Source organism: Bos javanicus, chromosome 16 (genome assembly GCF_032452875.1).
Source record: "Bos javanicus breed banteng chromosome 16, ARS-OSU_banteng_1.0, whole genome shotgun sequence".
NCBI lineage: Eukaryota > Metazoa > Chordata > Mammalia > Artiodactyla > Bovidae > Bos > Bos javanicus.
The window spans coordinates 74,593,686-74,737,864 of record NC_083883.1 but is presented as its reverse complement, the minus strand read 5'-3'; the positions used below and the strand labels follow the sequence as shown (position 1 = coordinate 74,737,864).

General features: G+C 45.0%; 4 long non-coding RNA genes across 7 annotated transcripts in view; 3 read left to right on the top strand and 1 right to left on the bottom strand.

The window, feature by feature from the left end:
• LOC133227432 (uncharacterized) overlaps nucleotides 1-3,590 on the top strand; it is a 17,130-nt gene extending 13,540 nt beyond the window's left edge. The window contains exons 2-4 of the long non-coding RNA XR_009729817.1: nucleotides 189-352; nucleotides 2,122-2,294; nucleotides 3,385-3,590. This is a non-coding gene — a long non-coding RNA (uncharacterized LOC133227432). The remainder of the gene's footprint in view (nucleotides 1-188; nucleotides 353-2,121; nucleotides 2,295-3,384) is intronic.
• A 53,731-nt stretch (nucleotides 3,591-57,321) lies between these two features.
• Nucleotides 57,322-95,679, bottom strand: LOC133228175 (uncharacterized). 3 transcript variants are annotated; one of them, XR_009730113.1, is made up of 6 exons: nucleotides 95,619-95,679; nucleotides 93,824-94,666; nucleotides 69,809-69,864; nucleotides 67,811-67,883; nucleotides 60,680-65,007; nucleotides 57,322-59,696 (listed from the first exon to the last, which is right to left on the bottom strand). It is a non-coding gene; the product is annotated as an uncharacterized LOC133228175 (long non-coding RNA). The 3 variants fall into 3 exon arrangements; XR_009730112.1 differs by having other exon boundaries at nucleotides 60,680-67,883; XR_009730114.1 differs by lacking the exon at nucleotides 67,811-67,883.
• A 4,590-nt stretch (nucleotides 95,680-100,269) lies between these two features.
• Nucleotides 100,270-101,810, top strand: LOC133228174 (uncharacterized). Of its 2 annotated transcripts, none has more exons than XR_009730111.1 (3): nucleotides 100,270-100,543; nucleotides 100,815-100,863; nucleotides 101,677-101,810. It is a non-coding gene; the product is annotated as an uncharacterized LOC133228174 (long non-coding RNA). The 2 variants fall into 2 exon arrangements; XR_009730110.1 differs by having other exon boundaries at nucleotides 100,787-100,863.
• A 1,486-nt stretch (nucleotides 101,811-103,296) lies between these two features.
• LOC133228173 (uncharacterized) lies at nucleotides 103,297-103,595 on the top strand. The gene is made up of 2 exons (XR_009730109.1): nucleotides 103,297-103,463; nucleotides 103,503-103,595. It is a non-coding gene; the product is annotated as an uncharacterized LOC133228173 (long non-coding RNA).
• The last annotated feature ends 40,584 nt before the right edge of the window (nucleotides 103,596-144,179 follow it).

Below are 144,179 nucleotides of genomic sequence, written 5' to 3'. Positions count from 1 at the left end.
TGTAGGAACTTGGTTGAGGCACTTATGAAAGACAGGGCTATGGACAGGTTTCCCTAAATGGCTGCTACCTATAGTAACACAAGTATAAGAAATTCTGAGACCGTGAATTAGCAGGAATCAGACAACTGTTTATTAGGATAACTATGATAGTATCAGATTTACCTCACCTGTTGACCTTACCCCTGCAGGTTAACTGGACATCTGAGAAAGAATAAACTCTCTCCAGATGTATGTAAGTCCTGTGCCAATGATGTAAATTTCCTTTAGATGGGACCAAGGAGGCCGGAGAATGAGAACTAAGATTGCTTCAATCACAGAAGACAAAATTACAGGTTCTTCTCCCTCTATGTCAGTGAGTTCATAAAATATCATTTTGTTCATAAAAATTGCTTTTGCTACAATGAGTATACGTGATGTTATGATGATCCATGTCAGATGGAGGCTTGGAATAAGTGAAGCAAGATGTAAGATCCACTGCAGGGGAATAATGGGTAAGAGCCCTCGCACACATCATTCAAGCACTAAAGAAAGATTGCATATTTACAGGAAAGTGTGAGAACATCTCCTCCTGGGTATTAAAGAGAGCACAAGTACAGCCAAAGCAGTAAACAACCAAGCGCAAAGAGTAACACAGAACCAAAGGGCAACCAAGCGAATAGGGCTGTAACTTGAAATGACTTCATAGACACCGGGAGACCCTGCTCTCCTGTGGCAATGCTTGCTTCATAATCACTGCTCACTTATTTGGTATTCAGACTGTATCTTAAACACACACAAAAACTGAGAGCCACCAGAAATTCAACTATACTTAGTTTAATATTTGCATTTTTCTGCTAATTTTTAATTTGGGTAGATTATGCATGCATGCATGCTAAGTCGCTTCAGTCGTGTCCGACTCTGTGTGACCCCATAGACAGCAGCCCACCAGGCTCCTCTGTCCACAGGATTCTTAGGCAAGAATACTGGAGTGCGTTGCCATTTCCTTCTCTGTGGGTAGATTATATGCATCTGGAAAATTTTGGACCCTTCATTTAATCACCAACACTGAATAATCATTAAAATTTCACAGTTGAAAATAATGTCTATTATTAAGGTGACTTTGCACCCTGGTTTGCTTGGGACACTCCCGAATTTTATCTAATGTCCCAGATCCTGCACAGTTTAACATGTATCCTAGATTTCTCTCTCTCTCTCTTTTTTTTAACAAAGCAGTAAGATAAACTAAGACAAGTTTGGCAATTTCCACTTGGTACCTCTAGCTTCTGCCAGGGTCTTGTCAAATATGGAGTTGGTTCATAGTAGTTAGTATAGTACGTATGCAGTTGTGTAGGCAGTGAGTGTATAGCATGTAGGGCTTTGATTGCAATGGCAACCCACTCCAGTACTCTTGCCTGGCAAATCCCATGGATGGAGGAGCTGCAGTCCATGGGGTCGCTAAGGACTGAGTGACTTCACTTTTGCTTTTTACTTTCATGCATTGGAGAAGGAAATGGCAACCCACTCTAGTATTCTTGCCTGGAGAATCCCAGGGATGGTGGAGCCTGGTGGGCTGCCGACTATGGGGTCGCACAGAGTCGGACACGACTGAAGCGACTTAGTGGCAGCAGCAGGGCTTTGATTGACATATGGTTAAATCTGAAAGATGACAGGTGATAACCAAACCGACTTTTCCTTTCAAAACATATGCACTAACACTTTTCTTTCGAGAGCAGCATGTACTCCCTGGTAAAACAAAGTAGGTTCAGATTAAGTGGCTAGGGACAGCTTACCTCTCGTCTGGCTATGATGGGAAAGTGTTCAGTGTTGCTGCCCCTGCTGGCCGAAGTGTAAACCTGCAGCCAGTTGTGCTGCGATCAGGACCATGGCCAGGGCCACAGCCTACAAAACGCAGGAAGCTACCAGGCTACCTACCGGTCAGTAGGAATCATCAGGGATGATCGGTTTAGAGCACATGAAATATGTACATGGAATACAGACTTGACTGCCCTACCAGAGATCACAGAAAGAATAGCCTGAATATATTTGTCAGTGGTACTTATTATTTATTGTATGGTATAAACCTACAATTATGTATTTACTTTATTGTTTAGTAAGGTTTGGTTTTATTTTGTCTCTTCCAAGGCAATGATCTCAAACAAGCAAATGTCTAATGAAATATTTAATGCTGAATTTCCATTTCTTAAGAAACTTGGTGATGAAAATGTCAGTTGCACAAAATTTTGGTTTACATTTATCTACCTGACATTGCCAGAAGACACAAATACTTTGAAGCTACATCCACGTCTATTTCAAAAGTTAGTAATTATTTTAAAAAGACTATTTCCAAAAGAGTCAATATAACAAGTACAGCTGCAGAAGGTTCATTTACAACACTGGAAAGTATGACTTATCATTGGGATCAAATGAGTATTTTTCTAAATTAATTTCACTCTTTATTCCAAGTTTCTCCTGTATATGTGTAAAAGTGAAATTATAGCTATTAAAAGTATTGGCTCCATTAGCTAGAGAACTTCACTAAGAGTTAGATGATATCAGTTTTACATTAGTGTCATGAGATTCTTCAAATAGAAATTCAGTTAAATCCAGTAATGTCTTTTAAATTCAACACATGAAATCAAGCTAAAACATTTAGAAGTTCATCCTGTCTTGATAAAATATTTTAACATTCTCATAAATGCTATTAAGTTCTGGATAAAAAGTTCAACCTTGACGATAAAGTTACTTGTATTTGCAGTGATAGTATGATACAAATTTTGGTAGAGCCCAATATTGTGGTAAAAACCATGTTCCAACTAAATCAAGAAACTTGTGTTGCAGGTTTGGAATTGGAATTCTGGTTGGAATAGGTTGTAGTGCACGTATTATTCATGAATGTGTCCAAACAAGCTTTGATAATCTACTTGTCAAAAGAGAGGCTGCATTTAAAGTCAGCCAAATTATAAACTTTTGTGACAAAATTCACGCTGCATTTATTTTAAAATGCTTCAGTTGTGGCACTGCGTGCTTTTTCTCTTTACTGTCTGTCACCACCAGATTTTAGAAATGTTTTAATTTTAAAGAACTACTTTGTAGATCCATCTAACTATTTGACAATGATACTGAACCTTATTGTAAAGCAGTCATCTAAATTTAGGTTGCATTTTGTTTGAAAGAAGTTGTAAATCTTTAATCAGATATTCAACTGATGGAACACCAAACAACTTCAGCTTTTGAAATGTGCAGCAAATTATAACTATTGAAAGAAAATCTTGAAACCAGAAAGATGAATTGTAACTTCATAAAAGCAAAGGAAGAAATGGATAAGCTAAATGATAAGAGACGAAAAGCATAAAATATTAAACCTTGAAGTTCTGTAATTGTACTTTGGAATATCTTCACCTCTAGGGAAAACCTTCTAATGGAGATGCCTTGGATTCTTTTTTAATGAAATATTCTATACTGAATGGGACTATATTGAGATAGCCTTCAAACGCTGCAGATAATTTCTTGATAAGTTATACTTTGTAAACCTATCTTTTGAAGCAATGGAGGAAAAGGACAGAGCATGCAAAAATATTTGGCATAAAATATTTATACATTTACATGTTTTAAAAGAAAATTAAAAATATCATTCATCCAGCAGAATTCACTCCAAGCTTACCAGATAGATACATGAATATCTAAGGTATTCTTGAGACTAAAAATAGCATGGTCTACAAAAGGAAGTCAATGGAAGTTATGAACAATTTTAAATTTGTCAGTCATAAAATGTAGCTTTGAAGGATACTGCAATCAGTTTTATCTAAAAAATGAGTAATAAGCCATATCCAAAATTATATTCTTCATAAAAATACCTGTGTCATAATATTAGAAACTGATACAACCAAGAAGTTAAATATGTAGAGATATACCAAGAATAATTATTTATTTATGCTGTTTCTAATATTTATATAGTCAATATAAAGGAGTTGTATTTTACTTTAATGCACATGATACACATAAATCTTATTTTTTAGAAATATTTCTATTTTTGAAAGTAATGATTGAGTAGAATTCATATCCATCCATATAATAAACCCACTTATATTGCAATAAATAGACAAAATGTTATATAATCTTAACTATTTTGGTACTTCCTTTTATCCTTTTGATTATATACTTACCTGAGGGAAAAGTCAAAGCTATGGTTCTTCCAGTAGTCATGTATGGATGTGAGAGTTGGACTATAAAGAAATCTGAGCACAGAAGAATTTATGCTTTTGAACTGTGGTGTTGGAGAAGACTCTTGAGAGTCCCTTGGACTGCAAGGAGATCCAACCAGGCTATCCTAAAGGAAATCAGTCCTGAGTATTCATTGGAAGGACTGATGCTGAAGCTGAAACTCCAATACTTTGGCCACCTGATGTGAAGAGCTGACTCACTGGAAAAGACCCTAATACTGGGAAAGATTGAAGGCAGGCGGAGAAGGGGATGACAGAGGATGAGATGGTTGGATGACCTCACTGACGCAATGGACATGAGCTTGAGCAAGCTCCGGGAGTTGGTGATAGACAGGGAAGCCTGGCATGCTGCAGTCCATGGGGTCACAAAGAGTCGGACACGACTGAGTGACTGAACTGAACTGAGGGAAAAGTCTTATTTTCCAGGGACCAAGTAGTAGAAAGCTCAGAAAATAAAACAGACCCTAGCTGAGCCTCTTCCTAGATTTTAGACCACAAAGTCACAGAAACATATACATTTCAAGTTAGAAAGGAACTAAAAAGATACTGCGACTCAGACTCAATAAGCATCTCTCTTTATTAGATCTACATAGTATTCTTGGATCTACATTTTATCTATAATAACCCTCAACTCTCTCCAAACAGGAGATCTTAGAAACTAGAGGAAGGGCGCTTTCTTAGTCAAGGAGCCATGGTAACACATGCAAACCTACAGAGACTCTAGGTCTTTGCTCCAGGAGTAAGTACCTACTTCATGAAATGGACATTTGGTCGTCACACAGATTTTCCATAAAAACGAATTTTTTAAAATACAGTCATTTATAGACTACACAAATATTTTAAACTATTTCTAAATATGGTTTTTGAATGAAATATGTTGATCATAAAATTTGGAGTCTATGAGCATGCTAAACTTTCATGAAAACCTTCCTCGGTAAATGGACAAGGAAAGAGGTAAGATGGCAGGCAAGGGATTGGCTTAAGCGAGAAGAAAGTCTTGATTGGAAACTTAAAAATGATACCAATAAGACACATTTAAATTTTTATTAAATTCAGAAATAATAGCTTTTTAAACATGTTTATAAAATTTAGCAGTGAATATAAAAATAATGGAGTTAATATTTTCAGTTCCCTTTATGTGGTATCTTAAAAAGTGAGATTGTTTTATTAAACAGAACTTTTTTCTCCCTTTTTAAAAATACTCTTTTCCACTAAGGTTTATCATACGATATTGGATATAATTCCCTATGCTAGCAGGACCTTGCTGTCTACCCATTCTATACATAAAAGTTTATGTCTGCTAAACCCAAGCACTCACCTTATCCTTCCCCCAACCAACCTCCTCCCCCTTCACAACCACCAGTCTGTTCTCTGTCTGTGATTCTGTAAACAGAACTTTTTTTTTGAACATACTGCTTTTAGGTTTTTGTTTTCATTAGAGCATAGTTTTACCTGTTCATTTTTCAGAGGACTACTTTATCTGCAAACATGTAGGTCTGGTCGCATGCTAATAAACCACCAGAAAAGATACACATTTTCAAGAGCTATCAGAAGGTCTGAAAGGAGATTTTTCTCATTTTGAACAAAGTTGAACTAGTTGACTATCTTCTCCGACATATTATGGAATCAGGGGAAGCAGCTTGTCGATAGCAAAGCTCTGAGCCCTTTGGAAAACAACTGTCTTCTCCAAGCTATGAATTTCATCTACAAGGAAATCTCTTGGTAAGGGGAAAAAAAAAAAAAACCACTGAGTCATTTGCAGCAACCTGGATGGACCTAGAGATGGTCATACTGAGTGAAGTAAGTCAGACAGAGGAGAAATGTCATGTGACATCCCTTATATGTGGAATCTGAAAAGAATTGATACAAATTAGCTTACAAAACAGAAAAATATTCACAGACTTAGAGAATGAACTTGTGGTTGCTGGTGGGGCAGGGGTGGAGGGGGGGGATTGGGGGAAGGCACAGTTATGGAGTTTGAGATGGACACATACACACTGCTGTATTTAAAATGCATGACCAACAGGATATACTGCATAGAACATGGAACTCTGCTCAGTGTTATGTGGCAGCCTGGACGGGGGAGGAGTCTGGGGGGGAATGGATACATGCATAGGTATGGCTGAGCCCGTTCACTGCTCACTTGACACTCTCATGACATTGTTAATAGGCTATACTCCAACACAAAGTAAAAAGTTTAAAAAAAAGAATCTACTATGCACCAAATAATTTGCATGCCTGATTTTACTAATTTCTATTGAAAATAATTTAAAGATGAGGACATTTTAGCTTATAGAGGCTGAGTATCCAGCTCAAACTCTCATATCTAGTAAGTAGTGGCATTAGGAGGCACGTGACCCCGGGATACATGCTCTTTTATTGCATTTCACCACTTTCCATCTCGTGCCTTTCATGTTTCCCCATCATTCAAATCTCAAGTGGAATGAGAGCAGGGTGCAGTGGAAGAGGAGGAAGGAGCCCACACATTTCACAGCCTTTGTGAGATTCAACTGCCCACACTCACTAGGTGGTAAGTTCAGGGTGAGACCGTGTCTGTATTACTCACCTCTCGATACCAAGCACCTCATTCTATACACACGGCGTACAGAGGCCAAGGATATTTAGAAGGAATCAATAATGGGTCAAATTTTAGTGAGCGGAATGGAAAGACTGAAACTGGATATTTGGACCCTATTAGCCAGAAAGTAATCTAATGTTTCTGCTGCTTTTCACACCTCTTCATATTGAATTCATCCACTCATTCAATATATAGTTTGCTGAGTTCTGGGCATTATGGATGTACCATTGAGCAAAGTTCCTGTCCTCATGAAGACATTCTGGTAATCAAAGAATTTCACCACCAGTTTTGAACCCTCAGAGCTGCCTTGTGAAACGGATGAGGTGGGTGTTTGTTTGTAACCTGCTGGCTCGTGAAAATATTGCAAAAATATCTAATCCATGAAATTTCATTCAACGAAGTACATCAATGACAAAAATAATATAACCATCTGAACATGTTTTTTAATTCCAGATTCCCTTCTGTTCTCAACATAATGTGATAATTTAGTATTATTTTATTCATCACTTTTCCTACCAAACACACACACACACACCCCCTACCATCCTAACCCAACCCCTTCCATACCCCCACAGCAATGCTCAATGAAGAATTATCACTACCTCGTCTGTTACGAGCTTATCATGTGCTGGACACCTGGGCCTTATTTTATGTTATTTCTGATCTTTCCTATAACCTCAAAAAGTAATTATTTCTATCCTAGATTTACAGATGAGAAAACTGTGATTCAGGAGATGATTCCACCCAAAATTGCAGGGCCAGTTAGTAGCTTTGTTCAAGTCCAGATATACACCTGTCTTGGTTCTGCCAGTGTTTCTGACTCAGAGTAGAGTTTCCCTAACTCCCTCCTCTTCTTTCTTTAACCCATTCTCTACAACTCACCAAAGTTATAGTTTGAAACACAGGTTTGATCATATAACTACTCTTACAAAGAATGAATGGACTGCCTCGACTTTTAAGATAAAAATGTGAAAACCTCAGCACAGAATACAGGGTCCTTCTTGGCTGTGCCCAGGCTTTGCTTGACTCTCCTAGGCTGTCATTTCCCATGAAGCGTTTATTCCCAGCACACAGCAGGCTTTCTTTGTGGCTGTTCATGCACACATTTCATCTCCACCCTATTCTTTTTCCCTCTCTAGTAAAACCCTACTCCTCCTTTCATACCTACTTCAAAGAGTTCCTTGTTTGGGAACCTTCCCTAGCTTCTCCAGAATTGTCTCCTCCTCCAGGGATCCCCAGCATGCATGCATGCTAAGTCGCTTCAGTTGTGTCTGACTTGTTGTGACCCCATGGACTGCAGCCTACCAGACTCCTCTGTCCATTGGATTCTCCAGGCAAGAATACTGGAGTGGGTTGCCATGCCCTTCTCCAGGGGACCTTCCCAACCTGGGGATCAAAGCTGCATCTCTTAAGTCTCCTGCGTTGGCAGGTGGGTTCTTTATCACTAGCGCCACGTGGGAGACCTGGATCCCAGAGCCATCATGCTAACCGGTGTTAATCATAGAGTCACTTGTGGTGGCTCAGACAGTAAAGAATCCGTCTGCAATGTGAGAGACCCAGGTTCAATCCCTGGGTGGGGAAGATCTCCCAGAGAAGGGAATGGCTACCCACTCAAGTATTCTTGCCTGGAGAATACCATGGACAGAGGAGCCTGGTGGGCTCGAGTTCATGGGGTCGCAAAGAGTCTGCCAAGAACACACTCGTCACATGGGTTCCTTTACTTGGTATGGCCTTTGTTTAATTGTCTTCCTTCCTTTCCCTGCCCCCTCCCCCCATGCTATGGGCTCCTTGAAAGCTGAGTCAAGTTCTTCTTCACCCGTCTCCCTGGAGCATAGCACTGGGCTTGTCACGTAGTAGGGCTGGAAAAATTCTAGATGAATAATAAACGACTGCCCTCTCCTGCCTCGTCCTTCTTTCATGACCTCAAATCCAACAGAGCCAGAAGAGAAACACTCTAAAGCATGACTAGGAGGGCTCCCTGCAAGGAAGCATTCCAGGGCAGCAGAGTGGCTCCGGCGACGTCCCCAGCAAGATGTAATTTACAGGTTGTCTTGATGTGACTCGATAATGCAATAATTGACGAACTGATCGCATAATGTAAAACCGTCTGGCTCTGAATAGACCGCTCTCAGAGATGAAACAAAAATGAGAGCGTGTCTGCATAATCGGTGTGTAAACGCAAGCAGGGTATTAAGCATTCCTTTTTATTCTTAAAGAGCTGAAATGAGACAAGCTCTCCCCGCCCCAAAGCAATCTCTCTCTTTCTCTCTCTCTCTTTTCTCTGCTAATAAGCTCTGAGCAATTTGGAGGCAAGGTGTGATATTGCTCTCACAGATAAATAATAACAAACAAAAAAAAATTGTAATGTTGATGTGATTATACCTCACTGACTAAAGGGAATTAAAGGTAGATTCTTTTTTTTATTAGTTTGCTGATCCTGGGCATCCAACTCCTCATAACTGCTCAATATATCACACTAGTTAATCATTCTTGTCATTATCTTTAATGTCTTATTAGAGGGCTTCATTCATCTGGTTTTTATCTGTTTCATTGGAAGCAGTTTTAATCTCATTTCCGCCGCGCTGATAAGCCTGTTAGTTTGCACAAATTGGTTTTGGTGACAATGTGTAGATGGCAATAACGTGATTTCCAAACGGAGAGGAGAAATCTATTCAGGTCCAAAAAGCCAGGTGGCTTGAGCAAAGGAGTTGTGGAGAGGTGGAAACAGTGGCCTTGGCTTCCTACAGGAAAAAACGAAGAAGGTAGAAAACAGGATGAGAAGAAGGGAGAACAGGAAGCTCAGATAAATTGTTACAAGACCCCCGCACCCGCACCCACACCCACAACCCGCACCGGTCCAGCCCCGCAAGTCAGAGAGCCAGCGGTGATGGCCGCGTCTGACCACTAGATGGCCGCGTTGAGTCAACAGTGTCCCATCGCAGCGGTGGAAGAGGACGCACGTTTAGTGGTAGCGCTTTGCCCCTCAGACTGGAGCACCCAACTCTCAGATTCCACCCTGAGGGTGCTCCCAGCGCTGCCAGAGGTCTTTCCTGAGAGACCTTGTCAGCGTTTCCTTCCTGCTCTGGGGTGCTTCATATCAGGCTGTCTCATGCCATCTATGCAGCTAGTGAAGCAGCGTTCCTCACTTCCACCTCACTTTAGAATGGCCTGGCTCTAGGTTTCTTAGAATAAAGGAAGCAATAAGCCTATCAGGTTCAGTAGCTCAAAAATGCATTCATCGTAGATGCTAAATACAGTTTCCGCAGGTTTCCAGGTTGGGAGTCATCTTTTGCAGGCGAGGGGCGGGGGTCGGGGGTCGGGGGGTCAGGGGTCCGGGGCGGGGCGGGGGGCGGGGGTGGGGGAGAGGGGAGGGAATCAATAGCTTTTCAGTCTGATTGGCAAATTTCGGAATGTCTATCAGGTTTAAGAAGGCAGCGTCTTGAATTTCCTGACTCCTGCTGCTCGGGTCCCGGTACTGAAGCCAGAAAATGAGGCTTGTCTATTACAGTCCTGGCCTCTTTCTTGGGAGTGTTGATCTGGATGCGGGTGTCTGGAGAGATTTAAATCCAAAATCACTCTCCAAATGCACTAAACTCTATCAGATTTATACTTCACATACACATGAAACACCAAAATAATAACAATAGGGAAAGGAAGCATTTCAGACAAAAAAAAAGGGGGGGAGGGGGTCTCATGATAGGCTCCAAACCACTTGTTTGGGAGGCAAACATATACCAGCCAGATGCAGACAGTCAATTATCTGGTGGTGTCTGGGGTGGGAGGGCGCTAATAATATTCCAAAATCCTCAACTGCCAAAACACTTTGCAGATCCATTTTCAGAGCCTCTCGGTTTGTCTGATTCATTCTCACAACTCAAATGTTGATATAAAGTCTGCTTGTGAAATTCTGAGACCTCTTGTTTTTAGAAACTCAGGAGGCCACACTTCCCTCAGACCTAGGCAGAGTGTGAACGCCTCTCTATTTTAGAATCTGAAACTCGCTCGACGTTTCAGACCGTCTCAGCTAAGTTCTCGCAATCCCTCTTTATCCCATGTTCTGATTTGCCTGGTTTAAAAGCATATCCATCTTGTAACTAGTCTGTGGAGCAAAGAATTGAGGATGATGTTTAATGCGTCGCTTCTGATCTGAGCCTCCAAGGTGGAAATAGAATCCCAAGACTACAGGGTAAAGAGACCGGTTTCCTGCAGCTGCCGTTAGCTGAGCTGTCCCTCTAGAATCAGGTGCCGTGGGGCAATCATGGCAAGTAATAGTGTCTAGAACCCACGAAACCAGCTAGGTTTACATTTCTTTCCAATGTGGTGCTGTTCCTTCATATGGAAATCATAGCACAGGGCAACTGGGTACCTGCCTGGGGCCATGTGAGTGCAGCCGCCTTCATTATCCCAGTGGGGGCATATTGGCTGTGCACGTGGTCTGATGAGAACGTGGCCTTTTGAAACCCGGTTTGTCCGGGTAGCCGTGGCGCCTACTATCGGGGCTGTCTGTTCCAGAGGTTCCCATCAAGATTTGACTTATACATGTGTGTCTTTATTCTTCCTCTGAAACATGCCATTAACTCTTTGGAACAAAATGCACATGAGGTCTACCTACCAGCCAGTATGCACCAACTGTAGTTGGATTTGCTGCCCAGCAGCTTTGGAGATGAACTCAAGGCCTTTCGGGGACCATCCTCTCTCCCCTCCACCAGTTCCCACCAGCTCCTAAAGGTCAGGGTATGGATCTCTGATGGATGTTCTGGCTCCTTAAACTACCACAGAATGCACTGCTCCGTGGCCGCATAGCGTTAAGAGCCTCAGACGAATTGTGCCAGCTGCTCCGACGCAGAGCAAGGTCTACTTGAGAGGGGCAGAAGGACCCCACATGGGGCTAGAGACGAAGCAACTCATCCCTCTACTTCTTCACGTCCTTACGCTGAGAACCAGAAAACCACGTGTGTAAGGACACATGTCATCTACGTATAAAGTGCCGAGTGCATAGGAGTCAGATCTGTTAACAGCCTGATCCAAGTGAGCAAGGGCTGTCGGAAAACAGAAGCCAGGAAAAGTAGACACGTGGCAAATGGTCCATCTGCCCGGGCCCAGAATCCAAATATTACAGACCCGACGTCGGGAACGCAGATGTAACTGCCAACGGGGGTTCCTGCCAAACTTCTTCAAAACTTTCCGTGGTGCAGCTGACACCTATTTGAAAGTTTCTCCCTCCTTCTACCCGCTGGGATAATGTCAGGTTTCTCTGACCTGAGTGCAGAGGGAGAATAAAAATCAAAGTAAGCTGTGTTTCTCGGACTCCATAGTCTGTCTTGGAACAGCATCTCTGCGTCTCTGTCCCCACGTGATCGCCCACATCCCTTGGATTCCAGGTGGTATCCGCTGACTCTCGGCGCCTCTGCTGATACCTACTGCCGAGACCACAGACACCTAGACCAGTGTGCAGATCCTAGGGTGTCTCTTGGATCTGGGGGCATCCAGGGAAGCCGATGCTTCTGTTATGCTCCTCTATTTCTTTTTTAAAACAATGTTTATTTATTTGGCTGCGTCAGGTGTCAGCTGCAGCACACAGGGTCTTTCTTCATTGCTTCATGGGGGATCTTTCGCTGAGGCCTACGGGCTCTTCAATTGTGGTGGGTGGGCTCCAGAGCTCGAGGGCTCCGTAGTTTGGTTGCCTGGGCTTAGTTACTCCACAGCATGCGGGATCTTAGTTCCCCAACCAGGGATTGAATCTGCATGTCCTGCATTGCAAGGCAGATTCTCCACCGCTGGACCATCAGGGAAGTTCTATTGTGCTCCTGTTTTATAGCTGTCCCCTCATCCAAGAATTTGTGTTTACCACGGGGTCTGGGTTCTCAAAGATAGATGTCAGAATTTCCTTTCTCTCCGTTTATTGCATGGTCATGGACCACACTCACACGCTTTGGCCTTCTTTGTCGAGGACATACTCTTTCTCAGCATGTCTTTGGCGCCTCCAACAAGTAGGTGCCAGGGGACCAGTGAGGAGGGCTCCCCAGAGGGAGCCCATCTTTGGTATCAAAAGCTTTGGCTCAATCTGGGACCTCCCACAGCCCTGCATCCACACACACACAGAGTCCACGCCTGCACATCCCAGGGCTTGGGACACTTAGAAGCATTTCTCCTGTTTCCATTTGAGAGTGTCTGTTGAGTCCGATTTAATATTTTGGAAGATGTATGTAACCCAGATAAAATGGGTCCCAAGTTACAGCCCCATCTACAAATTAAGTCATATTCAAAGAAACCCCATCTTTCTAGCTTTTTAGAGAATTTTAATATTGAACAGAATCTCTTGAAAAAAAAAAAAAAAGAGATGTCAAAAGAGCCCAATTCATAGCTCCTAGTAAAAACTTCTTGAAAATTACCTTTCCTCCTTCCTCTGATTCTCAGGATAACTCGCAGCCCCAGGGGACCTGAATCCTTTCCCCAAGGAGTCCTGTGGGTACCCGTGTGAGTTCTTAGCTTTCCCCTGCCTCCCCGTTTCTTCCATTTCTGTTCTTTCATTTTCCCCATGAGTAAAGCTTAGTCCTTTTATATGCAGCCCCTCCTCCCAAACATCTTACCTCTCTTTTCTGCCTCTCACCACAAGTCATCGGAATTCTGCATCATCAAAGTCCAAGAATTGAACCTCAGAGAGATTCAGCCATCTGTCTCTCGAGATAGGATTCTTTATAGAGAGTGGGAGATGGAGACGTCGAGGACGCCAGACTGTGTCCCCTAAGTGTTCAGGGTGGTGGCGGGTGATGGTGGAGTGGACAGTGACTCTCACATTAATGCTTTATGTCTCCAAAACACAAAGATGGAGGTTGGGTTGTAATCACACACCTCTCCCTGTGGTCTAAACCAATTGAGAAACAGGCACTACAGCCACAGGGGGACCCAGATAGAAATTTATCTGTTGGCGAACCTGGACTGCAGAACCTTAGACCTGCGATCAAAGTCAGGCTCCTGCCTGCTTTCCATCACATTTAGTTCCGAGGCCTCCGACAAGGGAGATGGAGACAAAGCCGACCTCATCCTGCCCATCAGCCACCTGGAGGAGCCTTTTCTGTCACCCGCCTTCCTATACTCAGAGGGCCCAAGAGCCAAGAGGCAGATGAACGTCTAGACTTTCCTGCAGAGGTGCGGGGTCAGAAGGAAGGGTGCTCACCAGAAGGGAGAAGACCTTGGAGGGTTTGAGCCATGCCCGCACCTGCCCTTCATCCAATCAAATGAGTCACCGTACTCTCATCACCCAATGCAAACTCCTCTCCTGTGGTGGTTTAGTTGCTAAGTAGTGTCCTACTCTTACAACCCCGTGGACTGTAGCCCGCCAGGCTCCTCTATCCAAGGGATTCTCCAGGCAAGAATACTGGAGTGGGTTGCCATGCCCTTCTCCAGGGGATCTTCCCCACCCAGGAATCCAACCTGGGTCTCCTGCATTACAGGCAGATTCTTTACCAACTGAGCTATAAGGGAAGGTTTCAGATCCTCTCCTAGGACTTTTAAAAGTTCAACAAAAGCCCACTCCATGCTAATCTAAGGCATAAAGATAGAAATGGGGAGAAAATAATCTGCTACAATTAATAAGCCTGAGTTTCTGCATACAAAAAATTTGTGTCTTTTCTTATTGAAAAGATTTTGGGTGTCTTTTCATATGAAGTAGCAGGAATAAAAAAAGAAGAAGAGGGGGTAAACAGGCTTCTACCTCAGATTCTTACTCAGGCTCTTAAGTTGGAATTTGTCCCCAGCACTCTGTCTCTTGGTTCCTGGCAGACCACTGGCTAGGCAGCTCTTTATCCATGCACCCAAGGGGCCTCCTTGGTTCAGCAGTCCAAGCTCTAACCTGTATGGAAGAGAGGACACCTCCTTCACAGCAGTTTTATTTTTTTAAGAGCTATAATCTGAGATCCTAGAGGCTGGATAGTGCAGAGAAGCTAGGAATAGTCCCCAGAACACTAACTGCCACTATTTAGCTGAGTGACCTCTGGCAAGTTATTTAACCTTTCAATTTCCTCACCTATAAAATAAGAGACATTAACAGTGTGAGCCTATTGGGGAATTAAGTGTCTTAGGGTATGTAAGGGTATGTAAACACTTGGAGTAGTCGCTGGCACAGAGGAAGGGACGTGAAGTGATTGCCAGCTTTGTTGTTGTTCAGTCACTAAGTCATGTCTGACTCTTTGCAACCCCGTGGGCTGCAGCATGCCAGGCTTCCCTGTCCTTCGCCGTCTCCCAGAGTTTGCTCAAACTCGTGATCATTGAGTCAGTGATGCTATCCAACCATCTCATCCTCTGCCACCCCCTTCTCCTCCTGCCTTCAATCTTTCCCAGCATCAGGGTCTTTTCCAGTGAACTGGCTCTTCACATCAGGTGCCCAAAGTATTGGAACTTCAGCCTCAGCATCAGTCTTTCCAGTGAATATTCGGGACGGATTTTCTTTAGTATGGACTGGTTTGCTCTCCTTGCTGTCCAAGCAACTCTCGAGAGTCTTCTCCAGCACTGTAGTTCGAAAGCATCAGTTCTTTGGTGCTCAAATTTTTTATGGTTCAATTCTCACATCCATACGTGACTACTGGAAAAACCACGGCTTCGACTAGATGGACCTTTGTCAGCAGCATTATGGTTTAGTAAATTTCAGTACAGAAACCAACAGAATACTATCATCTCATCACAATCACTTTATGAACCTTTCTAATAACATGGAAATGCTCAGGCTTAATTGCTAAATTTGAAAGCCAGAATTAAAATGTTTATATACTGTTTTGAACCATGTTTAAAAATAACAGCAACTAGAATGAATTCTAACAAAATGTTAATTGGCTATCTTTGGTCATCAGATTACAAAAAAATATTTTATTTTTTCTTTCTGCTTTCCCACGTGAACGTTCTACAACAGAATGTATTCATTTAAAAAATGTTAATTTTGATTATTTAAATAATTCTGGCATCAGGGGCAGATATAGCAGGCAAGCCATGTCTAACAAAATGTTGCTCTTCTGTCTGGATAAACCACACATTAGAGTGACAATAAATTCTATTTTCGATGGAAGCAAGACATTCCTTTGTCAGTAGTAAATCACTCTGTTGCTACCCCACCCCACCAGTGTTATAAATGCCCCTCTCCTTGGGAGGTGTTTCTCCTGGGGCTGCATTCCACAACCCCACGGCAGGTATCAAGTTCTGCCATTCCTTTGAGGATCCATCCATCCTGAAGACAGTTGTTGCTTGAAGCAAGAAGCCTTGTCAGCCCCACCTGCTCCATCACCCCACCCCTCACATCATATTTACCAACGTATTAAGTATTTGATGACGGGATGTGCTCAAGGCCAAAGATGACAGCTAGGCCCACTCTTCTACTGCTGTTCCATTACCCTTCCACCTAGAAGGTAGAAAATTTTTGTTGAATAATACAACTCAAATAATTCCAGCCCCAAGTTGAAGCCTCAGCCTCCAGGTCTCTGACTTCCTAGAATATTCCTTGGATGGAAACTTCCACCTGGGCTCTTATCCTTGAGGTACATTGCCAGTTTCAGGGGGTTGCAATTTTTTTCCCCAGTATTTATGAGTTTAGATTGCTGCAAACCAGGAGAGGTTATCTGCTAAGAGCATCACAGGACTCAATCTGTCAGCTTCAGCATTTAACCTGGGGGGAAAGGAGCTCTCTGGCCAAGCCCTCAGTGATGGCACCATCGTGAACTCACACACACCGTGACGCAAAGCTCAGTGTCAGCAAAGATGGACTCAGCTCCAGGCCACCCACATGCAAGCTCCGCCTTGTCTTGCCTTTCTTTCCCCCTATTTCTTGCTTTTTAATATTCCCCTGGACTCATCAAAGTTATAAAATATTGTAGCTAGAAAGGGACTGAGCTCTGCCCAACGTCACAGAGCTAGTTAGAAATAATAATAATAATAGCAGTGGTAGTGACAGTAACAAATTCAGACAAGCCTTCGCTACAGGCCAGGTACTCTGCTAAGAGTTTCGATAAAGTAACTTATTTAATCTGCACCGCAACCTCGTAAGGTAAATACTATCTGGTTGGCCAAAAACAAACTTTTTGGCCAACCCAATATTAGTATTCATGTGTCATGGAGGAGGATACTAAGGCCCAGGATATTAAGTGACTTTTCCAAGCCAGGACCCTTGGTCTCTTGATTTATCACTTGTTCTTTCCAAGATACCAGGCTGTTGCATGGAACTCTGAAGCCAGTACCCTTAGAATCTTCCTCCTGACTGCTGGACCAGACAGAAACAAAACAAAATAATCACAGAGGTACAAAAAAGAGTCCATTCAACTTTATCTCAGAAAACATTCTCTGACCACCTGCCCTGGTGCTGGGTGCTGTGAGAAGTCAGAAATGAAACAAAGCGAGGATGATGCTTTTATGCAACTTAAGATGTAATAGGGACAGAGGTCAACACAATATTGCAAAGCAATTATCCTCCAATTAAAAAAAATGTAATAGAAGAAGGCGGAAGAATGAAATAAGTGTTGAACATTGATAACATTTATGGAAAATCCTTTTTTCAAGGACTGAACACAATGCAAACAAACCATAGTGAGACAGATTCTTGACTCTCCCACCTAGCTCTCCTTCACCAACTCCAACCCTCAAGGTCAAGACCCTCCGTTGAGGCTGTAATTAGCCAAAGGAAGGGGAAGGGGATGCATCTTGGTTGATAATCTCACTGCTTGCAAGGAGGCTAGGGGAAGCTCATCCCATTTTAGAGATTAAATAGCCAAGGCTAAGGGCGATTCAGTCATTTGCCTCTGACATCATAAAACTACTCTGCTGCACACACAGGACTTGAAACCCTCTGTGGCCCCAAGGCAAATGAGCTCCCGTTGCAGAGCGCTCCCTCCCCACTCCCTCCATTCCCTGGACTCATCTCCCAGCAAAGCCTTTACCTGTGAGTCCCATTTGGTGAGTGATGGATGAACATTACTGAGCAGTGCCAGCCCCTCCTCCAAGCCTGGCCTGGCAGCTGCGCCATTCCAGAACAAACACACGTTTGATCTATGAGGCTACTTTCTTGCCATGAAAGCCATGAAAGGATGTGTCTCCCAAGTGACCTCTTCCTTGGTAGTTGGAGAGAAAATGTGATAAAAAGCAAGAGCCGTGTCCTTTGAAGATAATTCATACATTGGCCAATAGATGCGATAAAGTAGCTAGAAATCCAGCACCGGCTACAAACAACTCCACATTAAAGGCATCTGTGTTTAATAAAACTAATAAATCAAATGCTCTTAGGTGGTGCCTCCGGGCTATGTTTTAGGGCTATAATTGGTGCACATGGATAATACAAGAATAAAAGGTATTGAGTCAGCACAGAGACCGCTAACCCCTGACGTGCCCCTCAAGTATTTCTGGGATTCTTTTGGTGTTTTGTTTGGGGAAGTTTATCAAAAGCAAAGTCCCTTTCCTAGAAAAGTGCCAGGCTACCAACCTCTGCTCTTAAACGGGGAGTACGCACTCTCTCCGGGGATCTACAAGCACAATGGAAAAGCCAGAGAAGATGGTGAGCCCTGATACAGACTTATTTACAAAACAGACTCAGAGAAGGAACCTGTGGTTGTTGTGGGAAAGGATAGGGGAAAGGGATAGTCAGGGAGTTTGGGATGGACAAGGGGCACTCTGCTATATTTAAAATGGATAACCTAACCAACAAGGACCTGCTGAATAGCACAGGAAACTCTGCTCAGTGTTATGTGGCAGCCTGGATGGGAGAGAGTTTGGGGGAGAATGGATACTTGTATATGTATGGCTGAGTCCCTTCGCTGTCCACCTGAATCTATCACAACATTGTTAATCAGCTATTCAGTTCAGTCACTCAGTGGTGTCCAACTCTTTGCGACCCCATGGACTGTAGCACACCAGGCCTTCCTATCCATCACCAACTTCCTGGAGTTTACTCAAACTCATATCCATCGCATCAGTGATGCCATCCAACCGTCTCATCCTCTGTCGTCCCCTTCTCCTCCTGCCTTCAATCTTTCCCAGCATCAGGGTCTTTGCTATACTCCAATACAAAATAACAAACGTAATTTTTTTAAGTAAAAAATTAAAAACGGAACAAAAAAGAAGGAACATTAAACATATTTGTTGTGTCTCTCAGATATGCACTTCAGATGTATTTTCTGATTTAATCCTCACAGGCACCCCTCAGATATGTGACACTACGGCCTTATTACAGGAGAGAACACACATCAGTGAGGTGAATGTCCAAAGGCAGAACTGTTAGACTTCCAAGCCAGCGAAAGAAGAAGATTGGAGTGCTCAACCTTGAGAAGATGGACTACAAGAGCAGCTGCTATAAACTCTAGGTCCATCTAAGACTACTCCTTGAAGAACAGAAGCCCCTTTGCATTAAACCAGAAGAGAACTAAGGATGTAGGTTTAGAGACAGGAGGAGTTCATTGGTAGCAGTCCTCTCCAAGGACTGTTGGACCTAAAAGGAAGTGGTGGAAATTCCTGTTCTGGAGAAAACCTAAATTCACAGCGATATTGTAGACAGGACATTTGACCGGGTCTGTGTTCAGGCTGGAGAAGGAAATGGCACCCCACTCCAGTACTCTTGCCTGGAAAATCCCATGGACAGAGGAGCCTCGTAGGCTGCAGTCCATGGGGTCGCTGGGAGTCGGACACGACTGAGCGACTTCACTTTCATTTTTCACTCTCATGCATTGGAGAAGGAAATGGCAACCCACTCCAGTGTTCTTGCCTGGAGAATCCCAGGGACAGGGGAGCCTGGTGGGCTGCCATCTCTGGGGTCGCACAGAGTCGGACACAACTAAAGCGACTTAGCAGCAGCAGCAGCAGTGTTCAGGCATTGGCACATACAAACGAATAATCACCTCTTTGGCCTTCCCTCTGCTTTGTAAAATGGAGACAGTAATAACTAATTTGGAGGGTTTGGGGGAAAGCGGTAAACAAAATGATGTATATAAAATCCTTGGTAAACCCTAAGGTACTATCAAGCACGAGGATTGTTATGACTCCATCTTTCTGGAACTTTTAACATATAACCCAGCCTGGAGACAGAGGGATGGACTCAATGACTTCCTATGACTCGTTTTTATCACCAGAAGTAGACAATTCAAAGCTTGGGAGGGAAGGCAAGTGGCTTCTAGGGATCGTTAGCTTTACAAGCTTTCAGAAAACCTCAGCCTAAAATAGAGACGGCTCATCCCTCTTCCATGAAACGTTTCAATGACATAGTCAACTCCATGTCGGCTGCAGAGTGTGAGAGCTGTAAAACTGGTCAAGGTCAGCCTGGCTTCTGCCAGGAAGGAGGGCAGTTTCAATGACGAGTTACTGAGTCATGAAATTCTCTGAAGCAAATTCATGATTTGGGGCTGGAAGAAATTGGCCTTTGCCTCAGAGACTATTTAATGCCGTAAGACTCCAAGCCCTGTTTCAGAGGTCAACTTTAAAAAAAAAAAAGATAATGACCTTAATTATTATAGCATATTGATTAGTTAGGGACAGATGGCTTGAAGTTTATTCCCTACCTTTACAATAACTTACCAGATACACACTAATTCATCTCTTACTCAATATTGTGAATAGTTATCTCCCTTCATTAGATGGGAAGGGAGGGAAGTCGCTCAGTTGTGTCCGAGTCTTTGCAACCCCATGGACTGTAGCCCACCAGGCTCCTCCATCCATGGGATTCTCCAGGCAAGAGTACTGGAGTGGGTTGCCATTTCCTTCTCCAGGGGAATGTTCATTATATGAGAGAGCATCAATCTTTTATGAGCCATAATATACATTGTTGGGTCTCCCAGGTGGGGCAGTGGTAAAGAATCTGCCTGCCAATGCTGGAGACCAGGAGATGCAGTTTCAATTCCTAGGTCAGGAAGATCCTCTGGAGGAAGAAACGGCAACCCACTCCAGTGTTGTTGCCAGGATAATCCCATGGACAGAGAAGCCTGGTGAGCTACAGTCCATGGGGTCTCAAAGAGTCGGACATGTCTGAGCACACGTGCATGCACACAAGAGGCATTCTTCATGTGATATCATTCTAGCACTGTGCAAGCTGGTGGAGAGGCTTAAGCTAAAAACCTTTAAGAGCCATACAGATGTAGAAGAATATAGAAATAGAAATTGATATAGATGTACTTAGTGTGATGAATTATCATGACAAAGCAGCCTGAGATCTTATCTGTCATTTGTTTTAACAGTGAGAAGCTCCAAGTACTTCATAACTACATCCTTATTCTCTCAAAACTCACATCAAAGAGCCTTCTGATTTTTCAATAATATAATAGCATTTTGGCTTTTTTGAAAGCGTTTGGGTATACTTTTGATAAACTTTCCCACACAAGTCACCAAAGATCCTTCATAAAACTAATTAAATCACTAGAAGTGACAGCATTTATCAAGGCCTTTGCAGATTAAAGGTTAAGTCGGTCAGCCTAGTACAGGAATGATGTTTCTGGATGGGAGACTTCAGCTCCCATTGCACAGAAGCACTACCGTAAGATTTTCTTCTTGTATTTACAACTCTAGAGTGTTTTGCCAGAGAAGGCAATGGCACCCCACTCCAGTACTCTTGCCTGGAAAATCCCATGGACAGAGGAGCCTGGTAGGCTGCAGTCCATGGGGTCGCTAAGAGTCGGACACGACTGAGCGACTTCACTTTCACTTTTCACTTTGATGCATTGGAGAAGGAAATGGCAACCCACTCCAGTGTTCTTGCCTGGAGAATCCCAGGGACAGAGGAGCCTGGTAGGCTGCTGTCTATGGGGTCACACAGAGTCGGACGCGACTGAAGTGACTTAGCAGCAGCAGCAGCAGCAGCAGAGTGTTTTGCAGAGCCTGAAAAGTCGGAAGTGGCAGACTAACTCAGCCAGCCTCTTGGTACTGATAATTATTATCAAAGGCACACTAGTGCAAAGCACTGTGCTTGGTGAAAGTGAAATGAAAGTGAAAATCACTCAGTCATGTTGTACTCTTTGCGAGCCCATGAACTATACAGTCCATGGAATTCTCTAGGCCAGAATACTGGAGTGAGTAGTCGTTCCCTTCTCCAGGGGAATCTTCCCAACCCAGGGATCGAACCCAGGTCTCCCGCATTGCAGGAGGATTCCCTTGAGCCACAAGGGAAGCCCAAGAATACTGGAGTGGGTAGCCTATACCTTCTCCAGGGGATCTTCCCTACCCAGGAGTCGAACTGGGATCTCCTGCATTGCAGGCAGATTCTTTACCAACTGAGCTATCAGGGAAGCCCAAGTATGAGGTTGCAAATATCTACTCTCCTCTATTCTTTCCCTCATTTACTTACCACCAAGGTGAGAAGGCAGAGCTATGTTTCAAGTCATGAAGGGCAGCCCAAGCTTGCCTCATTCAATGCCACATGAGTATGATAAGTTTTTGATGGTTATACAAATTCAGAAGAGGGAAAAATCTCTCTGACATGGGGGTGATTAAGGAAGTTCTAAAAATTCTTTGAGAATTCTTTGAGCCTCTGGTACCTGCTCAGTATTTTGTGAGCCTAGGGCAAGTGGGCTGCTTGCAGAATATTATTATAAAGCCAATTATGCTCTCAGTGTTCTAAGCAATTTCCCAGCTGCCTCTTGGACATATTGACCCCAGTTTCAGCAACAGGAAATTTCAGTGCCTACAAAAATCTATTGTTTGGTACAGCGCTGGATCTTAAACTTGAACTCAACTGTCCAAATGTAATATTGCCATCCCTTGCATTGGGAAGTTATTTCTACTTTTTAAAGTGTGTTTCCATTCGGGGAGGCATTTTGTCTTAATAGGATTTCTGAGATCAAATAGAAATTATTAACCTCAATTTACATCTCAAGTAACCGAGGCCCAGAAAAGTTGTTCAATACCAGACAAAAGTCTGGAGCAGAAGCAGGCCTAGGACCCAGGACCTTCCAGATCTACATCCAGGTGGGGAGACAAGTAGACCAGCCGACAGTTAATTGACATCAAGGCAGCGGGATGTGATTAATGGTTGTTTGCCAAATGTCTGCAGATCCTTGGAGAAAAAGGCATTGCAAAAGTGCAACATATTACGCTAATTATTACCGGGCAAACTCCTTGGAGACATATTTCCATCAGAAGCTGTCTTTAGAGGCTCCCCAAACAGTAGGTAGTTCTGTAAAGCCAGCTTTTCCTGTGATGCAGAAATCATAACCACTATTTGGTCATGCATCTCTTCTTCAGAACAGAGCTCTGAACATGATGAGAAATGACTTTCAAGTCACAAGGAATCAGGTTATGGACAGAACTCTTGCCTTAGACCTGTTCCATCAAAAACAAAACCAAGCCTTAACTCCAGCTGGAGTGCGCTGTTCTGGGGAGAGAAGATGACAAGAAAGAATCAGTGTAGACTTCCAGGAGCGAAGGGGCCAAAGGGACAAGCAATGTTTACTGAGTGTCTGTACTGTGCCAGGCCATTTCACACAGACCCTAACACTTAATACTCACCACATCCTGTGAATGATGTAAGCACAGTTAGACCTTTCTAACAGCTGAGGAACCCTTCCAGAGGTTAGCAAATATGTTCCCGGTCACCTGGGCGTGAAGAGGTGGGCTCCACACCAGCACTCCAGTATATCTGATCAAAAGTCATGCTGTGTGCATTCCCAATTCTAAGCTAAGCCATCTGCTGAAGGAGGCTAAGAGTGAATGGAGTTCAGGTTTAGGAAAAAATCTACCTCTGACGATACTTCTCCATTGGAGGACTGGCCATTTTATGCAGGGGGCTGACTGCAAAGTGAAAATGCAGGAGTCCTTGTTTAGAAATTATTCATAATTTTAAGACAGCAGCAGCAGAGGATTAAACCGAATGCAGGAAGCTTCTGAGCACTGGGCCCGGTTTAACTACATGGGTTGTATGAATAAGTCCTTGAAGTGGCCCTGCTCAACAGAGTCCAGGACATAACAAAAGTGAGAAGGCAAGAGTCCTGGGGTTGGGGGTGAATCTGGAAATTCAGTCCCAGGGGAGGAAAAAATGGACCATGTGGTCCCCAGGAGCCTCCCCTCCCATCATGGGCTGCTCATCTCACACACACACACTGCCTGGGGGAACTCACTGATCAAGACTGATAAAAATTACATGGCAAGGCCCTGGGGGCAATTGTAATCCTTTTTCTAATCTCAGGAAGATTCGAAATAGCATTCCAGTGACACAAGGAATGAGCGAACATCACCCCTATTGCAGCTGTCACTTGTATCTGCAATCAGGTGAATTATAGAGATTAGCCACGTCCCAGAATCACTGCACTTTTTGCATGCTTCTCTGCATGGCCCGTCTTAAGGTGGAATTGCTCAGGTTTGCATTTAGACTCTGGAGAAAGCTTAGGAAGTTCCGTGCTGCCACCCAGTGTTCAGAGAGCAAGTCCAGAAGAAGCCACTGAAGGCTGCGCACATGTCGCAGGCTCTGTAGGCACTGGAGCCGTCCTGAAGCTACAGAAAAGGATGCTGTAAAGCTTCTGCAGGCCCCAGGTAAGCTTATTTAGAGGTCACATCCTACATCACATCAAAGATATTAAAATGTACCTACAGCGCGTACTAGAAATTGATGTGTAACCATCTAAGACTTCAGTAATTTTTGAGTTTGGTGCACATGTTTTGTTTTGCGGAGATTTAAACATTTATTCTGATTTTGCAATTTTCTTTTTTGAGATATGGATTCAGTGGGGTGGCCCTGGGGAGAAGGAAGAGCTCTTAGACATTACCCTAAGACAGAGTGTTTGAAAAGCTCCCTGGTCTTTATGCCTTTAGTACCTGCTACAGCGTGGGCATGAAAACAGGAAAACCATGGAAGAAGAGAAAACGTGAGGAATATTGGATCCGGCCACCTCTGAACGTACGCTTCAAGTACAAGCCCTTTCATTGTACTTGTGTAAAGCAGCGGCCTCAGTCTGCTGAGTGCATAGAAGAACCACAGACAAACCACGTCCAGGATCTACTAGATCTTATTTGTTTTATTTATTTATTTTTAACTGAAAGGTAATTGTTTTACGACATTGTGTTGGTTTCTGCCATACACCAACATGAACCAGCCACAGGTATACATGTGTGCCCTCCCTCCGGAACCTCTCTCCCACCCCCGACCCTACTCGGCCCTCTAGGTTATCACAGAGCCCTGGTTTGAGTTCCTTGAGGCATACAGCAAATTCCCGCTGGCTGTCTATTTCACATATGATCGTTATACATTTCCATGCCACTCTCTCCGTTCATCCCACCCTCTCCTTCCCCCTGCCCCCCACATCCACAAGTCTGTTTCCTCTGTCTGAGTCTCCATCGGCTGCCCTGCGAATAGGTTCATCAGCACCATCTTACTAGACTTTAGTGCTAAGATTTCATGATTAAAATAACAACAACAACAAAACCCCTCGGTCAGGTCTAATGTCTAGTGCAGTTTTCCAGAAGGCCCCCTGCCCTCTCACAGCGACGGGTTTAGCTGCCAACAGGCAAGCTGCCCGCACGGAGTTTTCACACTCCCCGAAGACTTGGATCCCTCCTGAGTTGTGACTTTTAACTACATGAAAGAAAGTCCCTCGAGATTTTCCAGCAGCAGAGAAACAACATCCAAATCGAATTCCCTGCTTCTCCCGCCTGGCCTTGCTCATGACTGACAAGTGGAAATGCAGGGGTGAGACCGGGGGAGGCACAAATGACCAGCTTTGTGTAAACAATGGCAAATTGGACCAGGAAGAGAAGTGATACGTTCAAAATGGGAAAGGCTGGAGGCAGCATTTAATCTGACCCTCTGCTCTCTAGCAGAACTGAAGCCAATCTATTTTGACTACCGTATGTACTGAATCTCACATGTTTGTGGATTTAAGATTTCTGTGGATTTGGGACACAGGGGTTTTTATTTTGTGAAATCATGTCTTTTTTACCCACTTCCATGACTGATTCTATCTTGTTTTGTTTTTCTGTTTTGGCTGCTCAGCATTCAGGATCTTAGTTCCTCGACCAAGGATTGAACCTGGGCCCCCTACATTGGGAGAGCTAAGTCTTAACTACTGGACTGCCAGTGGTTGGAAATCCCCATTACTTTATTCTATAAGCTCTTGAATTTTATCTTTGATCACACTAGTTAAGACCCTGTTCCCCCATCGATTATCCATGGCTGCATTTTACTACAAGCCCCTCAGACTCAGCCTCTAGAGAATGATCATGGGGTCACGTGATTGAGAGTTGGCCAAGTCTTTGTCGATAGAACTGAGCTCCATCTGGAGTGGAAGTCATCTTTACAGCACTCCCGGTCAGTGCCTTTTCAGACTCTCCCTCAATAATTACCTATCTAGAAAGGAAGCTGCCACTGTGTGAAGCAGTCTGCTTCCTGTTAGTGAAGGACACCTGCTAGACAGTTCTTCCTTCTGCTCTCCCTTCAAGACTTAAAGGGAGAGCCAGTGAGAGCCAAGGTGAGCCAGTGATGTTGAGTCTGGAGGTAGGCATTTGGCACTTCTCCACTGCAGGTCACCAGTGGAAGCCCTACGTGGCCTTTGGGGACTCCATATGGAAAAGGCTAAATACTCCGAAGAGAAAACACCAGCAACCAGCTCCACTCCTTCCCCCGAAACTGCCTGTACGGAGTCCAGGCTTTTGTGAAAGAAGTCAGTCTACGGCCTCAAGGGGCAGTCGAGCATACGTGGCTGTGAGCAGACCCCTTGCTTGCACTTGCGCCAGGGCTCGGGCCTTGTTCTGAGGACCTGGAACTCTTCCTTGGAGAGCTCATCCAAGTAGCATCCGCAAAACGTCTGAAACTGAAACCCTCCAGAGTCCTACGTGTCTCCCTCCACACACACCAAGTGTCAAAGTACTGCTTCAGGACCGTGGCTGCTGTTTGTGGTTTTGAGTGTGGGTGGGTGTGTGTCCAAATGCTATAAGCTCAGTTCTGGGCTTCTGAAACCCAGAAGGAAAGACCACCCGAATGTGAGCGACAAGCCCCACTTGGCTTTAAATTCTACACCATCCACATAAAAAAAGAAGAAGTTTGCGGGCGGGGGGGGGGGGGGTCAGGGAGAAGAACAAGGGAAGGGGGAGGATGAGAAGGACAAGAAACTCAGGCTTGAGTTCCTGCATCAGCTGGAAGATGGGCTTCAAAGGCTAGACAGTAGGTTTTGAAATCTTGTCCATGTATTTTTCCATTCAAGAGCATGTGATCGTGGACTGACTTGCAGCTGAGCATGGGACTAATGCTAGGGATACAGAGATGAACAAAATAAACACAGGTCCCCCACATTTCAGTTTAAAGGGAAAGTAAATGATTAAACACCTAAAAATATTTAGGGGTATGATTCTTACGAGAAATCTCTCCATCTACCCATAGTTATTCACTTCCCCAAATTTAACACAGAAGGATTGTCCCTCAACCAAAAGGTCTTCCACACCTGTTCCTACTGACCCTCCACCCAGCAGGGCCTGAGAGTGGGAGTGGTTTTACAGATTATATGTTTCCTATTGCTGCTGTAATGAATTACCACCCAATTAGTGGCTTCAAGGAGAAAGCAATGGCACCCCACTTCAGTAGTCTTGCCTGGATAATCCCATGGATGGAGGAGCCTGGTAGGCTACAGTCCATGGGGTCGCTGAGAGTCGGACACGACTGAGCGACTTCACTTTCCCTTTTCACTTTCATGCATTGGAGAAGGACATGGCAACCCACTCCAGTGTTCTTGCCTGGAGAATCCCAGGGATGGGGGAGCCTGTTGGGCTGCCGTCTATGGGGTCACACAGAGTCAGACACAACTGACGCGACTTAGCAGCAGCAGCAGCAGCAGTGGCTTCAAACAATACAAAATTTTTCTCTGACAGTTCTGGTGGTCGAAAGTCTCACTGGGCTAAAACTAAAGTATCAGCAGGGTTTTTGTAGAAGCTTTAAGGGAGAATTTTTTTCCTTGCTTTTTCCAGCTTCTAGAAGTCTCCTATGTCCCTTGGCTATTGGCCTCTTCCTCCAGCTTCAAAATCAGCCACAAAGCATTTTCAAATCTTTATGACTCTGGCCGTCCTGCCTGCCTCTTATAAGCACCTTAGTGACTACACTGGCCCACCAGATACGCCAGGCTAATCTGTCTCAAGATCATTAACTTAATTACATATGCAGTCTCCTTGGCCATATAACTCCACATATTCACAGGTTTTAGAAATTAGGTCATGAACATTTTAAGGAGAGGGGCCTTTATTCTGCCTATCACGTGTCATTTCTTGTGTTTTTAACACAAATAATAGAAAAGTTAGGAAACATAGAAAAATTTTAAATTAGAAAGCAAAATATAAACACATTAAAAAAATACTTCCATTTTTGTCCTTTAAAAAAAAGCAAACAAAACTTGACTAAATATTCTCCAACATACTTCCTCATCTTACCATATATTGCAATCATCTTCCTTTATCGACAGATATAACTCGATATACCAGCATTTTATTGACTTCATGGTGTTCTCCTATGTTACTGATATTGTACTATAGTTTTTGAGCACGTAGGGTGCTTCTAGATTTCTGTACATACCAGTAATGATGTTATAGCATTCTTCCCCATACATATTTGTGTATTTGCCTGATATTTTCTGAGGATGAGTTCTCAGCAAACCGCAATCACTAGGCCCGTGGCTGTGGCTGCTTTTAAGGCTTGAAATACATGTGGTCAAAGGACCCTATAGGAAACTAGAGCCAATTCAGAGACTTCCCTGCAGGGCAGACTGTTACCCCACGTGCTCAGAACCCTGGCTGGGTTCTGACTTTTAATCTTTTACCAAACTGATGGACAGATTGAAATCCCGTATAGTTGTTTTAATTCCTTTGAAAACTAGTAATGTTGAGCATTTTTAATGTATTAATATTTATTTTCTACTTACCTTCCTTTTGTTAGTTGCCATGTTACGTTATTTCTGTATTAACATGCTTGTAATTTTCTTAATGTATGTTCATAAATCTATATGTTAACCCTGTATCATATTTACCACAAATAATCTTCTGAGTTTGGTGCCTTTTTTATTGAGTTCTTATTGCAAAATGGCTTCAGAAGTTTCTGTGGTTAAATCTATCAGTTTTTTTGTCTGTTTGTTTTCTTTTAATAGTATCTGCCTTTGGGCTTCCCAGCCAGCTCAATGGTAAAGAATCTATCTGCCAATGCAGGAGACGTGAGACATATGGGTTTGATCCCTGAGTGGAAACGGCAACCCACTCCAGTATTCTTGCCTGGAAAATCCCATGGACAGAGGAGCCTCGCGGGCTACAGTCCATGGGGTCTCAGAGTCGGACCGGACTGAGCGACTGCCTGAATGATGACACCTTTGGTATCATGCTTTGTATCTTGGTGTGGTAGTATGGTCCTCACCCACCCAATATTACACGAACATTCTGTGTTTGGGCTCTTAGTCCATCTTGACTGTTTTGCCTACAATATACGTTAGTGCCATTTGCTAAAAAGGATTCTGTTCAGGCAGCTGCTTGAAATGCTAAGATGCAGCTCCCTGTGGGGCTGACATCAGGCTCTAAATTATGGGTATGTTGTGAGGCTGCGTCCAAAGGCTTGACAGCCGTGTCTCTAATTGGGGTTACACTTGAGGTCCTAATTCATTGTGATTTTTAAAATAAGTGAAGAGCCTTTAGAGAGAGAGGACCTACCACCTCGTTCTATTCAGTTGAGATGAATGACTCAGCTCTTGCTTTTTATGGTGAAGCAATTTAATTTCATTTTCCTTGGATCACTGAGGTGTGGGAAAAGTTTTGATGAAATGGGGTCCAAGCCTGTGGAGTTCTTGGCTCTGGTTTTAGGCTACAACCAAAGAGAATCAGGAAATGAAGGGCTTCGGAAAGAAGAACCTGAAGAAGTTACTGCCATAGACCCATGGACCACTGCCCACCGCTTGGGGGTGGGAGGGGGGACATCTCTTTGTTCTTACCTCACCTGGAGGGGTAGCTGTGGATTGATTCAGCAAGTGTTCCGTGCTGAGTTTGGGTTGGTGCCAGATAGACGCAGAAAACCCAAGCTGACACGGAGAGAACTCCACTTATCAGATGGATTTAACTGTACTTTAGGCAAGCCTAAAGATTTAGGTGGAAGTACTTCTGTTTTTCTGAAAATCTGAGTCCTAGAACTTTCCAGTGAATAGAGAAACTATATGCTGCATTTCCTCCCCTTTCTCTAGGTCTGCAAAAGTACATGGGAGCAGAGACTCTGCTGAGGACATCACAAAGGAGTCAGACACGACTTAGAGACTAAAACAACAGCAATTTATATAATATTGCACATTAACTATCCTTCAGTAAAAATTCTTTTTCTTAAGAGACTCTGCCATCTAAGCAGGCACTTCCCCACACCAGTCCGCTCCTCCTCTTTCCATCCAAATTTGAGTTTGGTCACGTTTGGGGCCTGGTCCCATGAAAGGAGCTCAATTTCCTCAAGCACCCCCTTTAGCAAGACCTTCCTCTGGACTCGACAATCATCTGCTGCTGCCAAATCTCACTCCACTTCCAGGAGGAGAAAACATATGGCCTGTTAATTTTTGCCAAAACTGATCAGAAAACAGAACTCAGTCCTCATAAAAATCGCACAGTACCTGCCTCCCTTTCCTTGCTGACAATAAAAATGAAGCTTGAGTTTGGGGAGCTATCTTTCTTGAAGGAACGATTTTTCATCCAGATCCAACTCCTAGTTCCATCATTTCTCACCTGCTCAAACACCCTGATCACCAGGGCAGAGAACTACAAATAACTGAAATTAAAACTTTGTTAAGAATTGTGTTTTATGCACAATAATATCCAGATCTTTCCATAGAACTCCATTGATAATTTTTGAACTTTCCTTAAAAAGGTGGAAAAGAAACCACAGTATTTTTTTTTGTATTTTAATTACTCACTGAATAAAACCTGAAAGTATTTAATTATTAGATTTATGCCTCAAGATAAGTTCAATGGTAATTACAGGATGTCTTTTTTTTAATTCTAATTCCAAATAACAAAATCCCAAACACATTGGATCATTATGATTATAATTAGAATAAAGGTGTCTTACTGTTGAAACCAAAGTTTGGCTTTTTTGTTTAACCTTTTTGCACCTCATCAAAGGGGAATGCTTTGGGAAGAAATCTGTTTCAATCTCTCTAATGCTGGTTTAAAACAAAATAAAAAACATAATTGTCTTCAGGAATGCTTTTTCATTGCAATATTGGCAGAGAGAAGGCAAGCCCGGAGCTTTCAGCTTACTTGAGGTTTCAGGGCATGCTGACTTTTCTCTGGCCATTTGTCTCCCTTGGACACGGGGAGAACTCAGACAACCAGGCAAAAAGATGAAATAGATGCGGCCACAATATCAAGGCAATCGAAAGAGAGGACCTGTGAAATAATCCATCTTTCCCACCCCCAATTTGTCAACCAGTTTGGGGGTAACTTTTTCTGAGCTCTGCTTCAATTAAAGATGAATGAATGAAGATGGCTGGGATTGGGTAGACCTTAGAAGGAGCTGCACAGAGACTGGAATATCTAAAGCAAAAATCCATAAATAGACCTCTAACTAAGGCTTGGAAGGTATTTAGTGCTTGGGGGCTGACAGCAATCATTTATTGAGAGAAAATGGGCTTATTCTTTCCCTGTGTTGACGAGGCTGTAGAGAAACCCTTGCTGATGGCTGCAGCAGCATCTGAATCCAGCTCACCTCCCTGAGGACTTGTCCGCGCTCTGTTCCGGGATTTGTGAAGTGGTAAGGGCGGCGGCTTGTGGTTTCAAGGGAAAGTTGCAGGATAGGGAGTTCAGGAAGGAGAGGAGACACACATCTTAAGGAAGTAAATAAACCAGCCCCAGATGGCTTCCCCTGGCTGGAGGCAGAAAGGCAAGTGCTTGCTTACTGGAAAGCGCTTGAAGACTAGAGGGCTGAGAGGACAGGAGGAGGGAAGCAAAAGAAGAAAGGAAAGCTGTGCAGAGAAGCCCAGAGAGCAATCATAATACTCAGAAAAATGTCACATTAAACCTCCAGCTGCCGGCGGTTGAGCGGAGAGAGTTCCAGACAATAGCTAAGAAAACAAGTTGAATCTTGCGTTCATTCCTGTGGTTAAAACAAGTCTGTACGACCACGAGGAAAATTCCATTCTCCGCAGACCTTAACTCCCTGCTTACCTGAGTTACAGACACTTTCTTTTGAAAGGCTCCTTAATGGAATCCATTAATTAAAAAAAAAAAATGATACAAATGAACTTCTTTACAAAACAGAAACTTAAAGTCACAGATGTAGAAAACAAATTTATGGTTACCGGGAAGGCAGAGGGGGTGGGGGGGTGGGGAGGAGGGATAAATCGAGAGATTAGGATTGACATATACACACACTCCTATACACAAAATAGATAACTAGTAAGAACCTATTTTATAACACAAGGAACTCTACTCCGTTCTGTAATGACCTACATGGGAATAGAATCCAAGGAGGAGTGGATCTATGTGTATGCCTAACTGATTCACCTTGCTGTACCCCTGAAACTAACACAATATTGTAAATCAACTATACTCCAATAAAAATTAATTTTTAAAAAAGTTCATTCTTAAAGACAAAACAGAGAAAATTCTCTTAAAGTTAGAGCTGGTGATGCACAAGCACCCAGCCTCCCTCTTGCCTCAATCTTTCTCTTCTGTTTGGGTCCTCACATCTTGGAAAGTACCCCTTTCCTCCTAGGGGCCCAGTCAGTATGTTGACTAAAGTGCAAAGAATAAAGCAGGGTTCAGGAAAAGGACGAATCCTCTTTGCCACTCTCCTGTACTCCACCCTCAACCACAGCCACATTCACGTTCTGACCCTTGAGACCCCATGGATGTCAAATAAAATTAATTGCTAGCTTAATAAATGTTTATTGAATGTCTACTATGTCTCAGGCTCCAGAGAAGTCATCTAGGAAGAATAACAGAGGTCAAGCTGTTGTGAAGGACTTCCAAGTCAGGAGGCACATTGCTGCTAATTGTATGACAGACAGAGCAAACACCGTATACTGTGGACACTGAACTTGGCTTTTTCCTTTCCTTCTGTGGGATTTTCAGTCCAGGTGACATGCGCTGCCTCTGGCCTCAGTGCAGCCACATCCCTCTTCTTCACCAAGAACCCCAGCATCTGCTTCTTTTCCTCCCTCCCAGACAAGCCTTTGATCAGCTTGCTCAGGTAGCTCTCCTGTTGAAGACAGAGTTTATCAATAATTGTGTTGGATCCAGGGGAAGCTGGAAAACAGGTATCTTTTCTTAAGCCTTGGGATTCCTAATCCGGGGCTGGAGGCTGGTTAGCACACCCAGGAGATGGAGACCGTCCTCAGAGGGGCATGGGTGCTGGAATCAAGCGTGTCTCCCCACTGAGAAAATACAACACCAATAATGCAATTTTGTGGGAGAGAGGGAACGTTGGTAGACTGTGGCGCTCAAAGGAGATGATAACTTATTCATAGTCAAACTGGGAAAGATTTGCGACCTGACATGTCTTCTATGCTCATCTTTTAAAAGCTTTCAGTAAATGCTAATATGTGTTTAGTTAGCTATAAAGAGAGCTATAGGAATTGATTAGTGCCCTCAGGGAGTTTATGGAAGTAGTGTGCTTACAAATTTTAACAACCGGTTCTCCGGCAGGGGGAAAAATGCCCTGTTTTCTAGCTTTTGCTAGTTTCCATGGTGTAAATACTCCCTCAGTGGTTGATTTTAAGCTTGAACATGAGGAATGGGGAAGAAATAGACGCCATCAGCTCTTGTCAGCTAATATGAACTGGCTCGGAACACCAATGGCGTATGGTTTAACACACTAACCCGAGATAAACAGAAGCTCCTGGTCAATCGACTGATTGACATCAAACGGAAAATCTTTAACCAAGACCGAGAGGGGAGCATGTTTTAGGGGAGCTGGAAAAATGCACAGTATCTATATCCCCCTTCAGCTTCCTTGGAAGCACAGAGATCTATAGAAAGTCAGAGCCTGCAAAGACTGTAGATAATCAAGACCCACTCCCTATTCCTCCTCTTACAGAATGGGACCTGGGGCATGCAAGCGGGAATGATGTGTTATATACAGACTCTGCACCAAACGTACCACTTTTGTGGATGGGTGTAATTTCCTTACCATCAGGTTGGGGGTATTGAGCAGGAACCTTGAGAAATGAACTACATTATTTTCAGAAAGAAAATCAAGCAGAACTTACTGGGGTCCTCCAAGCACCCATGGGAGAACAAGTCTGTGCGGTCGATGGAGGGTGGGTGAAGGTGCCGTCAGTGGGAAGGCACCGACTGTGTCTGAATTTGTTATTCAATGACTTGCCCTGAGCACAAGCTTTCTTGCAGAACAGACACAAACCCACAAGTCTGCCAGGCTCTGGCTGCCCTAGCCTTCGAATCATTGGTGAGAAATAAGCTCCGTCTAGGAAGGAAAAAAAATACATTCCCGTGTGAAGAACCCTAGCAGTAATTTTCTGGGCGGGAGAACTACTGCTGTGTCTCTTGGGCAAATGTAATGGGATTGCAAAGTCTTTGGTGCTGAGAAAGCTCCAGCTTCTTCCTGCCTGTGATTCATGATCCCTGAGACAACGATGAGCAATGAAAAGTCAAAGGAACATCAAGTAAAGCTAGATTTAGGAAAATAACACATTACATTTAAATATCCATATATATTTAATCTGTGTTTAATAATGCAAGGAATACATTAGTCAAGGCTTAGGCAGATTCCACACTGATGTTAGTTACAGAACAGCCTGGCTCTCTAAAGTTTCCCAGCCTTGGCGCCACAGGAATGAAAACTTCTGGAGGAGTGAAGCGTGTCGTTGCAAACCTGGGGCACTGCAGACATACAAATGGGAGGTTTGTGGAGGTCACCGCAAAGTCAAACTTGCTGCAGAGAAGAGAACTTGGGGTGAGCAGGAGAAACCTAAAGCTCCAGTCTCTGAACTGACTTAGTCTTTTGGCCACTCTCTGCAGGGCAGGGCAGGGGATGGGAGGTAACATGATAGAGGGACAAAGGGACTAGGGTCTCTGTTCCAGCTATTATTTTATCTCTGATCTCCTCTCTCTCGTCCTTGGGCTTTAATTCTAGACCACCAGATAGGGAATGGCTATGTGGGCCCCAGGAGAAAGTCAGAATAAGTCCCCAGAGTGCAATGCCAGGCCTCCAAGACTCTTGCTGCCATCTGGAGGGGGAGGCCAGTGAGTGTACTGGAGGATGAAGGAGGAATCACGAGCATGCCCAGCCTTTAGTGCCGTTATGCTCCTCCAGAGCTGGAAAGGGAACCAGTGGGAACACAGCATAGCATATGCCAAGTGGCATCTGGGACCTGGAGAGAAATAAGGGGCTGGACTGCCAAAAAGTACAAGAAATCCTTCTGCTTTGATTTGACCATCACCCAGGATAACAATGATAAAGCCTCAATTACTTTGAGCTTGTCATGACTTCCTTATTCATTTGGGGGGGGGACTCTAAGTCCTTGACAACCTCAACTAAGGCAGTCTGAAAAGCAAAGTTAGAACAGAAAGGATCTCAAATAATAACCCAATCTCCCAACTTTACATATAAGAAGACTGAGGCCGACAGAGCCATGCAGCCCCTCCAAGTTTGCCCTGTCAGTAAGTGGACAACCAGGATGAAAGCCCAAGTCTCTCACTGCAGGGATCTGTCCATGCACTCCCCTGACCTTCCTATGAAACCCTGCTATGCTACAAAGTCGCTAAGTCATACCCGACTCTTTGCGACCTCATGGTCTATAGCCCACCAGGCTCCTGTGTCCTTTGGCTTTTTCAGGCAAGAATCCTGGAGTGGGTTGCCATTTCCTCCTCTATGGGACCTTCCTGACTTGGGGATCAACCCCACATCTCCTGCATCTCCTGTAGTGGCAGATGGATTCTTTACCACTGAGCCATGGGTTTGGGTGGTCTGTAGAAAAGGAAGGCCAACGTGCCTTACATGCCAGGCACTGTGCTAAGGGCTTGAGTGTATATTGTCTCCAAAAGATTAAATACTAACCTACCTCAGCAGAAGTTTACAGCCGAAAAGAAAGCTTGGCTCTGATTCTGGCTCTGCCCCCTTCCACTGTGAGGCGATGGGCTGGTCACTGTGCTTTTCTGGGTGCCATTCTCCCCCCGTCACCTGTAGAACCCCATAGGCCATTCACAGACTCACAGAGGAGGGCTAGTCTAGTCCAAAGCAGAGAGGAAGGGACGAGGAGGAGGAAACCTAGCCTGGGGACGTGAACAGAGGTGACTCTCACAAACGCATGGAGGAAGCAGAACTGTGACGAAGGTCCAGCTAGGAGCCCATATGTATCCTTGAGGAAGCCATGAAACACCTCCAAGTCTGTACTTGGGAGCATCCTTACTCCATTCCCTGTGAGAGTCTTCCTACGAATCGAAACAGTCCAAGCTGTTCCCAGAAAAGAATTGCAGGAGATGCAGGGAGCTAGGTTCTTTCAACCTTCCTTCTAAGAACTGAGTCCCTAAAGATTCAAGCCATCTGAAACTTCCTCATCCCCCAGAGGGCTACTCCCTTGGAGGGAAAGCAAATTACCTCTTTATGTCATTTAGGTTAAGTACCACTTTGAGAAGCATGCTCATTCTAGCAGTTGGCACTTGGAGGAAAAAAAAAAAAAAACATGAGCTGTGACTCACTAGTAATTTTAAGCCAAGTATTTTAAATTGGCTCAGGGCAGGAAAATGGCCAGGGGGGTGGATAGGGAGGGGTGGGGAGGACCCACGTAGATGATGACCGAGATCTACCCAACTCAGGTCCAAAGAGGCAAGTCTAGGGGAGACTCTCAGAACATATGCTCCTGTTCTTGTGTCGCTGCCAGGAGCCTCCTAAATCATTGTGAAATGGCTGCTTTCTGCTTGCCTCCATCATGTATTATGGGGCGTTAATAAATAATGGGAGGTTGTAGGACCAAAAGGCGGGAAAACCCAAAGGGAAGGTGATGGAGAGGCATAATTTAACAAGTAAATGAAAGAAGCTATTAAATCATAGTTAAATTATGTTGGCACTGGCAAAAAAAAAAAAAAAAAAGTGTTTCCTGCTGCAAAACGCTTTCAATAAAAGATTGAAATTTCTCTCCTAGCTGACAAGAGGCATCTCCCGATCATAAGGATAGGAGTCTGAGGCCTGCGGTTTCTTTAGACAGAGAACTTGGGCAAGGGCTCTGAGGATGGAGAGTGTCAAGGAGTTTCTCAGTACATACTTGCTCTAGCGTGAGTCCACGTTCAACATGTGATGCCCCATCCATGACCCAACTCTTGCTAGTGGCCTCACGAACCGTTTGCTAGTCACCCCCTATTTTCCCATTGACTCCCTTGGGCGTATTTTAGATTTCCCACCCTAGAGGAGGGGAAATGGAGGTTACCAAAGTTGTGACTTAAAAATAACTCTTTGTATGTACAGCGTTCTACCTTCTCAATTACCATGATATCCATTAACACTTTGAGATTTACCATAATGCTGCTAGGTAGGGGGTAAACTCAGCAGGGAAGCTATACCCAGTTTATATCTGTGTGCCCAGAGATCAGAAAACTGCACATTTTATAAAACTGAGTCAGAGGAATGGAGAGATGTATCATACCTGGAGAGGTGGGGAAGTGAATGAATTCTCATCTTAGAGCTGAGAGGCTCGGAGAGTCTAAATGGCTTGCCCAAGACTGAACTATACAGCGTGGGAGTTGTAACCAAGCAGCCACACTTTCAAAAACTCAACCCTGGGCTCTTTCAACACAACACGTTGTCTCTCTTCAAGGTCACGCAGTAAACTAGATCAGAGCCTGGACTCACAGAAGCAGAAAAAGGACACGTTTTTCTCTGTTGGGGCTGTCTTTCTGATGGTGGAGTAGACTGCTGTTGGGTATTTGAAGGACCTTGAGGGTCTCTCTATCTGAAGGAAGCTTCCAGAATCCTTTGGCAGAAGAGCCACACAGAAGCCAGGCCACTACACAGTAAGGCTCTCCCTTTCCTTGTTTCCAGGGATGTTTGCTCGAGTGTTGGCAGAAACACTTGCTGCCATTCAATTTCTCAGACATGCTCAGGCCCCAAGCCCCAGTGGGAGAAGTGTGTGCATCAACACGCCAGGGGAATAAAGTCATGGCAGAGTAGATTTGTTTGGACAGGCAGGCTTAGCAGTCTAACAGGGTGTGCAAGACAGCCATGCTACCCTGCATTTTAAAAATGAGCTACTTGGCAAACATGTCAGGCAGCCAGGGGATAAGTCTATCCAGGGTTCCTGAACGGTTGAGGGTACAGGGGTGGTGGTAGCGTCTTTCATGAAGGGGCCTCTGAACCTCTCTCCTGACGACAGCAGCTGCACCAAACTATGCTTGCTCGGAAGAATCTTTCCACCAGGAAAAAAGATAAGAAGATCACCTAGAGGCCCACACTCACTAACGAGAAGCTCTGCAGTGGGCTTCAGCATGGGAGAGAACCAGGCTTCAGCTCTTATAACTTGTTACTTAAGTAATTTTGAACGAGTTATCTAACCTGTTTGAGCCTCGATTTCTTCTTCTTTTAAATGAGAATATTTGAACCTACTGAATCCATTAGTGTCAGATTCAGCTACAGGTGACAGAAACTCGAAAACCCCAAGGGACTTAAGATGTTAAAGAGAATAAAAATAACCTGGATGCAAGCAGTTCAGATGAGTAGGCTGGCTCCACAAGTCAGCAGGGCTCAAGGCTGCTTTTATCTGACTGTCCCACCATCCTGCCACACTGTCCCACTTATAGCACATGGTTCAAGATGGCTTTGCCAGCTCCAGGCACTCTGTCCAAAGTCCAGTCATCAGGCAAGAGGGGAAAGCACCATCCTCACTTTAAGGGTGTTTCTCAGAAGTTCCCCATAGCCCTTCCTCTTAGAGTCCACTGGCCAGAACTTAGTCACACAAGCCATATCTCCATGCAAGACAGGCTGGGAGATTTAGTTTTTATTTCTAATGTCCATGTACCCAGCCAAAGCTCAGAGGTTTCATTTCTTATTAAAAGCAGGAGTTCAGCATCAGGGCAACAATCAATAAAGTCTCTTGTGTCTAATTTACAGGACAAAATGAGACGATGGCTGTAAATCATCTGCTCAGAGCCTTGCATGCAGGTAGGGCTTGGTAAATGCTGATGTCTGCTGTGGTTAAGGTTGATGTACATTCACTCAGGAATAGATTTCTGTGGGAGATTCTTAGCAATGCCCCATACTTGACTTCATCCCAAGGACACTGTGTCATTCCATCAAATATATCATTCTGATCAAAGTGAAGGTCCAAGTTAAGTCAAAGAGTGAACTTGGAGAGGGCTCAGAGGAGAGAAATGCAGGTGAGTAAAAGCACTGATAAACAGCACTTACGAGAGACAGATGAAGGGAGCCATGGAGATTTCAACCAGAAGGCAGGGGTCTTCAGAGTTGCAATATCTATTTTATTAGTGACGACAGCCAAATTCTACTTTCCTCCACTGATGGGAAAAGCAAAGAAAAAATATGAAACAAGGTGAGAACTGGATACCTGGGGTTCTCATGTATATAAATTTTTGTGTGGGGAAAAAGATGGAGGAGGGGGAAGAATTGCTTTATTGGCATCTTGTGGTTGGTTACCCAATAGGTTATTTCTTGAATATAAGAAGACCCATAATCTTGATGGAGGAATATGAGTATGAAGGCTGTATCAGTCAAGGTTCTTCTCCAGAAAGAGAGAGAGACCCAGAGAGATGGATTGATTTTAAATAATTGGCTCATAAAATTATGTAGGCTAGCAAGTCTCAATCTGCAGTTGGCCTGCAGGCTGGAGACCCAGGAAAGAGTTGATGTTGTAGCTTGAGTCCAAAGGTAGTCTGCCACGGCCTGGGGAATTCTCTCTACCTTGGAAGAGGACAGCATTTTTCTTAAAGTGTTCAACTGATTGGATGAGGGCCACTCACATGACGAAGGAGAATCTACTTTACTCAAAGTCTCTGGTGCTTAAATGTTAAACTCATCTAAAAAACACCTCCATAGAGCATTCAGGTGAGCTTGGTCAAATATCCAGGTACCATGGCCTAGCCACTTTGACACACAAAATCAACCATCACAAAGACCACTGGAGTCTGATCCAGCAACAGTCATATTCAGGGGGTAACTCTTTTTGCGCTCAGATTCTTTTTGCTTGAAAAGTCTTTAGGAGACAAATAGACGACAAATACTTAGAAATATTTTAAAATACAAAAGACGTACATCAACGAAGGAGTCAGTCTCAAGAAACCAGTCATGGGTTTTCATGTCAGAATTGAAAAACAATTAAAAACAAAAAGACAGGGGGTGGGAGGTTAGGTCTTCAGCATGGACAGCATGGAACAGAACAAAATGACAGGAAATGATCACAGCCAGGAAGTGGCTGGCTGATGAGAAGTCTGTGACTAACTATAGCAGTAGATGGATATTTCATAGAAATTTTCATTGTCTTTTTGTCCTCATTGCTTCCAGTGGATCCAAGGTAGGTAGGGGAGGAGATACAGTGAGTGAGTGAACACGCTGAGTATGTGAGTGTGTGTGTGTTTACGTTTGAAATGCATTTAGACCAAAGAAAGAGGAATAGACAGGAGAAGCATAAGAATATCGATATTTTTTAATTTATTTTTATCAAAGTAGAGTTGATTTACAATGTTGTAATAATTTCTCTTGTATAGTGAAGTGACTCAACTATGCTCAAATATACACTCTTCCTATTGTGGTTTATCCAAGGATATTGTATATAATTCCCTGTACTATACATTAGGGCCTTGTTAATTCATTCTGTATGTAATAGTCTGTACCGACTAACCCTAAACCCCTAGTCCAACCCCCCTCCTCCCCCCGGCAACCACGACTCTGCTCTCTGTGTCTGTGAGTCTGTTTCCGCTTTGTAGGTAAGTTTGTGCCATATGTTATATTCCACATATAAGTGAAATCACAGGGTATTTGTCTTTCTTTTTCTGACCTATTTCACTTAGTGTGATAATCTCTAGTTGCATCCATGTTGCTGCAAATGGCATTATTTTGTTCTTTTTTTATGACTGAGTAACATTCCATTGTGTATATACACCATGTCTTCCTTATCCGTTTATCTGTTCATGGGATATTTAGGTTGCATCCATGTTTTGACTATTGCAAATAGTAGTCTTATGAACATAGGGGGTGCTTGTATCTTTGAATTATAGTGTTGTCCAGCTTTATGCCCAGAAATGGAATTACTGTATCATATGGTAATTCTATTTTTAATATTCTGAGGAAGACAATATCAATATTTGAGAGATTTGCTTTCTTGATGTGAAAAATAACATGTGAAACTAAGGAAATCTCAGTGTCCCCTTGACTTTCCATGACCAGAGAAAGAAAAGAGAAACTACGAGAGGCTTGTGAGGTGCTGTGAAGACAACTATCATCTTCCCTGTCTTCTGGTGCTTCTCCTTGGAAGACGTGCCGTGGGTCATCCCTGGGGTTGGAGCACTGACGGGGCAGGCACGTTGAACAGAGACCAGCCTGGCATGAAGAGCTGCAGGCTATCAAGGCCAAGAAGGATTCCTTCAGCACAAATCCAACTCCTGAGCAGAGGCCAGGAGGATTCGTCCCAAAGCCTAGCCACGATCATGCCTTGCAGAGCTCAGAAGACTCGAGAGGCTCCCGTGGCCAGATGGCTTCAGTGCTGCTCTCTTTGCCTTTCCCAGCATGGCCCTAGCTTCCTGTTTGGGCCTTCCCTGCTGCTCTGCGCCTGCTAGGGATCAGCATGCCAGCCCAGCCTTCCCAGTTCTGGCTCCCTGAAACTTCTCCATGTTTTCCCACCTCGTGGATTTTCCTGGTGTCATATCTTTAGGCTGGAATCTGTCTTCCTGTCCCTCAGCCCACCCACAGAGCTTTCCAAACCCAGTGCTGTGCTGCCTTCATCACCTAGTCCTTTCTTTTTCATTTTAATTGCAAGAAGAATGAATCTATCATAAAATACTCATTCATCAGGAAAGTATAAAGTAAAAAATTTCTCCACGCTGCCTTTCCCACCGCCACTACCAAGAACAACATTCTGGCATGTCCCTGGTGCCAGGGATGAGGGCTTGGTGGGCATCTAAAGCCCTGTGATCCCCTCATTTAGGTAAGGAGGTAAGATCTCTCCAGCCTCTGAAGTGCATTGGCACTTAGTATCCTTGTTATGATATGTTATCTTGTTCTGCATTGTGTTACAGTCGTGCTGGGCTTAGGCACTCTGTCATGTCCATCTCTTTGTGACCCCATGGACTGTAGCCCACCAGGCTCCTCTGTCCATGGGATTCTCCAGGCAAGAATACTAGAGTGGGTTGCCATGCCTTCCTGTTAGTACAGTACAGTATTGAAGTTATATATATACTTACCTTGATTGACCTCTGCACTCACTCAAATGTAACTTATTTGAGGATCCTCTGTGTTTCGCCTTTGCAGAGCATAGGACAACCGGCTCCATATTTGGTTTAGTGCACCAAACTTCTGTGAGCTCCTGCCCTAGGTCCTATTCAGCTAAGAACCAAAGAGGAAAAAGAAAATACAACCCAATCTGCGAGGAATCTGCAGCTTAGGTGATCTTTCCCTTCTACCAGACAACCAACAAAAATGTTTGTGGAATGTTTAGATACCAACTATAGTAGATGGGGAAACAGTGGAAACAGTGTCAGACTTTATTTTGGGGGGCTCCAAAATCACTGCAGATGGTGACTGCAGCCATCAAATTAAAACACCCTTACTCCTTGGAAGGAAAGTTATGACCAACCTAGATAGCATATTCAAAAGCAGAGACATTACTTTGCCAACAAAGGTCCGTCTAGTCAAGGCTATGGTTTTTCCTGTGGCCATGTATGGATGTGAGAGTTGGACTGTGAAGAAGGCTGAGCACCGAAGAACTGATGCTTTTGAACTGTGGTGTTGGAGAAGACTCTTGAGAGTCCCTTGGACTGCAAGGAGATCCAACCAGTCCATTCTGAAGGAGATCAGCCCTGGGATTTCTTTGGAAGGAATGATGCTAAAGCTGAAACTCCAGTCCTTTGGCCACCTCATGCGAAGAGTTGACTCATTGGAAAAGACTCTGATGCTGGGAGGGATTTGGGGCAGGAGGAGAAGGGGACGCCAGAGGATGAGATGGCTGGATGGCATCACTGACTCAATGGACGTGAGTCTCAGTGAACTCCGGGAGTTGGTGATGGACAGGGAGGCCTGGCATGCTGTGATTCATGGGGTTGCAAAGAATCGGACACGACTGAGCGACTGATTTGATCTGATCTGATCTGATAGTAGAATAGGCTTCCCTGGTGGGTCAGTAGTAAAGAATCTACCTGCCAATGCAGGAGACCCTGCCTTCAATCCCTGGTCCAGGAAGATCCCCTGGAGATGGAAATGGCAACCCACTCCAGTATTCTTGCCTGGGAAATCCCATGGACAGAGGACCCTGGTGGGCTCCCGTTTGTGGGGTGGCTAAAGAGTTGGACACAATTTAACGACTAAACAACAATACAAAAGCAATAGACCTCGAGGAGACAGTACTCCTTTGAGGAAAAAAAAAATGCTAATGAAAAATAGTAGGAGCACTTGAAAAGCAATCAGCAAGTATGAACACTTGACGCTGAGTTAAAAACGGGGGTGGGTGGAGAGCAGGGAATAAGCAGGAATGTGAGTGGGGGAGGGGATCAGATGGAAATCGTCTAGAGGAGAGTGGCTGAGGGGGTGGTTGGAGCACCTGGAATGTTATTTATGATGCACTGAACGCTGTCAACAGCATTCTTCCAGAGAATTCTGCCTGCAAGGGGAAATCATTTAAAAAGGATGCCTACCACACTAGACTAGGTGAAGCCTTCTAGCTTCTAGTTGAATCCTTCTAACCCTGGAGGTAAATTTATTTTTCTGTTGATATTTCCTGGTCTTTGGTCATCAGCTATTATCTATATTTTCAGTAAGTGTAGCATATATTTAGTAAAAAGGCTTTGATGTCAGAAAGGCCAGGGTTCAGATGTCGACTCTGAGTTCACTGGGCACCAGAGCAAATGAGAGCCTGAACTTTCCCATCTGAAAAATGGGAATAAAAGCACCTAACACATAGGGCTGTTGTGAGATGAAATTTGACTGCATTTGGGAACTGATTTAGCCCAGTATGTGGCACAAAGCACGTGGTCAATGAACAGGAGCTATTTTTATCGTTAGGCCCTTTACTTCTAACTAGAACATAATCATTTCCGAGAGAGAGAGGGCTCTGAGCTTCTAGACACAAGCCAGATTCCCACAGGCTAAGAGCACTCATGAACTACCACTGAGGTTCCTGCTCGAAGAAGACTCCTCCCAAAGGAGATGGAAATAGACAAGTTCCTAGAGCAGCTCATCATGGATGGAGCCAAGAACTGAGATGGGTGGACGACACTCTCCCACAAAGTTTTACAAGATGGTTGAAGAGCCATTAAAGGGATGGAAAGAGAGTAGGAGTGTGAATGACCAAAGAGAAGGAACGGTGACTGAAGACACTTGAACTGCATTGTCTCAAACTCATTTTCTCTAGTTTTCTCAAGACAGGGTTAAATATCTTCCATGGAAAGAAGATATTTCTGTAAAATATGACATTTGTGTAAGAAGCCAGACCATGGCTTGTGTGAAACTACAGCTGTAAGACAATGATCTGAAATCTTGAGAGAAGTGAACTCAAATCTTTGTCCTGATCCAAAGGAAAAATACTATTCACACAAAGAAGAGATGAAAATAGATGATTTGTTCCAGTTTCCTTGGGCCTTACAAATGCATATTTTCATACCAAATCTCATTCTATGTAGTATATACAAGATCAAGCTTGGGGGAGACGAGATCAATATTGAAACCTCTGCCTGAGATCTCATTTCTTTAATACCTTTCTCATATCCTTTAGTGGTAGAAATAGAGCTAATCTCTGTCTTTCAAAAAGTTGTTTTGCATTTTTTGATCGGGGAGAATTAAATTGAATTAGATGGCTCTGGAGTGGTTATTAGAACCATTAGATCTGGCATAATGGATATACCTTAGAGAAAACATTTACATAAGGAAATCAAAGCTGGACTCATATTTTATCCAGTACTCTGACCTCTATTGAATTCTGACAAGCAGAATTTAGCTGAATATTCCTTAAGATGGTGCATGTAACAAAATGCATTCCCTAAGATATTTATATAATTCAATATTTCCTTTTGCTCAATAGAAAAACTGCCAAGAGAGAGAGAAAGAGAGTGGGGTGGGGGGTGGACAGAGAGAGAGAGAGAGATCTTTTCAAATATTTATAGACATATTTTTCATCTGGATCCTTATTTGAATTTTACTCTCATTTAGAATACAGTTCTGACAACTCCATCATTAATACTAGTTCTGGCAATATTCCATGAAAAGACACCAGTGTAACACAAAAATCTAGATGTGAAGACGATTATGATGTCATATTTTAAAAAGAAAAAGAGAATTAAAAGATTGAGACCTATCTGAAACCATCAGAAATAAAATTCTCTTTGGGATAAAATGGTCTCTTCCAGAAACGCAGCCATTTAAAATAAGATTAAAGTGGTATTTTATAAGAACTAAAGCAGAATATAAATGATCTCTCCCTGAATGAACTCAAATTTGCATACAATGGAAGGTAAAAGAAAAAGAGGGCATTTTTAGGCTATCAGACTGAAAAAACTTCTCCACCTTGTCCAACAATTTTCAACATACATTCCTACATCAATAACATCAGGGGATCCGTGTTAATGAAGAAAATCCTAGGGCTCCAGGACCTCAGAGTCAGAATGTGTTTGGGGGAGAGGCAGAGATTCTGCCTCCACTGATGGTGAAAACCTCTGGTTTGAAGGGTCTCCGGGGGATACAGGTAGACCCGGACAGAACTAAGAGCAGGCTGCTTGCCCCAAGAACCACCATCTGTACTCAGTAGTCCTGAGTTCAAGCTCTTCCTATTTCTACCAAAGTGACCTTAAACTTAATCACCTAATTAAGTCCCGAGTCAATCGCCCAGTTTTCTCATTTATAAGATGGGATCATTTGTTTCACAGCTCTGAGAACTTCTATAAAGGTTCTTCTTTGTTACCACTAGTGTTGTCATGTGGCCAAATGTGTGATAATCAATGGTACTGTTGTTTAACTATCAACATGGCGCTGTCAAGAGAAGCAATGTAGAGATCACAAACTAAATGCTGTAGCCAGAAAATAACTAGCTAGTAAAATTCTATATGGTCATCAAATGCGTGTCAAGAGTAAATATGAATCAGTCTGTTGGCACACACTGAGATGAAAAGAATATTGACGGGAAAGACAAGGCAGAATTAATTTGGGACAAGGCCATGATGATGCATGAATAATCAGACCAGGGTGGTTGCCAGGAAGTATGTGGTTTAGTTTCTCCGGAGGCATCTGGATGATGAGGATTGGTGAGAGGGGGACGTGGACAGGTGAGATCTGAGAACTGAAATCAAAGAGGAACAGAGACATCTCCAAAGACTTGTGTCTGAGATGAAGGCCATCAGATGGAGGAAGGTGACACAGACATGGCAATTGGAAACCACGGCAAAGGAACAATGAAGAACACTAAGCTGAAGTTTGCTTCTAACTCTGAAGCGAATCATCAGCATGCCTTGAGAGACGAAACTTTAAAATATTTCCCTGACCACAGGTGATGCAAGCTTGTTGAAAACCACAGCCTTGCTCTCCTTTCAGGTTTCCTACAACTGTGGGAGGGGGCGGGGGAGGAAAAGAGGGGAGGAGGCCGTTCTGCCTCTTCTGGAATGGGAACCAGAAACATCAGGACCAAACGTCATTTCATTCCAAAAGGGTAGAGCTCTGGTTTCCTTCGTGTCAAGCTCTTGGAATTTAAATTTAAACTGAAGATTCCTGCCCTTGAATCCCAGATACTTCTGTGTTCTTCCTGGGAAGTTCTGTTCCGAGCCTAGCTTTTAGTCACTGTGCTCTCTCTCGTCTGAGAAGGCCCTTCCTTACCCCTGTCCCTGACCTTTGAAGTCCGAATTATCGCTAAGGACCAATTCTAGGTGTCATTGCATCGACTGCCCTCCTCTTCACTACATCCATCACTCCCTGCTCTCTGACCTGTGTTCATGGTAGGCATCTGTGTGAGTCTATGTAAAGAAGGTTCCTGGAAGTCAGGGACTACATCTGATCCACTGTGTGTCTCTTTAGATGCTTTCTTCCATGTAGAAGGAATGCTCAAAACACATTTATAATGATACCCCCCTCATCCTATATCTTTACTGGACCTCGGGGTGTTCTTTGACCTGAATGATAGAACATCATTCAACAGACCCAACAAAGAAATAAACAGCCATGGGGTTCTCTGAACCTTACAGCACGATCTAAAGAAGGCTGCTTCTGTGCCAGCAAGCCAGAGGATCACAGTAAAGGGCTGACTTAACCAGAGACCTTTGTTCAGTTCAGTTCAGTTCAGTCACTCAGTCATGTCCGACTCTTTGCCACCCCATGAATTGCAGCACGCCAGGCCTCACTGTCCATCACCAACTCCCAGAGTTCACCCAAACTCTTGTCCATTGAGTCAGTGATGCCATCCAGCCACCTCATCCTCTGTCGTCCCCTTCCCCTTCTGCCTCCAATCCCTCTCAGCATCAGAGTCTTTTGCAATGAGTCAACTCTTTGCAGGTGGCCAAAGTATTGGAGTTTCAGCTTTAGCATCAGTCCCTCCAAAGAACACCCAGGACTGGTCTCCTTTAGAATGGACTGGTTGGATATCCTTGTAGTCCAAGGGATTCTCAAGAGTGTTCTCCAACACCACAATTCAAAAGCATCAATTCTTCAGCACTCAGCCTTCTTCACAGTCCAACTCTCACATCCATACATGACCACAGGAAAAACCATAGCCTTGACTAGACAGATCTTTGTTGGCAAAGTAATGTCTCTGCTTTGTAATATGCTATCTAGGTTGGTCATAACTTTCCTTCCAAGGAGTAAGCGTCTTTTAATTTCATGGCTGCAGTCACCATCTGCAGTGATTTTGGAGCCCAGAAAAATAGTCTGACACTGCTTCCACTGTTTCCCCATCTATTTCCCATGAAGTGATGGGACCAGATGCCATGATTTTCGTTTTCTGAATGTTGAGCTTTAAGCCAACTTTTTCACTCTCCTGTTTCACTTTCATCAAGAGGCTTTTTAGTTCCTCTTCACTTTCTGCCAGAAGGGTGGTGTCATCTGCATATCTGAGGTTATTGATATTTCTCCCGGCAATCTTGACTCCAACTTGTGCTTCTTCCAGCCCAGCGTTTCTCATGATGTACTCTGCATAGAAGTTAAATAAGCAGGGTGACAGTATACAGCCTTGACGAGCTCCTTTTCCTATTTGGAACCAGTCTGTTGTTCCATGTCCAGTTCTAACTGTTGCCTCCTGACCTGCATATAGGTTTCTCAAGAGGCAGATCAGGTGGTCTGGTATTCCCATCTCTTTCAGAATTTTCCACAGTTTATTGTGATCCACACAGTCAAAGGCTTTGGCATAGTCAATAAAGCAGAAATAGATGTTTTTCTGGAACTCTCTTGCTTTTTCTATGATCCAGCAGATGTTGGCAATTTGATCTCTGGTTCCTCTGCCTTTTCTAAAACCAGCTTGAACATCTGGAAGTTCACAGTTCATGTATTGCTGAAGCCTGGCTTGGAGAATTTTGAGCATTACTTTACTAGCGTGTGAGATGAGTGCAATTGTGCGGTAGTTTGAGCATTCTTTGGCATTGCCTTTCTTTGGGATTGGAATGAAAACTGACCTTTTTCAGTCCTGTGGCCACTGCTGAGTTTTCCAAATTTGCTGGCATATTGAGTGCAGCACTTTCACAGCATCATCTTTCAGGATTTGAAATAGCTCAACTGGAATTCCATCACCTCCCCTAGCTTTGTTCGTAGTGATGCTTTCTAAGGCCCACTTGACTTCACATTCCAGGATGTCTGGCTCTAGATCAGTGATCACACCACTGTGATTATCTGGGTCGTGAAGCTCTTTTTTGTACAGTTCTTCTGTGTATTCTTGCCACCTCTTCTTAATATCTCTGCTTCTGTTAGGTCCATACCATTTCTGTCCTTTATCAAGCCCATCTTTGCATGAAATGTTCCCTTGGTATCTCTAGTTTTCTTGAAGAGATCTCTAGTCTTTCCCATTCTGTTGTTTTCCTCTATTTCTCAGCATTGATCACTGAGGAAGTGATTCTTTGGAACTCTGCATTCAGATGCTTATATCTTTACTTTTCTCTTTTGCTTTTCAGTTCTCTTTTTTTCACAGCTATTTGTAAGGCCTCCTCAGACAGCCATTTTGCTTTTTTGCATTTCTTTTCCATGGGAATGGTCTTGATCTCTGTCTCCTGTACAATGTCACAAACCTCCATCCATAGTTCATCAGGCACTCTATCTCTCCGATCTAGGACCTTAAATCTATTTCTCACTTCCACTGTATGATCATAAGGAATTTTATTTAGGTCATACCTGAATAGTCTAGTGGTTTTCCTTACTTTCTTCAATTTAAGTCTGAATTTGGCAATAAGGAGTTCATGATCTGAGCCACAGTCAGCTCCCTGTCTTGTTTTTGCTGACTGTATAGAGCTTCTCCATCTTTGGCTGCAAAGAATATAATCAATCTGATTTCAGTGTTGACCATCTGGTGATATCCATGTGTAGGGTCTTCTCTTGTGTTGTTGGAAGAGGGTGTTTGCTATGACCACTGCGTTCTCTTGGCAAAATTCTATTAGCCTTTGCCCTGCTTCATACCTTTGTTAGGCAGGATCATCTATTATTGAAGGGGAAGACCCTAGGACTCCTGTCTGGCCTTTCTCTGCTGTCAGACTTGCCCTTTCTAATGCAGTTGCGTGTGGTCAGGGTAGATGCCTCTGCTCAGTGTACACTGGCAGGTCTGGCCTGTACTTGGAATTCTCTCTACTGGTTGCCTATTGTAGGAGCTCCCTACAGACTAAAGTCATAACACACATCAAATCAAGGAGAGGAAAATATGTCAAGTGTCTGTATAGGAATCCTCTAGACTCTAGAAGGAACTGGTCAGGTGCAACTCCAGTTCATATGCTTGTTTCCACCCAGGGCTTGGCTATGAACATTCTAGTGAGTGTGTCCATATTAACTGGGATTCTCAAGCAGGAAAGTTTGATCTCAGTTTCTGTTCTTAGGGGGCTCAAAGACTGCCTGCGCTGAAGGGGAATTTCAGATCACTCAGTCCCACACCTTATTTCAGTAAGAGACAGAAATCAGAGAGGGAAAGGGACTTCCTCAAAGGATAGAATCTACCAGTGGCCAAGCGGGACCACAGAGCTCAAGTCTTTCAGCTTCTCCGTCCAGTCTTCCACTTCTAAGGAAAGCAACACTTCGTTTTCCCATGTAAAGGACCCCGGCAGACACTTTCACATCCATTCCTAGCAGAGTCCAACTTCCCACTGGGTTTACCAACCAGTCAAGAAACCACCCCCCCCCCCATTAGAATATAATGCATCCAAGGAGAACTCACTTGAACAAGCAAACGTGTCCTGCTGGATCTCCACCGCTTCTCCAGCAGCCAACCCTCTTCCCTGTATGCCAGCCCGCCCGCCCCACTAGGCTGTCTTCACCCATTACCTTCTCAGAGGGTGCTTCTCCAATACCCTTAACCAGCCTGTGCCCCACATACACACACCTGCTGATTATATCCTATCTCCATGATTTTTCTGTCTCCGCGGTGAGTTTTGTGAATTGAGATTATGGGATTTATTTCGCTTTCTGTCTTCTCATATCAGAGTGCAAGCCCCACAAGGCCGCCAAGGACCTTCTCTGTAGCGTCTCCCACACCTGGAAGACTATCGGGTGCAGAGCTGGTACTTGGTTATTGCCTGTTGTATAAAGGAGTGAAGGAATGAACTGAAAAGGAATAGAAATCTGGGCTGTCACTTATAGATAGACACAATCTGCACACAGAGGGAGGGGAGAAATCATCTTTTCTTATGGACCCTGGACTTGCCAGCAAAGTCTAGAATGTTAACACAATGGCCACATTCTCTCTGTTCGCTACAAATCTAGGGGGAAAGGCAATAATGTTGGGCCAAACCTTGCAACCACCTTGTCCAATTTATTCAAAGCTCTGGTATAGAATTCTAGTCCAATAAGGATATACCACTGTTGGCACTACACACAGGCACACAGGGAGGTGCACACACATATACACTCACTCAGACCCTCCTATTTCCTCCCACCTACTGATACTCTAACAGCTCTCAAGCTAAAACTGACATGATGTTGCTAAGGATCTCAGAGGAACCACATATCCACGGAACTCGAGAGAGCAGAGAGGCTGGGCTATTGGGAAAAAATTGTATTTGTCATTTTTCACAGGAAAAATATTTGTTTAGTCCAAGAACTAGCAAAGAAATGTTGAAAATTTCTTTTGCAGGGACTTTTTGACATCATTCTTTTTTTTTTTTCCCTACAATTCTATCCCCTCTGCCTTAGAGATACATTCAGCACGAAGATGTAAACATTCCACATTTTTTAAAAGAGATTATTTTTTTAATAAAGTAAAGTCCACAATGTCACAGCACTGTACATGTCCAAATATGGTGGAAAATTCAGAGGGAAACAAATTCAAACTCCAGTTTAATTTCTGTTTTCCTGTTTAGTTCCAAGCTCAGTGTGTGCTCTTATAAGTTGACAAGGAGTAACATTGCACCTATTAGCACTCGTCAACAGAAAGTAGATTGTTCGGGTTTCAATAAATGTTTTTTGAATTGGATTCAGGTTGGTGAGAAAATAAATTAAGTCGGAAATTCTTTGAGGCAAATTACATATTGAAATGAACAGTTTGATGCATAACCCCTCCATCACCCCCAGAGGGGGGGGGGGCGGTGGAAAGAAAGAAAGGGAAAAAAGCAGAAGTCTTGCTTTTCTGAGCTGTGAGAATTTCTTCTGCTCTTGCATCTGTGAACACTTTACAAGGCGATGTCTACAGTTGGATTTTTACAGCCTATGTTTGAATGGGAGCTTGCGTGACATCTGGGGCTATATTTCTGGAGAAATTTCAAAGCTAGTGATTTCCAGTTTTTAATCACCAGAGTATTTATTTTCTCCCAAAGCATAATTATCCATGGCTCCACACTTATTTTCTATGGGAGCAGAGCAAAATGAGAATCAGGCTGAATTAGTAACTTGATCTTGCATCTGTCAAGGCTCAATGGTTCTTACCTGCTCCAGAGGTTAAAAGCCAGTGTGCTGACCTCACCTCACCGTGTTGGAAAAATTGAACACATGGCCGTTGTCAAGGACAAGACACTCTCAGTCATAAGAACAAAGAGAACGGCAAAAGCTAATGAGGGAAGAGACCGCACCACCCAGACAAGTACAGAGCATCCTGCCCCCTCCGCTCAGACCCTGGTCATGTTTGTGGCTACAGGTGCCACGGAGAGAGGTAGGCTGTGCAGACGTCATTTTCAACGTTCTCTCCTGAGAAAGGAAAACCTCACAATGCAGCAGGCTGCTCCCCTGTCAGGGAATGAATAAGAGCTTGCTTTTCACTGAGGTTTAATCCAACAGCCTGGTGTGCATGAAACTAAGAACAAGAACAGAGGCTGTTCACCCACCAACTCACCAGGGCTTGCCCTGCCCAGCAGTAGGGGTCTTGGGGTTCGGTGGTTTGGTTGTGATCGTTGATTTCTTTTCCTATGCTTTGGAGGAAGCTATTGAAACTCTCAAGAGATAGCAGCCACTAGGCTTGTATCTAAGAAGGTAAGTTATCTGCCCCAGTCACACCGATAGTTCGTGAAAGAGCTTTACATGACTCCTTATGTAATAAACCAAGGCAGGTAAGGCAGGGGAAACCAAAAAAAGAGAGGAAAGTGAGGACCTTAAATTTGTAAGAGCCGCGTTACACGGAGGGGCTTTGAGACAAATTGATGGATGGTGTTTTCCATGCCCCCCACCACCACCCCTCTCTCTGGCTTTACTTTTCACCAAGCCCTCCTTTATTCTGAGTTCCGTCTGGGCAAGTCCTGAGCTCCTGGAATGCGTCGCTGCCTTCCTTATCTGGGAGCTAATCACTAAATAGCAGGTGGCGAAGATTCTATTTTTCATCTCTCTTGCTCTTTCCCCTCCTCTCTTTTACTCATTTCCTCAGGGCTATGAATCTCTGAATCTTAAGCAGGAAACCTCCCTGATGTGTTCACACCTGGAATACCTCCCTTTCTTTGTTTGGTGAGAAAGGAACCGGGAGAATCCAGAGAAGAAGCCCCGTTGTCTTGAGAAAGAAGAAAGACATCAGCATTTAAATATTAATACACACCCTGTATGCAGAGGGACACATCCCCATCTTTTAAATCAATCTTTCTTTCTTTTAACTCCATAGTCACCTCCACTCCCAGCCAAGGTCTTACAGGACAAAGAGCATTTACTGTGCGTCATTTCAGTGATCAGCACTCCACACAAATAGGTTGACAGAGGAAACAGGCAAGATACCTTTGCAAGCCTGTTTGGGTCTAAAATAACAACTACACAGCCTAGAGGTTCCCAGAGATTAGCTTACTTTTTGTTCCTACAAATGTTAGAAACTGGCTCTTGAAGGCAGCTGTCATCAGCCTCCTGGTTTCCGTGGGTGTTGGGAAGTCCCAGCCTTGATTAAGCTCTGTGTTCTGTCTTCTTCATGGACTTTTCGTGTGGCCTTTGGAATGTCAACTGCTCCCACTTTTAGTTATCGTGTGTCTCTAAACCCACAGACCAATCACTGTGGCCTACTGAACACTAAGCTCCCTCAGGGGAAAATGGAGAACATACTGGACCCAAGGATGGAAATTTAAATCCATGATTTCCAATCTGTGAGCCTAGGACCCCATGGGGACACTATTTTTGTGTGAATCAGCACCTATAGTTGTACATGAATCATGCTATTTAGTCAAACGATCCTGATATTATTATTCATTTATTCATTCTACAAATATACATAACGCGCATACTTTGTGTCAGGAACCGTGCTAGGTGCTGAGTATACAGTAGATAGTGAACAAGGGGCAATTCAAGTATGGCCTTTGGCATGTTCAGGCCAGTGGTGAAGACAGAGTTACAGAAACACAGAAAGAAAGCAATAACTCAGATTTGGGATCATATATAGATGGCGCTCGCGGTAAAGAACCTGCCTACCAATGCAGGAGACTTAAGAAAAGTGGATTCAATCCCTGGGTCAAGAAGATCCCCTGGAGGAGTGCATGGCAACCCACTCCAGTCTTCTTGCCTGAAAAATCCCATGGACAGAGGAGCCTGGCAGGTTACAATTCATAGGGTCACAAAGAGTTGGACATGAGTGAAGTGACTTAGCATGCATGCACATAGATAAGGCAGTAATTAATAGCATTCAAACTCCCTTAAAGGTAATAGGTTCTGTTATTAAGTATTTGTTCTACCAACGCGTTCTTAAAGTGTATCTTTATCTGCAGTTCTTTAGAGATTAAAATATGCTCTCCATACTAAAAAAGGTTGGACCCACTGACCTAAATCAGCCCCAAGAGATGTCTTTCCTATCCCAGATGAATGAATGAAATAGCAAGAAGTGATATTTCACCAATATTCCAGCAACTCTCGGGTGGATAATTCTACCCTAAATCTAACTTTGCAATGCTTCATTGAAAGCTAATCTCAGAGCTCTCTGTACCCCATCATCCAGGAATGCTACCTCTCTGGGGAAACCTGGAGAAATCAAGACAGAACATTACCCACTTGGTCATAGATCCCTCCTCCCCAGGGGGCAGAGAGCAGCCCCACCTCCACCCTTGACTTGGGTGAGGTCGGAGGGAAAGTCTTGCGGTTGAGATTGGTATGCTAGGGAATTGCAGGCCTGGAGCCGCGGGACGTGACTTGTTGCTCTCTTAGACATGCTAGATAATCTCCTGAAACAAAGAAATAAAGCAAAGATTTGATGGGAGGATTTTCTTGTCAAGAATTATGAATGCAAAAATAACCCAGAAAATATAGCTTGATTTGAACAGGGCCCAGGCAAGATAATGGACAGGAAGACATGTTACACATGAGGTCCCATTTAAATCAAAAGGTACCATCAAATCTCAGTTCCCAGTGGGGCCTCTGTATGTGCATTCAAGTGTAGAAATGTTCTAGGGACATTATTACTGCATAAGACCATGTGGTGGGCACTGAACCTACAAATAAAATATGGCCCTTAAAGTGGCTTTTATTTTTTAGCAAAGAAAAGGTAAACAGCAGTGCTCATTTGAAAGATAATTAAACAGTATTTCAGGCTTTGTGACAATGGGCAGAAGACCAGCATGGGGGCAGCACCAAGTTTAGAGTCAAGACTCTAGACTTTTCCTGGTTCTATGTTAGCTTTGAGTCTTACCTTGGGCAAGTCACTTCCTAATCTTCAATTCAGTTTCCTGACCTGCGGAAGGACAAAGGGTATTTCCAGCTCCTCCAGCTCTGATTTCAGCCCCCATATGAGAAAGCACTTCTAGTAAAAGTCCCTGAAATTATCTGTCACAGTTACCTTCCTATAGCATTCGTCACAGCAGGACAGAAAATCCACCTATTTGCAATAGACCTGGGCTGTGGATAAGGTATTTCTGAACAGAGGCAGGAGTACCTACAGATCTTCTCAAGTGGCCCCATGAGAAACCTATGAAAGGAAAGAGAGCAGAAAGCCAAATGGTGATGGCGATTTGGGGGGCTCCCTGTGTTTAGTAAGGGGAAACATAGACATGTTTATCATACAGCTCCCCAGCCCCTGCCCCAACCCCACTCCCACCAGGCCACCAACAAAAGAAGGAGCCCAGCAAAACTGCTGGTACAGTTAGACCACACCCATCTTCAGCCCCGGCCGCTCACTGAGGTAATATCTTCACTGCTGCCAACTAGACATGTTGGTGTGTGTACTTGCTGCTTCACTCTGACTCACCACAGCCTGCTTTGTGGCAGTGAACCCCGCAGCCATTGTTCCCCAGTGATCTCTGGCCTACTTCTTCCAAAATGCCGCGGGGCAGTCATGGAGCACGGTGGGGGTGGATCGATGTTCCCTCAGTTAGTCAACTGGCCTTTTTGGCACGGCTCCCTCTCCCTCTTGATCCCCTGTAAGCCTTCCTGAGAAGTTACAAGGTAGAAATTCTAGTAAACCCTCCTATCTTCTGTTAATTCCAGAAGGGCCTTTTCAAGAGTGAAAACTGAGCGTCCCAGGCCCCAGAAAGTGGCACACGTGCCACACCCTCCAAAATCAGCTCTTTGAGGAAATCAAGCACAGTGAGAAGAGTATTTGCATTTTGAAGTCAGATAAACCCTAGTCAGACCAACTCCAGGGCAGCACCAAACTGCTCGTAGTTCCACATACCTTGCTGTTTCTTAATTCCATGCCTTGATTGTGCTGCCTCCTCTTTCTGAAATGCCTCACCCTTCAGCCTTTTTTCTAACTTCTGCTTTCCATAACTCTCAGCTCAAATGTCACCTCCTCCAGGAAGTCTTCCCTGATCCTCCCAAGCTGCATTAGATGCCCCCTTGGGGCTTAGCCCAATGCCCTGTTATAGCTTTAGCATTGTACCTACCGTACTGCTGTGTAATTGCTGTTTTCCTCTTCTAGACTGTAAATTTCTTATCAACTAGAACCCACTCCACTTATTCTTTTTTTTTCTCTCCATAGCTTAATGCATAATCTGGTTTGTCTGCTGAATTAATAAATTATCTGATTTATCCACTTAGTAGTAGTATGTTCCGGACAATTTAATTTACTTCTCTAGGCCTCAAATTTTTCATTTGTATATTGCAGATAACAATCCATTGCTCATTGAGATGTTGTTCAGGTTTGGAAGTAACTATGAAAAGGCCTACCACAATGCTGCCCATAGGCATGGAGCATTAAAGCACGTAGGCCATGGGTCTCCTTAGGGAAGGACGAAAAGGAAAGAAAAAGCAGGAATGAAGCGTTCCATGGTCAGTCCGCAGCCCCTATCTCCACGGACATATGGTCCCACCCATTTGCTCCCTCCCTACAAGGAAGCTTTTTTTTTTTTTTTTTTTTTGCTTTTTCTTAAATGAGAAATAGTTTCATTTCTAAAAGTCTCCTGGGATTCCAGCATCTCCAGTTGGATTGATTGACTGGCCTAGATACTCTTACATCTCTTCCACTGACTCAGAGCCCTGTAAGCCTAGGAAACCTCCCCATCCCCTGACAAATCCTCAACTATATCATAAATAAATAGGTCCTTCCAGTGGTGAGGTCAGGCTTACCCAGAGAGTTTCTGGTGATTTATCCACATACTTTAGGGATGAAAAGAGGAAACAGCAGTGGTCTGAGCCTCCTGGAAACTTGGCAAGTAGCCTGACACTTGGAGGGCTTGTTCAAAGTGTCCGGCAAAGTTTCCGTATAAAGGAGAGAAGCAAGTAGGGACAGTTAGTGGAAGCCGGGCGATCACCACGGCGGCCTGGCCCGCAACACTGTGCAATGAGGACCACCCCGTGCCCTTAGTTCCCCCAAAGTGCACACGGACAGGAACACACACACACACACACACTACCCCCCTTTCGGAACTTGAAGCCCTCTCTATGGGTCAAATCCCCCCAAATCCTCTGGTGAGTCAGGCAGAATCAGACCCTGTGAGTCATCTAGAGCCCATGCAAGCCAGGGTTAATCTGTTCAATAGTCATTTATTGAGCAAGTGCCAGTGCCAGGCTCTGTGCTAGGCACTGGAGACCAATACCTTCTAGAACATTCTTGAGGGCCTTTCCCCCAAAACCACCCACAGGAAAGAAACCACTTCAGTCAGAAAGTTGATGAGGCCAGGACTTAGTGTGGAGGTACTGACAATGAAGAGACTTGAACTGACCAGGATGTGAATCATTTCACCCAGCTCAACCTGCAAGGACACGCAAGAAGGTGCCAAACCCCTTCCAGGGACCCACAGAATGGACCCCCAAGCTGAACCTGTGGGCAAGGGAAAGCTAGCAGAGCAGAGGAGGGCCAAGACTGGGAAAGAGCAAAAGGAAGGAGGGTTTCCCACAGAACTGCTGCCATTTTGAAATTCAGCCATGTTGAGAACCAAGAAGCACTTGAGCCGCTTCCCTGTGGTAACCTCCAAAGTGTCCTAGGATCCTAGAGGTGAAAAGGAGGGAGCGTCTTCTAGGGAAAATGACAGAGGGGTCCAGTTCAATTCAGTTCAATTGCTCAGTTGTGTCCGACTCTTTGCGATCCCATGAACCGCAGCACACCAGGCCTCCCTGTCCATCACCAACTCCCAGATTCTACACAAACCCATGTCCATCGAGTTGATGATGCCATCCAACCATCCCATCCTCTGTCATCCCCTTCTCCTCCTGCCCTCAATCTTTCCCAGCATCAGGGTCTTTTCAAATGCTTCAGCTCTTCACATGAGGTGGCCAAAGTATTGGAGCTTCAGCTTCAACATCAGTCCCTCCAATGAATAACCAGGACTGATCTCTTTTAGGATGGACTGGTTGGATCTCCTTGCAGTCCAAGGGACTCTCAAGAGTCTTCTCCAACACCACAGTTCAAAAGCATCAATTATTTGGTACTCAGCTTTCTTTAGAGTCCAACTCTCACAATCCATACATGACCACTGTAAAAACCATAGCCTTGACTAGACGGACCTTTGTTGGCAAAGTAATGTCTCTGCTTTTTAACATGCTGTCTAGGCTGGTCATAACTTTCCTTCCAAAGAGCAAGCGTCTTTTAATTTCACGGCTGCAATCACCATCTGCAGCAATCTTGGAGCCCAGGAAAATAAAGTCAGCCACTGTTTCCACTGTTTTCCCAAATATTTGCCATGAAGTGATGGGGCCGGATGCCATGATGGCAGGGTCTATTGAATTTCACAACATAGGCTACTGTGGAGGTTTTAAAACCTGTCTGAAAATACAGTCTTACCTGGGAGAAATAGGTTGATAGCCTCCCCACCTGAATCTGGGTGGGCTTCTGACTTGCTGGAAGTCAATTGAATGTGGCAGAAATGATGCTCCAGGACTTCCGTAGCTAGGTGGAAAAGGCCTTATAACTTCTGCCTTATTTGCTGGAATACTTACACTCTGAGCTCTGAACCCTGAGCCACTGTGTAAGGCTGCCCTGGGGCTGCCATGTTCTGAGGAAGCTCAAGAATGTGGAACGGCCGTGTGTATGTGTGTGTGTGTGTGTGTGTGTGTGCGCGTGTGTGTGTCCAGTCTGACAGCCACTCTGAGGTCCCAGCCCACCACCAGTACCCCATGCCAGCCTCATGAATGGATGAACCTCCTAACCATCACATCCCAAAGCCCTTGAATTGCCCCCAGCCTTTGAGTCTCCCCGCTGAGGCTCCAGACATTCTGGAGCAGAGATAAGTCATCCCTGCCCTGCCCTGGGTGAACCCCTGGCCCACAGAATCCATGAGCAGAATGAAATGGTGTTTTTATGCCAGTAAGTCTGGGCAATCTGTAGTGAATAGCAAGGCTTCAGTGGCTCAATGATCCCCAGTTCAGTTCAGTTCAGTCACTCAGTCATTTCCGACTCTTTGCGACCCCATGAATCGCAGCACGCCAGGCCTCCCTGTCCATCACCATCTCCCGGAGTTCACTCAAACTCATGTCCATCGAGTCGGTGATGCCATCCAGCCATCTCATCCTCTGTCCTCCCCTTCTCCTCCTGCCCTCAATCCCTCCCAGCATCAGAGTGTTTTCCAATGAGTCAACTCTTCACATGAGGTGGCCAAAGTACTGGAGTTTCAGCTTTAGCATCATTCCTTCCAAAGAACACCCAGGGCTGATCTCCTTCAGAATGGACTGGTTGGATCTCCTTGCAGTCCAAGGGACTCTCAAGAGTCTTCTCCAACACCACAGTTCAAAAGCATCAATTCTTCAGCACTCAGCTCTCTTCACAGTCCAACTCTCACATCCATACATGACCACAGGAAAAACTATAGCCTTGACTAGACAGACCTTTGTTGGCAAAGTAATGTCTCTGCTTTTGAATATGCTATCAAAGTTGGTCATGACTTTTCTTCCAATGATCCTAGAGGTGAGAATGAAGAGCATTAGAAAAAAAGACAGAGGAGGGAGCAAACACAAAAATGACACTCTGCAAAAAGGACAGGGACCTGAATGATGCTGTTTGCATTGTTTTATTTTTTAAGGTAAAAGGAAGTGAACGTAATCACACTTCACAAGTGATCCCTGGGCTCAGCTTTGGGTGGTCCAGCCTTGCAGTGGCCCTCAGGCCCTCACACCTGGTGGTCCCCAGCCTCCCATCACATGGACCCTCTCTTATTGCCTCTTAGGCTTCTAGCATTTGAGAGGCCGCCCACGGTGGGAAGACAAATGACTTCACAGTGGGACGCCAGTGCTGCAGTGAACCCAATGCGGAAGCTTCAAGTCAGAATCAGTTCTTCACTGCCAGAGAGAGATCACTTCCTGGTGATGCAGGACTGGGAGGGGGCTTCTGCAGCTTCTTTCCCTTCCCACCTCCCAGGGGTGCTTTAGGAGGAGGTGACAAGGACTGGGTCTGCCCAAAGGCATCCCAGAAGTTGCCCAGTTATCCCTGAGACAGTTGATAGTCATCATCCTAAAAGAGACCCTAACCAGCACTGAAAGTGTCCATTTCATCCCAGCTTCTGGGAGTTACCTGTGGCAAAGAGCTCTTCACATTTTGAGTTTCCTCTAGTTCCACTGCTTGGCCAAAGGAACACCTCACCAGTACCCCTCTCACCAGACTGCTAGGAATATTTATCCCTGTTTAAATAGGCCCTTAGTAGAGTTCATGTGCATTTTAAGAAACCCCTGTGACACCCATGCTCTAGGAGGAAAGAGAAGTAGCCACTGAATGGACCCAGACCAGAGTCTGGGAGCTCACCGAGCGGTCAGACCTCAGGCTGGGGAGCACCCAGTGGTCAGGCCCCAGGTTGGGGAGCACCCTAGACCTCTGGGCCCTTGAGGACAGGCTGGTCAGAACGCGCTAGAGTCAGTGCAGATGAGAGTTCCCAGATCTGAAGGACTCACCTCTGCTTTGGTTTTCTGAACAGCTCCACTTTCCAGAGGTCCATGCATGTTGTCAGAAGGCCTTTCCATCTGTCTTGGTTTGCTCTGATTTCAATCTCCTCCTTCAACTTAGTGGCTCAATTAGACCTGAAGTCATAGACTCTTTGAACTAGAAGGGACCTTAGAAACCACTTAGATCAATCCCCAGGAAGGAAAAGGAACTTTCTAGGATCACACAGCAAGGGTTGTTCAGTGTCAGAGTTAGAGCTAGAACCAGGGCCCCTGGCTCCCAAGCCAGGGCTGTCTGTTTGGTGCTCTTCTTGCGGTCAGACTACCTAGACGGCCTGCTCCCTGCAGAGCATGGATTCAGAGAATCTGCTTGAGCCCCACCAACCGCAAGAATCCTGGATTCCAAAGAGCCTGTCTGCAAGAACCAGTCCTCCCCCCTCTTCTCCCTGCCCCAATCCCAGCCTTCCAAACTTCTAGAATATTTTGGAGGCAAGCAAAAGCAATCAGCCAAGGCAGAGTTCTACTCTTTAGGCATCCTTAGAATGAAAGCTCCTAGTTACTTTCAAAATTAAGACCTTCCTAGCCACCCCTCTCTCCCTTTCCATTCTCCTCCCACCTTTCCTTCTGATTTGATGTCTGCTTTTCTGTTTCCTTCGCTACATGAGGCATTTCATGCAGCCAAGCTTCCATATGGGCCATTTCCTGTAAATGCAGACACTCTCTGGACATACCAATAAAACTTAATTTTGATCAATGTGCTGATTGGGGATTTTTCAACACATCATATCCCTTGAACACATTTTTGAACAAAGTGAAATACCAAGAAAAGAACAACATGGTTATTTGCAGACAATGGAGGAACCACTTAGACATAAATGTCTTACTATAACTGTTTGGGTAAGCATCTGTTTTCCCCACTGGAACTGACTCCCAAAGAGTTTATATCATTGTCTCTTTTCAATTCTACATCTCTCATAACCTCAAACTGCTTTTCACATACAAGGACCTCTATAGATGTTTTTAATTTAGTGAGAATTTACTATGCAATAGGCAGAGGGCTAGATGTTTTCACAGCTTTTGAAAAATTGATTTTCGTGACCATCCATCAGTGATTTCTTGCCACAGTCATGATGTTTTACAAACCAATCTAACAATTCTGACTCCTGTTTCAGTGTGCAGAGGGATTTCCCAAACCAACCAAGCAATTCTGCAACACCAGCTGGCGGTCCTACAATTCAGCTCCCTCCTGTCACTCTCTACCTGGAGACAGTATCAGATCCACAGATTGAGGGCTCATCCCCACATGACTGTCCCCATGTCAATCTCAAGCCAGGTTGTTACCTGGGCTTCTGACTCCCTGGCTATAAATTAGAGGTTCCCACAATCCCCTACTTGGGTTCAATGAATTTGCTAGAGCTGCTCAAAGAACTCAGAGAAACATTTTACCTACTAGATCACAGGTTTATTATAAAAGGATATAACTCAAGCACAGTCGGATGGAAGAGATGTCAAGGGCAAGGTGTGAGGGAAGGGCATGGAGCTTCCGTACCTTCTCTGGGTACACCACTCTCCCCACATATCTAAGCGTTCACCAGCTGGAAGTTTGCTGAACCCAGTCCTTTTGGGGTTTTATGGAGGCTTCATTACATAGGTATGATTGATTAAACAATGGCCATTGGTCATGACTGATTCAACCTCCAGCCCTTCATTCCTCCCCAGAGATCAGGGGGGTGGGACTGAAAGTTCCAACCCTCTAAACACGTGCCTGGTTTTACTGTCAACCAGCTCCCATCCTTAGGTGTTTCCCAAAGGTCACTTCATTAACATAGCAAAAGACTCCCTTGGAGCTGTCCACAGTTGAGAAATTTCAAGGGTTTCAGGAGCTCTGTCCCTGGTGGCTCAATGATAAAGAATCTACCTCCTAGGCAGGAGACTCAGGTTCAATCCCTGGGTCAGGAAGATTCCCTGGTGAAAGGCATGGCAACCCACCCCAGTATTCTTGCCTGGAGAATGCTATGGACAGAGGAAACTGGTGGGCTACAATCCTATGGACAGAGGAGCCTGGTGGGCTACAGTCCACAGGGTCGCAAAGAGTCGGACAGACTGAAGCACCTTAGCCCACATGCACATCACACACCCTAAAGCTCAGGAGCTTCACACAGTCCCCTTCTGCTGTATCTTGTCGGTCTCCAGGGTGGCTCATCACCCTGGATCAGTTTTGCTGATCCAGGCTGTGTTGGGTCAGACTTGGTGAAGCATGTTGATGGAAGCATGCCAGCTGGAGGGCAGCTGGGGAGGCTGATCTAAGACGGCTTCAGTTGGGGTGGCAAGGATGATTGGGACCTCTCCCCACATGACTCTTCGTTTTCTAGCAAGCCAGCCCAATCTTATCCTCAGAGTGGAGACAGCAGAGTTCCAGAAGAGCAGGCAAAAGCATGCAAGGTCCTTTGAGGTTTCAGCTTAGAACAATTTCACCTTCACAGTGACCACACTTTATTCATCAAAGTAAGTCACAAGACCAGCCCCAGATTCAAGGGCTGGGGAAATCAATCCCACCTCTCAATGGAAGGAGCAACAAAGTCATGTTGCAATGGATGGAAGGATTAGGACTGTGGTCATTTTTGTAATCAATCCACCACATGAGCTCAATTTTATTAATAAGATGAAGGGGAAAATGGAGGGAGGTTAAAAGATTTATAAAACATGTCATTAAGCTGCATTGTGGCAGTGGTTGCACAAGTCTATGCATTTAATAAAACTCACTGAACCACACACTTACAATGGCTGACTTTCATGGTAGGTAAATTATTCCTCAATAAAACTGTTTTAAAAAACTGAAAAAAACTAAAAATGTATTGATGATCATTCATCAATAAATAATTGTCCAAATCTGCATTTAAACTCAAGTATTATCCCACAAAACTCAGCAATCTTTTCAATACACTATATTTATCATATCTAAAGTATTAGATTCTCAGAATCAGAGCATCTCAGAGCTAGAAAGATCTCCTCCTGATTATTTGTCTATCCCTCTTTCTTCAAGCAGCTGACCATGTAAGCCTTCTCATGCAGGTGCAAGAATCCTCTTCTTAGGATGAAAAACAGAAACAGTGCTTCAGAAAACCTGAACCAGATGAAAAACACACCTCATTTTCTCATATGCTTTTGGGATCCAGTGTGATTAGTGCTAGAAAGAACCTGACCCACTGTTCTTTCTAGAACCAGAAGCTGCAGACAATTCTTTTGATTATGGCTCCTCTCATTTTAGGCTGACTATATCCTAATTAGCCAGGATACCTAATGTCCTTAGACTCTGGAAGTAACAGATGACATTTTTCTTCTATTTTAGTACTCAGTGTCCAAACCTAAGTTCTTTTCTGGGCTGAGAGTCGTATTCAAATTAAAGGTTGCCCAAGGAATCTTCTTTGTGGGTAAAAATCTCAGATATGAGGACTATGGGAATAACAACAGTTAAAGAAAAAATTACAAGGTGGATTATGCAATGTGCTCCATCTCTTGTGAGCATTAAGGCTTCTGTGAGGATGATGATCACGTGGGAAGTAGCATGGGTTCCTCCGATCCTTTGGCCTTGTTTCTGGAAAGCGAAAGAGTGGCATCCCGAGGAGATGCATCCGGGCTTTCCATAAACAGAGCTTTGAAGAGCAAATTGAGCAGCTTTCATCAATCTCACACAGACCACATCAAAAGCTGCCTGAGGAGAATCACTCACCCGATGTCAGGCAGGGTCAGGCAAGCGTTATCAAACGCTCTTTCAAGATGTTATGAATCAGAATCAGAGAGAGAGAGAAAGGTAAAGAGGAGCATCAAAAATGAGAGCATGAAAGGAAAGGAGGCAAACAAGGCAGAGGATGCAGTGAAGTGGCAAAGAGGACGAGGAGGGAAGACAAAGGGAGAGGGAGCAAAGCAGGAGACTAGAAGCATGGACGGCAGGAGACAGAGCCAAGGACGGAGCGAGACAGACGGGGCCGCAGAAACGCAACGGCTAAAGAGCGGCAGAGAAAGCGAAGTTCAGGAGCCTAGTGGGGAGAAGGAGCCTAGTGGGGAGAAGGAGCCTAGTGGAGGGAAACAGCCTTTACACCCCGTGGAGGCCAGGCTGGCGGCCATCTCTCCTGAGGGCGCGTAGTCTACGCAGACATCTGTAGAAAATTTGCCTCTTTTCCCCCACCTAGAGGAGCAGAATCCAGTCCCACTGAAAGCGGGTGGAATGGAAAACAAAGGGAAAAAGAAACCCTCCAACCTTCTTCCTCTCCGGCTCCTCAAATTATCTTTTATCTACTATGAAGGGCTCTTTGATCATCCAGGCTGGCTTCACTCGGGCACTGAAAATCAGAGGGAACCATCATTAGAAACCCAGCCTGATGTCCACCCAAGCCCCCACTGGAGCGATTTCATCTTTCATTACAACAAAGCAAGGGCAGTCATGTATCAGCTCACGTTGTAAACCTGTCTTCTTCAGAGATCAAGTTCGATTTTCCAAGTAATTGGAGAGAAACAAATCCATTCCTGGGTCAAACCAAGCAAATTTCCCCTGCTCTGTAAAAGATCTGATTCTGTCTTAATCAAGAGGACCCTGGAGCCTGGATGTTCCCGTTAGGAGCTTTGGGGAGCCCAGGGTCAGTGAGAGGGGACTAGGTGTGCAAAAAGGCAGCCTTTGCAACAAGGGGGCAGAGATGATAAATGGGAGATGGAAGGGCTCTTTCCAAAGCAAACTCTGCTCATTGTTCATTTTCACCCCATAGAGTGAAACTGCAATAAGAAGCAGTGTCCTAGTAGGGTGGGGAGCAGGGATAGTTAGGGAGTCTGGGATTAACATGTACACACTGCTATATTTAAAATAGATAACCAACAGGGATCTACTATATAGCACAGGGAACTCTGCTCAGTACTCCGTAACAACATAATTGGGAAAAGAATTTGAAAAAAGAATAGATACATGCATATGTATAACCGAGTCACTTTGTTGTACACTTGAAATTAACACAACATTGTTAATCAAAAGTACTCCAATAAAAAATTAAAAGTTAAAAAAGAAACAGGGCCCTAGAGACAGCTTTGGTCCTGGTACTCTGTGCACATTTGTTGAAATAAGGCAGGATACCAAAAGGCGGTTTGCTAGTGGCTCCCAGTCCTTAACTGCAGCCTTTAGATAGGAGCTGAGAGAATAACAGAGCCCAAGTTTATGGAGCCAATCATTTTATAGGCATCATTTCATTTAATCCTCACAACAAATCTATAAGGTAGACACTCTTATTATGATCCCCACTTTACTGATGAGGAAAGAGAGGCTCAGAGAGGTTAAATGACTGATCCAAATGGTTCCAGAGTAAGAATGAAGAGGGGCAGAAATCTGAGCCGCAGCTAAAGCCAGAGCTGGTCTTACATGGCCAAGATCGCTCAAGAGCAGATGGAGACGATGAAGACTGCTATGTCCTTGCCCCCTTGGAGCAGCACACAGCATGGGGAAGCAGGGGACCCCCAACAGCCTCTGCCTGGTTGGGCAGGATCAGGCTTTTGAATAAGATGGTATCTAATAGCCCATGTTGCAAGATAGAAGCCAATCTATGACATGCACATATTTTGAGCTTGAGGGTAAATGGTGCCGCCACACGCCAAGCAGAAGGTAGCGTTACTGTGGGCTCTAACAAGTTTGGGAGCTCTCAAGATTCTTCTAGTTCCCTTTATAAAAGCAAAAGGCCAGAAAATTATCCATAATTGCAGAGTCATTGGCACTGAGCTGCAACGTGTCTTACATGGGCCAACATGACTAATGACTCCAGAGCATCAGGGGTCCTAAGCTCTTTCTCCGAGGCCAGCTCCACACTGGCATAAGCAGCCCACCCCACACGGCAGCAGAGTGCAGACCGCCAGCTGTGTGGTCAGACAGACATGCATTCAGGTCTTGTCTCTACCACTTACTACCTGACTGACTTTAAACACTTTGTTCAATGTCTCTGAGCCACAGTTTCCTCATCTGTAAAATGGGGCCTATAAATGCCTTAGACCCAAGTAATGTTAGGATAAAATTAAAAAAAAAAAAAAATCCATAACATCTAGAACAATACCTACCATATAATATGCACTTTTTTTTAAGAAAAGCTATGATTATTATATTTTCCACCCCTTCATCTTCCTTACTTGAAGCTAAGAGAAGAAGAGGCAGACCAAGTGAAACTGCTTACATAAAAGTCAGATCGAGTCTGGCTATTCTACCAGAGGCAATAATTATAAAGCTGCTTCAGAGCACAGAGAGTTCCAAGAACGAAATACACATTTGGAACAAGTTCATTAAAAAAAAAAACGCTTACTCATAAAAGCCGCTACGGTTATAGCCTGACAAATGGAAAACACAGCACCGATAAATAAGATGCCAGCGGTAAACAAGCCAGCCACACCAAGAAGTCGCTTGATTTCTCTCTTCCCACCCTCCAACAGTTTCTTAACCTTTTATGGGATTATAATGACAAGATCAGGTAGGTTTTATAGGGCTGTTTACCAAGGTCCCCCCACACTCCAAACAGAGGGAAGAGGCCTTGGACTTCTCTGCCAAATTTCCAGCACTGGAAGGAGGCTGCCATGGAGCTCAGGCAGCCTGCTCTCACTTCTTTGCCCAGGAGAGTCAGCTCCAAGATTTTCCACCTCTTCAGCCTGTCTAGAGACACCCAAACCCTCAGCGTCTCAGCTCCAGTGCTGCCCCATCACACCCCATCGGTCCATTTCAAGAAGAGCTATCTCCTGGCCAGTCTGCACCCTGCTGCCCTGCCCCAGCCCAAGTAGGTCACCTTGCTGGTAGTGGGATGCACACTAGACGGGAAGTCAGGAGATTGGGATGATAAGGCAGTGCAAGCCACTCAGTAGCTGATCCCTGTCACCAAACTTCTCTGAGCCTCAGTGTTGCTGTCTATAAAATAGGGCTAATATCACCTCCCTCACAGTGTTTCTGTGAACCTTCAACACGTTTGTGGTCATGAACTTCCCCTGTAGAGGGTCTGGTACCTGTGGGAACTGTTACAGCCAGTCAGTGACAATGACTAAGCTCTCTGATATCAGAAATCTGTGCTATGAACTTGGGGTGGGGTGGCAGGTGAGATGACAGTGGAAAATGCGGGGAGAGCGCCCACCTACCTGCCCTTGGAACACAAGAGAAATCACTGAGACTTCAAATTGCTTTCAAAGAGCTTCTAGGTGCAGATAAGACCTGAGGAAACAGATCAAAGAGAGCTAGGTGCTGTCAACCCCCCCCACCCCCCACCCCGCCTCCACCCACCCTATTCTTGCCCTACTCCAGCCCCTACAGACTCAGCTAGACCTTATTCCCTTGCCAAAGAAAAGTCAGTAACATCAAACAGGAAGCAGGTCGGTGCTTTTACAGGGCCTAGGGCAAAACAAACTTTTGCCAGCATTTACCAGAAACCATGACAAACCTTCTAAATCCTTAGGTAATGAAAGCCAGCAATCTCCATCTACTCCTTTCTCACCCAAATCTCACTTAGTTGACTACTGTTTTTCTGGAGATTTAAACAAAACCTGTGCATCACTAAGTTACACAAATAGCAGTTGATTTAGGCTTTGAAAACTTCATTCTTTTTGTTAAAAAAGGGACTGAACACTAAATAATAGTCTTGAGAACCAAATCCTTCAGAAGCAAAATTTCTGGGAGAATTGGCTTTCTGTGTGAAGGTGCTTGGAGACAGCATATGGCTGGCTTAAATTTGAATATGCAAACAGTAGGCTTTTAGGCTTCCACTCAATTATTCTAAAAATCTAGAAATCATTCTAGAAGCTGAATGCTCCCTATGCAAGCATTGTTCTCAGTGCTGAGACCAAAACAGCTGACTCACAATTACTTCCTTTTCATCAGGAACACCTGGGTGTGCGTGCTATGTCCTTTCAGTGGTGTCTGACTTTTTGTGACCCTATGGACTGTAGCCCACCAGGCTCCTCTGTCCATGGGATTCTCCAGGCAAGAATACTGAAGTGGGTTGCCATTTCCTCCTACAGGGCATCTTCCCTACCCAAGGATCGAACCTGCATCTCTTAAGTCTCTTGCATTGGCAGGAAGGTTCTTTATCACTAGCACCACCTGGGGAGTTTTTAAATAATGTTGATATCTGGTTCTCACCACTAGATAGTGTAATTCAATTGAAATAGACTGCCTTTTTATTTCCTACCCACAAGTGAATTTCATGTGCAGTCAAGGTGAATAAACAGAAGCTAATAGGAAACATGCATGGAGAAGAGAGACAGGAATCCATGCTGAAAAGGACCAAGGACCGATCGTGGCAAGCGGAACTCACTCACTCTACAAAGAGCTACATGCTAAGGACTGTGTTTAGTGCTGAGGATATGAGGGAGCCAAAGAGCTGGCTGCTACCATCAGGGACTGGATAGAAGAGTGTGACAGGTACAGTTCTGTGTGTGGTTTCTGTGATGAACTTGAGCACAGAGGTAGCTCCTGAACCACTCTGGTGAGTTACAAATGCCTTCTCAGAGGAGATGACACCTGAACCATGCCCTGACAGGTGCGAAAGAGCTAAGCAAACACAGGGACAGATGTAGAGAACATGGCTAGCTGAGGAAACCACCCCTGCAGAAGCCCCGAGGCGAGAGAGAGCTCATTGAAATATGGGGATTGCAAGAGTGGTGCAGAACAGGGCTGGAGGCAGAGAAGGGGCTGGGTGGGCAGTGAGGAGGACGAAATGCTCACGTTTCAGACCCTCTGGTCACTGCTCCTAGCCCAGGACGTGACACCTGATAAGCTATAACAACTACTGGTTGGATAAGTGAGAACAAGCAGAAGGCTGAGGACAAAGCCGTGGAGAAACACAGACACTTAAAGGCCAACAAAGAGGACATAGTTGAAGAGAGAGAGAGAGGAGAAAACAAGATGAGTGGTCCAGAAACCAAGGGGGAACAACTGTCCATCCAGCCGGTCTCTGACGAGGCTGGATCGGGAAGGGGCAGGCAGGGAATGGTATCCAGGGCTAAGAGAAGGTTCACTTTTTTTCTATTTTCACATGAGTTAGACTTGAAGACTTTTTTTTTAACCTGTTCAACTGAAAGATCCTCTAGAAAACGTTAGCCATGTGGGACAGTGTGCTGGGATGCAAACAGCAGACTCACCACGTGCTTTGTGACTCTGGCAACATGAGGTAAGCTCTCCGAGCCTCTGTTCTCATCTGTAAAATAAGGACAACCATGCTTTACTTGAACAGTTATTGTAATAAGTGAATAAAAAGTGTCTAGCGATTGGCTTCTGTAAGCTTTTGAATTCTTTTTTTTTTTATCTTTAATTGAAAGAGGAGGTTCACTTAAAAGTTGTTGGGATAGAATGATCTGTGTCCTCCTTCTATCTCTCAGGAGTTTCATGGCCTCTAGTTAGTCCCTTAAACACCACAACATTACTTAGGTTTCCTCAATCAGATGGAGACTTGGGTCCCTGCCTTGTGAAGCTGGTACTTTTTGATTACTGAGAACAGAACAGCAGAAGACACTTGCAAAAGCTCAAAGTGCCATTGACATAATCTGATCACTATCCAGGCAGTAAAAAAGGGGAACCTTGAGACAGGTGACAGATATTTCTTAGGGTCAGACTGACTCATGGATTTACTTTTAAAAGCCATAAGACTTTAGGGAAGCTGAACACAGAGATTCTATATCTTGATCTTCAAAAGAATTAAAATGTTTTTCTAAGCATATGAAGTTCTCTGAGTGTAGTAAATGTCAATAAATGTTACTTTCTTGTCTCTTGATCTGGAATTTCTAAAAACATCATCGTCTTCCATCTCCATGGGGTAGTCTGGGTGGAATTTAACTTGGTTACAAAGGAAAGACAAGAAAATTCAAATTCAAGTTTATGCAATGATCACTAGAAGGCTCAAAAAAGAGAGGCAAGCTTCCTCTAAATTACACTGCTACTAGAGACCCTCCATGGTGATCTTTTTAACCTTAACAACTAAAACCTTCATTCTACCAACCCTATCCCCAAACCAGCACCTTGATCAGAACATAACAGTCTCTCTGATCTGACTGCAGTTTCCTTCACTCTTTAATCAGTTTTAGTCATCCTTTTTCTCTCCAGCTTCAGGCTCAGGATGTGCTCCACATTTCAGAGTCACTCTGGAGCCGTGTTGTGTAGACCTGGGCTCCAGTCCCCATGGTATCTCAAGCAGTTGCTGTCGACAGAGTGATTCAGTCTCAACAGTAAGCTGTGTTTTCTTCATCTATAAAATGGAGACACTCGTGACTTGCAAAGGTAGGAGGGAGGGACAGAGTGAGGGTCTCTAAGGAGCTGACCCTGTGACTAGTCACATCATAGGAGATCAACCCATCACGGGAGCTCATATTATTATAAGAATAGAAGCCCCCATATGTACGACCACATGTCAAATAGATAGCCAGTGGGAAGCTGCTGTTTATGGCCCAGGGAGCTTAGCTCAGGGCTCTGTGATGACTTACAGGGGTGGGATGGGGGAAGTGGGAGGGAGAGTCAAGAGGGAGGGGGTGTATGTATACATACAGCCGGTTCACTTTGTCCTATAGCAGAAACTAACGCAACATTGTAAAGCAATTATATTCCAAGAAAAAAAGAATAGAAGCCCCCAGGCAAGGGAGCCGGGTAGATCAGAGTGCACACCAGGGTGATCGACTATGAATGGTCAGATTTTACAGCCAAAAAGGGGAAAAAAGGCTCAAGTGAATTTTCTCCCCATTTTTTCAGTACAATAATGTGCTCCAAGCCTGAGACCTTTTTCCTCCTGTCTACTGCCCAAAACTCATTTCTCCAACAGAGATCTGAGCCGCCATAAATCCCATCAGGGGTCAAGATGGCTGACACAATTTTAACTATAAGAGAGCACAGCATAAATGCAGCATTATTATCCCCAAGGGCTGCTCTCTGCCTTTTCCAGGGGACAAAAGAAAAAGTCATATTTTTTAACCTGGAAATACATAGTATTCCAAATTTTTGAGGGACAGATCCAAGAACTCAGAAGCACAAAAGCTGTTAAAGCAAAGTATGACCAGACTTAAAGGGAACAATCTTTCTGTCTTTTAAAAAAATCTCTTTATTGCTATCCTACCAAAAAATCTAGAGACACTGTTTCTAAATAAAGCCAGTTCTGTCTCCAATTGCCTCTGACTATATAGTCCTTTCTCTGCCTCTATGTTCTATAACTACATCTCTTTTAGACATAGGGCACTCAGCCCCTCACTGAGTCTGTTGCAGGCAAGGGGACCTCTTTCAGAGCCTGAAACTGGGCTTTTGTCTAACACTTAGAATGAATTGTCTGAGGAGACACATGTGCTGCCAAAGCAAGAGATTTTATTGGAAAGGGCGCCCAGGAGGAGAGCAGGAGGGTCAGGGAACCCAGGAGAACTGCTCCGCCACGTGGCTCGCAGTCTCGGGTTTTACGTGATGGGATTAGTTTCCGGGTTGTCTTTAGCCCATCATTCTGACTCAGAGTGCTTCCTGGTGGTGCCCGCCTTTTTCAGCCAAGATGGATGCCAGCAAGGAGGATTCTGGGAGGAGGTCAGACATGTGGTGTCTCCTTTTGACCTTTCCCGAACTCTTCCGGTGGGGGGTGACTTATCAGTTCCGTGTTCCTCACCAGAACCTCCTGTCATAAAACAACTCATGCCAATGGTGACTGTGGTGCCTGGCCAGGGTGGGCGGTTTCAGTCAGTGTGCTTCCCCAGCAAGTCTACACGCTTTCTCCCAGGGCGGTGCGATATCGCAGTGCAATTCTGATACTCAGTACCCGGAGTTAGCTCAGACTTCATGAGCTAAGGGCACAGTCTCCAACAAGGCTGCCCTCAATTCAGACAACAGCCGTAAGTTCAGTGGTCCCCAGGCTGCCTGCATTTCTGACCAACTGGGTTCCCATTGCCAAGAGTTCCCACAGCTCCCTCAGGTTCAATTATTCAGAATAACCCAAAGAATGCAGGAAAGTGCTTTACTAATGATTTAAGTTTTATCACAAAGAATACAACTCCCCAGGCCAGACAAATATAAAGATGCCTAGGCCTCGGAAGGTTCTCAGAGTGAAGTTTTTGCATCCTCCTTGATGGAAGTAGGATGTACCACCCTGGTGGACAGGGTGAAGCCCCTAACCTGGGCCCTCAAGTCACCCTGGCAGAGATCTCACCAGGACCAATCAGGAACACACAAGAGTAAAGACTAACCCTGGTACCCAATCACCAAGAGATGAATCAAAGTGAATTTCTAATCCCCGTGTTCCTCCAGTTTATCCAGGGATCACAGAATCTAAGTAGGCAGAGCCTCAGTTGGCTTACACACCCACTATTCAAAGCAAGAATCCTCTTCATATGGTCCCTGCTGCTGCTGCTGCTAAGTCACTTCAGCCGTGTCTGACCCTGTGCGACCCCATAGACGGCAGCCCACCAGGCTCCCCCATCCCTGGGATTCTCCAGGCAAGAACACTGGAGTGGGTTGCCATTTCCTTCTCCAATGCATGAAAGTGAAAAGTGAAAGTGAAGTCGCTCAGTCATGTCCGACCCTCAGTGACCCCACGGACTGCAGCCTTCCAGGCTCCTCCGTCCATGGGATTCTCCAGGCAAGAGCACTGGAGTGGGGTGCCATTGCCTTCTCCCTATGGTCCCTGACAACACTGCATATTGCTACCATGCAGGCAACACAAGGCCCTGACAAACAGGGGATGGAGAAACACACAGGGAAGATGCCCAAACGTGCCAGCTCTAACTCAAAATTTCTCCAGAGCATGGGTCAAAAACCAGGACAAAGTAACGAACACTCTACATCTTCTTCCCTCCACACATGGACTCCTGTCCCCTTCCCAATGAAACTCTTAGCAACACATTTCTTCAGCCAAGCAGAAGAAACTTGACCACTCCATGATTAAAGGACCATTTTCAAGTAGATTGTGTTCTGGGTTCTAAAGACCTCCAACTTGTAAATTTCAGGCACGCAGCTTATTGGTATGAAGACTGACTATTAAATCAGGTTTGAGAAAATGTATAAGTTTCAGCTTGTTTTGTTCAAGGATCCTATCAATCGAGGTAGTATGGCTTACACCTTCTGCCAATAAAGACGAATCGCAAAACCTCCCTTCTCTTTATAAGCTGTAAAACCTCTTTCCCTGATGGTTGCTCATCTTACAAAGAGCTGCATGCCCATCCCTTTCTGGATTCCACCCAGCGCCCTCCTAAAATAGCTTGGGAGATGTCAGGAGCCCATGACCACAACATCCCATGAGCTTCACTTCAGACTTTGGCCCCTAACTTCAGGGTTATTAGAGTATTCCCTGGTGGCTCAGACAGTAAAGAATCTGTCTGCAATGCAGGAAACCCAGGCTCAGTCCCTGGGTAGGGAAAGATCCCCTGGAGAAGAGAATGGCTACCCACTCTGGTATTCTTGCCTGGAGAATTCCATGGACAGAGGAGCCTGGCAGGCTACAGTCCATAAGGTTGCAAAGAGTCAGACATAACTGGGTGATGAACACTTCACTTCTCAAGAATCAGCATGGAGAGAATGGCCATACCACCCTGAACACGTGCCATCTCATCTGATCTCAGAAGCTATGCAGGGTCAGGCCTGGTTAATACTTGGATGGGAGAATGCCTTGCCCTGCAACATTGTATGCATCCTTAAACTCTCTCTATGCCTTACCTTCCTCTCCCCAGGCCTTGCTATAGAATCTTAAACAAACTCAGATTGATCTGTGATCTCGGTACAGCTTTCCATTCAGATTTCCGGTGGTAGATTTTCATCCTCTTTGCCTTTTTGCTCTTCTCTCCTTATCCAAAAAGAGCAATAAAAAGAATCAGAGAAGAACTCAGAGTTTCTCACCTTGTCTTGCCTCAGTCTAAACAAGAAACTGTCTTATTAAAAAAAGGGGGAGGAGTGGGCTGGGGGGGGAGAGAGAGGTGATATTTAATTTTATTGGGGAGAATGGATCATTGCTGGAGAATGCCTGCGGCTAAATGAGACCATCAAACCAAGAGCAGAGCGGCGAGCCGTGCGCACAAATATGAAGTAATATCTTTCTACTCCGGGGGAAACTGACACTCAATTTCAGAAGCTTCAGGCAGGCAGCTCAGAGTTGGGTGAAATCACAGACGCCTTCTTGGAACCATTTACAAGGTTTCTACTCTCTGCAGTGAAAGCTTAAAAATGCAAATGAAATGGGGCCATTTAAAGAAAAATATCCCTGCTAACTGTGCTCTGGGAAAGGGAAAAAAAAAAGCCTATAGCTCAGAGGGCAATCTTAAAGTCAGTGAAACTCAGCACTGCTGGGCGATGCTTCATTCTGATGGATAATGTGTGCTGTGCTTCTCCCTCATGAGTTTAGAAGTATTTAAAGAAAAGGGGGGAAATCACCCTGTTTAGGAGATTAATTTCTTTTCTGAAAGAAATGTCTGTTTTTGCTGTCACTTTGGGTTTGATGAAGAGTAAAACCAGAGCTTATTTTGAATGTTTGCTGCTGAAAATTACCAAGGTTGGAGGCTGGGAGTGGGGGGGACCCTGAAGAGGTTAAGTCCTGCCCCATCTCCCCAGGCAAATTCATGTTTAAATTATCCAAGAAACCATTATAAAAGTATTTCATCAGGAATACAGATTCTAATATGTGCAACACTGCTGAGCACTGAGAGCCAGGGATTGAGCTTAGCACTTTGACATGAACCATCTCATCTTCTCAACCCCCTCCCCACATACACACATGCAGGAGGTCGTTTTACTCTAGCCATTGTACAGGCAAGGCAACTGAGGTTAGGGAGATCAGACAACTTGCTTGGAGTTTCATAGCTGCAAAGTGCTTGGGCAGGATGGAATTGAAGCTCAGACCGGAGCCCAAGCCTACACAATGCTTTGCAGCCCACAATACTCTCTCAAGGCCAGTTCATTTCAAAACAATTTAGTAAGTCTCATCAAACAGTGACATTGCTACAATTTAGTAAATTATGTCTTGCTTTGAAATTTCTTTCTTTGAGGACTGCATTTTGAATATAAGGTCATCAGTACTGGATGAGCAGGCACTGTGAAGCCAGGGCTGAGGGACCAAGCGGCAATGGCCGGCTGATTCTGGCCTTTCCCGCCCTTTGTGTGCTGTGGATGTAGTTGGAAGCCCATCTCTCTTCAACCGTTGAACTCAAAAGAAGAACTCCCACTGATTCGGAACCGAAATTCTCCTTGGTGCAACTCAAGTACATTTTCCCATGTGATGAGGAGATATTAGAGCCAAGCTGTCAATCTTAACACCTCTGTTATCCTTAGGTAAAGGCTGTGGTCTATGAAAAGATGCTCAGCATCACTAATTATTAGAGAAATGCCAATCAGAACCACTTCACACCAATCAGAATGGCCATCATCGAAAAGTCTACAAACAACAAACGCTGGAGAGGATGTGGAAAAAAGGATACCCTCCTACACTGTTGGCGGGAATGTGAATTGGTGCAGCCGCTATGGAAAACAGCGTGGAGGTTCCTTTAAAAACAAAAAACAGAGTTGCCCTGTGATCCAGCAGGCCCAATCCTGGGCGTATATCCAGACAAAACTATAATTAAAAAAGATACATGCATCCCCATGTTTCTCGCAGCACTATTCACAGTAGTCAAGACACGGAAACACCCTAAATGTTCATCTACAGATGAATGGATAAAGAAGAGGAGGTACCATGGAATCTTTCTCAGCCATAAACAGGATGAAACAATGCCATTTGCAGCAACGTGATGGACAGAGATGATCCCATTAAGTGAGTGAAGTCAGAGAAAGACAAACAGCATATGATATCAGTCATGCTGCTGCTGCTGCTAAGTCGCTTCAGTCGTGTCCGACTCTGTGCGACCCCACAGACGGCAGCCCACCAGGCTCCCCCGTCCCTGGGATTCTCCAGGCAAGAACACTGGAGTGGGTTGCCATTTCCTTCTCCATCACTCATACATGGAACCAAAGAAAATGATACAAATGAGCTTATTTACAAAGCAGAAATAGACTCACTGACACAGAAAACAAACTTAAGGTTACCAAAAGGCAAAGGGAGAGGGATATATTTGGAATTCTGGATTAATAGATACAAACTACCATATATAAAATAAACAAAAGCAAGGACCCACTGTATAGTCCAGGGGATGATATTCATTAATTCATTGTCTTGTAATAATCTATAATGGGAAAGAATCTAGAAAAGAATCTATATCACTATATCACTTTGCTATATACTTGAAACACTGTAAATCAACTATACTTCAATGAAATAAAAATGAAAAAAAAGACTGAAGTCTGAATCAGACATGAACATGAAAACATGAGAGCCGGTACACTGCTGGTTGTCACGTAGATTAATACAATCATCAGGAAGGTGTTATCTTGAACATTTGGGGATGTATGTAGCCTACAACCCAGAATTTTTATTCCCAAGTACTTTCCCTAGACAGCTTCTAGTACACAAGTATGAGAAGTCACACATGAACGTTCCTAGCAGCAATGTCTATAAAAACTAAAAGCTAGAAACAGCCCAAATGTCCATTAACAGCAGAAACGATAAATAAATGGTGGCATATACACACAAGGGAACAGTCTGACCTATTGAAAATGAATTAATTATAGCTGCATGCACGTATCAACATGTGAATCTTATTAGCATAATAAGCTAAAGAAGAAAGTAATAAATAAAAACATGACATGCATACCATTCAAAATTAAACTATGTTACTTAGGAAAACATAACAGGTAATAATAGGGCTTCCCTGGTGGCTCAGACAGTAATGAATCGGACTGCAGAGCAGGAGACCCAGGTTCAATCCCTGGGTCAGGAAGATCCCCTGGAGAAGGAAATGGCAACCCACTCCAGTATTCTTGCCTGGAGAATCCCATGGACAGAGGAGCCTGGCGGGCTATAGTCCATGGGGTCAGAGAGTTGGACATGACTAAGCAACTAACACTTTCACTTTTCACTTTTACTTCACTTTTCAATAGGTAATAAAGCTATTTTTTAAAACGGTAAGGAACAAGTCATCACAAAAATCTGGAGAGAAGTCATCTTAGGGAGGACAGAAGGGATGTGATTGGGAAAGGGTTCCTGGCACATAAGATACTGGCAATGTTCCAGTGTTGAAACTGGATGGGGGCTAAACAGATACTCATTTTTAAAATGTTCACTCAACAGTAAATATTGAAAATGATACTTGTTATAAAACATGGGCTTATGTTTGTATGATATATTACATGTGAGTACTCATGCATGTCATTCAGTATTAAGTAGGTATGCAATCTGACTCAATCTGTGTCAAGGAGAGCTACAGAAGTTCTGAACTCATTGGCATTGATCCCTTAGAATCATGAAATTCCCTCTAGGACATGTGACATGAAATTGTCTAGCTCCCTGCTTGGCTACCTAGGGTTATGGGAAGCTCTGTATCTCTCGTAGCAGCCCTTTCATTCTTTGTTCTTTTAGGGTTGCTTCTGTAGGCGATGGAGCTCTTAATTTGTTTTTTTTCTTTTTTTTTTTTTTTTAAACCATGGCTCAAACTACCGCACAATTGCACTCATCTCACATGCTAGTAAAGTAATGCTCAAAATTCTCCAAGCCAGGCTTCAGCAATATGTGAACCATGAACTTCCAGATGTTCAAGCTGGTGTTAGAAAAAGCAGAGGAACCAGAGATCAAATTGCCAACATCCGCTGGACCATCAGAAAAGCAAGAGAGTTCCAGAAAAACATCTATTTCTGCTTTATTGACTATGCTAAAGCCTTTGACTGTGTGGATCACAATAAACTGTGGAAAATTCTGAAAGAGATGGGAATACCAGACCACCTGATCTGCCTCTTGAGAAATTTGTATGCAGGTCAGGAAGCAACAGTTAGAACTGGACATGGAACAACAGACTGGTTCCAAATAGGAAAAGGAGTACGTCAAGCCTGTATATTGTCACCCTGCTTATTTAACGTCTATGCAGAGTACATCATGAGAAACTCTGGGCTGGAAGAAGCACAAGCTGGAATCAAGATTGCCGGGAGAAATATCAGTAACCTCAGATATGCAGATGACACCACCCTTATGGCAGAAAGTGAAGAGGAACTAAAAAGCCTCTTGATGAAAGTGAAACAGGAGAGTGAAAAAGTTGACTTAAAGCTCAACATTCAGAAAACGAAGATCATGGCTTGAGGTCCCATCACTTCACGGGAAATAGATGGGGAAACAGTGGAAACAGTGTCAGACTTTATTTTGGGGGCTCCAAAATCACTGCAGATGGTGACTGCAGCCATGAAATTAAAAGACGCTTACTCCTTGGAAGAAAAGTTATGACCAATCTAGATAGCATATTCCAAAGCAGAGACATTACTTTGCCAACAAAGGTCCGTCTAGTCAAGGCTATGGTTTTCCCAGTGGTCATGTATGGATGTGAGAGTTGAACTGTGACAAGAGCTGAGCGCCAAAGAATTGATGCTTTTGAACTGTGGTGTTGGAGAAGACTCTTGAGAGTCCCTTGGAATTCAAGGAGATCCAACCAGTCCATTCTGAAGGAGATCAGCCCTGGGATTTCTTTGGAAGGAATGATGCTAAAGCTGAAACTCCAGTACTTTGGCCACCTCATGAGAAGAGTTGACTCATTGGAAAAGACTCTGATGCTGGGAGGGATTGGGGACAGGAGGAGAAGGGGACGACAGAGGATGAGATGGCTGGATGGCATCACTGACTCGATGGACATGAGTCTGAGTGAACTCCAGGAGTTGGTGATGGACAGGGAGGCCTGGCGTGCTGCGATTCATGGGGTTGCAAAGAGTCGGACAGGACTGAGTGACTGAACTGAACTGAACTGAAGATATACAAAACATAAACATTCACACTTAATTATTTTTAAGTGTACAGTCCTCTGGCACTAAATACATTCACATTGTTCTGCACCCGTCACCACTACCCATCTCTAGAAGTTTTTCACCTTCCCAAACTGAAGTTCTATTAATATTATACCCACTAAACAACTCCCAGTCCTCCCTTCTCTCAACTCCTGGCAACCATCATTCTACTTTCTGTTTCTATGAATTACTACTCTATATACCTCATAAAAGCAAAATCATACGCTATTTGCCTGTTTGTGTCTGGCTTATTTCACTTTACATGATGTCTTCAAGGTTTATCCATGTTTTAGTGTGCATCAGGACTTCCCTCTTTTTAAAGACTGAATAATATTTCATCGTGTGTATATACTCCATTTGTTTATCTATTCAACCATTGATGGACAATTCAGTTGCTTCTACTCTGAATTTGTAACTAATGCTGCTATGAACATGGGTTGGAAGCTCATTTCTTCTCAACTACCAGTAAGGGTTTCCTTATACTCAAGTTAAACAGTTTTCTTGTAACTATTGTCCATCAGTTTATATTCTAGTTAAGTTCTTATAAGGTGAACCCTCTCCACTTTTCCCACAAGGAAACCTTAAATATTGGAAGACAACCTTGACATTTTGGTCACCTCTTCTTTAACCCAATTATTACCCCCCCAAGAAAAAGTGTTAGTCGTTATTCAGTCACGTCTGACTCTTTGTGATCTCATGGACTGTACCCTCCAGTTTCCTCTGTCCATGAAATTCTCTAGGGAAGAAAACTGGAGCTGGTAGCCATTCTTCTCCAGGGGGATCTTCCTGACGCAGGGATTGAACTCAGGTCTCCTGCATTGCAGACAGAATCTTTGCCATCTGAGTCACCAGGGAAGTCCAATTATTATAAGGGCTTTTGTTATTTCAATCATCCTTTCACAAGATACCTTCTCCAAGGCTCTCATCAAATTAATGTGCTTGTCTGGAGCATCTCAGATAACAATAATTTTTATGGAAACCACATCCCACTGATGTTTTATCTTCTGTTTCTTGTCCAATAAAAAGCCCTTCACCTAGAAAGCCCTCTTCCTTTTGATGTTAAAATCTACAAAAACAATCTCTTAATTCTGTGGCTATGCAATTGATTTTTTGTTTCAGTACAACAGATCAACATTTGTATTTGGTAAATCTCATCTTCTCAAATTTGGTTCGGACTCCCAGGCTACTGGGGTCACTTTAATGTTATCCCATATGACTCTATCTCATACAGAGAAATTGGAAATCATACTTGTTATTGTTCCTTCAAAGTATTGATATGTGTGTGGAACATGACGTGGTTAAGGTAAAGGTAAATCACTGACTTTCCTTCCATATTATTATTTGTTAACGTTCTTTAAATATGAATATACAGCTTGAACCAACTAGAAATTCACTTAACTGCAATACTTCTTAATAAACCTACGGTAGTCTTATCCACCAGGATATCATGGAAGACTCTGTCGAATGTTGTAGAAATCAAGTCCTGTGTTTATGGAGCTCCAGGGGTCTGTCAAAGCAGTTGGCCCAAACTGGGTCAGTTTACGGTGCCGTGCTCAGTGGCTCAGTCACGTCTGGCTCTTTGTGGACAGGCTCCTCTGTCCATGGGTTTCTTCAGGCAAAAATACTGGAGTGGGTTGCCATGCCCTCCTCCAGGGGATCTTCCCAACCCAGGAATGGAACACAGGTCTCCTGCATTGCAGGCTGATTCTTTACCATCTGAGCCACAGGGAAGCCCTGTGGCTTTTTTTTTTTTTTTTTTATGGTAGTAGTATCCATATCGGCTGCCAGAAATCACCTCATTTTCTTCTAAGTATGCATAAAGTATGAGTTTAATGTACTGTTGAAGAGTTTTATTTGATGTAATGTCAAGTTTCCTTGGAGTTAGGTTCTAAAACTACTTTTCCTCTCTTTTTGAAGATTAGAAGAATATTTTTCTATTTCTAGTATTCCGGGGACTCTCCCATTCTTTATGATTGCTAAAAATCAGTTTTGAGATTTCATCTGCAAATGCCTTTAATACATGAGGGTGAAACCACCTGGACTCGGAACCTGTGATATGACTCGAAATGACTGCATGTTAATATTTCCCCACCCACTCTTAACTCATATTTTAATATCTCTCCTTTGACTTTCATATTCTTGATGAAGACTGTACTTAAACTCCCACTGGGCTTCCATCGCATCTCATTCATCTACTAACATTACAGTTTTCTCAAGCTCATCCATTTCTCAATAGCTCATCCATCCTTGGAAACTGTAATTTTCATTGTTTTTGCACTTTTAAGCCCATTCGTTGGTTAGGAAAATAAGGTTTGTGGGCCCCAGTGGATAGGAGAGAAAAAATTAGATATCCAAATACTAAAACTTATATCAGGCTTTGATTGATTGTCTTATTATATAATGGAGAAGATCTCTTCACATTAGTGGTACAACTACTGTTAAAGTTGACAGCAGGGAATAAAAGGAACTGGATCAAATCCAAGCTAGATCTGTAAATCAGCCCCATTCATTGTCATTTTATTGACTTGGAGGATATCAGACCTTAGTAACATTATGACTTAAGTGATGAGCTGAGCTCTGTTTTAAGCAGAAGCATTCCTGCCATTTTCAACAAGGAAATTCTCAACTCCGTGGAACAACGTCACACCATATAGCAGGTAAGCACATGGAATGCTTAGCATCCTTAATTTCAGAACACTAAATTTAATTATGTGCCACGGCCATTGTGGTTGCGACATTCCAAAGCAACCAAATACATTTCCAAGTGCCCTGGTTGAGACTCACTGAAAGATATCTTTAAAGCCTCTTTCAGCTGTGAATTTCTGAGTCTATAATTCTTTGCAGACAGAGACACTGGACTTTCAAATCATTAGTAACTTTATGTTAAGTTTTAGTCAATAACACATTACACCATTGGAAGTTGTTTTCAAGATGAAATAGAAACAGTCTGTTCAATTTCAGCAGACACGTAATATTTATCCAATTTTTTTTAATTACCAAGAGTAACTAATTACAAATCTGGACATTCAGAAAAACTAGTACACAATAAATCATTTTAAGTCAATTGGAGGAACAGCCTAGATGAACAGAAATGATGACAAATTCTTACCAGAGTATCACAATAGAGCTAAGAAAGCTGCTAAATCTATATGTCATTTTCCTTTGTTTTAAGGGAGTGAAAGCCTAAAAAGCTTCTTACTCTCTACTGTATCTGAAAATTCTCCTGCAGATCAAAAGAATTTCTCCCAATCCCACAGAATTACCTTCCTGCTCAGAACTTGTCTCAGAGCAAATAATTTCGCCTATCAACACCGTGCCTTCCAAGAAGGCTTACTTTTTATCCTTCCCCTTTACAATACCTTCCTGTACCCACCCTCACCCCCAACACACACCAGCCCCATCCTGCACCCCCGTCATCACCACCATTGGCATAGCCACCCTCACCACCCAAGGAGGCCCAGAGCCTTGGCCAGCTGGCTTCCCTTCAGCAGAATTGACACAACTTCCCCAGTGCAATGAGGGGTCTCTGCGGCCAACATGTGCAGAGTTTTCCTCTCCAAACAGAAGGCCACATTCCTACAAAAATATCTGGCACCTTCCAAGGCTTCTAAGCTAGTCCAGACAGAGAGAGATGATTATGAAACTGAAGACACTTCTTTTTCTTTTTCCCTTGGTAGTGGGTAAAAAAACCAGGAAGGTCAAACAATGCATTCTGTCAAGGCTTCCTTTCCCTTCCCCACAGTTCTAGGATCTAGCATCAGCAAAACATGTCAGATCATGTTCTGGTGTGGAAACAAAGAGAGAAGAGTATTCACTTCACAAGGGTGGGGCTTTGAGACTCTCGGCATCTCTTACTGTATTTCTATCTCCTTTCTTCCCAGATTTGGGGAAAAGGAAAAGACTGCAAAGGATTGGGGAACCTGCCCAGAAAAGAATGGAGGGGCAGAGTATGTGAACAGCTGACATACACGGCTACTGTAAAGACATCGGAAGCTGAGCCCAAACCTCAAATTCAGTTTTGTTTTTCTGCTAATTATCTGGCATAGAAAGCCAGCCCTGGAGCAGCTCTCCTCGCAGCAAATGGATTCAGGTCTCCAGCCTGGATTGGAACCAGGCTTTGGACAAAGGCTGTATAATCCCCATAGCTGCTTCGGCCTCATACAGAAGAAATGGGATGAGTTATTCTTCCTTAAGGACAGAGCCAGCGAAAACAGGTTCATACTGTGGCAGTTGGGATCCAGCTTAGATAATGAAGTTACTGGCGATGAGTCTTGCAGCAGAGGGATGTTATGAAATGTCTCATCCGAGGTCTTAATATTTGAAGAGTCCCTCATCTCCCTCTTGCGTCTAGCCTGGCTTTTTCAGGAGACAGTAGTTGGTAACAGTTCATGTGTCTTTCCTTCCTTTCTCTGATTCATGATTTAGCCAACATTTCCTCCACATCTATCATGTCAGTCTCTGTGCTTGGAACTGGGTGGGGGCAGGGGGTGGGGGAAACGTCTCCTTTTGATTCCAGTCCAGGTGATTCACACCTGTGGTCTGCACCAGTGTGGTAACAATGAGAATGGGCAAGGATGGTTGGATTTAAGGCCTATTAAGGTGATGAAATTGACAGGTTTTGATGACCTAAAGAGTAAGGGGGAGAGAAGAATCCGTGGTGACTCCTCGATTTCTTACATGAGCAACTGGGTGAAGGTGATGCTGTTTAGAGAGAAAAGGAACACAGGAGTGTTTGAGGGAACAAGTTTGGTGGGGGGGGATATGATGAATTCAATTTTGACATATTGACTTTAAATTGCAGAGGCTCAAGAGAAAGTTGGCGAGAAGGCAATGGCACCCCACTCCCGTACTCTTGCCTGGAAAATCCCATGGACGGAGGAGCCTGGTAGGCTGCAGTCCATGGGGTCGCACAGAGTCGGACACAACTGAAGCGACTTAGCAGCAGCAGCAGCAGCAAGAGAAAGTTGGGCAAACAGGTCTTATGTTTAGCACAAAGATTTGGGCTAAAGACACAAAATAAGGGAGGCATGCCTTAAAGCAATTTGTGAAGTGGGGAAAAAGGAAGGGATGGAGAAGATATGTGTATCTTCCCAGCCCCTAAAAAGACGATTCAAATAGAAATCTCATGAAGCTTTGGGAATTGATCAGTAGCCTAGATTTCAAAGAAAGATGCTGAACTAGTGAAAAATCCCATAAGTCACTGAAGGCAGCCTTGGTTGGCCAAGAGACTCAAGCATCTTTCCACAACAGGCAAACTGATCCTTGATCCTTGGGCAGATACAGCTGGACAAAACCTCCCTTTCCACTCTGCCAGGCCCAGCCAATGATGGCATGACCTTTCAAATGACATAAGATCCTGGTAAAGAAGACTGGACAAGCAAAGCCCCCTGGGCTCAGCTGAATAGCACCACGAAACCCAGCTTCCAAGAATGGATTCACAAGGTGGGAATTTACCAGCCCATTCAATGGTTTTTAAAAATATTTTTCAGGAGAAGTTAACTTGGTTTTATCTCAAGAGCTTTGAGATCTTCCCAATCTGTCCTGGATTCGTCTCCATCCTTGTGACGGCACCACAACAAGCAGAGTTTCTCCCCAGTTCTAGCTCCGAGGTCCCCAAGGGAGCATTTTAAAGGCATAGAACCTCTGTAGGTGCCCTTGGAAAGAAGGCCGTTAGTAGGTGGGGTGGGGTGGGGTGGGGTGGGGTGACGTGGCAGGGGCCAAGCTGAGCACAGAGAAGGGAGAGGGCGGCGTACCTCAGTGCCCGAGCGGAGCCAGGGTGGGGCACAGGCTGCCTGCCAAGTCAGGAGCCTCCCTCCATTCCATGCTTAAATGTCAAACCAAGCCCACCCCTTCGGGGCTAAAATCTGTTTATTCTTGGCTGAGGAAGATTTTAGGTTTTTCAAAAAAGAGTGAGGAAATGAGAAATCATAAGAAAATCCTAAAGGTCTTATTAAATGACATTCAAATTCTTCTGTCAACATGGAAAGCACCAGAAACACACAGATTTTTTGAAATATCCCCCCAACAGCACAAACACGTTTTTAAATTACCAGAAAGAGTTTGTGTTTGTTTGTTTGTTTACAGAAGTGGCCTTTAAAACATTAACTGATAAAAGAAAAAAAAATAGCAAGTTCATTTTCAAGGTTGACTCAAGACACATCTCATCCCAACTTTCTCACCAAATCAAGAAAACACACCAGGAAGGGGCTCCAGGCCTTTTCTAAGGACAAGAGAGTTTTTAAGAGAGTAAGACCTATTTTTCTTCTCTTTATTTTTTCTTTTATTTTTGGATTTTTAATAAACTTTTTAATTTTTCATTTTAGAATAGTTTCAGATTTATTTTCCTCCTTCTAATATCCCGCATTACTATTTCAAAGAAAATCAAGTATTGATTTATCAACTCTGATGAAGGGTACCTAAGAACCACCAACAGGGCTAACTATGAGGAAACCTGGATTTCAAGGAAAAGCTTAGTCTGACACAAGATACCAGCTGCAAGATTCATATGGATGTTTGTGGCTTCTGAGTCAGTTGAAGCTAAACTCTGGGTGTTTTTATAGCTCAGAGTTGATACAAAAATATTCCTGAGCTTTCAGCACTTTATGATTGACCAGAAGAACTTCTCCAGTTTCAGTTCACAGCTCTGCTGGGTTACTGTGCTGTTACAGATAGGCCCAGAGAGGCAGAGAAGCTAAAGCAACACTGGAAAAGGGCAGAGCTCGGACTAAAATACGGGTTTTCTAGGTCCAAGCCCAGCTGTCACACCCCCAGGTGCTGAAGGGGTCAGGAGACAAGAAAAGAAACCAAATGGAAAGAAAAGCACATGGTCTAGTAGAGACATTCTCCTAAGCCATCAGCAGTGAGCACTTCCGCACTAGAAACACAAATCCCTCTTTGAGATGCTGTGTCTCCAGCATTTCCGAACATGGATCCTGCAGAACCAACTGGTTTCCCTTCTAGGTCCTCCTCAGCTAAGCCAAGGACAAGCCTCACTGTTTCCCAGAGCTGGTTCCCCACCCAGGGGACCACGAATGCACTGAAACATACGAGTCTCAAGACAGAGATGTGAGCCACGCTTTCAACCCACTGACCAGGCCCATGTAAGACGATGAAAGACACGATACCCCCTTGGTGCTCGTGACCCCCAGCTGTGTGTACAGACCAGCGCTTCTCAAATCTGGGGGTCTTGAGAATCTGAGGACGTGAGTTCTGATTCAGTAGGTCTTGAAGAAGACTTGAAACACTGCCTTCCTAACAAGCTCCCAGGTGCTATTGCCAGCCCAAGAACTGCACAGTGAGGGGCAAGATGGTCAGACCTAGAAGGACCATTGAGAGCATCCTTCTCAGTGCTCTTCAAACTGGGCTCCTGGGAACTTCTAATGATGTATTTTGAGGGGATGATTTGAAAGACCAGAAGGAAACCAAGAACCCCTCTGTATCCCAGGATTAATCAGAATGACTCTGCTTCTCTGTTATAGAAAGTGAAATTCTTCACAAGATTTCATGTGATATAAGTGCTTCTGCTTTATAAATTCGAGATCTACTGCTTTACTCTGACTGCCTCACTTAACAGAAGAGGAGTTTGAGAATAAGAGAGGATAAGTGACTCATACAAGATGACACAGCAAATCGCTGGCCCAAGCCAAATCGGAGCCCTGGTCTCTTCTTCCCCACCCTACTCTGGCTCTCTTTGAAGGAAGACTTTTTTTTTTTTTTAAAGCCATGACTCAGTGGTTTCTCCTCTTTCTCCTGGGTTTACCAAAGTAAACCCAGCAGAATCCCACAGTGTTCTGGCTCTCAAAGCAAAGAGTCCCATCTCTCCCCACCAAAGCCTGGCTCTTTGGAGTTGCCCTGCCATCTATACCTGACAAGTCAGGGCAGCCAGTGGAGGAGGGAAGCAGCTTACTGGAGCAAGGTAAAAGTAAGGAGCGTTCCCAGAGGCAAGATGGGGGCTGGCTGTGGAATCATTCCACAGATGGGCAGGCAAGTGCCTGCAAGACCTCAGAATTCCTGGTCTCCAAGGAGGGGCCCGGTTGACTCACCAGGGCACTTACAGACAGCTTACTTCAAGCTGGTTTGCAGCAGGCATGCTAGGGCAGCAGCAGGCCACAGCTGAAAAGGAAAGTCTGTCTTGGGCAGGAGCAAAGCGGGAGCTGGAGGAAGTGCGTGGAGGCAGGAGGGATAGTCCCCTACAAAAATCTGTGACACTCAGGCCAGCAAGCTTGGGTCAGGGGTGATTCAAGAAGACATGGTCCCTGGCTCCAAGAATGTGCAATCTGGCGAGGTTGTGAAGAAGTGAAAGAACAGCGTGAAACACCTGGACAACAATACAAGGCAACATGGAATTAAAAGCCAGACGGAAGGGTTCAGAATGTTATGGCCACAGCAGGTTGGTGCCAAAGAGATCACCATGGGTGGGAGCAGCTGAAGAAAAAAAAAATCCATTATGAAGGCCATTCAGCAGCATAGATGAAGGGTAGAATAAGACAGGAGGAGAGAAATAAGTCAGGGATGCTGGTTCATGGGGTCAGAAGAACCGTGGCTGCTGTACGCAGCATCTATAGGGGCACAGCATGAATACCTCTGTAAGAAAGCAAGGGAGGGCATGGTTGGCTTGGAATCAGAGTCCCAGCAAAACCAAGACCGCTACAGTCTAGTCTAGACCAATTCAAGTCTGCCTCTCCATTTCCACAGGGTTTTCCTAATTTCTCGAGTTGTTGGGTAAGTCCAAGAGCTCTGTAGGATACAGGCAACAGAAGAAATGCCAAGCTCCAGTTCTAGTGGTCCTGAGCCAAGTTCAAAGTCACGTGTCAAAAGAAAGGTCAATATCCATGCACTGTCTCTGGCTCTGGCTAAAGCCGCCCTCCTCAAAGACTTGGATATGCTCAAGGAACAGAATCGGATTAGCCCTAAGAAGGACATCAACCCCAGAGATTCAGAGTGACTAAATGGTATGCTGGAAACCACTCGGTTATGAAAGAGAAATCCATCACCTTCTTCCTCCTTACTCCTATCTTTGGTCTGACCCCAACTAAAGAGCGAGTCTTGTTAAAATCTCATCCCTGACTCACACAGTCTTCCCACATCTAACATTTCTGAGGTAGGTAAGTGTGAGTGAAACCCAAAGACGCATTGCTCAGTCTCTAAACCTAAGGATGGAATTGCAAAGCCTTCTATTTGCTACCTCAGCACCTCATCACCCACCTCCAGGGCACCATCTTCAGACCCTGACGCTGTGTTCCACCAAAACGACTCAGCAGCCCAGCATTCTTCAAGCTCATTGGGAGTCCCAAGGATTGTAAATAAAAATCATGGAATCTGATCCCTTGACCTTTGTCTCTCTCTGGTGCGTTCTAGGGTCATAACCTTCCTCCTGTCCCTCAGAAACCTGATTTGGATTCTTTCTGAAGTCTATCTTCAACCTTTTGAGGAGTTAAGTTATACATTAATAGTCATCTAAGACTGTTGCAGCTGAAGGAAACCTTAAGAGTTTGTCTTTCTACCTCCATCACTTGACATATGAGAAAACTAAGATCCACAGATGTGGAGAGATTTGTCCAGGGTCACACAGATCCTTGAGAGCAAGTGTGGGGCTGGAATCCTGGTCTTGTAACTCCCAGACCTCAGGGAGTTTGAATCACTTTATAGGAAGGTGGCGTTATTGCCCAAGACCCTACCTGGCCTCCACTTAACCATATCTTTGGGGCCATTTGCAAGTGAAGACACATGTCTGATGGCCACATGTCCCAGGGATCTTGGTGGTGAGAGGGAGAAGAGCCTGGGTCAGCTATTTGATATCATTTTTACTTCACTTTAAGACACAGCCAGAGATGCTGAGTTAAGGTGCTGACCTAGATGACACACCTTTATTGCATAGTCACCTCAAAAAGGAAGGTAAGGCAATCTGCATCATTAAAGAGTGAACTGGCAGAGCTTTAATCGTGTGATTAATTCAGATCCACTCCCTGATGCTTCTTTTCAGACACTCAAACCACTCATTGTCTGCAACCGTTTTCTCAAGCCCCGAGCAACAGAAATCCCACGCTCACTCCATCCTCGATTCTGCTGGAAAGAATCTGTGTGGGTCTGGCAGGCTGTCTCCAGTGAAATGAGCCCTCGGCTAAGAGCCCGGGACACCTGAGTTTACTTGTTATTCGCTGAGTAACCTTGAGCAAGTGGGTTTGCCTCTCTCTGCCTTTCACCTGCGTGGGAGAGTTAAGGCAGAGGCAGAGAAGTAAACAAGACAAACTTCCCAGATGCCTTTCAGCGCAAGGAAGTCTGTGACATTGGCTGATAGCAATAGCCTTCTCTGTTTCCATTTAGGGCAGAATGAGAGCATGGGAAACTAATATTTACTGACCATTCACCATGTGCCAAGGATTACGCTGGAGCTCACACCTGTGACATGGCATCAGGGAAGTCCCAGATGTGGAAACAGTGATCAGAAATGTAAAGTTGTTCACCCAAAGTAGCATAGTTAATGAACAAGGAAGGGGGAGGGGGGTTTAACAAGTTTCTCCAACCCGAAAGACCTTATTTTTGGCATTACATCACACTGCCTTCAATAAAAGATGATTTCATGTTACTGAGAGATGGAGGGGTGGGGTGGATGCAAATTGAGAGAGGGACCTCAGAGACCCAAGGATACAAATCATTCAAAAGCCATCAGTCAAGAAGGTTAAATGAGTGATGAGGACTGGAGGGTGAGTGGTAATCTCATTGCCTTCCTGAAAGGACCTGAGATTCAGTTCAGTTCAGTCGCTCAGTCGTGTCCGACTCTTTGCGACCCCGTGAACCGCAGCACACCAGGCCTCCCTGTCCATCACCAACTCCTGGAATCCACCCAAACCCATGTCCACTGAGTCGGTGATGCCATCCAACCCTCTCATCCTCTGTCGTCCCCTTCTCCTCCTGCCCTCAAAGTATAGTAAACAAGGGCTTCCAGCCCAAAATGGACAGATTTTTTCTTTTTTCAGGAGAAGCTGAAATGTGGAATTTTATGTGAAACCACCTTATTTATATCTGTAGCCCTAACCCATTCCCAGGTTCAACCCACAGACTCCAGTTTATAAATTCTGGACGTTGAGAATAAACTTCACCACAGGAGTGAGAAAGACTGAATCATTTCACTTTGGGACCTTATAAAGCCTCATGTCTGATTTCCTTTTCAGAGAAAGTGAATCTTCTGGAATGTTCAGAGCTAGGATACAAGGGCGCTGTGATTCAACCAACCCCACTAAATCCCTTGGGCTCATACCAGCGATTGCTTTCTCCCTTGGGGAGTCGAGGGGAGCCATATATGCCACTAAAACCAATACGAGTACCCTTTTTTCCTAATAAGCAACAAATTATTTGAGGAGGACTTGGTTGAAAACTAGTTCTACCCCTATAGTTAAATCCAATTATACCATAATTACAGGGAGTCTGCACACATCAGAGCTTAGCTGGAAAAGAATAGGAACACCGCAGGTCTTCAAAACACTGGCCGGAGGTAAGCCTATAATTTCACCTACCGTCGACCTGGCAGAACCTTCATGGGAAAGAAGACACACTTAGCTCTTGACTCTCCGTCACAGGAAACCCAGCGGGTGCCCCTTGGCCCCTGTGGGGCATTGGCTCTCACAGCTCAGAAAAGACAGGAGCAGGGAAGCGTCTCTATTTCCTTTTAAACTGGCTGAGGAATAAGAATAAGACACGTATCTTCAGGCCCAAACAGAAAGAAGCGCTAGGCCTATGCAGAAATAGGAAAAATCTCATTGTTAAATCATTACCATTCCCTACTTTTATTATGTTTTTTTCTTGTGGTGGAGATGAAGGGGACCCTTAAAGACACAAAGAAATAAATGATGAATAAATACATCGACAAGGAAAACCTTTGGAAGGGCCTCTTCTTCACTGCAAAAAGTCCATTTACGTGTTCACTTTCATTCTCACATGGACCCCCCCGCCCGCCGTCCTCACATTTAAGGGAAATGTTAAACTGCTGTCCTGGCTACAACATGATGAAGAGGAAGAAGAGCTTTACGGTAGCTTAGAAGGTCTGACACGGGCACTATAACAGCAGCACATTTTGTTCATAATATTCTTCTGCTGCACGTGCGCGGACGTGTGTCGCTGTTGAAACCTTTTCTGCAGCATTCACACACACCCCAGGCTTCACTCTCAAGGGAACTTCTAGCTGAGTACCCACGGGGTGGGGACTGGGGTGGATATGCTCAGGACTTTGCTGAGGACAAGGTTGACTCTGTAGAAGTAATACCATGCTATAATTCCTCCCTAATCCCCACCTCATTTTTATCACAAAAGACGTGACTGAGAGGAAGGGACGTTTTAGTCAATTCATCACGCAGACGGTAAACCCTGACACCGTGCAGGGCACTGAGCTGGGTTCTGTGGGGAAGAGAAAAATGACATCGAAAATGTTCCCTACGAAAATGTGCTGGGAAGAGTAACGGCAAAAGCCCTGGCCCCAGGTCAGGAAAAATCCCTTCTCAAATCTCAATCCTCACACTTCCCAGTTAGGTTATCTCATATGGCCTGCTGAACCTCAGTTTCCATATCTGCACGATGTCTGTGCCGTGTGGACTATACAGGCCTGGCATAGTTATCATAAGAGAGCTATTCGTGGAGGGAAGAGTGTGATCAAAAGCACAGAGCTAAACAAACAGACGTACGGACGGCCTCCTCTGAAAACAGGAAGCAGCCCAGGGGAACCAGAGCTTGGCCCTGAAGGGGGCCCTCCCATCCCTGCCCCAACGTGCTGAGCGTTACTGAGGAGAAACCAGGCTGGGAAGCCGGCCTTGGGGAAGTAACACGGAGAACCAGTGAAGGGGGAAATGTGGGGTCAGGGATGGGCTGGGAAACCTTGACACCAGCGCCCAGGAGGACCCTGATTTGCAGCGAGGTGTCGGTCCTCCCACTCCAGCTGATTTCAAGCAACCAACACAGGTAACAGCCAGATGGGAAACTACTTCCTGAAATGCTAACAACTGGCTCTTACAGCTGCGGTGTATCTCTAGGTTGAGTTGAAAACTGGGGAAGTCCCCCAGGTCCTCCTCATCCAACACGAAACCAGAAACAGGGCCCACCTAGCAATTTCCTGAGTCCATACCACTCTGCCTTTTAATGCTTGGGGACCTCAGGTGTGATAAACACTCTTAATGATTCTAAAGTCCTTCATGGTTTCAGGGAAATATTCCCAGGCCTTTCCAGGCGTCACTCTTACGTCCTCGTTACAGGGCAGGAAACAAGAGTGACCTGTGACTTGGGTAAATTGCACAATTAGCAATGAATGGAGTCTGACCCCTCTTCCCACCTCAGAGCACCTGAGACCTGGTTCAGCCCACTTCAGTAAGAATGGATCCTTCTACAGCTCCTCCCCGTCCTGCGCTTCAAATGAAGCTGAATAGACTTAGGTCATCCATTCTCCTAGCCTTTGAAAAGTGAATCCCCTGGTTCCCAGTGGAGTTTGGGCCCTCTTCTTCTTCATCGCCCCCTCATCCGCCACCCCCCCAAACCAGTGTCATAAACCCTGAACTGCTCACATGCTTCTCTCCACCGGGAAGGCACTGCAATCTCATCACCTCCACCCAATTTGCTTCAGTCCTGCCGCGTGTTCCTGCTTATTAAATTGTAGGATTATCCCCCTCCACTGCAGCGACAGGGCTCCCAGACTGGTTTATTGCTCTATTGCTCAGAACTGCTGAACTCAGCACCGGCGTGGGCTTCTCCAGCACTCGGCACGATAGATGAGCTGGCACTCGCCAGCGTCGGATGAGAGCTGAGACCTGTGCTCTGAGCCCCCAAACGACTCCCCAGCCTGAAGGGTTGGTCTCTTAATTGTCTCATCTAAGAGTTGAGACCCAGACTTGGCTCACCACGCCCTCGAACAACCCAGCGAGGGTTGGAACCTTTCACAGAAAAGTTTTGCCACTGTCCAATCCTCCCCTCTTTTTCTACCTCCTTCATTTTGCCCACCTAATTGCCTTTCTGTGACTAGTACGTAAACCAGGCTAAAATGCCATGATGTTATTAATTAGCTGCAGGTACCTGTGTGCACACACACACTTATGCACGCACACACTTATGCACGCACCAACCCTTCCCGGTGCTGACCTAAGCATTCTAGAGGCCTCAGGTCTGCCTATCTCCATTTACCAGCTCACCAGTCAGTTTCTCCCCATTAAAATTTGCCCCTCTTCTGCCAATCTTCCCTCTTTATTTAGCAGATTCTAACTGGCATCTCATGAAACGTACAAAAACACGCACTGAGGCAGCCAGCGGAGATTGCCAAATTTGATTACCTGCGTCGATCCATCTCGCTGAGGTGCTGATGAAGTTTAGCTTAGATCTTTTTTCCTCCTCTACAGGGTGGGCTCTTTCAATCCCCTCCCACCCTTCACTCCAGACCCCCCGGGTAGTAAACCTGCTGTCTGGGCAGTGACCCAGGGTACAGCTTGCATTTTTTCATCTTTTACTTTAGGAGGAAGGCAACCTGCCCACGCCTGCTCAGCTCTGCCACCCCGAGGAGTCCCCACACCAAATCCTCTCTTTTCTCCGGTTGGCACATGTCCTCTTGCATTTCTGAGCTCATCGGGGTGGCATCTCTCTGTGACGTCCTCCTGATCTGCTAGGCAGGGACAGAGGCTCCTCTCTCTTGGCCGCTACTGGCTAATGCAGGGGCTCCGTCCGTGCCCCTCCCTCCTGTAGCGCAGATCACCATGCTGGCTCCCTCACTGCACTGGAAAGCCTCTGTGTCCCAGGGCTGAATCTGAGTCATCCATCTATCTCCAGCATCTGATGGAGTATCTGGCACATAGTAGGTGCACAATAAAGGTTGAGTGAAGATCTCAGTTAACAAATGGCACCTGTCTCTCCTCTGGTCTTCAAACCCTCTAATTCTCCAAATGGTGAGGGTCAGGAGTCAAGGACAGAGGAAGATGCAAGCTCTCTCTAGCTCAGTGTTTTTGAATTCCCCTCTTGGTGTCCAGGGGCTTCTCAGGTCGTGCAGTGGTAAAGAATCCACTTGCCAACACAGGAGATGCAAGAGACTCAGGTTCGATCCCTGGGTGGAGAAGATCCCCTGGAGAAGGAAATGACAACCCACTCCAGTACTCTTGCCTGCAGAATTCCATGGATGGAAGAGCCTAGAGGGCGACAGTTCACAGGGTCGCACAGATCAGACGTGACTGAGCATGCACCGCGCTGGGTATTGAATAACCTGAACCGCTTTAGCTTATCCAAGCCTATTCTATTAAGAACGCTCCCCCACCCCTCTGCTGTCCTCAAGTAGTATTCAGATGTTGACAGAGTAAAATAAAATCTCCAAAAAGCATTCTCCAGGGAAATGGAATTTCCCCCAACCCACAAAACCTCCAGGCAAGTTGCAGAGATGTTTAGGGGAGCAGATAACTGCAGAAAGTGCCCAGAGTGGTTGCTGTGCTATGCTGTGCTTAGTCACTCAGTCGTGTCCGACTCTTTGTGACCCCAAGGACTGTAGCCCGCCAGGCTTCTCTGTCCATGGGATTCTCCAGGCAAGAATCCTGGAGTGGGTTGCCATGCCCTCCTCCAAGGGATCTTCCTAACCCAGGGATCAAACCCAGGTCTCCTGCGTTGCAGGCAGATTCTTTACTGCCTGAGCCACCAGGGAGACAAGGACTTGGCTCTCACCTGCTCTAATGTCCCCTGGGCCCCCTCTTCTGCCCAGTATGGGCACAGGGGCAGGCATCAAAGTCAAGCCTCTCACCTGAAGGACTAGATTAGGCCCTGGGAGGGAGGGGTCTGGGAGAGGAGACCCACAAAAGACAGGCTTCACCCCCTGTCCAATCTCTGGAGAACACACCCACCTCCAGAATGAGGGCCCTCCAGCCCAGAAATGGAAGAGTAGACAGCAAGCTGTCAGAGCCCCCAGAGCAGGAAAAGAGCTGGTCCGGAAACTCTGGGACCATACTGGAGTGAAATCCAATACGGTTCTGATCCATACTGGAGTGAAATGGGGGCAGGTGGGTGGGGGAGGGGTGTTAGCTCCGGACCCCAAGTCTCCCATTCAGAGCTCTCCCCTACCTTCACCCAGTCAACAAATGTTCACTGAGGACTTACCCCAAGCCAGGAACTTCTACGCGCTGGCTTCCCTTTCTTTTAAGAGGTTCATGATCTCAAGAGAGAGAAAGGCAAGAAATCAATACCCATAAAGTGACGTGTTACAGAGGCGTGCACCAGGTCACAAGATTGTGTGTGCAGAGTGGGGATGTGGCCTTAGGAAACAGCCAGCATACTAAGGGCTGGCTAGTGAACAGCAACCCCAGACTACACTCCTAGGGACACACCACTGGCACGAGGCAAGTCAACTACGGGGATACAACGAAGTGGGAGGGAAAGGCATTCACCATGGCAGAAAGAGGCCTCGACATGATTTACAGACTTGGGTTTAGCCCTTTGGCTCCGCCTGTTCAGACAGGTGTTCTGTACCTCCCAGTGGTGTATGCAGAAAGCGTGCCTCATCCTCCACTTTGGGGTGAGACTTCACCCTCTTCCGGGGGCTACACTGACTCCAGATCCATCTGGTTTCCTTTGCTGCCTGCCTGTGCCCTCTGCGGTCTGTTTCTGAGAAGGTACTTCTATGAGGAACTGCTGATAGGAAAAAAACGCAACCCCTCATCCTATCCCGTGAGACCGCTAAGAACAAACATAAACCCCTTTTACATGGCGTTATCTTCAGGTGTTTGAAAACAGCAATCATATCCCTCCCTCCACTCCCCAGCCATCACTTCCCCGGACTAAATAGCCCCTTCTCTTAATCCTTTCTCAGAGTGAAGTGACCTATTTTCAAGTCCACTCACCATTCTGATCACTTTTTTCTCACTTTCAGACTTGTGTGGACCCTTCTTAATATGTGAAACCACAATCAAACCTAATAAACCAAGTATAATCTGAGCACTACTGAGCAGAGTAGAAATATCACCTCCCTCATTTTCCAGCTCGTATTTCTAATAATACAACCAAAGATAGAGCTTGCTCTTTGGGCAGCCACAACATTAGGACAACGTTGAGTCCCACAAAGTGAAAGTGTTAGTTGCTCAGTTGTGTCTGACTCTTTGCAATCCCATGGACTGCAGTCCACTAGGCTCCTCTGTCCATGGGATTTTTCAGACAAGAATACTGGAGTGGGTTGCCATTCCCTTCTCCAGGGGATCTTCCGGACCTAGGGATCAAACCCAGTCTCCTGTGTTGCAGGCAGATTCTTTACCGTCTGAGCCACTAGGGAAGCCCCAGCTTATCATAAACTCAAATCCTAAGTTTTGTTTTCTATGTTGCTGCTAAGTCATACTTCTCTACCCTACATTTGTGCAGTTACTTTCTGGGCCAAAGTATAGAACCAGGCAGAAGCAGGTGAGTTAGCCTGTTTTCCTCTGGACTTTGGGCCCTGAGAAACCTCTCAGGGAGCCTTCCTCCTGGTTCCTCATGACGTGGGGCAGAGCTGGAGCCCCAGAATAAGTGGAAAGCTGGTAACAAAGACTCCAGTCTGCAGGATGTCCAAGGGGCACTTAGACACGGGGCTGGAGGTCAGAGCAGAGGCAAAGGTGCTGAGTTTCCAGGACCCAGAGAGGCATGTGGGGACCAAGGTCCTCCGCAGCAGACCAGGCGTGGCTCAGCGTGGGGACGGGAGAAGGAGTCGGGATCGGTCCAACCAAACTGTGCGGCTCAGCTGGAGAAAGTGAGCAAACACCGTTAGAACAGCCAGCCCCTGAGTTCAGAGGAGAGCCCCGTGCTCTGAGCTCAGCAACTCTGCCATCCCATTCCCTTCTCAATCTGCCCACCAAGACTCTTGGGCAGGCAGGCAGGGCAGCCCTTGAAAGGGTCTGCGGAAAGCCTCTTACAGACGCGGAACTAGACACGTGGGGGAGGGAGATAGCGCGGGGCTTTTGCCTCTCAAGGTGACTCTGGAGGAAAAAGCCAGACCCAGGAGCGGGGGACAGGAGGCTTCCCACAAAGCCACCCTGAGGTGCTTCTCACCACCTTGTTGCCCATCACACAAACCAGTGTCCAGCCAGTCCACAGAGCATCCTCTACACCCTCATGAATCAAGCTGAGGCGAAGGCAGGTACTACTACTGCTGCTGCGGGTCCGACTCTTTGCGACCCCATGGACTGTATGCTGCTGCTGCTAAGTCGCTTCAGCAGTGTCCAACCCTGTGCGACGCCATAGACAGCAGCCCACCAGGCTCCCCCATCCCTGGGATTCTCCAGGCAAGAACACTGGAGTGGGTTGCCATTTCCTTCTCCAGTGCATGAAAGTGAAAAGTCAAAGTGAAGTCGCTCGGTCGTGTCCAACTCTTACTGACCCCATGGACTGCAGCCTACCAGGCTCCTCCATCCATAGGATTTTCCAGGCCAGAATACTGGAGTGGGTAGCCTTTCCCTTCTCCAGGGGATTTTCCCAACCCAGGGATCGAAACCAGGTCACCTGCATTGCAGGCAGATTCTTTACCAGCTAAGCCACATGGGAAGCCCAAGAATACTGAGTCGGTAGCCTATCCCTTCTCCAGCAGGTCTTCCCGACCCAGGAATCGAACCAGGGTCTCCTGCATTGCAGGCGGATTCTTTACCAACTGAGCTGTGAGGGAAGCCCCACTAATAAAGGGCAGGTGAGACTTTTCTGGCCATGTCAGCTAGGTTATCATTTGTTTCCATTTTTCTGAACAAATTTAGAGATCAAAAATGTCACTGTGGGGGAAAGAATCTGATGGGCAGAATTTGTGCATATTTTATGCCCTCCATACCCATCCTTCCTTTCCCAATACCCCACATTTGGGGGCCAGCAGCCAGCCACCTGCCTCTAGTTGTTCCCGCAACCAGGGCAAGCTTCTTAACCAGAGGGGGAGGGCTCCTTCTTCATTGCTCTCATTCAAGCCAGCTCATCTTTTCAGAGTCAGCTCAGATGGCACCTTCTCTCTGGGACTTTTCCTGAATCTCACAGACAAAAGTTGGCAGTTTCCTTCTGGGGGTACTCACAGTGTTTTTCTCAGCCTGTTTTTTCTGTCCATGTGTGTGTTTTGCTAAGTTGGGAGTTCCTCAAGTGTAAGCACAGTCCCTCACTCAGCTGGTACAGAATCATGCTGTTGTGGACGGAGGCAGGGAGAGAGAGAGTGAATGAATGAAACACAGGGCAGGAGGGGTGGACAGGGCACAGGGGTGTGTCATCTTGGTCATCTCTGCCTCTCTCTCTACATCACTAGTTGGGGAAAGGGAGAGCTGAGACTGTGGTAAGGCGAACAGGGTTCAGCTGGCAGGGAGTTCAGGGGCCCTGATCGTCAAGGGGCGGAGCCCATAGACTTAAGATAATCCTCACCTGGAAAATCTGTTCCCCCCATCCCAGCGGAGCCTTCTCTTCTTCCAGAAAGAGTGTGGAATGCTCCAGAAATATGCAAGACCCTCCAGAGATGAGGAAGACAATCACGGAGTGTCTGTTCTAAAGAGTCCTTTAATGGAGGCTGGGGGATCCAAGTAGATTTGAATCTTAACCCTAGGCGTGAGACAGAAATTCTCCCCTCAGAGCCTGTTTCCCCATCTGTTTGGTAAGAGGCTTGAAGTGACTGATTGTCTAAAGAGGTTCTGAGCTGAGAGTATTCAGGTTCTAAGAAGGGCTGTGAGACAGTGCGGCCCTGCAGTATCCTATCGATCCGGCTCTTTAATTCCCCTCCTTTCTCTCTGCACCGGGAGACCTGCCTTGTAAACAAACGGAAGTCAGGCCAGGAGGCTCCGCAAAATACACCACCTCTGCTGCTGCTGCTGCTAAGTCTCTTCAGTCGTGTTCGACTCTGTGCGACCCCATAGACGGCAGCCCACCAGGCTCCTCCATCCATGGGATTCTCCAGGCAAGAATACTAGAGTGGGTTTCCATTGCCTTCTCCGACACCACCTCTGAGGAGACTTCAACTCTCCTAACCTTCTCAGTGTGGCAAGGGGGAGAAGAGGGGAGAGGGGAGCAGGGACCAGGGAGGGGAGGAGGGGATCTAAAAACAATCAGGAGTTGATAGGCCAGCCGCCTTCATGTTTCCTGACGAGCTGGCTGGCTCTCCCTGCAGTTCCTCTTCCCAACTTCGCCTGACAAGGCTGTCTCTTCCCCACCCTCTGAAGTGAAAGAGAATCAGGTTGCAAAGCCTCTTGGATTATAAAGCCACTTACTCCTCTCAAGGAGCAGAGCAAACTCACTCTGTACTAAATGCCAGGAGAACACACTGGGTGGGATTCTCCTCAGACTCAAGGGTCCCTGGATGGGCTGACGGACCTCTGCTGGATTCCTGAAGTGCCCTGCATGGAGGTAGGACTCAGGGCACAGCAAAAGCTCTAAAAGTTCCAGAGATCAACCGGTCCCACAACTGTGTTTGTCCTGGAGTGCGCATGAGTGCACGCGCGCACACACACACACACACACACACACAGTCTCTCCTAGCCAAAATAAGATCTGTGCTTCCCTTTCTTCCTTCCTTGCCCAGGTCTCTGGGAGCCCAGGACCTTCACAAACAGCGCTCCGATCACCATTCTCTGCAACCCAGAGACCTGCCCTCCCTTTTCTGGTGTTTACAGAACAATAAGAAAGCGAGGGTAGGTGCAGAAAGGCCGTGTCAGTCCAGGCCTCTGAGGGTGTGGGTGCCGAGAGGAGGAGCCGGCAGCCCAGACCTCTCCCCATTGGGCAGACTCCACAGGTAACACGAAGCTCGGCCAAGCGGTGCATAAATAAAGTGGGGGACTAGCACCACCTCCTTGAAAGGGGCTGAGTCCTACCTCTTCACCCTCGCCTTAGGAAACCGGCTCCTGTCTTTTGTATTGTCTGTGCTGAAAATTCAACTGAACCCCACCGTAACTCCAAAATTTTTCTTTCTGGTTAATTTTGCTCCCTGGTATGCCATCTCCCCTTTCCTCCGCTATCCTATGCTTAGAGTGACTCCTTGGGACTGAGCCCCACCTGCCCTCAGGACCCATTTCTGTTCTGCACGGGGCCTGCTCAGCTGGACACTTTATACAGTAAGTGCTTCTCATTTCTTATTCCCTGTCCTCAAATCTTAGGAGTCAACGAGCATTGCAAGACTCGGATTCCTCTTCTTCCTTTCATGCGTGTGAGTCTTTGGGCCTGTTCGTTAGTCGCTCAGTCATGTCCGACTCTTTGCAACCCCATAAACTAACCATCCAGGCTACTCCGTCCACGTATTCTCCAGGCAAGAATCCTGGAGTCTCTAGCCATTTTTTTGTTTGGAATTATCTTACCAGAAAAATCTATGCATTATTTTGAATCAAGCTCAAAAGGAGGCCTTGCTACCTGAAGGTACAGACACTCAGACGTTCAGGTGAGTCTGAATTCTCCGCATCTAGGGGGGGACTTTGGAAAACTAAAACCCAGAGGCTCCATCAGGAGAATCATTGGGCAAAAGAGAATAAAGTGAGCTGTGGAAAATGCCACAGTCACTAGAAGTTGAGCATCAACTTTCTCCAGGGCTAAAGGGACTGAGCCTGCTGCGTTTCTACCAAATCCCCAGTCAGTTCAGGGTTTTCTTGATCCCTGATTTCCAGGGATCTCAGTAAGTCTCCCTGATAATGGGAATAGGTGTGCTGAGCTGGGTGCTAATCAGTTAAGTTCCATGATTGCAGTTCTGTCTGGTTTCATGGAAATTTACCCAATTAAAGGAACAGGGGGCTGGCTGGCTTTGCAGCCTGGGCTGGAGGGTACAGCGCTAACAGGAGATTCTTCAGTTCTTGGGTCCAAGTTGGCTTCATTAGGAAGTTATTTAAGGCACAGTCCTGAAGGCAGTTCGACAGCGCAGGAGGGGAGTCAGTGGATGAATGTACTCTATAACCAAATACATGTGTGGTTTGCTCCTCTGAGCAATCCCCACACTGCAAATGACCAAGGCAGAGGTCACTGGGGCATCAAGTTGGTGATGCCGTACTGGGCAGAAGAATCTTGGCTGAGGGATGGGATCCAGAATGGGTCAAGGCTCTGGATACAGATTCTAGTTCATCTTTTCCCATCTCTGTCTCATAGCTACAGGTCTGTAGAGCAAGAAGAGGGTGATAAGGGAAGGGCCTGCCTTTTCTGGGCTCTCTGATATCAGTGCTACCTCCTATTTGCACAGCCTTTCACAGTTAAAGTGCTTTTACAGACTGTCGTCGATGGAGTAGCCACCATGGAGGTTAAGGAGCCCGTATGAGGGTGATGCTCTCTGCACACTCCGATTGAGGATTTGAAGACCTGATGGACCCTGCATGTTAGGAGGGGTAAGAGTGGGGTAAGGAGGATCTGAGGGAGTGGACTCATCCCTTGTGCTCTCTGAGTTGGGCTGAAATCCAGACAGAAAGCAAAGAATCCTTCCATCCCAGAACTATTTCCTCCCGTCATCTGCCATCATTTAGCAGGGCCAAACAGGTCGGTCCCCTTTCTCCTTTGACTAGGAAATGTTTCAAAGGCAGTGCAGAGGGACTATCAACTAGATCACTCACAAGTAGGGCACTCTTCTCTCTCATCATTGAGAACCCTGAGTGTTAAAAAAGAAGGTGGCTGGGGGAGGATGGGTCAGCCTCCCTCCTCCCAGTACTCAGATCTGCGCTCCCGGCCCACCCCAGGGTCCCCCTGACCAAGGAAAGCGTGGCCCTGCCTCAGCGGTAGCTGGAACCCCGGGCCCTGGTTGAAGAGCCTCTTTGAGATGCCCGGTGCCCAGGGGCTTGAAAGGAGGGGGAGGGGAGCCACATTCTAAGCCGCTACCTCCCTGCTTCGGGTCAGAACAAGCCCCAGGAAGAAAGTATTCCAAACAACAGGGTGGATCTGCCCTAACTCACCCAGTCTGCAAGTCGGTGCTGAGAACAGCCTTTTACGGGCTTACACGGAGCCTGGGGCATGTCTGGACGCAGCAAGGGAAGGGGTGGAGCAGGAACTACAGGGCAATGGGCGGATGGCATTTCTTTAGGAGGGTGAAGAGCTCCCTGGGTTGCCATTCCCTTGGTGCAGTTCAGTCCCTGAGAGCAGGTGATGGCCTTCGTTCCCACATTCCCGCATCCTCGAGCCCCGAGAAGAAGATGTGAGAGGTGCCATTTCCAGGCAGGTTTGAGAAAGGATGTGAGGTCACCCAAAAGTGGCCAACCTAGCTGAGTTTATAGCAGCGAGACCAAGGACACTCGCCCTCCTGTGACCATCCCAGCCCCTGTGAATGTGCCTAGCCGCAGCTGGCTGCTCTTCTCCCTTTTTCACACCCACAAATGGGCCTGCAATGGGCTGTTCGTGCTCTTTGGACAGTGCATTCTGGAGAGGAACACCTCCACCCCTGCCTCTACCACCTGGGTAAGCAAGAGCACAGTAGGTTCAGAACAACCACCTTCTGCAGCCAGGACCAAGCTCGGCTATGGCACATGCAGGGGGACACAGACAGGGGGAGGCCGGCCAGCATCCCAGCCAGGTAGACGCAGAGACATGTCCACGGGACTTGAGTGGAATAGCTGCTTCGAGGGAGACCAACAGCAAGGGCCCCAGCTCCTGCAGCACCATCCCCATCCCTCAGCACCCTCGGTGCCGCAGGCCTGGTGGGGGGCGGTTCTGGGTGAGCTGGTTCTCTCAGCTCCTGGAGGAAGTGATCCTGCGGAGGGTGTGAGTACTCGGGTCTCCCCCACCTCCCAAGTCTGTGATTCAAAGATCCTGCAGGCTTCCGGCCAAGCAACAGCCCTATGGGCAGAGGCTGGGGTTGCCGCGTGGCCCACCCTCTGAGATCAAGACCTCAGATAGTCCATGTGCTTCTCTTGTCCTTCATTCCACCGGAGTCTGTCTCGTACCCAACCAGATTTCAGTGGAGTGAAGTTCAGGAGGCGTGGAACTGACACCGGAGCCGCCCGCAAGAGTAGGCCTGACTTGGAAAAGGAAAGGCTCAGTGAGAGGCGTGCGAGCTGCAGACACCTTGTGCGTGTGCCCATCTGCACAGGGGCCTGGGCCAGCGGTGGACAGGGAAAGCACCGCAGACGGGATCTGCCTGTTACTTCTAAATGGACATGGGTGTTTTCTGTAACTCACAAAAAGTAAACGTTGCCTGTCTCTGTGGCTCATGCTATTGCATGCGGATCCCCTGGCCTTCTAAGTCACTTCCCTTTTGGGCTAAAACAGAGTTGTGGGCTTGAACAACTAACACAACTCCCCCCTCCAACCTCCTTGGGTTCTCCAGACAGGTGGCTGGAACTCTATTTGCAGTCAGCAAGGAACCCTACTGCCTTCAGCCTCCCCGCAGTGCCAGCAGGGCCTGCAGAATGGGGTAAAAAACTCTTAAGATTTTTAAAACCCATTTATATTGTAATAAAATAAATGTAAATAAGATTTAAGTGAAGGCAGATTGAAGATATCTGAGACACTATACAAGATATATCTCATAGAGTACAGATGTAAATTCTGTAAAGGTTAATGCACTTAAACACATTTGACACATAAAAATGTCAGGACCAACATTAATCATTTACCAATTGTAATTGCCTTTATATGGGTCTCTTCTCCCCAAGACACATGATTAAAACACCAGGCTTGGTGGAAATCTGGGAGGGAGGAAAAACAAATAATACTTCTCAGCTGCCAGGGTCTATGATTTGCTTTGATAGATTTAGCATTGATTTCATCTGGTTTACCATCCTGTGTAAATTTATTTTCTCTATCCACATCTCTCCTTTAAGGAGAAAAAAGGTTTGTGGGGAGGAGGGTGGGCCCCTTAGTCCAAAGGAAGCCCCACCCAGTTACTGAGGAGATGCCCACGGCTTTCTGTGACTCACCCCTTCCTCAGGTAAATGGGGGCTTCCCAGGCGGCATTAGTGGTAAACAACTCACCTGCCCACGCAGGAGGCGTAAGAGACGCAGGTTCGATCCCTGGGTCAGGAAGATCCCCTGCAGGAGGGCATGGCAACCCACTCCAGTATTTTTGCCTGGAGAATCCCATGGACTGAGGAGCCTGGCAGGCTACAGTCCATGGGGTCACATGTATTCATACACAAGTAAATGGGGGCTTCTCCAGGCAACCAATCTGCTAAAGCAGCAAAGTCTGAACAAAGCCTGGTTCTGACAAGACTTCAGAAAACCCGGTTTTCACTCCAGAATGTGCTCCAGATGGTAAAAGTCAATAGATGTCCCCTGGCCTGGCTGAGTGGTGTTTTCTCAGGAGGCTGCTATCAAGGAGACTCCGAGTTTGCAGATGGGTGCTTGTCACTTGGGTATCCAAGCCCCCTCCCCCAGTCAGTGACCTCTGAGGGGAGGAGACTCTTCCCCTACCCCACCGATCGCTGGGACTCTGCTCCTCAGGAATAAAGAGCTCCCAGACTGGGGGCAGGAGCCAAGAGGAATAAGCATTTCTTCAAAACATTTTCCTGCTTCAAATTCAAACAGATTCAAAACCTCTTCCTTGTCACCCTCACCCCTTCATTCTGAGGTCCACAGACAACCAAAGGGCCAGGAGGCCAAGCCACAGGCAGTTTTTGAAAACGTGTTTACCCGTAAAATTACGCAGTGACCGGGGGTGGGGACGGGGTCAGAGGACTCAGGGCTAATGAACCAGCAAATATCTTCCATTCAAGGCTCTGAAAGAAAAAGAGCACAAAGCCGGAGTAACGGGGCATTTTCATTTGCAGCTTGGTTTGAGCCCTACCACCTGGAATGCTTTTTAAAGGAAGCAAGATGGGGGGTGTGTGGGTGTGTGCACACGCGCTCATAGGGTCAACTGTAGATAGTGTGTGTGTGTGCGCGCGCGCACATGCACGCCCAGAGGGTCAACTGTCAAACACCACCCAGGACTCAGTGCTGTAGCTCTGTGTGATGCACTGGTGGGTTCCCGCAACCCAAGCCCCACTCAACGCCATCTTCGCTGCAGCCATGCAGGGTCTGAACTGCCCCCCCGCCCCAATCCGTGCAGCACCGGCTAGATGGCGGATTCCCGTTCAGGAGGCTGAGCCAGCCCGGAGCAGCCTGCCAGGGAAGCCAGTGTGTGCTGTGAGCCGGCATGAACCACCCCATCCATCTTCCTCTTCCACCCCCCACTACTTTATGTCCCGTATCTTCACTGCAAAGCATGGCTCGCCACAATACAGCACAGAGAAAATGATTCAATCAAAATTCCCTTGCAACAACAACAAATAATATTGCCCTGCTTGCTTTATTCATGATCTTTTATTGAGGCGAAAGGCAAGTATCATTGAGCCAAACCTGAACAGACAAATATAGACAACATGGGTAATTTCCTATTTCGTGCTAATGGTATACACTGTAGATACAACCTGAGAGGAGTAAATTACAAACCTATCAATAATACATCGCACCCGGGCTCCGGTTTCCCAGTTCACGAGAAAATGTGTATTGGCAGAGGGCTCTCCAAATAGTAAAAGCCATGCATATAATGAGACAGAAGCTACACGCTCCCCTAGGATGGTAGTCTGGTCTTTATCAAGGTCCTTTATGGAAGAAATTCCCCACGTTGAAATATCCTAAAGCCAGGGCCAGATGAGTTGTCCAGGTGAAGCTTCAATCTCAGAATAAGCCACAATCTGGGCCTCTGTTTGCCAGACGGCTCAGAGACCTGCATCCCTTTGGATGCCTCGGGTCTATGGTAAATGTCCAGGGTCTGCGGGGTGACCTACGACAGTGGCTGGAGGTCTGCAGATGACCCCACTGCAGACGGCAGTGTCAGAGGGAGAAGTCACCTGGCTTCAGAGCTCTCACGCTGACCCTAACCCTGACCCTGTGTGTGGTCCCCCAAAAGAAAGGAAGAAGGAAGGGAGGAGGATAGCGGGCAAGGAGCCAACCACCCGCAAAAGATACGAGATTTATTCTGAAATTTTAAATGTCCCCAGTTCCTAAAAGTCAGTGAATCCAAATTCCCTTCTTCCTCCCCGTTTCCTACCACCCGTAGAGGCGAATGACAATTTTATTTGAAAGTAAGGAGGAACTTTCTGTCAAAGTAATACTGCTACCATGGACAAATTAAATTACTGTTTACAAGAGGGCTAGTCCGTGCTGCAGTCACACACTAATTCCCATCTTTGACCTCTCCTGATTAAGGAAATAGTGAGGGATCAGACCAGAGGGGCCAATCAGGTCCCTACCTCCCTTATCTCTCTCTTTTTTTAAAACCAGACCCTGAAGGAAAGAGCCCACAAAAGGATGAGAGCCTGTCAGTGACTTGCAGGCAAAACGAAAACAGGGCAGCCAGCAGCCTCAAACTCAAGCTCAGAAATGGGAAGGGCTGGCCAGACATCAGTTCATTAGTGGAACTAAAAGCTACCTAGACTGCAGGGAACTGACAAGGCTTTCTGGAGAGACACTTAGGCATCAAAGAAAGATAATGCAAAAGATTCCCTTTGTCTGGAGGCAAGAAGCAGTTTCTAGAAGACCTGTCACAGTCTCCCCCCTCCTCCCCGAAACGCCTCTGTGGTCAGTCACTCAGTCGTGTCCGACTCCTTGAGACCCCATGGACTGTAGCCCTCCAGGCTCCTCTCTCTGTCCACGGAATTTTCCAGGCAAGAATACTGGAGTGGACTGACACATCCTCCTCCAGGGGATTTTCCCGATCCAGGGATCGAACCCGTGATTCCTGAAGCTTTTGCACTGGAAGGTGGACCCTCCTCCGCTGCATCGCCTGGGAAGCCCTCCATCCCTCTTCAGTTCCTTTTTCCCATCTGGAGGGGTGAAGCAGGCCATTTCTCCTTCATGCATTTCAGATAGCAGGGCTGAGTGGGACACCCGGTGGGGAACAGGGGAATTACACTCATACTGGCTCTCAAGCATCACAAGTCTAGGGAGACTTGTGCACCCTCTGGGATCACGGGAAATAACAAGGCAAGCAGCTCCCCAGGGTATGTGGCACTGAAGTGGACTTTAAATACAGTAGCAGTTGGGTAGACACCCACCTACACTTCTGCTATGTTCAACTGTATCAGGAAAGAATTTGGCTAGGAATAAATATAAGTAACTGGAATCTATAAACGAACATACACTATGATGTGCAATACAACTCCCTCATTATTTAAACTTCATTATTTTAAAAGTCATGTTTAAAGGAGATATCATCCCAGAGGCCTCATCATGCTGAACAGCTGGGAGAAGTTCCCCAAAAGATAATCAATGGATGAGAAACTCTCACCAAAGATAATCGAACATTGATTGCTCAAGCTAATACGATTTCTTATTTGCACACAAGTGCATTGCCTGGCCGGAGAAGGCAATGGCACCCCACTCCAGTACTCTTACCTGGAAAATCCCAGGGATAGAGGAGCCTGGTAGGCTGCAGTCCATGGGGTCGCTAAGAGTCAGACACGACTGAGTGACTTCACTTTCACTTTTCACTTTCACGCATTGGAGAAGGAAACAGCAACCCACTCCAGTGTTCTTGCCTGGAGAATCCCAGGAACGGGGGAGCCTGGTGGGCTACCGTCTAGGGGTCGCATAGCGTCGGACACGACTGAAGCGATTTAGCAGCAGCAACAGCAGCATTGCCTGACAGCAGGCAGCAGTTTGCCAGTATGTGAAGTAGTTAAGAGGGGTCAGATTAGATCCAGTGCCAATTTGAGCTGGCCAGGGAACTTTGGGCCAGTTACTTAACCTCTCTAAGACCCAGTTTCCCTATCTGTCAAGTGGAAATAATAGTAATAATGTCAAGTACTTACTAAGGGCCGGGCGTTGCATGCTTGGTGTGTATTAAATCATTTAACGTTTCCAAGCATCTTATAAGTTATGATTGATATTTCAGTTTTTATCATCATAAAACTGAAGCAGAGAGAGGGTAAGGGACTTGCCCAAGGCTACCAGTTGGTGAGCAGCAGAGATGAGCTCCAAGCCAGACTCCCTGGCCCTAAAGTTCACATACAGGATTCTTTTACTCTCTCCCATATCTTAGAGCTGGAGTGAAGATGAGATAGGATAACACATGCAAAGCCTTCAGCAAGTACCCAGTAGAATCTAAAGAATCAAAAACAGTATTTATTATTGTCATAACAAGACAATAATGATATCAAGACAAGTACCTTTGAGACGCTTACCCAGTGTTCACCAACCAGGAATAAGTAACTGGCGCATCTTTAGCTGCCAGCAACCCAGTGTTGAGTTTTCTGTGCAATTTAGTCTCAACTACGATCCACCTCAGCTTCTAGAACATTTCTCTCTTCCTCCAGCACCTTCATTTTCAGGGAGTTTTCCATTTTTAGCTTCATATTCAGTGCATGTGTCATACCATAGGGACCTTGAGCATTTTTCTCTTTTGCAAAATAGGCGTGGCATAAATCAGAAGTAGCCGTTTTTCCACGTTAAGTGGCCTTTCAAATTTTCACTCTTTTCCCAAGGGCAGGTGCAAGGTACAAGCGAAGAAGAAGCTGGTGAAGAGCTAATAAAGAAAAGAGCGGTTTTAACTCCCAAGAAAGTGGAGCATTCAAGAGATGAATCAAGAAAGAAATCAGGAAATAGCAAACAGATCATCAGCGAGGGGACTGCAATGGCTCTGAACTCAGTACCCTGAAGCTGAGGTTTAAGGAGAGGCTTCGAGCAGAAGCCAGGCTGTGAAGATTGCAGTAGAGAGAATACAGCTCTAACAGAAAGTGTGCCATGTCCCACCCCCACCCCGCCAGGCAGCTGGGCTCCTTCCCCAAGGGTTTTCAGAGACAGAAGTGGGGCTGTTACACCATTCAGACCGGACCTGCCAGGCGCCTGGCTCTCAGGTCACTGTACCCTTCTAGGTCGCCATGTCTTTCTCCAGGGGATCTTCCCCACCCAGAGACTGAACCTGCATCTCCTGGGTCTCCTGCATTGTAGGCAGATTCTTTACCCACTGAACCACCTGAGAGCCCCCCAGAGGGCCCAGCTGACCTCAGAGGATGAGGGTCCTGGCTGGAGACTGCCTACCTGGTAGGTGCCAGCACTGGGAAGGGTCTCACCTGCAGCTGGACAAAGGACAGGCTAAAAGAGAAATGGAAATGTTTACAAAAGGAGTTCCTTTTGTCTCCTTACCTTACCCCAGATCATTTGCTTTCTAAGAAAGAGAGCCTGGAACAAAGAAAATGTCCCTTTTTATAACATAACCATATCAATTACATTTCATTGCTACACCATTATGGCACGTTGTGTTATAATCCAACTGTTAATGGCCTCACCTCAAAAGCCTCCTGCACTCCCCTTTGCCCTCCTGACAACCTGGCTTTCAGCTAAGTCAGTTTATCTACTGCTATTTGGTCCACAGTCCTTCCTTCTTCAGTCAAGCCCGTGACAATAATGGCAGCAACTTTCCTGGGCCCCTCCAAGAGGCTCTATTAAACAAGTCCTGCATCTTGGGGGTTAATTTCCAATGTTTCTATGGATTAATAAACCAGCAGTGCTTCTTTAACTTGAGTGTGTACACAAGTCACTGGGAATCTTGTCAAAATGATTCAGCAGATGCGGGGTAGGGCCTGAGAGTCTGCATTTTTAACAAGCTCCCGGGATGCTGCTGTGGCACCAGGACTACACTTTGAGTAGCAAAGAACCGGAGGGCTTGAGAGCCAAAGCCAGTCCCCCCACACCGTGCCTGCCCTCCGTGCAGCAGAGGGCTAGGACCTCTGGTCTTTCCTCTGCTCCTTTTCCTCTGGTCTTTCTTTCAAGTCACTGGCACCTCAGCCACTCTGGGGAGATGTGAGAGGCACAGAGGGCAAGAGGGTGGTTCGGGCTTGTCATGGCACCCCAGGCTCTGACATGTGATGAGGAAGTTGGTGTCTTTTCTGGGCCTAAGAATGGCCCATGTGATCCCAATTTGAAGAACTCACAGCAGTTCAGAATAGCAATCGTACCTCCAGTGTCTAATATATGGGCTTCTCAGGTGGCGCTAGTGGTAAAGAACCTGCCTGCCATCGAAGGAGGACATGGGTGGGTAAGATCCCTTGGAGGAGGTCATGGCAACCCACTCCAGTATCGTTGCCTGGAGAATCCCATGGACAGAGGAGCCTGGTGGGCTACAGTCCATAGGGTTGCAAAGAGTCAGACACGACTGGAACGACTTAGCATACAATGCCTAATATATAAGGTACATTGTTATAAATAAAATCTTTGAGACTCAGGAACCACAAGGAAACGATTTCAAGGATCTTGGCCTGTGACCAGTGACCTGGAACTAGGAGCCATGAGTATACTTTGGCTGCCAGAAAACTCAGAGCTAAACTTAGTGAGCAGTTTTGAAGATGGAGGAAGAGAGAATTCAGGTAATTTACCGAAGATCAAGACTCTTGGCCAGGGCTTGAACTGACCTAGTCATCCTACCTTGTAGACAAGTGTTACTTTCAACAAGCTACTCTACTGCTGCGTTAAGAACCGTTGCTGACTTACCATGTAGACTTATCAACACCGTGAACCTCAATGTCTCAATACAGTTTTTTTTGTAATATGGAGACCATAGAGCTGATAAAATTCAAAACTGAAATATTTAATATCACATGTATTTATAAATGTATACCTATAATATTGAGCTATGTTCTCACTGTTTACTGGAGAAAATAATACCACAGATAAATGACCATTCTGAGCAGTACTATGTTGGCTCATGAAGTCAATGACCGGGTGGAAAGAACTCAAGCTGAAGCAGGACAGATATGGGTTCAAATCCAGAGTCTGGGCTTCCCTGGTGGCTCAGATGGTAAAGAATCCACCTGCAATGCAGGAGACCCGGGTTCAATCCCTGGGTCAGGAAGATCCTCTGGAGAAGGGAATGGCCACCCCACTCCAGTATTCTTGCCTAGAGTATCCCATGGACAGAGGAACCTGGTGGGCTACAGTCCATGGAGTTGCACAGAGTTGGACACGACTGAGCAACAAACACTTTCACACCAGCGTCTGTGACCTTAATAAAATAGTAGACCTATTTGTGCTTCAACTGACAAAAAAAAAAAATTACAAAGTAAATCATGTTCTTTATCCCTCAAGGTCATTGTAGTACAAAAAACACTCAGTGAATGATAAATAAGAATAGGAGTATTTTTTTTTTTTTTAATCCCACTGGTTGTAAGTCACAGAGAGAGTGAATGAAAGACATCAGGACCAGGAGAGCTGAGGAGAAGCAGCGAGGTCATAGCCAGAGGAAATTAAAGACAGAAAAAGTAGGAGCCTGAAACCCAACGGGCAAGTCGGATCCAGATGGATGGTGGAGGGGTATCTCGGCAGAGGGAAGACACACCAGGACCAATCATCAGAACAAAGCTGTGGTTCAGCAGACCAAGCACACACAATGCAGGAGTTCAGGAGCCAAAGTGAGACTGTGAGTTGGAAAGCCAGACAAGTTGGTGGGAAAGAGACACCCCTAGAAACGTGCACAGGAGGCTAGGGGTTGACTTGCTGGAGGCAAGTGTCTGGTCCAGTCAGGAGCCCCTCAGTGCTTTCCATGAGGGCATAGACAGCTCCAAGCCGGCAGATAAGGGCAGCGAGGTAGCAGAAGTCACCACATCTGGCTGGGCTGCAAGGAGAATATTGGGGCGGCCACCAACAGCGGATTCTGACACAGCACCACTAACATACTCCTGACTCACTTTCATTTTGTCCAAAGATGCCCTTCCAAATTGAGTCTTTCATTGAGAAGACATGCTCCCAGATCTGATTTGAGTAGGGAACATAGCTGCATGCAAACTAAGAGGTTAGAGAGGACCTGGTTTACACCTTCACTCTACACTGAGAAGCAAAGCCTCCTACTTTGTATTCACATTCTGCATTCCGGATAAACTGTCAGGTACCTCTGCCAGATTTTTATGGATAATTAGAAGGTTGCAAGAAGCAGATGTTATGAAACTATCTATGACTAGTTCTTAATGGTGGATGACAAGAACTCAGCACCCTTTCTTAATTACATAAGACATAGTGAGTAGCATAGAAAAAAATAGAGGGAGAAGTTGTCAAAGCCTGACAAGGTATCAAATGGTTAATCACCCACATTGAACCTGAACACTTCTTTACTACGTAATTCGGAACACAGATCCCCCAGCTGAATAATTCTACAAGGTGTGCATTCTCCTATGTTTTAATAACTAAAAATACCATTTCAGGTTTTAATAACTAAAATATGAACTCCTGCATAAAATAGGTGAATTTTCTGGTTAAAACTTCCCTGACAAGAAAATTTGCATTTTATTAAATATAGATACAGTTTTGCTGCATCAGATCACATTCAGTGGGATAAAAAGACACAGTGCCTAGAAAAGTGGGCTCTTGTCCCATGAGGATGATGGCTACAGTGAAAATGCTTTTGAGACCTTGCTCTGTAGTAGGCATGGTGTAAGCTTATGGCCAGGCAGCCTCTCGGCCCTCAGTCATTCTTGTTCATTGTTCAGCTGCTCAGTCATGTCTCACTCTTTGCAACCCCATGGACTGCAGCACGCTAGGCTTCTCTGTCCATCACCATCTCCCGGAGTTTGCTCAAACTCATGTCCATTCTGTTGAAGATGCCAGCCATCCATCTCAACCCTCAGTAGGTGGGCATTATGCTATCCCCGTTTTTTAGAAAAGGAAACTAGTAACAATAATAACAATGACAACCACAGAAGCCACACCAGCTACAACTCTTGGCGGTTACCAAGTATTTATAATGTCTTCATGTTACATACATCATTTATTTAATAGGGCTAGCACCATAGTGATTTTTACTTATGGTTTTTCCAGTGGTCGTGTATGGATGCAAGAGTTGGACTATGAAGAAAGCTGAGCACCGAAGAATTGATGCTTTTGAACTGTGGTGTTGGAGAAGACTCTTGAGAGTCCCTTGGACTGCAAGGAGATCCAACCAGTCCATTCTGAAGGAGATCAGCCCTGGGATTTCTTTGGAAGGAATGATGCTAAAGCTGAAACTCCAGTACTTTGGCCACCTCATGCGAAGAGTTGACTCATTGGAAAAGACTCTGATGGTGGGAGGGATTGGGGGAAGGAGGAGAAGGGGACGACAGAGGATGAGTTGGTGGGAAGTTTTGGATTCAGTTCAGTTCAGTTCAGTTCAGTCTCTCAGGGTCTTTTCCAATGAGTCAGCTCTTCACAACAGGTGGCCAAAGTATTAGAGTTTTAGCTTAAGCATCAGTCCTTCCAATGAATATTCAGGACTGATCTCCTTTAGGATGGACTATTTGGACCTCCTTGTAGTCTAAGGGACTCTCAAGAGTCTTCTCCAACACCACAGTTCAAAAGCATCAATTCTTCAGTGCTCAGCTTTCTTTACAGTCCAACTCTCACGTCTATACATGATGACTGGAAAAACCATAGCCTTGACTAGATGGACCTTTGTTGGCAAAGTAATGTCTCTGCTTTTTAATATGCTGTCTATGTTGGTCATAACTTTTCTTCCAAGGAGTAAGCATCTTTTAATTTCATGGCTTCAGTCACCATCTGCAGTAATTTTGGAGCCCCAAATAAAGTCTGTTACTGTTTCCACTGTTTCTCCATCTGTTTGCCATGAAGTGATGGGACCAGATGCCATGATCTTAGTGTTTTGAATGCTGGGTTTTAAGCCAATTTTTTCTCTCTCCTCTTTCACTTTCACCAAGAGTCTCTTTAGTACTTCTTCGCTTTCTGCCATAAGGGTGGTGTCAGAGGGGGCAAGAGTGGTAGGACTCTTCTAATTTGCAGTCAGCTGGGCACACATGTGGTTCACCTGGGCACCCCATCTATGGCTCATCTGAAGTGGGGGCAGTCTTTGGGGACTGAGCCCTTGACCGGTGGGGTCTGCACTAACATGCAGTGAAGATACTGTCTTCCCGTGGCCGTATCCCTGCCCAGAAAGGGCCTACCCGCTGGGAAGACAATGTCTCCTGCTGCCTCCCAGCCCCCTCAGGGCTTGGCACCAGGACGGAGGGTAACAGAGGGGCCTGAGCCCTCTGTCTCCCCAGAGTCCCTCCCACTGTCACCAGGAGCACCCGCCCAGGCCGAGTCTTGGGCCTCTCACTCCTCTGTCAGGAATAGATCTCAGCCCACAGGTCAGCTCTCCCTTCTTTACAAGTGATATCGATTTTCTGCCTCCAGCTCTGACCTCATCTTGGAACTGGATCTCTTAAGTGTCTGACTAGCCTTCAAAATCCTCCCTGAGCACAAATTCCCAACCACATACACCCTCTTCCTCCAGAGAAATTCCCTCTCCCAACTTGCTGAATTCTTTACGTGTGTTCATTAAATGCATATTGAGTTCTCAATATATGCGAAGCATAGCCCTAGATGTTGGAGGTACAGTAAAAGAATAGGACCCAGTCCCTGTCATCAGAGAGCTTATAATCTAGTTGAAAATGTGTGTGGCTGAGCTCGACAAAGGAGCTGACAACAAAAGCAGTGGTCTTGGTGTCCTGAGCTATCCATCTATAAGCTCCACCACACATAGAACAAGGGAAACGCTCCAGGAAGGGAGCAAAATGCAAAATCAAATGAAGGATTGCAAAACGTACTGAGGCGAAGGGGGCAGGGCACAACGTTTAAAAGAATGACAGCCACCGAAGACACGACATAAACTGGTCAGAACCAACTAGGTCCAAGACGGCAGACAGCTGACTCCCAGTAGGCCTTGCCTCTCGTATATGCTCCTTGCACTACATTAGCATGCGAAGTGACACGCCCGCAGGTACCGAGACAGTCCTGAGGCCAACTGTAAAAGGTCAAAAAGTGGGTGGCGGCCTGATTCCTGGAAATCCCCCGCCCTTCCCCAAAATAGCTGGAATAATCCTCCCACTCATTAGTCTATGAAATTATTACCCACTCTATAAAATCTAGTAGTGAAAGTAAAGTCCAATGTGGTAAAAAAAAAAAAAAGCAATATTACATAGGAATCTGGAATGTCAGATTCATGCTGCTGCTGCTGCTGCTAACTCGCATCAGTCGTGTCCGACTCTGTGCGACCCCATAGACGGCAGCCCACCAGGCTCCCCCGTCCCTGGGATTCTCCAGGCAAGAACACTGGAGTGGGTTGCCATTTCCTTCTCCAATGCATGAAAGTGAAGAGTGAAAGTGAAGTCGCTCAGCCGTGCCCGACTCTTGGCGACCCCATGGACTGCAGCCCACCAGGCTCCTCCGTCCATGGGACTCTCCAGGCACGAGCACTGGAGTGGGTGCCATCGCCTTCTCCGAGTTAGACTCACGAGTCAAGGTAAACTGGAAATTGTCAAGCAGGAGGCTTCCCAGGTGGTGCGAGCAGTAAAGAACCCACCTGCCATTGCAGGAGATGTAAGAGACCAGGGCTCAATCCCTGGGTCAGGAAGATCCCCTGAGGAAGGACATGGCAACCCACTCTAGTATTCTTGCCTGGAGAATCCCACAGACAGAGGAGCTTGGTGGGCTACAGTCCAGGTGGTCACAAAGAGCTGGACATGACTGAAGCAACTTAGCACAAGCAGGAGATGGCCAGAGTGAGCATCTATGTCTTAGGAATCAGTGAGCTGAAATGGATGGGAATGGGCAATTTTGATTCAGATGACCATTATACCTACTACTGTGGGCAAGAATCCCTTAGAAGAATTGCAAGAGCCCTCATAGCCAATAAAAGAGTCTGAAAGGCAGTACTTAGAAGCAATCTCAAAAATGACAGAATAAGCTGCAGCTGACTGGTTCTATGAAGACCTGCAACACATACTAAAACAAACACACACACAAAATGCCCTTTTCATCATGGGGGGAGGGCACAATAAAGGACAGAAGCAGTAAGGACCTAACAGAAGCAGAAGAGATGAAGAAGAGATGGCAAGAGTACACAGAACTGTACAAAAAAAGTCTTAATGACCTGAATAATCAAGACTGTGTGATCACTCACCTAGAGCCAGACATCCTGGAGTGTGAAGTCAAGCAGGCCTTAGGAAGCATTACTATGAACAAAGCTAGTGGAGGTGGTGGAATTCCAGCTGAGCTATTTAAAATCCTAAAAGATGATGCTGTTAAAGCACTGACCTCAATATGCCAGCAAATTTGGAAAACTCAGCAGTGGCTATGGGACTGGAAAAGGACAGTTTTCATTCCAATCCTAAAGAAGGGCAGTGCCCAAGGATGTTCATACTGCTGTACAATTGAGCTCATTTCACAAAGTTATGTTCAGTCTTTCAAGCTAGGCTTTAGCAGTACATGAACTAAGAACTTCAATATGTACCAGCTGGCTTTAAGAAAGGCAGAGGAACAAGAGACCAAATTGTCAACATTTGTTGGCTCATACAAGAAGTAAGAGAATGTAAGAAAAATAGCCACCTCTGCTTCATTGATTACACTAAAGCCTTTGACTATGTGGATCTCAAAAAACTTGAAAATTCTTAAAGAGATGGGAATACCAGACTACCTTACCTGTCTCATGAGCAACCTATATGCAGCTCAAGAATCAATAGTTAAAATCGGACATGGGACAACTGGTTCTAAATTGGGAAAGGAGTATGACAAGGCTGTATATTGTCATCCTGCTAATCGAACTTCAAGGCAAAGTATATCATGAGAAATGCCAGGCTGGATGAATCACAAGCTGGAATCAAGATTTCTGGGAGAAATATCAATAACCTTAGATATACATATGATACCACTCTAATGACAGAAAGTGAAGAGTAACTAAAGAGCCTCTTGATGAGGGTGAAAGAGGAGAGTGAAAAAGCTGGCTTGAAACTGAACATTTAAAATGCTAAGATCATGGTATCCAGTTCCATCACTTCATGGCAAATAGAAGAGGAAATAGTGACAGATTTTATTTTCTGGGGCTCCAAAATTACTACAGATGGTGACTGGAGCCATGAAATTAAAAGACATTTACTCCTTGCAAGGAAAGCTATGACAAACCTAGATAGAATAATAAAAAACAGAGACATTACTTTGCCAACAAAGATCTGCATAGCTGAAGATATGGTTTTTCCAGTAGTCATGTATGGATGTGAGTTGGACCATAAAGAAGACTGAGCACCTAAGAATTGATGCTTTTGAACTGTGGTGTTGGAGAAGACTCGAGAGCCTCTTGGACTGCAAGGAGATCCAACCAGTCCATCCTAAACGAAATCAGTCCTGAATATTCATTGGAAGAACTGATGCTGAAGCTGAAGTCCTTTGGCCACCTGATGCAAACAGCCAACTCATTGAAAAAGACCCTGGTGCTAGAAAAGATTCAGGGGAGGAGGAGAAGGGGACGACAGAGGATGAGATGGTTAGATGGCATCACCAACTCAATGGACATGAATCTGGGCAAACTCTGTGAGACAGTGAAGGACAGGGGAGCCTCGCATGCTACAGTCCATGGGGTCGCAAAGAGGCAGCCACAATTTAGCGAATGAATGATGACAACAATGAAAATTGGTGACTCAGTACCCTGGAGCCTCTCACTTTCTGAGATGGCCCTCACTGGAGTGTGGATCTCCCTGAACAAACCTTTCACTTTGCCATGGTTTGTTCTTGAATTCTTCCTTGTGAGAAGCCGTGAACGGGTGCCCTGTCCCAGGGACTGGCCTGAGACCTGGGATGTGACCATCCTCTTGAACCACCCCTTTCTCTCCTGCACTCCTTGATCTCCAGGGGCAACAGGACCACGTGTGTAAAGCACCTCTCTCTCTGTGGATGCCTCTCTGCAATTTCAGGTGTGGGCTTGGGGATATCCTGCAAATACTGTTCCCTTTCTCTGGGTGACTCAAAGGTAATAACTGACTTTTCCTTTTCCAGTTACAGCACTCTGCTCCTAACATCATGATCAAGCTTTTAGAGACAGAACAGCTAAAAACTACTCCCAGTAAATGGACACCGATGAGTCAGAAACCCTTAAAAGCTGTAATCAGAGGCCAGTGTGATGCATCGAGTTTCGTGGTTGGGCAAGCAGGAGTCACCTACAGGAAAGGATAGCCATTATTCCCATCAGCACGAATGTCCTTTCACTCCCCCCACCCACCCGCACTCCCCACACAGCACCTGGCTTCCTGTTAATTTACCTGTGACATGTTGCTACGCTTAATTGCATTTGACAATTAGTAACATTTCAACACCTCTTTTAATGGAACAATTAAGAGAGTGCTTGTCGTGGTTGCAAGAAAATATATGAGCTGATTTTTCAGAGGAAAAGGAAAGAAAATACTAAACATAAACATAAACTGGTAATTCAGTTATAGACAGCTTTGAAGTAGGCCCTTTCCTTTTTTTGCATTTTGCAAGAATTATGGGCCAGCACGCCTTTTCGTGTTTGTTTGTGTGTTGCTTGGTTTCCCTGAATGAGCATTTCTCCACCAGACAGCTCCGGGCTGTTCACGCAGCCACGTGATGTTAATTACAAGGAAGAATGGATGCTAAGCGGTTGCTGTTCCTCATTTCTCACTCCGTTGTTGCATCGATTGCTTGGGGAAGCAGATACCCTGAAGGCAGAACCTCTCACCGTCAGTGTGGGTGTGGGCCCCAGGGAGGGCTGAGAAGATCTCTGAGCCTTTGTCTTGGTTTCCAGGTCTCTCCAAATAAAAAGTCCTGGGGAAGTGTGGCCCCGAGAAGTCCCTGGAAAAACCTAAAAATTGCTATTTTTTATTATCCAGCACCTTCCCCCCACCACACACACACACTTGCATTATTAACACAGAAAAATTATGCTGCTCTGTGATTACAAAACTTACCTTACAGCAGTAGTTTACAAATCTTTGGACTCACCAATAATGCAATATTGTCACTGTAAACAAGCCCACAAGGAGTGTATGCTCAAAACCTCATCTAATAAGAGCTGAGAAGGGCACAGTATTAAATGTCGCTTGCAAGGGTTCACGCGTTTCATTTTCCGACACAACCCTTTAGCCGAGCAGATAGAATGGATCACTGAGGTGGTTTCTGTTAGAAAAAGTCCCAAGAATATGATAGACACGCTGGCTGAGGCTTCCGTTGTTGCCCCGTGCTAACCAAACTCAAGAGCAGATCCTGCCTTTAAAGTCCACCACCATCCTGGTTCTAGACGAATCAGATGCCCACTACCCATGACAGTGACCGCAACTCTCCTGCAACCATGTGGCCGCCTTCTGTTCCCTCCTGCCTGCAACGCCCTCCTCTGCTTGCCCCAAACCCACCATTCCTCAAGACAGAGCGCACATATCACGTTCCTCACAAAGCTTTCCCTGGTCCTCACCCCCTTTCTCTCAGACCCCTCACCGCCTGGCTGCCTCCGGCATCACTCATTCTTGCTTTGTCTTAGCAGCATCTGGACCATCTGCTCATGACTGAATAGACTGCAAACTCTGAGGCCAGAAATCCTATATGATTCTTTTTTAAATAATCTATACACTCCAGTATAGTAGATGCTTATTTATATTCAGTTCAGTTCAGTCGCTCAGTTGTGTCCAACTCTTTGTGACCCCATGGACTGCAGCATGTCAGGTTTTCCTTGTCCTGAAAGGGAAACTGTCAGGACACCAACTCCTAGAGCTTGCTCAAACTCATGTCCATCACATCGGTGATGTCATCCAACCATCTCATCCTCTGTCATCCCCTTCTCCTGCCTTCAATCTTTCCCAGTATCAGGGTCTTTTCCAATGAGTCAGTTCTTCGAATCAGGTGGCCAAAGAATTGGAGTTTCAGCTTCAGCATCAGTCCTTCCAATGAATATTCAGGACTGTTATAATAATGTAATTATTATATTATAATAATTTAATTATTTGCATTATGTAAATAATAATGTGATTATATACATTATTAATGATAATTATGATACATTATTAATGATAGTTATGATAATCAGGTATTCTTTAACAAGCATTTGTTGAATTAAATTGTATCGAATTGTCAGAAATGGAGTCTCATTTTTACAAAACACTGGTTTGATTGCAGTTGCCTTTTTTACCCTACCCATCCCCCAAAGCGCCTGTACAGGTGAAAGACTGGGAAAACAAAGAAGGCCATTTCTTCTCCTCTGGGTTCGATTTTAACACCCCTCCATCAGCTTAGGTTGGTGCATCGCCCAGACTGGAGTGGCTGGGTGTTTGTAACCCGAGCGCAGCCACAATGTCCCCCGAGGCAGAGATGCAATCAGAAGAGCAATAATGACTGTCCCTGAGCGGGAATGAACAACTTCATCTCTCAGGTCACAAGGGCAACCGTCTTCTGAGATCCAGCACAGGTTTATCACCATTCTTTCTGTTCCTTTCCACCCTGACATTCCCTTTTCCCTTGCCCCTCACACTACAGCTTGTAGCCAAGGGCCCCGGACTGGATTGTCTAAGCATCTATATAGAACTTTCACAGGCCCCATCCCTCTCCTGGATCAGGAAAGAAGGGGGTCACTGGTTCAAAAGATGGGCTTAGTTTCTGCTCGCCCTGAAATCCTCACCACTCGTGTCTTCCCAAAACACACACCCACACACAGCTAACTGCACACGTTAATGCCACATCTTGCTAATTGTATTACCCTTGCTGGTTATGATTAAGGTCTTGCTTTCAGGACGTAGAGAGAAGCAACCACGTAATGATCAAGGAGACAAATGGAGCGTATCACTGCAGCCACCATGCAGCGATAATGAGTTACATAAATCAAAAGTTCGGTAATTTACCTATCAGATGGAACAGTGAATAGGGATTTTTCAGTTATTGTGATTGTTTTGTGATAGATTTTTTTAATAACTCTTGTACATAGATGTTCTGGAAACTGGAAATGTGTTTCCCTGAGGGAGGCAAGGAGAATGCTGTGCAAAGAACATGGTGGCTTGATGAGTCCAGAGACTCGAGCTAATTTTAGGTCTGCCACTTTGGGGAGAGAAGCCAGATCTTTTCTCCGGCTTTCAGATTCTTCCATCAAATACTGTAGAAGGGTCTTTGATCTCCTGAGGGTCCCTTTCTCACTGAGATTCTAGGTACCACACTCCCCAGACAAAATGCAATGTGGCATCTCCTGCCTTCCACTTTCCAGAGAGCTGCAGATTTAGGGAAAGCTGACCAGTCCTTCACTAACTAAAGAAACATGAGTTTTCCCTTACTATGTGCGCATTCCTTTACTCTGTAGACCCTATGCCAAACCAAGGGGTGGTATAAGCCTCCTCCTCTTTTCACTTGGTGAAATGGTTTGTCTACACGTGTAACTGGGTGATGTCATCCACGATAATTTGTCCTGGTTTACAGCACAAATTGTTTGCATGATAAACTATTTTGTTTTGTTGTTATTTGAGGGTTAGTACTTAGAAACTTTGAGGAACTGAGGAACTTTTGGACCCAGGGGATTAATAACTCATTTTATTCCAATTTCCCAATGGAATAAACTTCAGGGGATAGGACATCTCCTGAGTCACACCCAGACTAAGGCAACAAAAGCCCCAGCGAGATTGCTAGATTCAGAAAGGGGTCTAAGAACAAGGTTCCTTTTGAGGGGTGGTGGCCAGGAGCACATGTGTGTGCATGCATGACTGTATACACGTGCATGTCTACACATGTATGTTTGGATGTGTGTACCTGTGCGTATACACATGCATGTTTCTCTGTGTGTATATGTGTGCATATAAACGTGTACACGCATGTGTATCTTCTATATGTGATGCATGTATATGTTTGTGTGTATGTGTGCTCATATGTCTGGGTACACGTGTGTCACGCCTGCATATGTGTATGTGTGCCCGTGTATACATGTGTATGCTTCTCTGTGTGTATCTATATATGTGTGTATCTGTGTGTATGTGTGCGTAAGTGTGTGTGTACATGTGTGTATGTAGAATGGGGTATTGATGTCTCCTGGTTTAAGTCCTTGGATCAAATGATGGTTACATTTATGATAAAGAGGATGACTTTGCCATAATCTCACCCCTCCCCAAACCACCAGGCTCTGCCTCCCTTTCCAAACAAGGATCCTTTCAAACTCCAACCGCAGGAAGAAAATAATAATCTCGTCTGCATGGAAAGAGACTCGCCAAGCATGAAGCAAGTTGGCACTGGCTCCATTAGAAATGAACAGATAAACAAACAAATGGGAGCTTGGAAGGAGGAGATGGTTTATGAATAAAACAATGTTTTATTAAGTTGCTATTAAATTTCAATTGGACAGTGCTTGGGATACATAGGCGCGGAGGTACTCCTGAAACTAATTGGTTTTCCACATCTGCCTTGCTTCCTAATTGGACTAATTACCGCGCTGTAGGATAATGTTCGTCGTACTACAGAAAGCAAGAAACCTTGATTTACAGTGAGAGGAGCAGCAATTAGAGGGAATTAATTCATAAAGCAACATCTAAATAAATCATATTATGAGAAGACAGCACTGTAATTATTGTGACTGGTGGGTCCCTGGTGGGGGAACATCAAACTCAAACCTCAAACCAAGCAGCTGAATTCTCCTCGGATCACCGTCGCGTCTCCAATTTCATCAAGCATGTACTACCTATTCTTTAAGGCCTAATTGAGGCTCCATGTCAAAAACAATATGGCCCAACACTTCTCTTTTCTAGCGGCAGCGGAAAAAAACATCAAGTTCTCACCACCTCATATTTGTCCTTTGTCAGAATTAAATATGAGTTCAGCACAACATGGATAATGGGTTATGGCTGCAGTTTCAAAATGGGATTCTCTGCAAACTTAAGTGTCATGATGAATCTTCTCCTGACATCCAGTGGCATTTTGGGGGTTGTAGCTAACAGTGCTTATTTGTAAGAATAGCATGTTAAACTTCAGAGTTTCAATAATTCATCTCCCCTTGCTAAGGAGTCACAGGTTAAGGTCCTGTTTGACCAGCAAGGTTCTAAAGGCCCCACAATATTTACACCACTCCCTCCCCTTTAACAGTAGAGATACTCTATTTCTCTTTGTTTTTTTTTTTCTTCTTCTTTTTGTTTTATTTTTTCCCCTTCTTCCTACTGTCATTCACACTGAATCTAGGAATTCATGAACAGCCTCCAGAATAAAACTTTTGTGCCTCAGTCTCCCCATCCATTAAAAACCCAGTGATTTTCTCCTAACTAACCTGCCACCTGTGATATGCTCTAAATACAGTTTTCTCACTTTTTCATATCAAGGTACAGGTACAAAATGGTGTCTATACAACACAAGGGACCTCAGAGAGGTTGTTTGTGGCCCAAAGTCATCTGGGGCTCTGGCTCCAGGCTCTGGCCATCCTCAAACCTACCTTCCTAGTACTGAGGGAATCGGGTCTTGGAACTCCTATGATCCGCTGGTGCCATGGACACCCACTGGGAAACTCTTCCCCAAAGAAGCTTCACTCCCTACTTCAAAAGAGCCTTGCACTCAGGGCCTAGAGTAGCCCCGTCCTGCATCCCTCGGCTTCATAAAAGGCCACTACTCTCCGCAGGTACCCCCTGCTCACTGTCTGTTGTAGTCCTTTAAGGGATTGGAACCTGGCGGTTCAGAGTCAAAGATAAGAAAGTGAAAGAGAGAGAGAGAGAAAGAAAGACACAGGGACCCAAGCTCTGATGGAGCAAGGGTGCTTTATTAGCAGAAATGCAGGCTTATGTATCTTTAGTAAGATGATTACTCAGCTATTACACAGGATGAAATTTTATCAATAGCCACAATATGGATAGTCTAATAAATACAAGGTCACTGACGCTGAAAAGAGTCACTGCATGTCTCATCCTATGACCTCAGTCCTGAGAACTGCATGCAGCTCTACTCGTTCTCGGAATAGGAACTGATAAGGAACATAGAATCCTTGAGAAATAAAAAACAGCATGCAGGAATCCTCCTATTAAATGTTCCCTGACAACTGTCTGTGAGGAGGCATTGCCTTTGCTCACCTATATCTGCCGGTAGAGAGGTGGGGACCAGTCAGAGGAAAACGCTGTAGGAAAATAACCTCCAATGTAACCACACGCAGTGCAAGGGCTCTGAACTTCCCTGGAAGGGGGACTTCTTCCCTGCCTATTAAGTCAGGAAGTCAAGAGTTTAGCAGAGGTCAGAGAATTCTTGCAAGGAATGTCTCTGACTTCCAGGACTAATTGTTAAGAATGAGTGCCTTTAGAATCAAAAAGACTTGGATTTAAACCTGTTTCTGTGATGTCTAAGCTTGAATATATTATTTAACCTCTGTATTTCAGTGTTCTCATCCTCAAAATGTGAGTAATAACACCTGCTTCATGAAGTTGTTATGAGGATCAAGTAATAGAGTGTGTGTAAAGTATTTAGCTCCTTCCTAGGCCTGGAGAAGGGAAAGGCTACCCACTCCAGTATTCTGGCCTAAAGAATTCCATGAAAAGTATAGTTCATGGGATTGCAAGGAGTCAGACACAACTGAACGACTTTCACTTCACTAGGCCTAGATAAGTTTCAAAAAATAAAATTTGCCATTATTATCACTATAATTATTATTATGACCCCCGTCTAATTCTTTTGGCCATTCTAAAGTAGCTTCACCAAATCGCCACCCATCTGAACACCTCTGAGAAAGAGGATTTACTTTGTTCTGAGTCAGTCCATTCACTTTTCAAGCAGTCTCATAGCTCCTGATTTCTACTTCTGGATCTACATCATGTCAGACTGTGTCATTTCAAAATGATTCCTTTTGCCCGAACTGAATCATTTGGCATCATTTCCAAGTAGCTAAGTGAACTATTTTTTCCCCATTAGGACTTGATCTTAGGAGAACGTTCAACTGGGGGTTGTCTACAGAGGCTCACTTTGGGGATAATTATTCAAATACTGTTCTAGATTCTTCAAATCCAAAGCAATATCTACCCTGATCTCATGAAAATAATTGTACCCAAATTTAGAAAAACAATTGTCAATAGGGAACTGCTTCATGTCAAAAAAAGAAGCTAATTTTATTTCTATTTAACTCCAAGCATTTCCTTAGAATGCAGATCTAAAAGAATAAATTTCCTTGTATCTCATGCCACGTTCCCAGACCCATCTGGATTCTATGAGATGATGTGGGTAATGAACTAATATAAAGTTGAATAAATGTGAACAGGTCCACATGAAATGCAATGGCCTTGAACAACACAGGAAGCGGAGGATGACAAATAGACCATCTGGAATTGTCTGTGTAAGACGAGGGCTCCAGCAACACCAGCAAGCCCCATCAGGGTGAAGGCCCTCTTGGGTGGGACCTTGATAGATGCTCATGGGGGGCCTTCTCTCTACATATTGAGGCCCAAGAAGTTGCCAGAGTACAGCTGGCCCCCAGAAGAAGCCTCCGTCTGCTCACTGTTTTGTGGGGTGAGGGTGGGACCAGCTTCGTAAGGGGAGACGCACATTTGGAGCTCAAACATGTAGCGTCTAAGCTTAGGTGCTGGCTCTTGGGGGATGCTGAGAAACACAGTCGGCTGCTGCTGTCTTAGATGCTTGTGGTGCTCAGGACCACCAGGAAGCTAAGTTTTGGCATTGCCCCTCCCTCTGTGGAGGAGGAAGCCCTTGATCCAGCTAGCTCAGTATCAGGCAATCCAGGCTTCCGAGCTCATGCACTGGATATCCCTCTTGTTTCTCCAGACTCCCAGCTCCCCATCTTAACAGCCAAGTGATTTTAGGAAAGCAACTTGGACTCTCTGAGTCCTCACTGGCTCATTAGTAAAATGTGAGTGCTACTCAAGCTTATCCCTCAAGATTATGGTGTGAGGAGTAAGTGAGGTGCTGTGCATAAAAAGCTCTTAGTCAGCAGTAGTGATGCCCTGGGCTCTCAGGGCTTTTAGGACAATCCATTTGGGAAAGTCTTCCCTTCCAGGAACAGGAGGCTGGGCAGTTAAATCCAATCCCATCTTTTTCTTTGATATTTCATAGTCATATCATATTAAGCTGTGTCAAATCACCTTCGTATGATGGAGAAGAATTAGCATAATATGATGTTGGAGGGCATGTTGCTACTCGATACACCATAAATTCCTCCATTCAAAAGAAAAGCTGCACAGCCAATTACCTGCTCTTTAACAAAATTTTCATCCAGCATGTGCCAGAAAGATGAGGGATGTTTCAGGCAAGCAGACAAGGATCCATCCTGATTTGTGATGCTTAATGGCATAGCAAGGAGACCTTGCAATTGGTTCCCCAGCTAATGTGAAAAGTGTAGAGAGATAATGTCACTTCAGAAAGATATAAACCTGAAGGGGCAGAGATTTGCTCATCATTGTTTGCCGTTTTCTCTGTCTCTCTTTCTCTCTCTGTATCTATCTCTGTCTCTATCATCATCTTTCTATCTCTCTATTTCCTCACCCATGGAATCTAGCCACACAGCCTGAGGGGAGCCACGTACATTCAGAGGCCTCACATGTGGGTTTCAGCCTGCAGCCCTGGTGCAGATCTCAGCAAACAGCCAGCGTCAACCAGTACGCTTGTAAGAGGGACAAGGCTGCAGTGATTCCAGCTCCCAGACTAACGTCTTCCAGCTGAGACCCCAGACATTGCAGAGCATAGAAAATACCCCATTAAAATCCCTGACCCATAGAATCCAGGAGCATAACAAATGGTTCTTTTATACCACTAAGTTTTAGGGTAATTTATTATGTATCCATAGTAACTAGAATATCATCTTAATAATAACAGGCTTAATAATAACAGAGCTTTAAAGCTTTTCATATTCACTACTCATTGAATCCCCAATGGGGAACATATTATTACTCTCTTAATTTTATGGAAAGGCAAAGTTTCTTGATTAATAGACAGAGCTAGCAGATGGTGGAGCTAACATTAAAACCAAAATCTTCTGGCTGCAAACCTTGGGGTTCTTTCCCTATGCTGCCTTTACTGGATCCCACACTGCATTTGGTGAACAGGAGACAGCCTCAATCAGACCTGGGGTTTTCAGCTGATTCTAGTGGTAGTGTAGCACGGTATGTGTAGTCGTGCTGGGATCGATTTGCTGGGATGCAATTCCTGACTCTGCCTCCCAGGAGCTGTATTGTCATTGATCAGGACTCTTTGGGGTCTTCCCAGGACAGACCCCTCCCCCATATCTTCTGCTGTAGCTCCTCCCTGAAGTACCCAGATGATAGTATCCCATGCATATTTCCTGAGTTTTTTAGATGCTAAAAGCTATCACCAAATGGAAAATAACTCCTTGATCATCTTGAGCGTGTAGACCCCGGACCTACTGGTACCTAAGGACTGATGATATTAACCCTCTTGTTACCTTACCCTAGTCAGAGAATTGTGCACAAGCTGGTCACAGATCCTAGGAAGCTCCTCCCTCACCTCGCTGAAATGCCCACCTTTTAAAACACTTTGCCAAAAACTTTGGGGAGTTCAGGGCTCTTTGGCCACAAGTCTCCCATTCTTCTTGCTAAGCCCTGCAATAAACCTTTCTCTGCTCCAAACTCCGTCACTTTGGTTTGGTCTCTGTGCATCAGCCACATGAATTTGTGTTCAGTAGCAGTATGATTCTCATGATGTACTCTGCTGTTGCTGCTGCTGCTAAGTCACTTCAGTCATGTCTGACTCTGTAGGACCCCATAGACGGCAGCCCATGAGTCTCCCCCGTCCCTGGGATTCTCCAGGCAAGAACACTGGAGTGGGTTGTCATTTCCTTCTCCAATGCAGAAAAGTGAAAAGGGAAAGTGAAGTCGCTGAGTCTTGTCCGACTCTTAGCAACCCCATGGACTGTGGCCCACCAGGCTCCTCTGTCCATGGGATTTTCCAGGCAAGAGTGCTGGAGTGGGGTGCCATTGCCTTCTCCAGATGTACTCTGAGTATAAGTTAAATAAGCAGGGTGACAATACATAGCCTTGACGTACTCCTTTTCCTATTTGGAACCAATCTGTTGTTCCATGTCCAGTTCTGACTGTTGCTTCCTGACCTGCATACAAATTTCTCAAGAGGAAGATCCGGTGGTCTGGTATTCCCATCTCTTTCAGAATTTTCCACAGTTTATTGTGATCCACACAGTCAAAGGCTTTGGCATAGTCACTAAAGCACAAATAGATGTTTTTCTGGAATTCTCTTGCTTTTTCCATGATCCAGCAGATATTGGCAATTTGATCTCTGATTCCTCTGCCTTTTCTAAAACCAGCTTGAACAGCTAGAAGCTCACGGTACAAGTATTGCTGAAGCCTGGCTTGGAGAATTTTGAGCATTACTTTACTAGCATGTGAGATGAGTGCAACTGTGTGGTAGTTTGAGCATTCTTTGGCATTGCCTTTCTTTGGGATTGGAATGAAAACTGACCCTTTCCAGTCCTGTGGCCACTGCTGAGTTTTCCAAATTTGCTGGCATATTGAGTGCAGCACTTTCACAGCATCATCTTTTAGGATTTGAAATAGCTCAACTGGAATTCCATCACCTCCACTAGCTTTGTTCATAGTGATGCTTTCTAAGGCCCACTTGACTTCACATTCCACGGTGTCTGGCTCTAGGTCAGTGATCACACCATCGTGATTATCTGGGTCGTGAAGCTCTTTTTTGAACAGTTCTTCTGTGTATTCTTGCCACCTCTTCTTAATATCTTCTGCTTCTGTTAGGTCCATACCATTTCTGTCCTTTATCGAGCCCATCTTTGCATGAAATGTTCCTTTGGTATCTCTAATTTTCTTGAAGAGATCTCTAGTCTTTCCCATTCTGTTGTTTTCCTCTATTTCTTTGCATTGATCACTGAAGAAGGCTTTCTTATCTCTTCTTGCTATTCTTTGGAACTCTGCATTCAGACGCTTATATCTTTCCTTTTCTCCTTTGCTTTTCACTTCTCTTCTTTTCACAGCTATTTGTAAGGCCTCCTCCAACAGCCATTTTGCTTTTTTGCATTTCTTTTCCATGGGAATGGTCTTGATCCCTGTCTCCTGTACAATGTCACGAACCTCCATCCATAGTTCTTCAGGCCCTCTGTCTATCAGATCTAGTGCCTTAAATCTATTTCTCACTTCCACTGTATAATCATAAGGGATTTGATTTAGGTCATACCTGAATGGTCTAGTGGTTTTCCCTACTTTCTTCAATTAACTTAAATGCAGAGTGAAGTGAGGTCGCTCATTCGTGTCTGACTCTTTGTGACCCCATGGACTGTAGCCTACCAGGCTCCATCCATGAGATTTTCCAGGCCAGAACACTGGAGTGGGTTGCCATTTCCTTCTCCAGAGGATCTTCCCAACCCAGGGATCGAGCCTAGGTCTCCCACATTGCAGGCAGACACTTTACCGTCTGAGACACCAGGGAAGCCCAAACGCAGAAATCATGAGAAACGCTGGACTGGAAGAAGCACAAGCTGGAATCAAGACTGCCAGGAGAAATATCAATAACCTCAGATATGCAGATGACACCACCCTTATGGCAGAAAGTGAAGAGGAACTAAAAAGCCTCTTGATGAAAGTGAAAGAGAAGAGTGAAAAAGTTGGCTTAAAGCTCAGCATTCAAAAAACTAAGATCATGGCATCTGGTCCCATCACTTCATGGAAAATAGATGGGGAAACAGTGGAAACAGTGTCAGACTTTATTTTGGGGGGCTCCAAAATCACTGCAGATGGTGACTGCAGCCATGAAATTAAAAGACGCTTACTCCTTGGAAGGAAAGTTATGACCAACCTAGATAGCATATTCAAAAGCAGAGACATTACTTTGCCAACAAAGGTTCATCTAGTCAAGGCTATGGTTTTTCCTGTGGTCATGTATGGATGTGAGAGTTGGACTGTGAAGAAAGCTGAGTGCTGAAGAATTGATGCTTTTGAACTGTGGTGTTGGAGAAGACCCCTGAGAGTCCCTTGGACTGCAAGGAGGTCCAAATAGTCCATCCTAAAGGAGATCAGTCCTGGGATTTCTTTGCAAGGAATGATGCTAAAGCTGAAACTCCGGTACTTTGGCCACCTCATGTGAAGAGTTGACTCATTGGAAAAGAGACCTGATGCTGGGAGGGATTGGGGGCAGGAGGAGAAGGGGATGACAGAGGATGAGATGGCTGGATGGCATCACTGGCTTGATGGACATGAGTTTGAGTGAACTCCGGGAGTTGGTGATGGACAGGGAGGCCGGGCGTGCTGTGATTCATGAGGTTGCAAAGTCGGACACAACTGAGCAACTGAACTGAACTGAACTAAACAGTATGATTTTGGCAGATTAATAGGTTTGCTGAGTTTCTTCATCAGTAAAAAATTTGCAATGATGCCTGGCACATCAGTGTTGCTCAGTCAACGTTGATCATGATTATGGTTTATAGAATCGCTCTCAGTCTCAGGAAGAGGGACCCCTGCCCTAGGCCTCCCACTGTAGTAGGATGCACTTTGACCCATATCTCCAGTCATGCCCTACCCAGAGGGTGATAGTACCTGGAACCAGGAGGACAGAGCATCCTCGCCCGTGTCCTTCCCTCTAGAGTGTTCTCTGGGAACCCTGGGAATCCCTGAGCACAGGCTGCAAGCCCACTTCCGTGGCACAAACAATTACCATCTTCGATTCTTCCTCCTAAGGTAAGACTGTGGTTTTGTCCTATTCACCCATGGCTGGAAAGTGGCCAAAGCTTGGCTGCTTGCATGGGATGTGGATAAATCTTACACGTGCCAACTCAGAATTCTCACATGTATGTGCAACATACTCTCACATAATTCTTCTGTTATGAGCAGAGTCAGGGATGGGAAGACAAAAGGGTGTGGATGATGAGCTAGGGCCCAAGATCTACTTCTTCCTGTTCCACCTTATCCCATCAAGTAACTCAGGGGTACAAAAATGTGAAACTTGATCTGGGCTTTCAGGTTATTATGAAGGTCTGTTTCTTCAGACAGAAAGCCAGAATGTACTCTGCTTAATATTTTTTTTTTAAGTTTTAATGATTTAGGATTGACAAGTTGATCAGGAAAGAGACTAAAGTCAGGGAGCCTAGCTGCAGAGATCTTACAGGCATTCAGATGACAAATAAAAGACCAGAGTAGAGGTGAGGAGCTTTAAAAAGAGTAAACAGAAGTGAGAGACATTTCAGACACTCCAGTGTTCTTGCCTGGAGAATCTCAGGGACGGGGAGCCTGGTGGGCCGCTGTCTATGGGGTTGCACAGAGTCGGACACAACTGAAGCGACTTAGCAGCATCAGCAGCAAAAGAACTTAAAACACCTACAAAAATAAACCAAAAACAATTAAGAAAGTTATAAAAGAAACATACATATCAATAATTACCTTAAATATAAATGGATCAAATGCTCCAACCAAAAGACAGAGACCTGGCTGAATGGATACAAAAGCAAGACCTAGCCATAAGGAAAACAAACTTTTTTAGGGAGTAGTTTCTAACCGCTTTATGTTCACTTACTATCCCTCCACAGTAACTCAGCACAGTGATACTATTACTGTCAGTTCATAGATGAGGAGTGTGAGGTTCAGAGTTATATAACTCTCCCCAGGGTTATCTAGCTGTGTATGGTTAGAGGCTGGATTCTAACCCACTCCCAACTCTATCTCCCATTGAACTATCTTCAGCATTCAGAAGTCTGCCCCAAGTAAGAAGGAATTCGGGCACAGAGAATACAGAACAAAGGCTAAAAAGAAACTGGGGAGCTAGTTAATAGGCTACACCGATTCACTTTAGGTGGCATCAAAGAGAATAAGCACAGGCCCAAAATGGTGCCACTTGTGCTAAAACCCATGATACTTTACTAAATAAAATCGCATTTAGATTTAATACATAACCTACTTTCAATTTAGACTTTTGCCAGAAATGTAACTTTAATCAACCAGTCTGGAATTTTCCGGTCAGCAGCAGTAAGGTAATCTGTCTTGTGGACTCTCTCCATCCCCCAGAGGCAATCTGCATGAATCCCTTGCCTTTCCCTCTCCCAAAAAAGAAGATATCCTGGCCTAGGAGTAATCCTTTCTCTTCTTTTTCTAATAGCTCTCTTACCCCACTCTTCTTTCTATACAAACCTTCCATTTTGTACAACCCCTCAGAGTGCCCTTCTACTGGCCAGAGAGCAAGCTGCCCAATTCATGAATCATTGAATAAAGCAAGCCTATTAGATCTTCAGATGAAGTCAGTTGAAGTTTGTTTTTGAACAATGGTGAAGTTTATTCCTGGTGGACTCCTGGAGGGAGAGATGTTTTAACTAAAGACTGTTTTAAAAAAAGAAATCAATTGAGTTAACTGTCTAAAAAGAAAGTAGTCACAATGTGAAAGTTCTAAGTTGTTTTATTTGGGGCTAAATGAGGACTGTAGCCAGGCAGGTAGCATTTCAGATGGCTCAGAGAAACTTCTCCAAAGCAATGCGGGAAAAGTCAGCATTATGTATGACTTTAGAGAAGGGAGGAGGGGGTGCATGCAGTCAAGCACATACTTGGCAGTGGCTTACTGCTAGTCAGAAGAGCAGATGTCACCGTTCATGATTTTAGTGCTTCCCTAGTTACGAGGACATACAAAGAAGTGGGTTCATAAAATCTCCTGGAAATATCTAACTATCTGGAGACCTGTTCTGCCGGTTTTCCCACAGCACAAAGAGCCTCATTCCTGATCGCCGCCTTGTGCTCCCTTCAGGGTGTGTTGAAGGTCAGCAGCTGCAGCAGCTCAGGGTTTAATCCTGGTAGAAGTAGCTGGCAAGTGCCAGTTTGTATTAATAGTTGGCAAAATGTTAAAGATCTTATTGGTTTTGTTGAACAATTCAGGAATTGGCCATCTAGCAACTAAAAAGGAGCTCTGAGGAGTTGCACAAAGTAGAAGACTCATATGTAGGAGGGATCAGGACAAGGAATTTATCCCTGCTAAAAGTGGGTTGCTTGTGACAAGGTCGTCTTCCTATAGGCAACAATAAGGATCTATCAGTTAGATGACTTCGTTAGTGTCTGACCGGGTAATTCCAGGTTGACTGGTTCAAGATTTCATACCTGGGAGAGGCTGAAGTAAAGTGAAAGTCACGTCCGACTCTTTGTGACCCTATAGATAGTCCATGGGATTCTCCAGGCTAGAATACCGGAGTGGGTAGCCTTTCCCTTTTCCAGGGATCTTCCCAACCCAGGGATTGAACCCAGGTCTCCTGCACTGCAGGTGGATTCTTTACCAGCTGAGCCACAAGGGAAGTCCAAGAATCCTGGAGTGGGTAGCCTATCCCTTCTCCAGCAGATCATGCCAACCCAGGAATCGAACCAGGGTCTCATGCATTGCAGGAAGATTCTTTACCAACTGAGCTGTCAGGGAAGCCTAGGAGAGGCTGAAACTGTCATTAAATTAAGCATTAGGTCTTGGTTTGATGATGTTTGGTGACAAGTGGCTTCATCTTGGGGTCCCTTGTCTTGTTTTTAACATGAAAGACTGTCAAATATGGGAAACCAACATTGAGCAAAGCAACTAGTCTGCTGTGAGGTGAGTAAGGAGAGTGGCGATGGTGGAGAATTGATTTGCTGGAGAGATCATATCAGCTTTTGAGCTCCAGACGAATAACCACCTCCTCTCCCTGTCTTTCCTATCTCCCAAGCAGGTTCAGACTATCTCATGAAGCATTTTGCATCTCTCTTCAAGCAGCATATTCTAGCTTCTATTACACATTCATCAGCCTTATCTTCCATCCAAGATTGTAAACTTCCCAACAGCTGCAACAGTGTCCTATTCATCTTGTTTCCCAATGCTTGGTATTTAGTAGCATCTCAGTGTGTCTGCCCAATTGAGGATTGTTCCTCAAATAAGTCCCCCTATGGGAAAGGAGAGTTGCCCTTGATTGGTGAAAGTTTAATGGCTGTATTTTGAAGAGGGATAAGGGAGACTTCTCCAGGGATGGGTGTAATTGGAGAGAAGGAAAGATTATTTCCAGAACATTAGGGGTTGCAGTTATTTGAAGGATCAAAGACAGTCTTCTCTGTCAACTCAGGATGCTCCTTTGCATTTAAAAGCAATGCCATTTACTTACAAATTGCAGTGTTTTTGATGCAAATGAGCCGCTTCTGGACAGTTTCCTGTCCCCCAGATGAGCTAAGAAACATGGGGAAATTGACCAAGGATGCAGAATGCTGAGCCTGACCTGAGGCCTATTAAAAGAAAACTTCTATTTAATTATTCCTCTTTCTGAAGAAAGAGACAATTAGAACCCAGCGAAGTGGCAGGAGGGGGCCACGTCAGGACTTTGTCAGAGCTGGCCCAAGATTTTGCTTTTATCACGTGGACTCTGGGTCGGGAGGTGGCCAGCAGAGCACACTTGACCAGACAGTGTAGGAAAATTGCTGAGAGCAGAGGCCTGTACCAGGCCAGATCCAACCCGGACTTGCAGAAGAATTGTGGTGAATTACTGAACCCCTTTGGCCTTCAGTTTCTCTGTTAAACAGGGAGACCCATCGCTGCCCTCTTTATATTCATGGTGAGAGAATATTAATCTAGTGGCTGCTATTCAACAACGTGCAATTTATAAAGTGGTTCTGCATCCATTATCTCATTTGATCCCCGCAAGACCCCATGAGGTGGGAATTATCATTATTTGCATTTCCAATAGGAAAACTAGCACTGGTAGGTTAAACTGTGCAGGTCACAAGGTCAGTGATGGGGCATGCTGCTTCTGACCCCATTTGACACTTCCTCCTCCCTCTTAGATAAAACAATGATGAAAAGTGTAGAGGAGGAAAATCTGGTCTTTCTTTACCCATCTTAGTTTCTCCAGCAGGAATCCCGTAAAGGAGACTGGCCAAAGCCAGATTAACAAGACAGAAATAAGCAGAAGTTCATTAATATGGGCAGTGAGTAACTCGGAGTGGTTTGTATTTGGGCTTATATATCATCTCAGGCCAAACAAAGGAAAAAGGGTTTGGGGCTCTTGGGGGGAAGAGGGGAATGAGAAGACAGGTCATGGAAAGGTGGCTAGGAAAATGACAATAAACTTGTGTTTTAGTAAAATGATGTTTAGTGAATTTTGTTATGCAGATCTACATTGGCAATAAGAATTGTTAGGAGTCCTCCTCTTCCTGGAATGGGCAAAAACGCACACCTGTGTGTTTATACTCACTGAGTTGTGTCCGATTCTTCATGACCCTATGACCTGGAGCCCACCAGGCTCCTCTGTCCATGGGATTCTCCAGGCAAGAATACTGGAGTGGGTTGCCATTTCCTCCTCCAGGGGATCTTCCCAACCCAGGGATTGAACCCGTGTCTCTTGTGTGTCCTGCATTGGCAGGCATATTCTTTATGGTCTCTGAGCCACCTGGGAAGACCATGGGCAAGAGAGACATCTCCGCAAATGAAAATTTCCTTTGTGAAAAGAAAATTTGCACCCTTCTTTTAGAGCTCTTCCTGCTGGTTTTCAATTTCTCTTTAACTCAAAATAACCCATATGCCAAAGAGGTATATTTGGGGGCAGCGTCTTCTGGTACCCTTTAGAAGATAAGCCACACCTAATAATAATACTTCTTAAGAACTAAAGAGCCTCTTGATGAAAGTGAAAGAGCAGAATGAAAAATTTGGCCTAAAGCTCAACATTCAGAAAACTAAGACCATGGCATCTGGTCCCATCACTTCATGGCAAACAGATGGGGAAACAGTGGAAACAGTGGCTGGCTTTATTTTGGGGGGCTCCAAAATTACTGAAGATGGTGATTGCAGCCATGAAATTAAAAAACACTTACTCCTTGGAAGGGAAGTTATGACCAACCTAGTACTCTTGCCTGGAAAATCCCATGGGCGGAGGAGCCTGGTAGGCTGCAGTCCATGGGGTCGCTAAGAGTCAGACATGACTGAGCTACTTCACTTTCACTTTTCACTTTCATGTATTGGAGAAGGAAATGGCAACCCACTCCAGTGTTCTTGCCTGGAGAATCCCAGGGACAGGGAAGCCTGGTGGGCTGCCGTCTATGGGGTCACACAGAGTCAGACAGGACTGAAGCGACTTAGCAGCAGCAGCAGCAGATAGCATATTAAAAAGCAGAGACATTATCTGTCTAGTCAATGCTATGGTTTTTCCAGTAATCATGTATGGATGTGAGAGTTGGACTATAAAGAAAGCTGAGCACCAAAAAATTGATGCTTCTGAACTGTGGTGTTGGAGAAGACTCTTGAGAGTCCCTTAGACTGCAAGGAGATCCAACCAGTCCATCCTAAAGGAGACCAGTCCTGGGTGTTCATTGGAGGGACTGGTGTTGAAGCTGAAACTCTTTCGGCCATCTGATGCAAAGAGCTGACTCATTTGGAAAGACCTTGATGCTGGGAAAGATTGAGGGCAGGAGGAGAAGGGGATGACAGAGGATGAGATAGTTGTTCACCAACTCAATGGACATGAGTTTGGGTAAACTCCGTGAGTTGTGATGGACAGGGAGGCCTGGCGTGCTGCGGTTCATGGGATCGCAAAGAGTTGGACATGACTGAGCTACTGAACTGAACTGAACTGAACTAAGAGTTATACATGTACTAATTTATTTAATCTTCCCAACAACTGAATAAGGCGGGTACTATTATTGTTTTCACTTACAGATGAGGAAAATGAGACACAGACAAGCCATGATCACACAGCTAAGAGTTAACAGAACTGAGATTAGAATTTAGGAAGACTGGTCCTAGAACACATGTTCTTATGCCTTGAGCAATGATTTTTCCCATTTCCTGTGGCAGAGCAGAAGGACCCTGAGTAATTACAAGTATAATATTCCTTGAAAAATGAAAGCACATATACACTCCTATTTCCCCTGTCTTCACCCTGAAATCTTTCCTCCTAACCATCACATTGCCAGGAACTCTACCATTAGCAATCATTTCTCTAGACAACGTTATTAGTTTTCCTTGCTTAAAGGCTCCTGCCTCCTTGCCCATCCCCTTACAGACACATGCATGCACACAGAATAGTCTAAAACTCCAGCAGCATGTCCTCCATGACTTTGATCGCTTGCTTCTGCCCCTCCCCGTCTCGTGTCTTCCTCACACCCTGCCTTCCCAACTCACCAAACCTTTGGAACTTACTTAAAGGGGCCACGATCTCTTGCCTATCAGTGCAACTTCCAGGCTTCCCACTTGGCTAGTGGTAAAGAACATGCTTGCCAATGCAGGAGACATAAGAGATGCCAGTTCGATCCCTGGGTCCGGAAGATCCCCTGGAGGAGGGTATGGCAACCCACACCCTTATGCTTGCCTGGAGAATCCCATGAACAAAGGAGCCTGAAAGATCATGGTCCATAGCGGCTCAAAAAGTTGGACACTACTGCAGTGACTTAGCACATACACACACTCGTCTTTCCGTCTGGTCCCCGCTTCTTGTTTCCTGTTGGACACCTTTTATAAGTTCCTTGCTGCTCTCCCGGTTCACTTTCAGTGCACGTCCTTGGTGCTCCCATAGCAACTTGAGCATTTTTTTTTCCAATGGGGGAATAATTGTTTGAGCAAATTAACTATGAAAAGGTTATTTTTCTTTATCTTTGTATTACCTGTCAGTTCCTGTTACTTAGTAATGAAAGGATTCAAAATGAGTCTTCCTAAAATGTGCCACTTTGGCATGTGGGTTAATTTGAGGTGAAATCAATCAAAGTCCAAAAGATATAAGAAGAGATTTTTACCTCTCCCTTTACTCCCCAAAAGATGTTAGATCGAGCATCTGGCCCAGAAAGAAAGATATCATCAAAACTAGCTTCAAAGAATATGGACAAGTTCTGATAAATTGAGATGAGGGGAAGTAGGCAGGGTCTAGAGACTAAATTCCTCTCTGTGTCCCACTGTCTCTGTGTGGCAGGGCAAATATTTGTTTACCAAACACTTGCTTTTCCCATCTTCCTGTAAGTTTTCTTCCTCGCTTTTGTAGCCCCAGTCCCCTACTTCCTTCTTAGTTCAGAATGGCATATTAACACAATTACCTAACTGCCTGTGGGCCTCGTATTCTTATGGGGTTCCTGTACAGACATAATTAAATTCGTTTCTCTCCTGTTACTCTGTCTTATCTCAATTTAATTATTAGAATGGGCAAATGAACCTAGAACAGCAGAGGAAATTTTTTTCTTTCTCAACAGTTGGTGACCCAGATGGGACTGACTTTTCTTGCTGGACACTGCTCACTCTGAGGCTGCTGCAGCTGAGAAAATTTGGCACCGCTGACAACAAGCCAGCAAAAGGGGGAAATTCTCACCATGTCAGTCTTCTAGCCTGCAAGGTCCAGGGGAAGCGAGACTGGTGAGAGTCTCCTTTTACTTTTCCACATTTAAATTAGCAGGAAAAAACATCTGTGAAGCTAGTTTCTTAGGTACAGCAGCTCTGGTAAAGATCTGCGGTGAGTACTCTTGCTCCTTTACTCATCCTTTCCCTCCCAGAGATGACCTGTTTTCCTCATCTCTGTCTCTTCTGTCATTTCCCCTAAGATGGAAAACCATAGGGTAGAACAGAGGTTCAGACCCTCTGAGCCTGAAGTTTTAGTCAGCCTCTCAGACTGGTGAGCTCGTGACTCTTGCCAGACTAGAGCCTATTTTGACAAATTATCACCTGGTCTTTTGATTACTTAACTAAATGAAGTCTTCTCAGTATTAAAGGAGCGTGGTTTTCATCAGAACTGTCCAAATTTTTATGTTTGCCTTTGAAATCTTCTTGTCATTTTGCTTAAATGCATAATTAAGTATTGTTTCATAATGATCTGTGATTCTATTTAGTTGTGTTCAAAACTTTTGACATTTTTAACAAACTTCCCCAAATCAAATTTTAAATGAAGATTTTTTTTGACCCAGAAGTAACTGTGGGATTTTCCAGAGGGCCTCTGGAACATCTTAAAAGTTTTATTCTCTCTCCTTATAAAAAGAAAGATGTTAAAATACTTAGGTTTGTTTAATAAGTTCATGAAGCATTACCAAATAAGTGATGCTAAACCTTAGTTTATATTTATATACGACTACTACTACTAAGTCACTTCAGTCGTGTCCGACTCTGTGCGACCCCATAGACGGCAGCCCACCAGGCTCCCCCATCCCTGGGATTCTCCAGGCAAGAACACTGGAGTGGGTTGCCATTTCCTTCTCCAATGCATGAAAGTGAAAAGTGAAAGTGAAGTTGCTCAGTCGTGTCCGACTCTTCACGACCCCATGGACTGCAGCCTATCAGGCTCCTAGGTCCGTGGGATTTTCCAGGCAAGAATACTGGAGTGGGGTGCCATCGCCTTCTCCGTAGATATGTTATTAATGTGAGTGCTCCAAAAATTGTATGAAATATTTAAAATTCTTATATGTCCTGGTATGCTGTTAGTTATAATTAGAGTTATTATCCTAAAATGTTTTATGTCATAGAAATAAGTTTCCTCATCAATTGCATTATAATAAATGCTTGTCAGATCTTTAAAAGTGGACATTTTAAAGTATTTCATCATTTACTCTGTGATTGTTTTACTCTGATGCTTTTGCCAAAGTGTTCTTGCAAAACATCATCTTCAGAGAGATTCGTGGAAAAGACTTTTACAAGTATTCTAGAATACAACTTTCTGATGATTTTAATTTTAATATCACTTAACTAAACTGAGTAAAAATTTTCAGGACTAGTGGGAAAACTAGATTTTAGTATAACAAATATTAAGTTCATTGGACTGAATGAATTGATAGAGGATGATAAAAATTTTTTATGACTTTTTTTTTTGAAACATTGCTGGTTCTTTTATGTTTTATTTTTCCCAGAGTGGAGCAAACTTTTTTCTCTTTTCTCTATGCTACCTATGTTGTTCTTGTTTAGTCACTCAGTCCTGTCCAACTGTTTGTGACCCCATGGACTGCAGCCTGCCAGGTTCTTCTGTCTATGGAATTCCCCAGGTGAGAATACTGGAATGGGTTGCAATCCTCCTCCAGGGGATACTACCTATGACTTAGAGCAATTTGGTAAAAAGTATCTTTGTGAACGTGACAGTGGAGAGTGAAAAGGTTGGCTTAAGGCTCAACATTCAGAAAACGAAGATCATGGCATCCGGTCCCATCACTTCATGGGAAATAGATGGGGAAACAGTGGAAACAGTGTCAGACTTTATTTTTCGGGGCTCCAAAATCACTGCAGATGGTGATTGCAGCCATGAAATTAAAAGACGCTTACTCCTTGGAAGGAAAGCTATGACCAACCTAGATAGCATATGCAAAAGCAGAGACATTACTTTGCCAACAAAGGTCTGTCTAGTCAAGGCTATGGTTTTTCCTATGGTCAGGTATGGATGTGAGAGTTGGACTGTGAAGAAGGCTGAGCGCTGAAGAATTGATGCTTTTGAACTGTGGTGTTTGAGAAGACTCTTGAGAGTCCCTTGGACTGCAAGGAGATCCAACCAGTCCATTCTAAAGGAGATCAGCCCTGGGATTTCTTTGGAGGGAATGATGCTAAAGCTGAAACTCCAGTCCTTTGGCCACCTCATGCGAAGAGTTGACTCATTGGAAAATACTCTGATGCTGGGAGGGATTGGGGGCAGGAGGAGAAGGGGATGACAGAGGATGAGATGGCTGGATGGCATCACTGACTCGATGGATGTGAGTCTGAGTGAACTCCAGGAGTTGGTGATGGACAGGGAGGCCTGGAGTGCTGCGATTCATGGGGTTGCAAAGAGTCGGACACGACTGAGCAACTGATCTGATTAATCTTTGTGAACAAAAATGAAACACATTTTTCCCTGCCTGATCCCTCCAGAATTCAGAAATTGTCAGGGAGTATTCTTATTTCCATAACAATTATTTGCACAAGTTCACTAAGAACCCGTTCTCCTTGTAACAGGACACAGTTAGAAATCTTGGTTATATTACCAAGGCTTTGAATGAAATGTTACATTTGAGAGGAATGTATATAGACTAGTATATGACCAGACAGGTTTAAGGAACTAAGGTTGACTTTCTGGAGCCAATAAAGCCCATTGCACAAATAAGCCTGGACAACTTGATATCAACTGTAGAGAAGTCACTGGAACAGTTCATGTGTGGACAATTTTTGTGCCTGTGGCTGTGTGGCTACTCAGAAAGGTCACCAGAGACATTCAAATTGCAAACCAATAAATATATCAAACTGACATTGCCTGCCCTCATACCATCTGAAGATGTCTTGAGCTGGACATCTAGAAATCTCCAATGACTGAGGCGGCTCCAATCATTAACTTCTGTTTTATTTTGTCTCCATGGACATACTTTTTATTAAATACCTGATTATTTGCAACATAGGCCTCACTTTTGGAACCCACCTGACTGAAGCCTCTTAAAATGAGACACAATTGTTTAACCAAACTCATCTATTTTCAGACTAAGGGACTGGTTCCGTAAGATAGAGCAATCTACTAACTCAACTTTCTGGGCTATAAAATTTCTTGACTAAATTTTAAAGGCAGGACTGGAGGGTTCGAGAAAGATTCTCCCCCAAATGTGTCCTTTTGGCATGTGGATTAATTTGAGCTGAAGACCATCAAGGCCCAAAAGACTCAGGAAGAACTTTTTACCTTTCTCCTTAAGAGCTATCACCAAAGAATATGGACTAGGTGTGGTAAATTGGGGTGGGGGGAAGGTAGGCAGGGCCTAGAGACTGAATTCCTGTGTCCCATTGTCTCTATGTGGCAGGACAAACACTTGTGTGCCCACTACTTGCTTTTCCCAGCTTCCTGTAAACTGTCTTCCTTCCCTTTGAAGCCCTAGACCCCCTCCTCCCTTCTCCTTAGCTCAAGATGGCATGTAAGTCTCAACTGCCTGACTTTCTATGGGTCTCATATATTCTTTTGGGGCTCCTGTATATGCATAATTAAATTTGTTTTTCTCCTGTTAATCTGTCTTATCTCAATTTAGTTATTAGGCCAGGCAAATGAGCCTAGACGAGTAGAGGAATTTTTTTCTTCCCCAACAGTAGATATTTGATAAAGTTGCTCTAGGCCAATGCTGTTCAACACTCTATTATAAGCTAGTTTATCAGTATCTTTCTTCCATAATAGAATTTTTTTTTCCTGATTATTAAAGGAAAGCACTCTCATTGTAAACATTTCCCATTATTACAGGAAAATGTAAAGGAGAAAATAAACATCACTGATAATATAGCCACCAGAAATATCCTTTAGCTAGTTTTCTGCAATAGCAGCTAGCTGAAAAAGGATGACACCTGTGACAAGTTCATTCAACATGAACAGGGCCAAGAGAGAAGGAGAGACCTAAATCATAGAGCAATGCCCTGGCAAGGCATTCCTGAGTTAAACACTTCACTGGATATGTTCCAGACCAGCAGGGAAAAGCATGAGGTCACTGGTTACTGAAGAAAGAGCACATGAGAAATAGGACAGCAAAATCTATAGCAAGAGAATAAAGGAAGAGGCTTTTTTGCTGCCTTCAGAGAGCAGAACCAGGGCACATGTAGAAAATTTGCAGGAAATCCATCTTTGACTCAATTTAAATAACTTCCTAATAATCAGAAAGATCTACAAAAACACTAAATTGCCTTCTGAGCTAGTAAGCAGCCTGTCCCTATCCCTGGAGATATCCAGATAGCTGCTGATGCTAAATAAAAGTTACTCATGGCACTCAACAAAAGATGGTAAGGCAGACGTCATTCAAGGGATGGATCGTTATTACAAAGGGGTTTTACAGTAGGGAAGAGAGATGAGATTCAACTCCAAGTACAAGGAAAAGTGTAAATTTACAGCCAAGGAGCAGAGAGGGAGTCAGAGGATTAAAACTTCCTAAGAGGAAACATCAACATCAGAATGGGAAAGACTAGAGATCTCTTCAAGAAAATTAGAGATACCAAAGGAACATTTCATGCAAAGATGGGCTCGATAAAGGACAGAAATGGTATGGACCTAACAGAAGCAGAAGATATTAAGAAGAGGTGGCAAGAATACACAGAAGAACTGTACAAAAAAGATCTTCATGACCCAAATTATCATGATGGTGTGATCACTCACTTACAGCCAGATATCCTGGAATGTGAAGTCAAGTGGGCGTTGGAAAGCATCACTACGAACAAAGCTAGTGGAGGTGATGGAATTCCAGTTGAGACATTTCAAATCCTGAAAGATGATGCTGTGAAAGTGTTGCACTCAATATGCCAACAAATTTGGAAAACTCAGCAGTGGCCGGCCACAGGACTGGAAAAGGGCAGTTTTCATTCCAATCCCAATGAAAGGCAATGCCAAAGAATGCTCAAACTATCACACAATTGCACTCAACTCACACGTTAGTAAAGTAAGGCTCAAAATTCTCCAAGCCAGCCTTCAGCAATACATGAACTGTGAAATTCCTGATGTTCAAGTTGGTTTTAGAAAAGGCAGAGGAACCAGAGATCAAATTGCCAACATCGCTGGAGCATGGAAAAAGCAAGAGAGTTCCAGAAAAACATCTATTTCTGCTTTATTGACTATGCCAAAGCCTTTGACTGTGTGGATCACAATAAACTGTGGAAAATTCTGAAAGAGATGGGAAAACCAGACCACGTGACCTGCATCTTGAGAAACCTGTATGCAGATCAGGAAGCAACAGTTAGAACTGGACATGGAACAACAGACTGGTTCCAAATAGGAAAAGGAGTACGTCAAGGCTATGTATTGTCACCCTGCTTATTTAACTTCTATGGAGAGTACATCATGAGAAACATTGGGCTGGAAGAAGCACAAGCTGGAATCAAGATTGCCGGGAGAAATATCAATAACCTCAGATATGCAGATGACACCACCTTATGGCAGAAAGTAAAGAGGAACTAAAAAGCCTCTTGATGAAAGTGAAAGAGAAGAGTGAAAAAGTTGGCTTAAAGCTCAACATTCAGAAAACTAAGATCATGGCATCTGGTCCCATCACTTCATGGGAAATAGAGGGGAAAACAGTGGAAATAGTGGCTGACTTTATTTGGGGGGGGGGAGGCTCCAAAATCACTGCAGATGGTGATTGCAGCCATGAAATTAAAAGATGCTTACTCCTTGGAAGGAAAGTTATGACCAACCTAGATAGCATATTCAAAAGCAGAGACATTACTTTGCCAACAAAGGTCCGTCTA